Source organism: Oxyura jamaicensis, chromosome 3 (assembly GCF_011077185.1).
Source record: "Oxyura jamaicensis isolate SHBP4307 breed ruddy duck chromosome 3, BPBGC_Ojam_1.0, whole genome shotgun sequence".
Lineage (NCBI taxonomy): Eukaryota > Metazoa > Chordata > Aves > Anseriformes > Anatidae > Oxyura > Oxyura jamaicensis.
This window is the reverse complement of record NC_048895.1, coordinates 9,152,874-9,297,052: the sequence shown is the minus strand read 5'-3', so window position 1 is coordinate 9,297,052 and position 144,179 is coordinate 9,152,874. Positions and strand designations below refer to the sequence as shown.

The window sequence follows — 144,179 nt, the reverse complement described above, 5'->3', positions numbered from 1 at the left end:
CTTGCTTGTCCCTTCTGAACAGCTTATAGCCATCAACTGCAGCACTCCAGTAATGTGATTCATCCCACCAAGTTTGTGTGACAGCAATCACGTCATAGTTTTCTAGGTGGGCAGTGGCCACTAGCTCCTCCTGTTTGATATTCATGCTGTGTGCATTGGTATAGAGGTACTTCATTTGGCCTTTTGACTGTCTGACCTTTTTTGACAGAACCTTTCTGGAGGGACAATATGGTGATATCCAGTAGAAAGACCATCCTATTCATCCGTGAGGCTGAAAAACTGGTTAATGAAAATGTCTAGCAGTGAGGGGAAGCCCTGGCCCAATGCAATAGTAAGATGAAGAAGGGTTGAGGAATCTTTTGGAACTGTAGGTGGTTTGAAGAAGAGGCTTTTGGACATGGATTTAAAGTACTCAGAGAATTCAGCTGAGTATTGTATCAATTTAAATGTTTAGCTTTACAAAAAAAGGTATGACAATGGAATTTCCAACATTTTTAGGATGAGATTCCTGGAATGTTCATTCACTAATTTTTTGTTTCCAATATTGACCAAATTGATGAATGATTTTCAGCTCCACAAGGGTACTTATTACGGCAATGCGCTCTCAGTGAATGATGATGATAGGTGCTTCCCAAGAGCTGATGTTGGCCTCAATATTAACTACAGCAGAAAACAGGGAACCCACCAGCGGAGTGGCTATGGGGCAATACTATGGTTATGGGGTCAGGTTTTGCCCTGGTACTTGAACTTTACAGATTTGCTGAGGGATGTGTTTGCCATGCAGATGAAATGGTTAAGGGGTCAGAAAGAGAACCCAGATCACTTTGGCCCTAATTCAGCAGCTCCAGTGAGCAGGACACGGGCTTGGCTTGGTTTAAAAAAAAAAAAGCATAAAACTTCACTTTAAACCTCCTGGAGTTTTCTTTCTTGGGTTGAGGGTTTCACCAGATCCATTTACATGTACGTAAAGAGTATAAAAGGGTTAACTGAGTCAACAACGCGCAGCTGTAAAGTTCAGTGCAATAAACCTGAAAACATTGCCAGCTCCAGAGAGAATTCGGAGTAACCACCCCCAGGCCTGCCCTAACAGCACTGGAAATCCTTCCATGGCCGTTGGCTGCTGCTTTCTTTCCTGCCTGCCTGGCAATTTAACGAGAAAACCCATTGCTAGCAGCAGTAGGGTATTTTGCCCGTAATACAGCACTCTTGGGCTGATTAGCCGTTGCACTTTATAGCTAATAATGGAATAAAGATGATTTTATTATTATTGTTGCTATTATTGCTATTATTGTTATTATTTTTATTGTTGTTCTGAGTTCCTCACAGCCCTTCACTCTGAAGGCACAGCACTGCCCCATTGGTGGCTTTTTTGGGGGGAGGAAAGGCCTGGCAGGGGTAGGAAGGAGGGCAGAGGAGAGGTTGTGCAATGCGAATTCCTGTCATTTTGACCAAATTATTGCAAAACGTGGCTGAAAACTGCATATGCTGCGCTACATGCTGGCAGGCAGCGAAGCTTTAGGGCCTGCGGGACACCGCCCGCTGCCCCTTTAAGGGAGGCCGGGCGCGGGAGCGGCGCCATGGCAACGGCTTGACAGCACCGACCGGAAGTGATCGGGGGGGGTCGGAGGTCGCTGCTGGCAGCGCCAAGATGGCGGCGGCCATGGAGGTGCTAGGCGCTGGTGCGGCCGCGATCCGCGCACAGGCGGCCCTGTGAGCGGGCGGGGGCTGCTCCCGGCGCGGCGCCGCCTCCCCTCAGGTGAGGCCGGGCTCGGGGGCTCTTTCGGCTGGGTTGCGGCGGTATGGGGCTCGTTCGGTGGCGCGGTCTGGCCTTACCTGCCTTCCTTTCCTCCCCAGGCATGGCCGGAGCGTTGTAGGAGGGCTGCGAGCCGCGGAGATGCCGGGCGGGGACGCGCCAGAGGAGAGCGCCTGAGGTCGTCTGGGAACACGTTGTGTGAAAAGTGTACGTCACTGAAACCTTGGCTTCAGAGCTTTTAATTCTGTTGTATCTAAAGGAACAATCAATCGCATGGTTGTTGTTGTAATCTCATCCTTAGCATCTGTTCTTCGTAAGAAAGTAGAGTCAGCGTAGAAGTACTTCTGTAGATTACAGTAAAGTCTGTGTAGACTTGTTTCAGTTTTTTCCAACCATACTTGTGTGGTTTTCCCTAGTCGCGGTGCCTCTCGTCACTTCTGCCGTTGGTGACGCTGTGCGTGCTGCTATCTCGGCTAAATTTGCTTTGTGACAAAGCTAAACTTTGACCCAAATGTCCCTTGTGCAAGAAGTGCAGGATGGGGATCAGAACAAGGTCTGTAACTTACGTCAGCCACATTCCTGAGAACTTAACTGGCTGCAGAAAGCTGGGTACCAGAAGTAAATGCTAGAGTTAAGCTACGTGTGCAGCCTCACCTTGGCTCTGATGCGTATTCATTGTGATACAGTTCTTGGATGTAATTACTCTATTGTTAAGCCGTACTTAACCTAGTTCATTAAGTGGGATGTGCTTACATAACGGGTTGCATATTTTGCTTATTAATTGCTAGGCACCTCCATAGGAGACGTTTCTTCTTCTAAAGACACCGCCTAATCTCTGCTTTTGGACACTTAGACTTTTCAGTAGTATTTACCGTGGCAGTGTTTTAGTCTTTATCAAGCACAAACTTATGCTGCAGTAACATGGAAAAAAAAAAAAAAAGAAAAAAAATGGGAAAAAAACATCTGTGTATTTGTTTTTTTTTTTTTTCTTTACAAAATGAGGAGACTAGGATTAAAAAGTAGAAAAGTCGAAATATGTCTTAAAATGGACACTGCTGAAATGTTGGTTGGCTCATCAGATTTTGTAGTGTTTTAATATTCAGAATGTAGAGCTTCAGTGGGGATTTTAGCAGTGTTAAGGTTACTTGATCCAACAAATCCGTTCTCTGTTTGCTCAAGTGACAGGCTGTCATGTGTTTCATCTGTTCCTGCAAAGTCTCAGCTTCTCCAGCAGATACTTCTAATGATGCCTGGCCTTTTTTCCTTTCCTTATTTCTTACTCCTGTTCTCCACTGACAGTCTTTTTCAAGGTTGTCCCTTGTTCACTTGTTTCTTCAGGCTGTGGTGCTGAGAACAGGCAGGCAAGATTCCACGTTCCCTGTGTCCAATACTGAGTTACGTGATCTGGCTTAATGTTTGATTAGCTGGGAACTAGCTGGCTTGTTTGCATTGTGCGTTGTTTGGTCAGCTCTGAGAGCTAGGAGAGGGGAAAATGGAACCTTTAGGGAGTTGACTTTTTGAAACAGATGCTTTCTGAGTGTGTGAAATGGCTTGCAATTTGGTTTATGTAACTTTTTCTTGACTTGGCCAAAAAGTTGATGACTCCTGAAAGACATCTGTGCTTCATAAAGGCCCTTGTTGCTTTTGCAGGATACAATGAGATGGTAGAGAACAATGCTAGCTTCTTTAAACCTAGACAAAATATTTGTCCATTTTTTTAGGACTTTTTCTCTTGTGTTTGCTAATGGAGGGAGGCTTTACTGGTCAATACAAAAATAATTGCTTGACTTGGTTAATGCGCTGTCCTTTCATGAGTTGGAGAAAATGAATTTGCCTTTAATCTGACAGTGGGCTTATTCTTTTCTGGGGATTCCTTGAAACAAAACTGTTTTTTCATCTTGCTGATTTGAAACAGTCCTTTCCAAGACTTTCTCTAATACTAAAACTCCTGTGACTTGTAGGTTTTTTGTTATTCCTTTGGTATAAACCTGCTATTTATGTCCTTGTGGATATCAAAGTACGAGAAATGAAACAAGAAGTAAAACCCAGCACATCATTTCTCTTGCTAAACTAAAGAGAAACAATAGCAGGTAGTGCTGGTTCTGACAAGCCCGCATCATCGTGATTTTAAAATAGGATCGAGTTTGATTTCAAGAAACCTTGTTAGTTGTCTCAGGCGAAGATTTAGCCAACTGTTCATGGTAACTGGATTTTATTGTGGTTGTACATGAAATGAACATACAGACCTGGGGTTATTGTGTGGTATTTTTTTCCTCTTACTTTTTGCTTTTTTCGATATGATAATGATTCAACCCAGATACAAATGTTAATTGGGAAGTTAAAGAAAATATGCCTTCTGACCTTTCAAATCCCTTAGGAAGACCTTCTCTGGTGTTTGAAGGTGAAAGTGTTACTGTCCTGCATGTGAGAGCTTGCATGAACCACTTACTATGGCCACTAAAGCAGTTTTAACAGTGGTAAAAACACTGAGAAGCCTTTTTTGCAGTTTGATCAGCTCTTGGAGAGACAGAAGCAGTAAACTTTTCTTCCTCAAATAATACTCTTTATGTCTGAGTAATTAATTCCACATCACTTTGTTTCATTATGGTTACTCTTACCTAGCGTTACTATAGATTTTTATGTTGATTTCCCCAATCTCCACACAAGCAACAGTCTGCATTTGTTCAGATCGAGTACTAGCGTTGTGTTTGAATTCAGAAAATAATCATATATCTTGCAAATTATCCAATGGCTGTTTCGTCTTGAAACATTTAGAGATTCATTTTAGTTTCTCCTAATTATCACGTTAGGCAGCATTCTAAACTTAGGACAACACTTTGGCAGTGATATGCTTGTTTTTCTAAACTAATCATATTTTCTGTGGTTAAATTTTCCTTTCATTTAAGTACAGATTTTAATCAGCCTAGGCCAAACTTTTCCAACCATGCTTAAAATTAGCTTGAGCCATATTTTAAAAGATGTTCTGCTAATGTGATTTAACTTATTGAGAAAAATGTATGCAGAAATAAATAAATGTTTTCAAGCTGATTAATGCTTTTGAAGTGTTTTTACAACTCATTTCCGTCAAAAATGTATAGATTGACTCAAATAGGTCTTGATACCAGTCTTTTTGTAATACATACCACTGAAAGCACGTCATGCTGTGCTTCTGAAATTTGAAAGGTAGCTGTTCAGAAAAAAATATGTAAATTCTGCTCAGCAAGAAGCCAAGTTACATCAGAACAAAGTAAAATGCTGTTCTTCCTGACTTCTGTGCAAGCACTGTTTTGGAGATTACTGAAGTTTTTGTTGGTCATCTTGTATCTCCTTAGGCCTCTGTCGGTACTGCTTTCTGTTAGTAAGTTGAAGTTGTAAATTTCACGAAATGATTTTTCTTGTAACCAGGACTGTTACCCAGAATTAATTTTGTATAGCTGAAAATTTCACGAGCATTCAGCTCACTGAAGAGCAGATATGTGTTCTGTGCTCATTTGTAAGAAAATAACTTTTAACTCTCCTGGTGAACCAGGAGGTAGCAATAAGCACATGCAGATCTATGAAAGTTACCTTTTCAAAGTAAGCCAGGCTGAAAACTGGCTTTCTGCGTTCCGTCTATAGTCGGAACTTGTTCCTAGCTCTGCCATATAATTTTTTTAGGTAGTATACCAGCCAGAGTTTGGGGCTGTGTGCTCTAGGGAAGTCATCACAAGGTTCTTTAACAAAGCCAAGGAAACCTATGTAAGATTTCTCAAAGAGCAAAACAAATAGAATAAAAATTTACCTATTGGGTCTCTACTGGGATTAAGCAATTTTTTAAATTCTGTACTAGTGGAAAGCCTTTTTCCCTTGAGTACAAAATTTCAGGAAGTGTGAGGTAACATGTTGATGCCAAGGTTACTGAGTGATTGTGTAGAGTCTGGTAAGACTGGTGAATTATTTCCTATTAGTGCCCTGCATAGACAGTACCTTTCTTCTGGTCTTCCCTCTTCCATGTGAAAACACCAGTAAACCTGTCAATCTGAGTAATAATTTCCCTTAAATAGAAAACAGTTTTAGGGGTGTTTTTTTCAGGGTCTCTTGCCAAGGTCACTAGGTTTGTCCTTACAACAAGTAAAAATGGTATATTGACAGAAAACTACTTATTCATTGACAGATAGGGGAAACAATGTTCTGGGAACTGATGTACGTTTCACGTGTGGATAGGGGGTGTTTGATATTGTTTAATCTCTCTTAAATAATTGCAGACTCTCTGGGAAGATGAAATGTAACGTTCTGGGTATGTTTGATCTTTCTGTAGTTTGGGATAGACTGTTTTAAAAAGAGGATCAGTCTTACTGCTTTTTGTGCTGTCTCCAGGAGTTGGATAGATTTTGCACTGTAGTTTCCTTAGAAAAATATTTGTGTGTCAGTCTGATTTACAGGAAATGTTTTGCAGACTCATCTATTTCTAACCATTGAAAGTAACAAAGTGTCTCCCAAAATTATGCCGTTGCTCAGAGAAGCGTGTTCTTTTATTAGGAACATCAGGTTTAAATTTTCTCACTTGAATACCAAGTTCTAAATAAAACTCTGACAGTTATCCACTATTTCCAGTGCTTGCATTGGTCTACTGTTCATTACAAAATGGGTACTTCATTTTATCATAAATGGTTGTATCCCTGAGGTTGCAATTTCCAAATTTTACTTAAAGTAACCATTTGTGTATAAACTTTCTTGAAGACTGTTGTCCAGCCATTTAGTTAAGCTTTTACAACCTTGAAGGGCTGTAGGTACAAGGTTTAGACTAAATGCCTTTGCCCTCAATTGCCTGCAAAGATAGCACTTCCAGGGATTTGTGCAGGTGGGATCATAGTTCTTCTGCATGCAGCTGTTGCAAGTCTCCTAGCTGTTAAGAAGGTGGGGTCTGGAGTTACTGTAGAGGAGTGGCTTAACTACAGGAGTTGCATCTTCTGTCTGATCTTAGTGTCTGTTCTTTTGAAACAGTTTGCGGTGTGCCTTGCTGCTAATACCAATGTTTTGAATGATTTTAGTGTTTAGAGTGAGGTTATAAAGAGCTTCTTTTTCTGATTAGGAAAGTATTTGATATAGAACTGTCAGCCTCTTGTTTCTTAACTAGGTGATTATTTTAGTCTTAATATCTCTCCTCTAAGTTGAACTTTACTGAGAGCTCTCAGATTTCCACCAGGCGTGTTTTGAAGACCTAACACATAAAAGTGAAGTTCATGTTGGAATGCAGTCTGCAGAGAAGCGAAGTTGTGGGCAAGCATTTCTCCTTTTTTCAAATGTAGAGCTAAAGCAACATTAATAATACTTCTGCAAAAACGTTACTGGGCTGATTTAAAGCAAAACTCTAAAACTGTTATATCCCACATGGCATGAAACATTCCTGCTTTTTTCCCCCTGCTGTATTAACTTCTTACACAGAAAGGAAATGAATTTTATAAAGAATGTTATACTTAAGCCGTTTGTGACATTTTCTGTTGAGGAAATACCAGCTGTCAAGAAAGATGCAGCCAATGTTGAGTTATATTACAAACATTGTAAAGGAACTATTTGTTAATGAAAAGTGGATTAATTAAAACATTTTTAACTATTTTCGCTCTGGAATAGGGTTAGGGAAGTTCCATATATGCCTATTCTAAACTCAGCCATTACGAAAAGCCACAGATTTATTTTTTTGAAACGAAGTTCAAGCTAAGTTATTCCCTAATTTAGAATTAAAAAAAAAATATCTAAAATGTGATGTGTTGGATTTTTTAAAAATGGGGGCTTGGAATCAATACGCTTTATCTTCAAATTCTGAAAGCTAGCGTTAATTGATTTTTTTTTGGTGGACAGAATTTATATCAAAAAGAAAATAGGTTATATTTTAGGGTTATCATATTAAGGTTTTTATTTAAAACCTTTTTCTTTTATGAGCAATTAATATCACTAGGAGGTATTATTTTGCTTCTATGGGGGGAAATAGTGAAGCATACATTAAAAAAAAAAAGGTCACCTGAAGGTAACCTGTTTCACATAGGCATGTGAAACACTATTATGGTAAGATTTACTCTTTAATCCAGTATGTATTTAATCCTGCTGGTTCTTCACTACAGTGAATACACAGACTTACTGTACTGTTTTGAAACATAAGTGGTAATTAAACCAAAAGCTTTGTTCTTTTTCCCATTAATCTATTGATAACAGATTTACCCTTTCAAAGGTAGTAAATGCAGAAAAAATTATTCCTGTTACATCTCTGCTTTTATTTACGTACAGAATTTGAAGGGGATGCTTAAACATTATAGTTATATGATTTAAATATTGAATTTTTATTTTAGAAAAGTATGAACATTGCATGTGGGAATGGTAGGTCTTCCTCTGCTTAAGGGGACCTACCTTTTAATTATAATTATTTTCTGGAAATTCAGGAATATCAAAAAGCTTTCTTTTGTCCCTTGAATGTACTAAAATTACATTTCTCAAGTTGCATGATTTCTATTAGAGGTAAGCAGCTGTTCCCCAAAATTCTCTTCACATCAGACATGTGACCTTAGTCTGCATTACAGTATCAACAAAAACATAGGTACAAATGATAGATTGAATATGTCGTATTAACGTCACCTACATCTCCACGGACAAATTGACTGTCTGCAATTCCATTATCATACTAACTTTTTTTTTCCCTTAAGAAAATTACTCTTTAAGATGGATTGTATATTAGGAGTGCCTTAAGGGTCTAAGGTATATGGTCTGTAGAACCCACTTTACTAGTTGCACATTTGATGTATACTGAACTGAATAAAGGGTTGATGATTAGCTGAAAGTGTCCTTAGTTAAATGCCACTCTGAAGGTTTCAGTTTTGCTTTTTGCTTAATAAGCACTTGACACCTAACACTGATATTAAGCATAGCTAATTGTAGTCCATTGTAATCCTTGTATTGAATGCTAAGGTTTCAAATTGGACACCTATAAAGGAATGTGAAGCTTCCACAGCTGCAGTTCTGTATTCTTCCCAGGCTATCTGTCCTTGTTTCTACCCTTGGTAGGCCTCCTTTTTGTGTTTGAATTTGGGCCAGGAGATCCTTATCCATCCATGCAGGCCTCCTGGTGTTTTTGCCTGACTTCCTCTTTGCCAGGAGGAGGTGGTCCTTGAATATTAACCAGCTTTCTTGGGCTCTCTTCCCTCCAGGACTTTTTCTCGTGGTTCTCTACCAAGCAACTCCCCGAAGAGGCCAAGGTCTGCTCTCCCCAAGTCCAGGATAGTGAGCTTGCTGTGCTCCCTCTTCACTGCCCTTGGGCTCATAAACTCCACCATTTCATGGTCACTGCAGCCAAGGCTGCCCTTGAGCTTCACATTTCCCAATGACCCTTCCTTGTTGGTGAGAATGAGGTCCAGCATAGCACCTCTCCTCGTTGGCTCCTCTATCATTTGGAGAAGGAAGTTATCATCAATGAATTCCACGAACCTCCTGGATTGCCTGTGCACTGCTGTGCTGTCCCTTGAACAGATATCGGGGTGGTTGAAATCCCCCATGAGGACCAGAGCTCATAAATGTGAGGCTGCTTCTGTCTGTGTATAGAGGGCCTCATCTGCTTGGTCTTCCTGGTCAGGTGGCCTGTAGCAGACTCCTACCAAAATGTGACCTGTCCCTGTAATCCTGACCCCACAAGCTGACTTGGTCAGCTCCTCATCCATGCCCAGGCAGAACTCCAAGCAATCCAGCTGCTCTTTGACATAGAGGTGGTTCCCCCCTCCTCGTTTCCACTGCCAGTTCTTTCTGTATCCTTCCAGTATGCTCCAGTTATTGGAGTCATTCCACCATGTCTCTGTAATGCCAGTAAGACAAAATTTCTTAATTTTGCAGCTATCAAGGAGGTATTTTCAGGAGTACTGGCATAATTCAGAATTTCCTAAAATTTAACTGTTCTGCTTTGAGTAGTACTGGCACCAAAGGAATTATTCTAGTGGTCAAGAGCTGAAGACTCTCCTGGTGTTGCGCCACTTTGTGCAGATACTATAGAAGTTTTATTCAGTTAGATAACCTACAGGTGCTTCTCAAGGTGATTCTCATGAAGATAAAAGATACCTTACCCATTCCTTTAAAGCTCGCATCAGCTTTGGAGGAGTTAGATGCTTAGCTTAAAATAAATTGCAGAGTGAGGGGTGTTGTTAAGGAACAAGGTTCCTTTCATATATTACGTCTTAGGACAGTGTGCATTGAGAACCAAAGTGGTGGTTTTAAACCTGTTCTTGTTAGAGCGTTTTAAATGTGCTTTGCAACTGGGCTGCCAGAGAAAAATAATTTCCCTTCCTGAGGGAGGAAGGAAAGAGAAGCATTTGCTGTGATTTGCTTTTGGTTGTTTCTCTTGTTTATGTAATGGTGTTGTACTAGAAGAAGGGACAAAAGCACTTTTCATACACGGGAAAATACGGTTGCTAAACCACCTAAAAAAGAGGTTTCAGGAGCATGTGCAGTATCAAAAACAAATTTTCTCATTCTTGATTTTGCTTCTGTTTTAAGAGTCATAGTTTTAAAACTATAAACGTGCCTTCCTATTGGTCAAGGAAATCTACCTGGCATTTTTTAATGAAAATGCTTTTAAACAAACATTTCACAACTTCACAAAATTTTCAGAATTCTGTAGTGTCTCTAAGTTTAGTGATTTCAAAATGTGCCTGTAAATTTCAATTGGCTTTCTTGACACTGTTTTGTTGTTAAATGAAAGATTTCTTCTTTAACAACAATATTTGCCCCACCTATTTTCATTTGCTAGTGGAGGGAACAGTCATGTTACAAGCTGTTTAAAATACATTAAGTGATTGATTCCTGTGGTCACACCTTTTTTTTTTTTCTTTATTCTAGAACAGTGAAAAGTAATTAGATGCTAGAACTCAATCAACATAAGCAGTGATTCTGGAGGCAGAAGTCACTAAGTATCCTGCAGGGTACAGGCTTAGACAATTCACAAATCAATAAGTTTGGCTTCTTCAAGTAAAAATTGGAACTTCTTAGATAATGGACAGTAAACAATAAAGGTCATTTCTTAACATAAGGTAACGTAGAATACATTGTACTGAATTATGGAACAAAAGAATGTAAATATCTAAAAAAAATTTTGAATCAGCTTCTTTTCAAAGTGTATTGACCTTTATTGAGTCCCCCTAGCTGACATTTTAAAAAGATTTTTAGTACTGGTTTCTTTCATTATAAAGGGTTTATTTGTGTATTTGGTCCCACATATTTCATTGTCATCTTCTATGCCATTTGATTTTTTTCAGCTACAATGGCATCTACATTTCATATCAGCATGATTATTGTGACAGAGCAGTGAGTAGTCCTATTTTGTACAGAATTCTAGAACACATTTCTGTAAGTACACTTGTTACCTTGGTAAGCAGAAGATAAATAAAGCAAACATGAATGAAAAAGAATGAAGTAATAAGCTCCTACAGTAGCTAAGCACCTACAAAAATACTTGAAAGGTAGGTTAAGTATATTCAATTTAGGATGAAATCACATAAGAGTCATCACACATCCACATCTTTCTTCTTTCTTTTTAGTTTTGAAATTATTATCTGCGTTTGCTCTTTAAAGGTGATAACTTGTTTAGTAAGACTTAATGCAAGTGAATCATAGTATAGATATTGTTATTGTAAAAAAAAAAAAAAAGTTATTCCCATATTCTTGAGGGCTAAAAAAAAACTTTACTCCATTCTCTGGAAGTTGCTGAGACATTTTATTTTATGGGGTAATAATGAATGGTAGGAGGGTAAATTATACTTTAAATAATGTAGGCAACGGGAGTACATTTTTTCGCTTTTACTGTTAGATTCGGATTGTCCAGTTGGCTTCTTTTTTGCCCATACCTTACATCCCTTGACATGTTAGTAGCATGGGCTGGTTTTGATGAGTAGTCATTACAGGCTTTATCTTTTTACATGACACTTCACACTGGTTCTGCTAACTAAGCTGGTAGCTTCCAACCCTTTGTTAAAGTCTGTGCCATCAGTGCCTATTAATATGTTTTGTGTCCTTTCTTTCCTCAGTTTCTATTCTGATCTTCCAAGATCTTCCTGGCTTGGAGAGGTAGCTTCTCAAGAGCATCCTTTGCTCCATTATGGCTGTCTGAACCGATCCCAGAAATAAGATCTAATTTTCTCCTTACTACTTTCCTCTTCTTAAATACTTTGTTCCTTGAAGCCTTTAAGTTGTTTTACATAATCTGAAATGTTGTTCACAGCTAACAGTGCTTTCTGGTAAGACATTCAAAAAAATTTGAACTTTTCCTTAGGATGAGATACTCTTTAGACTTTATTTTATTTCAAAGATTCAAGGGAGAGGGTGGACGGCAGTGTGAGAATTAGTGGTGTTTTGCAGTTAAGTTAGTTAAAAGCCTTTAATAGGTCTTGCCTCACTTGTGACTACCTGGTACCGATATTTGCCTGAAACTGGCTGGGATTTGTACCTCTGTTACTTGAATGGGCAAGTTGTCTGTCTGCTGTCAGTCATTTTCCTTTATAGATTTGGATACTCAGCAACAGTGAAGAAACCTTCAAAGGATGCTGCTAGAACAAAGGGATTAGGTCTGTTTATATAGAAGGCAAGCTCAGTCTGTTAATGAATGAGTAATGTTGAGAAGAATATAAAACCATGTATTTTATGGTTTAAGCTAAATGTCAGCAGAGACTAAGAATAAACTTGCTGGCACTGCCTACTGCAGGCTTTCTTCCTGCACCTTATTATGAAATGTATGGTTCAAGATATTGTCAGACAGGATGACTGGATGGACTGATTCAGTTCAGCAACTTCTGTGTTTGTTCCACTGATCATTTTGTTCAACGCTATATAAGATAACAAAGTATCTTAGGTATCAAGAAACTGTAAATACTCATTTTCTGTAAGAATGTTCTGTTAAACACAGATTAAATCCAGGTTTAAGAATCTGTCCTTTCTTTACCCTAGGCAATTTTCCAATTTACTGACGGCAGGCAGCCCAACAAACACTCCCGCAGACAATTCCTCATCTTTATCCTTTTTCCAGAATGAAAATCCAAAAATATCATTGGTCGGGGCCAAAATAACAAATGAAAACTGGGTGTTGCCACTTCTTGCCAGGTTTTATGTAAATGTTGTTCTCCTTCCCTGTCCCAGAATAACAACAAAGCTTCCCAAAGAATCCACACAATAAAGCAAACACTTTTTCAGACTCTCATCTAATTCAGAGTAGCTACGTAAAAAATGCCAGATAACAAGAACTGTAAAGTGTATAGTCTATATCTGACTATTCGGGTTGCAGGGAATTTTAGGGGTATATGCTTGGTCCTTAATGATACTCAGCTGTTACTCTTACTACTTAGGGCATTAGTTAGGTAGCTGACAGTTGCTTTTCTTTTGCTTGATTGAGATGAATCTAATTGGGGCATGAACGGCTAGATCCTGTAATTTATGACAAACTGGAATGAAATGCTGTGACAAAGAACTGGAAAACCAAGGTATACAAGCTCCAGAGATCCGGGTGAAGAGATTCCGTGATCTACACTTGCTTGTTCTTCCTCCAGCTTCAATGTATCAGAAGTAATAGGAATGATGAGCAGTATGTTGGGGAGTGAGACCTAGAATTGGTGTTGATCAGCAGACCAGAGATTGGACTAACAGCAGAAGGTGTACTGGCAGAAGAAGTTAATGCGACTGAAGTGACAAAGAATGAGAAGCAGGATCAGAAACCAGGACTGAAAAATAGCAAGAGGGATAGGAAGCAAGGTTTTCAAAGCAATAATCTGGATGTTGTTTGGGTTTCTTCTATACCAGATGTGTGTGGAAACCATTAATGGAGTTCACAAGGAGACTTCTTTGAATCTGGAAATGCTGGTGGCTGGTTGTAGCTCAATTGTCTTGAATTGTACATGCTGCTGTTTTCTGCAGGCCATTCTTTTTTGGTTTAAATTCTTGGGGTTACAATGAATTAACTATTCTAAGATTTTAGGGAGGATTTTTTTTATCCAAAGGTGCTCTATACCAACAAGTCATTGCAATTAAGTCATGTTCATATGTGTGATATGAAAGAACAGTTTCTTCATCAATGGATTTTGTAGAGGAAGTTCTGCTACCATAGGCTCCTCTCCACAGGCTGCAGCTCCGGCCCGGGGCCTGCTCCTGCAGGGGCTCTCCATGGGCCGCAGCCTCCTCCAGGCCACATCCACCTGCTCCACCGGGGGCTCCTCCACGGGCTGCAGCGTGGAGATCTGCTCCATGTGGGACCCATGGGCTGCAGGGAAGCTTCTGCTCCAGCACCTGGACCACCTTCTCCCCTCCTTCTTCACTTTCCTTGATGTATCTCGGATTCTTGCCCCTTTCTCCCACCAACTGCTGTTGTGCAGCAGTTTTTTTGCCTTTCTTAAATCTACTCTCACAGAGGTCCAGCCAACGTCGCTCACTGGCTCAGCTCTGGCCGACAACGGGTCCCTTTGGGAGCTGGCTGGAACTGGCTCTTATCTAGCATGGGGCAACTTTTGCAGTCTTTTCACAGCAGATTCCCCACAGCTTCTCATTACCAAAACCTTGCTGTGTAAACCTACTACATCCCCTCAGCTCCTCCGTGGTTCAGATAAATTCTATTATTTTCAAGACCCATTTTCTTAGCTTTGATGGATAAAATACTACATCTGAACCAAGTCTGGAATACTTGAAAAGCAAATTGTCTTGAGAACAAACTGAATACTGAAACCTAAAATAAGATTAAAATAAAAAGACCCTAGAATATAACTAGAGAAATCTTTACTACATTAATTTACAGCTAGGATGTCATAGGTAACTTGTTAATACTTAAAATAGGAAGTAAGAATTTCTTCCCCTGTGGCAATGCTGTCTTAGTTCCCCTTCTGAAAATGAAGGGAGTCTCCCATACAGGATAGGTAATGTGCAGCTTCCTTTCTATTTAGGCATGTTTGTGCATTTTCACTTACAAAGTGTAAATGCTCAGCTTATTTTGAAATTCAGATATGCTGCATATATAGGAAGATTGGATTAGATAGGAGCCCAGAGCAAAACCTTGCTGCTGTGTTTTCTTAAAATCCTGTGTTTTTTCTCTTGTAGGAGGATGTAGAAATAGTTGTAAGTAGTTGCTGAAAGGCCAAATTCTTGTAAATTAGATGCGTGCTTGGAAAGTCCCTAGATAAGCTAGGCAAAATAAATTTCCCAGCTTAGTTGTTGTTTACTCTTCTGAGTTACAAATAATTTGACTAGAGACAAATACTGCTGCTTCTGAAAAGGGGGGGAAATGATCTAGTGAATATAATTGTAATGAAAAGAGGAAGTTTTTAAAATCAAAATCTTACTGGACTCTTACTGCTTACTGTACTAAATAGTCCATTTTTGAGGACTGGTAGCCTACTTCTAACATGTTACATACATAGAGGTTGAGGTACTGCATTAGTAATGAATGAACATTCTTAGATCTGTTAGAGGGTATCAGGTTGATTGCACTGCATAGTGTAAGGGAAAATTTTTCTCGGATGTGTATTTTATAATCTGCAATTTATTTTTCTGGTTTTATTACTGAAAACTAGCTAAGGGAAGTTCTGGTGGTCACGGTGTGTGCAGCTTGCCCACTGTACGCTTGGCTAACAGTTCTAGGGCACCTAGGGTATCCTTTGAATATAGATGATTACTTAGAAAAATAATCATAGAATCATAGAATCATAGAATATCCTGAGTTGGAAGGGACCCTTAAGGATCATCAAGTCCAACTCTTGACACCGCACAGGTCTACCCAAAAGTTCAGACCATGTGACTAAGTGCACAGTCCAATCTCTTCTTAAATTCAGACAGGCTCGGTGCAGTGACCACTTCCCTGGGGAGCCTGTTCCAGTGTGCAACCACCCTCTCTGTGAAGAACCCCCTCCTGACGTCCAGCCTAAATTTCCCCTGCCTCAGCTTAACCCCGTTCCCGCGGGTCCTGTCACTGGTGTTAATGGAGAAAAGGTCTCCTGCCTCTTGACAACCCCTTACGAGGAAGTTGTAGACTGCGATGAGGTCTCCCCTCAGCCTCCTCTTCTCCAGGCTGAACAGGCCCAGTGACCTCAGCCGTTCCTCGTACGTCTTCCCCTCCAGGCCTTTCACCATCTTCGTAGCCCTCCTCTGGACACTCTCCAACAGTTTCATGTCCTTTTTATACTGTGGTGCCCAGAACTGCACACAGTACTCGAGGTGAGGCCGCACCAGCGCAGAGTAGAGCGGGACAATCACCTCCCTTGACCTACTAGCGATGCCGTTCTTGATGCACCCCAGGATACGATTGGCCCTCCTGGCTGCCAGGGCACACTGCTGGCTCATATTCAACTTGCTGTCTACCACGACCCCCAGATCCCTCTCTTCTAGGCTGCTCTCCAGCGTCTCATCGCCCAGTCTGTACGTGCAGCCAGGGTTTCCCCGTCCCAGGTGCAGGACCCGGCACTTGCTCTTATTGAACTTCATGCGGTTGGTGATCGCCCAGCTCTCCAACCTGTCCAGATCCCTCTGCAAGGCCTTTACGCCCTCATTTGAGTCCACAACTCCTCCAAGTTTGGTGTCATCAGCAAACTTGCTCAAAATACCCTCTATTCCTACATCCAGATCATTTATAAAAATATTGAAAAGTACCGGCCCTAAAATGGAGCCTTGAGGGACCCCACTGGTGACCGCCCGCCAGCCTGACGCAGCTCCATTTACCATAACCCTTTGGGCCCTGCCCGTTAGCCAATTGCTCACCCATCGTATGATGTTTTTATTTAGCTGTTTTTTTTTATTTAATTTTTAGTTTTTATTTATTTAATAATATAGTTACTATAATACTAATAACTAATAATATTAGTTTTTATTTATTTAATAAGTTTGGTTGATCAAATTCAGTGGCACATTGTAATATTCTTGACTTCGCTGTTTGTGACATAATATTACATTTGTCCTTTTCATCTAAATGAACACTGAATTTTCATGGTCACTGTAAAAATTTCCTTATAGAAACAAAATTATTGAATTGAAACATGAGTGTGAGACATCAGATACCTAAATGTTGGTGTCTTCAAACAGGGCAACTCTTTTGAAAATTGTTCTAGGCAAGCTATTGTTGGCTAAGTGGACTAAATTTAATAAGCTTCCATAAACATTTGGTTAAAGGATCTTCTCTTCAGACTTTGGAGGAGACAAGTCTTTGACAACTAAAACATAATCAGAATCTAAAACAGGGTTTTGAAACATCTGGTGAAATTGACAGAAGAATACTCTTTTGTATAAAAGTCAACAGGAACAAACGGGAAGAAAACTGAAGAGAGGGCTATTGTGCAAAAGCACTTAATTTTGCAAGCAGTTTTTTTCATTGCTGAAGTTTGTTATGACTGCACATGTTTAGTCACTTTTGTACATAAAAAGAAACGTAGTTATTTTCGTTGTTACTATTCTTATATAAATGTAAGTGATTCTGGTAATTTTGGTCTTGTTCTCATCTCAAAAACTGCTCGACAGAACTAAATTTCATTTTCTGAAACTCTATTAAAACTCCAAGCTGTGTTTTGGTGTACAGCAGTAGTTACATATCTTGTAGGAAAATCTTTATTCATAACTGGAAACTCTTCCAAGGCATCCTGTGCCCCCTTCATTTCTTTCTGTTTCTCAGAATAAAAACTTGAAAAAAAATAACTGCCTACATAGTATTGTGCATTTGGGAAGTTCTGGTGGCATTATGATGTAAGGAGATGGGGGAATCCCTAAAGTTAAGTGTCTCTATAACTTTTCCTATTATCATTGCCTGTTTCGTTAACGAGTTCTTCAATATTAGCCCCCTGTAGATCAAGCTTCTGTCAAAATAAGCTGTGCTTCGCAGGAAGGGAAAGTGGAGATTTCTTTTGTAAAATGAGGTTACAGGAAGAGTTTACAGAATAGAGAGACGTGGGGAATAGAGAGAATGGAGAATGAGGAGAAATAATTCTAGTTACCCCATTTAAGGCACTAATTTAAATACCCTAAATTAAATGAAGAAAATCCTTTTTTGATGGTTTTTGACTAGGCTTGGTGAACTGAAAATTGCATAAGGTAGTTTTCATCCAGGATTTTAAAAAGTCTATGCTACTTTGCTGGTATGAAACAGGAGACAGTTAATTTTTTAATTTTTTTTTTTTCTCAAAGATTTGGAAAAAATAAAAAATAAAACAACCAAACTGCTAGTCCAGAACCACAGTAATGTTGCTGGCACGCATGTAAAAAGGGGTGAAACCTGACTGTAGAGCCTGATTCTTAAAATTGATTCACTTGTTTTGACTTTTGTAACTATTTAAGCTAAATCATTTGAAGGAACGTGCTCCTTTATGTAAGCGTGTCTTGATTTGGAAGCTACTTCTGATTTAATGTTATCACAGTTATGGCCCCACTGCCAGGAGTCCATTACTTCCTATTGCACTCAGACTGTTCCTGTGAGATACCCCTAAGGTGAGCAAGTATATATTTAACAAAACCATGTCATCATTGCTTATCCAGTGAGAATGCTTTATGTGCTTCTTGCTGTATTCCACCAAGCATAATTGCTGATATTTCTATGGAGCAAAGTGGTGTTTTTTTGTTTTGTTTTGTTGGTTCGTTGGATGTATTTGTTTTAAATAAGAACAATAAAAAGGAATTAAATAAAAACAAATTCTGAAATTAGATGTGGTTTACAAGAAGAAGCTTTAATATGTTTTGTTCTTATCCACTAATGACGTTCCCTTCAAAGCAACGAGTGCACCTTTGTCTTCACATCCTTTGCCTCATGGGTATATCAAAAAACAGCACACGCTGCAACTAGTACAGGGCTACCCATGTGCTATTTTACCAACCATCTACTTCCAAAGTGAATTTATATGGCTAATTTATTTTAGTATACTCTTTGAAAAGACTGTTAATTTATCATGTGCATAAACTGTTGAAGATGAGAGAAGATCTAAAAATAACCTGTTGGCTTTTAGTGAATATTGCTAGCTTACCTTTTAGAACAGAAACCAACAAAGATGTCACATTCTTGCCTGTTTTACAAAAAAAAAAAAAAAAAAAGGCAAGAAGAACAACAAAAAACACAATAACTTTAAACAGTAAGTATGAATAGTAATATTTTTATTTAAAACTGACTTACTGTGCATATTACCCCCAAAACTTTTCAAAATATTGATGCAGAAGGTGTGTGTGTTTTCTGGTACGTTATATAAAACCAGACAGGGGGAAAGTGCAGAATTCCAAAATAGTTTCATGGACATTTGTTTTCAGTATATTTTTCTAAATACTCAGTTCAAACATTCTCATCAATATATCAAAGTTTGTAATTAAATTTAATTGCTCAGGAATCCTTGATATCACTTAATCCAATAACTGATTCCTACTACCAGCATTACTTTAATAATACATGTTTGAACCCAACAGAAGAGATCTTCTAAAAGCGGTTGTGAAAGCTTCTTTTCTTACTGTAATGGTTCAATAACATTGGAAAGGAAAAATACATTGTTATAGCTTGTTTCTATGTTGGAAAAAAAAATCATTACAATAAATCTTATCTGTTGTTGAAAACTAAGTGGTCAGCAGGAATCCATGTTTCCTCAAGTTGTTTTCAAATTTTATCCTTACTGCACATTTGAAAACTTTCTAACAACCGGCTTTACCCCACCTTTAGTGATGGATGATGGAAAACTCAGGATTAAATACACCTGAGCCAGTACATTAATCTTCTCTATTTTACTTACCCTTTGCTATAATTGGATTCTAGTTGTTAGAAGGCATATTGTTTTGTCTTGCTTAGCTGTAATGGAGTACTTTAAAGTAGCTCTAAGCTTTCACTTTGACATAACTAGCACGTTCCTGTATTCCCACTTAGATTATTTGGGTTCCTTCAGTCCTCTCTCTGGCTGTTATACTATGACAACAGCACGAGAAAGTGAAAATGTTTTCTGTGTGATAAAGTTTTGAATATTAAGCAATCCTACATACAATTAAAAATGATATATGTCTTAGCCTTGGGAAATGGTGGTCTTAATCTAAATTATTTATTTCATCCTGCATCCCATTCTTGTTTCAAATATGGAGATACATTAACTTGATGGAGAGACCACGTGGTGGATAAGGAATTGGTAAGAAATTGGCTGGATGGTCACATCGAAAGGGTTGTGGTCAATGGCTTGATATCCAGCTGGAGACCAATGACAAGTGCTGTCCCTCAGGGGTCTGTATTGGGATTGGCATTATTTAACACTTTTTTTTTAAAGTAACATGGTCTGTGGGATTGAATGCACCCTCAGCAAGTTTGCTGATGATGCTAAACTTTGTCATGTGGCCCACACACTGGAGGGGAAGGAATGTCATCCAGAGGGACCTAGACAGGCTTGAGAAGTGGGCCTGTGCAAACTTCATGAAGACCAAACCTCAACAAGACCAAGTGCAAGGTCCTGCACCTAGGTTGTGACAATCCCATGCATAAATACAGGCTGCGTGGAGAATGGATTTGAGAGCAGCCCTGAAGAGGATTTTGAGGTGTTGGTTTACAAGAAGCTCGACATGTACCAGGAATGTGCACTTGCAGCACAGAAAGCCAACCGTATCCTGGGTTGCATCAAAAGAAGCATGGCCAGCAGGTCGAGGGAAGTGATTCTATACCTCTGCTCCTGTGAGACCCCCTCCTGGAGTACTGCATTCAGATATGAGACCCCCAATATAAGAAGGACTGTGTAACTTTTCTGGATGCACTGTTGCTTCATTGATTGATCAAGATGGACCTCCTGAGGGGAGAAGTTGGAAATTTGAAGGGCAAGATCCTCGTTGCTGAATTTGGGCAGTGAAGAAAACCAATTTGGAGAAAAAAGAGATGGGCTGTCATTTTAGTGGTGGTGTGCAGAATTAGGTTTAAGACCTTGTTCAATATGAGTTAGGATATATAAGGGTGAGTGTTTCTCAGCTCCCTGGCTACCTCCACTCAGAAATTCAGGTGCTGTTCAGCCCATGAATTAAGACAGCAGCATCCTGCAGGTCTTTTTGATTTTATGCCCCTGGAAAAGACAAGTGATCCCAGTTGTCACTGAATTAATTCATCACATTTTAGAAAAAAGTTGGAACAATTTTACAGTGCCTTTTTAATAAGGGTCTTGAAACTATAGATTCTCTCAATAGTTTCCATCCTTTTGATAGTGTTTACTTGTGCTGACATAAATGAATAGCTCTAATATACTCCAAATGGTACTGTGTAATATCAGGTCTTTGATTCTCATGTTGTATCATTTGCTATTGCTATACTTGCTCTTGTATACCAAGCTGTTTACTTGATGGGTTATCCTGGCGACATAAATAATTTCAGAGCTGCACGTTGCTTAGCAGAGAATAGCATAGCTGTCTGTTCCATGTTCGTCTGAAAAATTTTGCTTAACTCTGGGACATAAGAATATTTCATAGTCAGTTCTGATGTTTTCAGTGCTTACGCTTTTGTGTTCCATTTTGTGGCTGTGCTTGTTATGTTTTCTTAACTTCAGCAGGCCTTGCAGTAATGCCAGAAGTGAATTGATTTTTGCATAATCTCTCGTCAGGCCATGTTATTTGAATGGAAAGTATCCCAGTATGTAAAGATATACAATTCTTTGGTTATTTGGGAGTACTGAGAGTTTCAGTTGTGTGCTTACTTTCATAAGATACAGGGAGAAGCATTAAAGTGATGGGGAAGAGAAAGAAATTTTAATGTCATGAGTATCTGTTTTGACAAGCCCATAAATCATAATTTCCCCAATAAAAGTATCACCATCATAGTTATCATCGCAATGAAATCATTAAAGGCATTTCCAAGAACTGTTTGACACCGTCTCCCATAACATCCTCACAGGCAAGCTCAGGGAGTGCGGCCCAGATGAGTGGGCAGCGAGGTGCATTGAGAGCTGGACGGCAGAGCTCAGAGGGCTGTGCCCAGGGGTGCAGCACAGTTGGAGGCCTGCAGCTAGCGGTGTCCCCCAGGGGTAGGTACTGGGTCCAGTCTTATTCAACTTAGTCATCAAAGCTAGAGGCAAGGGGCACAAACTGAAGCACAGGAGGTTCCAGTTGAATATAGGAGGGCACTTCTTTACTGTGAGGTGACAGAGCACTGGGACAGGTTGCCCAGGGAGGTGGTGGAGTCTCCTTCTCTGGAGATACCCAAAACCCACCTGGATGCCATCCTGTGCAATGTGCTGTAGGTGATCCTGCTCAGCAGGGGGATTGGACTGGGTGAGCTTCAGAGGTCCCTGCCAATCTTGGCCATGCTGTGACTCTGTGATTGCATTTGGGAATTTTGCAAATGCAACTAGAAATATGTACGTGCTTTCTTATACATACCCTTATTAGTGAACTTATTTTACAGCTTGAATGTAAGCTCTTTTGGCTTTTTTTTTTTTTTTTTTCCCTGTGGTATTAGTATGCTAATCAATAATAGCAGATCCTTTCCAGGAATTCGGTGTGTTTATATAACCTTTCCCCTTGAAAGGTCAGGGCACTTGGTAAAAGGGGAAAAATATGCCAGGCTGTGCTCCCACTTGGAAAGAACTGAGAATTCTAGATTTTCGGAAAGGCCTTCATACTTTCATAATGAATTGCTAGATCATTAACTCTAAATATGTCTGATCCTAAGTAAAAGTCTAGATACCGTTGATATTAAAAACTGTATTATATTGTTAAGACGTTCCACGACTACAGAAACAGCTATGAGAAGATTCCTGATTTAGATACTTCTGGTAGCATGATATGCACTGCCAAATCTGGATAATATCTTCTTTTCTGGATATGATACATCTATTGCAAATATTGACTCATAACCTTCTCAACACTACATCCCCCTTCCACATGAAAGTCTTGGTGCAGGTTTGGATATTATGTATTTTCTGGACTCTCATCCCAAAGTTACTAGCAGCAGAGTTTTCACTGCCTTGTAAAATTTATTCTGTCATTTTGTTCCTTTCCCCTATCACTTTGAAGCTTTTAAGGCACTTTTGTAGCAAAATCAGCAATACTGAGACAGAGACTGGAAGCAGTCAGTTGTTCTATAACAATGCCCAAAGTGTGTGCTGGGAGGCTTTTCATCTATAGTATTTGTGAGACTTTCCTTCTTCCCTCCCTTTATTTCCTCATAGCTCTTGTTAAGTGAGAGCATTGCTCACATGTAAAATCTGGTAGACCTTGAATAGCTGTAACTGATTATTTCCCTGACTTGCTGTTCTGTAATTCATGGCTACATTATTCTTGGATTGCTTAGCATCTATGTCTGTCACAGCATGTACATCTAATGAGTTTGCAACTGATAAATGTATTTGCAACTGACTTGAAACTCATTGTAACATTGATGTGGTCTTTGTGAGGGGAAATACACCACCTATGAAACCCCCTCCCCCCTTTTTTGATTTTATATGAGCTCCTTTCAGTTCTGGCAAACTTAAATGGAGGTTCTGTTTGAACTGAGTTATTATTTTACATAATAAGGCTAAAAATCTTAGTCTTAGATGTTGCTTTTTTTCCATTTGTCTTCTGGAGGCTTAGAAAAGTTTTGCATAAGCACTGGCAGATAACTTCCCTGGCTTCAACATTGAATACTGTGTTTAGCTTCTTGTACTGGTAATTTGTTATAGGATAAAATGACCTTTATAAGTGTTCATGCAAGCATCTTGTTATTCATTTATAAATAACACTGGGGCCTTAGCATCTCAACGTAAAACACTTTACAAATAGGGATCAAAGTTTAGCTCATATCTTCCTGTGTGTTTGAGGGACAAAACCCATTCAGGTTTAAGAAAAAACATGAGTTGCTCTATTCTATTATGTTGGTATATTGGCTTTGAGTACACTTACAGTTTGAAGAAAAACGTGCGTGTTTTATAGAATTGGATTCAGTAGCCCTGGAACCAGAAGCAAAGTACCTGCATCAGCTCGTTGCTGAGATACAGAGCTCGAGTAGGGATCACCTAACTCAGCTGTGTATCTTCCCAGGCAAAGTTAGCATCTATGCACAGCACCATGCAGATGGGTGAAGTTAATGCTCTGTTAGAATGGTTTTGAAGTCTTGAGGACCTCCCTTTGAGGTTTTGTCAGAAGAGAAGCTTCCCTTGTAGCTGATGGAAAGAGAATTATGGAGCTCAAGACAGGGTTAAAGCTGCAATTCTTAAGTCTAGTTTGTAATGTAATCTTAGAAATATCTTAACGCGCTGTTGACTGGTCCAGCTAGTGAGCTGTCAACCTAGTTCTGAAGGGTGTTCTCCAGAGGGCTCTGAAAAGCACAGTAGAGCTTCACCTCTTCTTGGTAGGTCCTGAATCAGAACTAGTACCAGTAGCAGTGCAGTAGTTTGACAATGTGGAAGTTTTGGCTATGCATTTTTTGGATATTCCATCTTCACCAAAACAAAACAGATGGAGAACATGTTTTTGTGTCCATAAATAGATCAAATGCAAATAAACAGTTTCCACTGCCTATAGTGGGGGATGTTGGGATCATGTTGCTGCAGAACGACTTCATGTTTTCCCCATTTGCTTCCAAGTCTGCCAGGTAACCATCTGTTGTTTCTACTGTGTTTACCTTGGAAAGCAGCCACCCTGTACGTGTAATTCAATAGATAATTACAATTTATGTGGCTTTTAAAGTTGTTATAATCATGTAATATTTGCTGATATGTAAGTATGCTTCAGAGTGCCATGTATTCCTGACACTAAGGCAGCCTTGCTAAATTTTAAGTTATCTGAAGTATGGAATTTTCCAGTTATGTGGCTAGAGCATTTTTAATGTTGTTTGCAAATGTTTTTTTTTTTTTTTCTTTTATATTTGTCTTGGAGATATATATATATATATTTAAAAAAAAGCCTGAGTCAGTTGCTCAGACTCAAAGATTTGGTAGAGTTATATGTGATTGATAACAGCAATTTAATCTTTATTATAAAAAGGGAGGAGGGGCATAAATTCATCTGTTGGCATAGTTCTCCATCTCTTTATAAGTACTGTTTAGCTAGAATGTCTTACAGGGGTAGGAAAATGAAGATAAGCCTCTAGTTAAATTGATTTTACAATTGATTCTAGGTGGACCCTTACTGGCTTTAGTGTCTTCTGTTGGGATTTTTAAAGCTCAGCCTCCTGAAGTTTTGTAACACTTAACATGCTCCTAAGAACAGGAAATAGAGTAGGCTAGCAATTGGAATTGTTTCGCAGGCAATGGCTCACAGCATAAAAGATACTTTTATAGAAATTCTTCAGTTAAAAAAAGTACTGTAATACTGTCAAATCACAGAATCACAGAATTTTCTAGGTTGGAAGAGACCTCAAGATCATCAAGTCCAGAATCAAATTCACTTGCACATGCATTTGTAGCATGTATTATAACAAAAAGCAGGAGTTATTTGGGTTAATGTATTCTGCTCTAAAACTTTTTTTTTTTTTTTTTTTTTCTAAAACAGATTTTTTAAAGGATGGCTGCAAATACAAAACTCTCACGGAAACCTCTGACTTGGGTAGTTTGCTTAAGGCATCTGAAAGCCTGCTTTTACATGTCCCCTCTTTATTTTCGTAATTGTACCCTTCACAATTATATGAGTTAGCATAAATTTTCTGTTGTGCTGCTGCTCTCCTAGTGATGGTTGGTGGTTTACATAGCTTGTTGAACAGGCTGTTTGAATTTTGTTCATACTTGTCTCCTATTTTTCTTTTGTGTTGTTAACCCAATGAAAAAATTCTGTGCTGATGGCAATAGAAGAGCCGTTGAAAGTTTCAAGGGTGTATCCTTGTAGAGAAGGAAATTGCCGGTTACTGTTTTGTAAGCAGACTAAAGCAAACAATTTGTCTGTGAAATGGTGAACAGAGCAAAGTTCTTAAAAGTGTGGAAGTTCAACTTTTAATCATGTGTTCAGGATCTATTGCAGTGCATGTGAATAACTTGAAGACCTTTTACTGTTCCTAGGAAAGAATTTTGGTTCCGTTCCAGTGGTAGCGACTTGAAGGTGCTGCATTGATTGCTCTACTTGTTTTGCCTTTGACTTTCTGTTCTTTAGCCTGCAATACTTGAGTTCTGTTCCCCAGCTGAGAACTTTATTGTTAAATGGGTACTTCTGAAATTATAAATCCCATTCCCTAAGTACAGATAGAAACTGAAGTGTTGAGATGCTGTTCCACGGGGAAAAATAGATTTAGTAACTTGTTTGTTACATCTCTAATTACAAAGTGGAATGTTGTTTTTCATAGTTTTTGCTTGGATTTGTTATCTATCAGAATTGGCTAGCTGATAGGTCTGTTTTAGACTTTTAAAACCAGAGGACTTAGACTTGCCAGCTGTTGCCACTACAAGTAGCTGCTTCTGTAATGTAGACTAGGCCTAAAGTTGACCTGTAGGCTTTATATTATAAAACTAATAAAACTCTAGAACTGTCCGCTCTTCCGTGTTTGGTTGGGTTAAGCAACATCCCTATCTGGTGTTTAATGATGAACCTTCTCGATCTTTTTGTTTGTTTGTTTTTAAAGGCAGAGGTTTGAAGGGGATGGCAGGAGTACAACAGCTGTTCTTCACCTGCAGAAATTATTTTTAATGATTTGTCAGCCAGGGCACTCTATTTTGCTGATTGCTCTTTAATACAGGCTTGTGGGGTCATAGTAACTTACAGGATAATTTAAAGAACAACTGGGAAGTGGGAAGCTATGAAGAAGCTGACTCGTGTTTGTGCAATTTACAGAAAAAAAATGAGGTAGCTTTTGGCAAAAAAAAGCTCTTGTGCAGTTATTTCTACACCAGCTGAAATGGTCAATTATATTAGATTATTTGATAGTAAGGAATAAAAGCAAACTGCTTCTTTTCCATAAATCATTTTTTTTTCTTTCCCAGAAATATCTCTAGCTGTTGCTTGACACCCTCCTACAAAGTATGCTTAAATGCCTTAGTTCATGTTCTCATTCAAGCTTTATTGGTCTAATGGTTGTCTAGAGCAACAGTGGAAAGAGTACAGGTAAACCTGAATGAAAAATCATCAGACTGATTTGATGTCTGTACTCTGAATTATCTGCTTACAGTATCTAAAGGCTGCACTGCAGAGAATCTCAGCCAGTTGTTTTCTTTTGCATTTGGAAAAAGATAATTACTTGCAAGACCAAATAAAATATTCTATTACATCCTTTATTGAATTATAATAGTAAGATTAAATCTGTGCAAATAAAAGAGATAATAAATGGTAAGATGCAGCAGTAATCATATTTTATTGTTAATATTTATGAAAATTACTCATTAAGTATTGTACTTTGTGCATGTGCGTGTTATTGTTGGAGAGGGTCAGGGATGTGGTTTGTGATGATAATTATCTGTTATTGCCCTCTTCTATATCATTTTATAATACATGTGTTAAATCCCGTGAAGGTTTTTAAATGTAGGAATTGAATAAAAAGGAAATAGTTTTAGTGGTCAAGTGCCTGTTCCTTCATGGTTTTTTTTTTTTTTTTCTGTGATTTTGATCTGTGCTATATGTGTACATTCCTTAAAATACTGCAGTACACAAGAGAAGCATCTCTTAGTTTCTTGCTTGGAGTACAAGAATTGTTAAAAATTTCCTTTGAAATGTTATGACAAAAAAACTAAAATTCTCAAACAGAGAAAAGCCTGATTTTGCTGAGCTTCAAACATTTTACTAGGTTGTGTCATTCCCACTGAAACTTGTCAGCATGTCTGGTGGTCTGTAATTTGGCCTACCAGATCAGCGCTTGCTGAGACCCCTGTATTATTTGCCTTGCAAGTTGTGAAGCTATTTTCTATTATCTGACTGCCTACTCTCCTTTCTAGACTGTCATTGTTCGCTATTCTTTTATGGATACTAAAAAAATTGGATTTTAGCATGATAGCTTGTTTAATGAACGCCTGGGAAGCTGACAACCTTGCTCACCTCATTGAAGAAGACCAATTCACTTCACCCAGGTGAAAGGTTTTAAAATCATTGTGAAAATGTTATCTTCTGACTTGGGAAGTATTTTCCAGAATGCAAAATTGAACGTGGGAGCTGGAATTTCCAGGTTACCCCTTTTATTAATGCTTTGAAGAAATGCAGAGGCAAATTAAGTCAGTTTGCAGTTAACTGCTAGCTTTCTTTGCAAAACTATTAGAGAAAAGGCATAATTGGCTGTCTATATGAATTTCTCTGTGATTTTAATTGAAATTAATATTTACCTTTTCCATTGAACAAAAGAAAAATTAAACAAAATGCATCATATTGCCTGTTCATTTCACGAAGACTAACCAACATGCAGTTTTATTGCCTGTGGCTATTGAATGGAAACACCAGGAACAATGCAGTGTTGTTCTATTGCCCTTTTATTTTGGTGATGTAATAAAACCTCATTTGTTGACTGCATAATACTAAATACTTGAAAATTGCTCTAGGTTAGCAGGCAGCTGGCTCTGTTGGATAACATTGCTTAGTTCAATACTGTAGGCTAAATCTTGTGTTTCATTGGATTTGGAAGACAGCTAACTTATTTCTACAAGAACTTTGAACTCCAGAACTGGTAAGGAATTGTGAAGCATGTGGTGAGTCTCAACTGCTGTGAAACTTCTAGAGCTTTAATTTTAGAAGAGCTTTCTTGTTTCTAACCAGATACATTTGTTTTGCATCTTTTGCACTCATCAAAGCCATAAAAACAGTAGTGAAGAACTAGTTTTGTTGTAGAGAACAGGCTTTTCTTTTTCCTGTTTAAAATCTTTTGAAAACACAACAAGCCATGGTTTGCCTGTAATTCCAGCTGTACCTGGAATAAAAACATGTGGACAATAAGCAAAACAGGCTAAAATCTGATCACAGGAATATGCCACTGCTTTATATTACTGTGCAAAAACTGTACGTGTAGAATCATGAAATGATTTCAAGAAAATATTCTAATAAAAATGGAGTCGACAGAAATGCAACTGTTTTGGAAAGTATTTTTTCCTGTCATAGCCAAGGATTTTTAAAATTAACTGAAATGTAAAACAAAAACTGTATTTTGAGAATCCCTGCTTCCTGTTACCTGGAGACAGGGCATGTTTTCCTTCTGCTATGGCAACAAGGCCATGTGAAGCATAGTACCCCATTAGCTTGGAGTTCTGCCACAAAGCAGATGAATAACTACAAGCATAGTATGTGGGTGCTGCCTTTTAATGCTTGCAGCTTTGAGCCTGAATCTTAAAATAGTTTTGACTGTTTCAACCACAGCTCTGACACACACAGTGAATAGAGAGGGGCTTTAAAACGCACAAATGCCAAATCCAGTGTTTAGAGTCATACCTGCCATAGGAAGTGATAGTTGTCAACAGCAATAAGGGAGTATTTAGGTGCTTTGAAAATGCTTGTTTTCTGTTGCTCAGACGTTCAATCTAATCCTTTAAATCATTTCTTGGTTATCCCGTCTCTCAAGTGAATCAGCTCTGGATTTTCTGTGTTTCGAGTTTTTTCACATTATATAAGTTTTCATTGAGTACGCCTTTCCAGTTTGGTTGCTTTCTTAATAATGTTTTGAAATCACCGGTGTATATTTTTGCATTGCTCTGTAGCTTTTTCTCCTCTTGTTGAATATACACATTAAATTCGGGATGGCTCACATATACATCTATAAGGACACCTTGATTCCAAGCTAGTTTCCTAAAGGGCCAAGAGATGCAAAAGGATCAGTCACTTCCCCGTTGTCATTGGTAGGAGCTAATGGGGAATTCCAGAGGTAAATGAAACCAACTCTCACAAGCAGACCTTGTAGCATCATGGGGTTTATCTTGTCCAGACTGTCCACAACAGCACGGCGTGTGTGTGAGAGGAGTAGTGCTGCTTTGGAGAGGCGGAAGGCGGGGTTGGGAGTGTGAGGCATGGGCTGGCAGTGGGCTGCTATTGAGAAGGTGAGGGTGAGGAGCTGAGCAAAAAAGGGTTTATTAGGCAAGCTGCAGCACAGTGTGAGGAACATCTGCATTGCTTCAGACACAGGGCAGTTCCCAAATTGTACTGAAGCTTTTGTAGGACACAAAGTTGTGACTAGTTATTTTATATGACAGAGCTGGCTCTATACAATTTACAAGCTTCTGCACTGTGCTGCTGATGTGCTCACTGCTGTGAGCAGGCTCCTTATGGCACCATTTGTGTTAGAGACAACACACTGCTTTAGTGGTACACCTGGTCTAGGAAGTGTGTCAAATGCAGCGTGGGTCTTCACCTTCTTCCCTCTCTGCTCTAAACACACGCAGAGCAATACTCTTGCTGACCTCCTTTCCAGCCTAGAGCACGTGGTTCTGGCAGTCAACATGCCCAGCAGTTTGTATGATGACTACCCATCACTGACTGATACTAAATGAGACTAAATGGAAATGTTTCTCAGCCGTCATGTATAGGCAGATGCATTTTAAATCATGTAAGCTGTTGTGCAGGCCCTAACTGAACCCAGAAACAAAACCAAGTAAGTGTCTTAATAATTTCACCTGGTTACTATGGTCTTGCTGAATGCTGTTTTCAGGAGGCTAGCTGCATGGGTTACTCTCTGCTGTTGTTCTTTAGCTTACACTTCTCATTTTGCAGTTTTGCTTGAATTAATTAAGAGTTTTTCTAATTCTCGTACCTGTTTGCATGTTGTGTCCTTTATGGTGGTGGAGGTAATTCAACGACACACTCTATCCATTATTCTAGATAAATGCATGTGTACAAATGTGAAGGTAATATGTTCTGTAAATGTTAGCAATATAAACTAAACGTGGTATGCATTACACTCTAAAAATGTGCCTGCAAGGGATAAATGGCATCAATTAAAAACACACGTGATATCTTTTTTGTTTAGAAATAAGCACAGCAGTGTTTAACTCAGTGGAATGCAGTATAACATATGCACTGTCATGATATGCATATATAATGTCATGATAAACAAAATGCTGCTGGGGTGCAGGTTGAAGAAGAGAAACTTCAGAATGTCCTCAGGTTTTTAGCATAGCTCACATACCTTTGTCTAAAAAGGAAAAAAAAAATGTTTACAAGTCAGTCTTTTACATAAAATACAGAAAAGGTTTTTCTTAAATATTTGTCTCCGTGTGATAATTTGAGGGAAGGACTAACATAAACTGAAAACCTAAGCCTGTAAATAAGTGACATAGATTTTGCTTTCCAAACAGTTTAGGAGAACGGCAGAGCAATGTCTTGTCTTATTAACACTGTGGTTATCCATGTGCAGTACTCAAGTATTTCCACCTGGGACATGTATTTCCATGGTGTTCAGCAGTGTTTTGGGGCCAGACAGACATCCCTGTGTCTTCCACCGTGACAAATGGCTCTGAGCAGACTCCATGAGAAACAGCACAGCTGGCTGAATTTGGTCAAACTCCTGTTCTTGATCTAGTAGTGGGTTGTAAAGCCATTTCCAGTTGTTTGCCTGTTTGTTCCTCAGAAAGTGCATGTCTGGCTAGATCAATCCCATTGAATTTTAATCTCTGCTCCCTTTTGTAGAGCTCTAATCTTGGTATGTTAGGAAAAGGTCTTTTCTTCTAGCCCTGCTGTAGTTAGTGGCTTTTCTTTGCCCTTTTTGTTATTTCTGTCATTCTCTGGCTTTCTTTTATCCTCTGCTACATTTATGTCAGACTTTCCCCACACAGGTTTGCAGTACCACATGCAGGAGCACATGTGGAGCATTGTTTCTCCAGTGCAGTGCTCTTTCTTGATATGTTAAAATGAATTGTATTTAGTGCATGCATATCTGTCCAGCTGGTTCTTTAGGTCCTGGTTTTTGCAGGAAAGAGTGGACTGGCACTTCGGAATGTAAGCAATGTGGATTTTTTTTTTTTAATTCCAACATTGTTCTCTTAAATTTTTCTTCTAATACAGCCAGCTATCAGTGAATGGTTTGTATTTAGTATTACTTTTTTTTGCTATGCTGCAGAAGTCAGGCTAAATACAGCTTGTATCACTCTTGCATTGAAAACTTTGTACGGCCTCTGCTCTCAGCCATTCTACAAAAAATGTACAGTTTATGAAATAGTTTAAACCTAGAAGTATCCCAAAATGCTGCTCTTTCCTGTTACTTGTCAGCATCATGTAGGAGATGCAAGTTCACGTGCTAGGAACACTGGGATTACTATTTCTTGACTTTTGAATGCTTTGCTATGCAAACATTATTGCTATGGACATGGCACAAAACACACTTGAGATAAATCATGTATGTTATAGTACACAAGGCTTAATGGATTACTTTTCCATTGCTCATTTTAAATTAAAAACACTAGCTTCCTGTTTTTCTTCTGAAGTCCTGTCCATCCGAGCTCTTGTAATTTCTAAAATAGCCTGTCAAAAAAGGAATTCAGTAAAGTGACTGAAAAGTGACTTCTACTTAACCTTTCTTTTTATAAACAATTGGCTGCGTCCTAAATAGTTGAAAACAGTCTATTTTTAGGCCCTAATTTGGAGAACTGATATTTCCACATTTGCTTTGTCATAGCTGGTAGTAGTTGCTAAATTATGAAAGCTTGGAACTATTACAAAAGCTAGGAGGATTGCTAAGCGTCCTACCAGAATGTGCTAAGCAGCTCTATGCATTATGCATTTCAATTTATAGTCAGACAGTCTAGCTGTTAGCATGGGCACTGAATTATATCAAGTCTTGACTACTGACTTGCAAACCAATATCAGCTTCTTGGAAAATAACTGATAAGGACAGTTGTACAGCAGACTTCAAAAAGTCACAAATTCTTTATGCCAGACATCGTAGGGGGATGTCAGCTGCTGCTTGTCTGCCCTGTTGTGATGAAAAGGGAAATTGCTTAAAATGGCTCATCAGTCGTGCAAGGTGTGAATGGTTTCTGAAGGAGACCATTATTAGATGAGGAAGCAAGTGTTGTAACAGAAGGTTTAGCATGAAGAAAGAAATCGAGAAATAAAAAAGCAAATTTCCTTATCTTCAGGAAATGCTAACCTTAGTAGTTCACTGATGTTACATGTCTTAGGGGTCAGTAATGGTACCAGCTCCGTTTACCATCTGTGTCACTGACATGGACAGTGGGATTAAGTGCGCCCTCAACAAGTTTGCTGAAGGAGTAATGTTTTTAAACTAAAAGAGGGAAGATTCAGATTCGGTATTAGGAAGAAATTCTTTACACAGAGGGTGGTGAGGCACTGCAGCAGGTTGCCCGGAGAAGCTGTGGCTGCTCTGTCCCTGGAAGTGTTCAAGACCAGGCTGGATGGGGCTTTGGGCAACCTGATCCAGTGGAAGGTGACCCTGCCCATGGTGGGAGGGTCGGAACTTCATGATTTTTAAGGTCCCTTCCAACGCAAACCATTCTATGATAATAGATGAAAAGTTTAATATATTAAACAGGTGTTCTGTTATACAACTCTTCCGTACCTTTGCATTTTAAAATAGCTTTCTGAGGATTTCAGTATGGAATTGCATATTGCAATAAGTGGAGGAAATTATGATGTAGCTGGTACTTATATGACCTCTTTAATATCCCGACGCGTCTTACAAATTACTGTGTTTATGGAGTTGTTTTACTGCTGATGCTTCTGAGGTAGTACATTCTGGTCACCTTTACTGGTCTTGTGTGTTGCTAGATATGAAAAATAGGAGGAATACTACCTGAAACTGAACTAGTGGGTCTGAAGAGTTATTAATTATAAATAAAAATTTATATTTAATTATTCATTTTCCAATTTATTTTATAATTTATATTTATATTAATGTATATCTAACATAATGCCAACCTTGTTTTTCAGAGCCATGGTGTCATGGAAAGGAGTATACTTTGTAGTTGCACTGTTCTTGGGAAGTTTTTTTGGAAGTATTTTCATGCTCGGTCCTTTTCTACCTTTGATGTTTATCTCCCCGGCCTGGTATCGCTGGATCACTGACTGTGTTGTGGCCACCTGGCTCACACTTCCAGTGGTAAGTTGCAGTTTCAGCCAAGTTCTGGACAACTGTTCTAAGTCCTACTATTTATTCTGTTTACTAACACATTTGATTAAAACAAAAATTCAACTTTATTATGTTTTTGTTAATCAGGCCTCAGCTTTCTTGCTGTCTGTGAAGGCTTAGGCTTTAGCTTAGTCCATGTTGCAGATTGTCTGTGTGCCTGCTTACAGTCCGTCTCTCCTACAGTTTAATGTATGTATAAATTAACACCACATGACGGTTGGACTCTTGAAAAAGCCTTTTAATATTACCTCTGTCCAGTGTCAGATGCTAATCAGAGAAAGGTAAGTGAAGCACTAGGAAGCACGAGGCTTCTTTTAAATTGCAAAGATTCCTGAATGAGTCTTCATATAAACTCCTGCTTTCAACTGTGCTTCAACTGTCTAATTAAGAAAATAATTTACTGTCTGGTACATTGTTCCTGACCTTCACTGTTCTCATACTTAATCCTTTTAGAATTTAGTACTTGTAGCTGTATTAGACAATTTCAAGTCAAAAAGAACTTCCCGTAGAAATAAAGTCTTCCTCACTTAACATTGCATCAACTTCATAGCCGGGAGTCTGGAAATCAAAGCTTTTCTCTGAACTGTTCCTGAGGAAAGTATGAATGGGATCCATCTCTTCATCTGTTCTCTGAAAGTCAAGGGACTTTGTTCCTCTATACCTATTAAGATTTTTTTTCACCTGAAGTAAAATGCTATATTAGTGTTCAGAAATAGATATCCTGTTCCATAAAGGAAGATTTATCTTTATCACATATAAAATAATTTCTGTCTTTTCTGTTTGTGTTTTCTGTGTTTTAAGATACTGTGAGCTGTTTTGTCTCCTAAAACTTTTGTCCTTTTCAGCTTTATTAAATGCAATGAAATTTAGAGGGAAAAAACAATTTTCAGTAAAGAGAATATAGAGATCGTTATTTCCTGCGATGATGAAATATAGCTGAGTACTGTGACAGTGTCACAAGCTTGATCCTTACTCTGTCTACAAATTCTCTCTCTTTTTTTTTTTCTTTTTTTTTTTTTTTTCTAAAACTCCCTATCCTGGTTTTGGCTTGGGTAGAGTTGACTTCATAGTAGCTCATATGCTGCTGTGTTTTGGATTTGGGATGAAAACACTGTTGAAAACCAATTGATGTTTTAGTTGTTGCTAAGCAGGGCTTACACAGAGTCAAGGTGTGTAACTCTCCTGCTTCTCAGGCTACCTGCCTTGTGAAGAGGCTGGGGGTGCACAGAAGGTCGGGTAGGAACATGGCCAGGTCAGTTTGACCTCTGTAGATTTAAGAAACTTCTGCCTTCCTCATTCTTCTGCCATGTTATTTCCTACATAGCAAAGTCAGAAGGATGGGACAGTGATTGACTCGTAATTGCTTCAGTTTATATTCTGCCTTATACTAGCATTAGGTTATGTAGAAATGCACATCTATTTGTTATTATTTTTAACCAGATATTAAAGATGTAATATAATTCTTATTGAACTATCCAATGCAAGCTGCTGTTCTGTTTTCTGAAGAAAAGGTAACTGTTTACCATTCTGAGCTATATGATCTGTTCTGCCTTTTCAGTGGTCCATAGTTATTCTTCATAGCAAACATCTTTGTCAGAATTATAGTGAGCTGAGTTATTAATAGTGTTAATATTTGGCACATATAATGCTTTCCATTCTGAGACATCATGGAATTTGTGATGTGAGAATGTCATTCCAATTTTACAGGTGACTTAAACTGAGAAATTTGTGTCCTTTATGATTTTATGGCATAGTTATGGCAGAAATCTGAAGAGAACAGCCAGTTCGTGTATTTCCTGGAGCTCTGTCTGAATCCCTAGACTTTGCTCTTTTTCTATGTTTATCTAGAGCAAAATCTGGAAGAGAATGTAAGGAGGTAACCTGAAATGCTTAAGTTTTTATGTTAAAACCAAATATTAAGTTTGTTCTTTTATATGTCCAGTCACATTTTAGTGGTATCTTTTTCCATACTAATTGGGTTGGACAGTGTCCTGCCAGTGGCCCTAACCTTAGGGTCTTAAGACATACCTGTAAGTAATATCTATTATCTATCCCCATTTCTTGTTTGCATCCTCTCAAGTTTTGAGGCTTAGTTCATGCTTTGGGATGACACTTCTTAGATCACTGTGTATCAGTGGTTGGTGGTTGATGCTTTTTTAAACTGTGGGGTAAAGGCCCAGGCTTCAAGGAAGCACTGTAGACTTGTACAGATTTAGATGTATATCACTGTGCCATATTCAAGCTTATTTATTTTTTTGCTCCCTCAGCTGTTCTTTTTGTAGATGGCTTCTAGCCATTTTTACAGTTGGAAGTCAAGCACAAACACATTGACTATTTGGATCCAAGAAGAAGGCAAGGCAGCTTCAGTTACTTTCTCAGATCTGACAGTATTGAGCCGTAGATTATTTGTGCAGCTGTTCTCTACTTAGACTTTATCTACCAAATTATGATCAGTACTGGTTCCCTTACTTTTATTCCTACATTCTGGGAAAAACAGGGAAAGGTAGTTTAACAGTCAACATGGAACATAAAAGAATGCTTTTTAATATGTGCTATTTAATTATTGTTTCCTCTTTCATTAAACAGCTGACTATAGTTGTGGAAAAACTGGCTTTTTAATTAGAAAACAGAAATTTGTTTACCAGTGATAATATGTATGAATAAAAGAAATGATGTCATTGAAATGAATTTTTATTGCTAATGGGCTGATGCTTTTCTTATGGGAGTGAAGTCATAATATTAAGATATCATTTCTAGGCCTTGCTGGAGATGGTGTTTGGTGCCAAGGTGGTTGTCACTGGTGATGGGTTTGTTCCTGGAGAAAGGAGTGTCATTATCATGAACCATCGCACCCGAATGGACTGGATGTTCCTGTGGAACTGCCTGCTGCGATACAGCTACCTCAGACTCGAAAAAATCTGTCTCAAATCCAGTCTGAAAAGCATTCCGGGATTTGGTAGGTCATTAAACTCTCTACCTGGGAAGTAAAATGTGTTTAAAAATTCCTTCATGCAGCACTGTCCATACTCAGTTACGTTTAAATTCTATCTTAGTATTTTTTAAAAATCTTGTTTAAAATATATGTGGTGTATTGAGTGATTAAATTATAAATCTCCCAGAGGACATATGAACTGCATGCTTAAGCCTTTCTTTTTAAAAATATTGCTACATACTGAAAGCATTTTTAAAAATTGTGAAAGATATTTTATAATTCTTTTCAAATTATTTTTCAACACTTTGGTTTCAGTGCTGTTCCACCCAATATTGCACATATTTTTATCATTTTTTTTTCATTATCCAATCTATACTATTGAGAAGATTTAAAAAAACAAAACAAACAAAAAACAAAACACTGTGGACAACTGCAAAGTTTGAGGTTTTGTTTTAATAGCTGTAGTTTTAAATCAAACTCTGTTGCCCAAAATATGCTGTACAGGATACGAAATAATCTCTGATGTAAGTTGGGAACAGATCTGAGTTACACATATTCGGAGAAACCATTTTAAATAGACCAAAAACTGTTGCATAAATAGACTTACCTGAAATAAAAGCATCTCTTTGCATTTTATTTCTCTCTGATTTATTTGCCTTTTTATAAAAACTAGCTTGGGCAGGATATGCGTCATATTTATGATGTTGAAATAGTAAATTTATTTATGGTTCCCTTTTGTCAGGCCATTTATCTGAATAGATCATTTTGGCAGGATCCCATAAGGAGGAACTCCAACACCGTTGTGCTTTTATTACATTCACTCACTAGGTGTGTAGTCCTCTAAGTAAGAGCTGCAACAAGGGAACATACTTCACTTTTTTCCTAACATTCAAACTTAATGTTCAATTTTACATGAGAAAAAGACATCTCTTTTAACATTACATACATATTTAGATAAATGTTTTCATAATACAGCAGAGATGTTTTGAAATACTGGAAACTGCTTCCTTTGCAACTTTTTAAAGAAATGTTGTAAGGTGGAATTCAGGATTATAGTCTGGCAGATTGATAGATTAATCTCTTCAAAAGTATCCTCTATTTTTTGCTTAACAAAACAGTTATGTGTGCGTGCTTAGTATAAGAATGTCTTTAATAAAAATGGAAGGTCAGCTCTAGAGTCTGGGATGTTACATATGCTTGGCAAAATCTGGTTCCTGAAGATGTGTCAAGAGATTTTTAGAAAGTGATTTTTTTCAGTTCCTAGTACGTATTGGTGGAGTAATGATACAGATAACAGCGTTCATAACAGACCACCCTTGATGCAATCAGTGAGAGCAGAATTTCTCCCTCTTACCTCTAAAGGCACTGCTGTGTTACATGACAGAACTTTTGTAGGTGTTTGTCTGTCCGACTTTGTTGTTGTTTGTTAAACTGTGTCAAGTGTTCTTTTTACATAAATGTTTAGCTCATTTTATAAGCTTTTAAAGGCCAGAATGTAACCTGGAAATCAACTGGACAGTTTCAGTGCACTGCAGCTATGATTTATACTTTAGATATTTGTCGTTAAGGTATAACATTTCTGGAAATGACACAACTGTATAATTTCTTCCAATTCCATCTTTTATACATTTACATGATTTAGGTATATATACTCAAAAATAGAGAATTATGGAAGTATCGATATGTCAGCTAAATGTAACGCTAATAAATCTTTACCCAATGGCAACCTTACTTTGAGTTTAAGAAATATATTAGATGAAATTGCTGTGTTGCTTTCAGCCCATTTTTCAGACCTTTCTAATGACTTTTGCAGGCATTTCATTTAAAATTTTGTAATACAAGGTTTATAATGCAACCCTTTCTTTCACTTCTATGTCTTTAAAAAGACTTGGAGTATTAAGCATTGCACCTTTGTTATCGTAACTACCATCCCAGCTGTGGTGTAAAAATTAGGTCTACAAAAGATTATACTGATTGAAGTGGTATATACGATAGGTGAAGGGCAAAGCTTGGAATGAAAGTAGCTCCAGAGTCCTTGTCACCTCCTTTGTGGGTGAAGAGTGTACAGGTATCATATTGAATGAGTCTGTATAACAAGTAGGCAATTACTTCTGGTTACTTAAAATTGAAGGAGAAGATGTTTCAAGGAGAATCATTGAGTCGCTTATTTGCTTCTTAAGTTACTAATTCTTTGCATTCCACTGTGTCAAAAAAAAACTTGATTAAATGTGAACCTTAAAAAAAAAAAAGGAGGCCCAGAAAAATGGATGGTCCTTTCTTCCTGGGACTGTAGCTTTGGCTTGATAGATTGTGTGTCATAAAGTGGTATTACATTTCAGTAATCTCAATTTCAGAAACTTTCTTGCAGTATTTCAGTACAACTTGCCCAAGTTGCAGCCGCAGGAGACCACTGCTCTGCTCATACCTGTTGCTGCAGTTTGTTGCATGACATCATCATCAGCTAATGACATACTATTCTACAGTGTCAGTTTTCAAGGAGAATTTTTAACGTCATTGGCAGTTTCCTGCATAGCTGATGAGATAGGACTTCTCGACAATAATAGATACGTACAATTTATATTACAGAAGCACAGAATGTTAGCGATTGGAAAGGACCTTGAAAGATCATCTAGTCCAGTCCCCCTGCCAGAGCAGGAACACCTACATCAGGTCACACAGGAGCACGTCTGGGCAGATCTGAAAGTCTCCAGAGAAGGAGACTCCATAAGCCCCCCGGGCAGTCTGTCCCAGTGCTCTGTCACCTTCACCATAAAAAAGTTTTGTCTCATATCATTATGTATGTATTACATGAGATTTGAAGCTGCATTTTTTTATTTTTTTTCAGCTCCAAAATTTAAAGGTCAGTGTGGCTGTGTACTCTACGTAGTAAGTTTCCGCACTGCTAACCATTTTGACAATCTGAAGTGTTTCTACTTTTCCAGGCAATGTTAGTTATCAGAAATGTGTGAAATTCTTACAAGATAATTTTAGCAAAGAAATGGAACTGCATTGTTAATGTTTTTAATGGTGTGTTTTTTTTTGTTTTTTTTTTTTAATCTTCACTGTTTCTCTAGTATATTTTCCTAATCAAAGATTTTGCAAAAATCTGCAAATAAAAAGAGAATATTTTTTTTTACCTTGTCAAGTAAATGCTGCCTGTGCCAGGAAAGTCCCTATTGCCCAGCAGTGTTCAGATGACCAAAAAACACTGTGCAAACAAGCAAAATGTAATTACTTTTGTTGGTCAATAAGTTGCCCTAAACTAAACAGTAATTAACTGGGCAGCATCTTTCTCTGCAGGCTGCATATGAGCAGGTCCTTCCTTCTGCTTATTTGTAAATCTTCCTTATTAGGAAAAGCTTTCATTTTTTCCCGTTGCTTTATTGAATTCTTCTTGTTTCTCCGTGTCTTCCCACTTGGATCCCATCATGTCTCAAGTCTCGTTATGTGTTGTTTTTCCAGCAGCACAGTGCAGGCAGACTGTGGCGAGGAAAGCAAAGCCGGAGCCTGTTTTCACTCTATTCAAAGGCTTAAGGCACGTGTCTGCAAGCTTGTGCTGGGTTTCCTCTCTCCTTTGAATCTGGTGGAACAGTGAGCCATGCAAACAGTAGGCGTCTCCGCTGCTGATGTATGGACAAGGATTTTGATTGAAGGCAGGAATTCACATTCACGTCATGCTCCGCTGGAGGCTTTGAAACTGAATGAATGTGAAAGATTATTCCGCTTTCATAGATGGTAAAATAGTTTGGCTCAGTGTGCTGTGCTAGAGGAGCTGGGGAGGAAAACCTGTATCCTTTACGGTTTGTCATCTGACTCTTAGATAGTCTGTTCTTATTGGAGCAACAAGGGATGTTTTATCTAATTAGGTACACACTTAAAGATAGGGAGGGGAAAAAAAAAAAGCATACAGAACAATGGATGTCATGCTATAAAATCAAACCTGTTTTTGTTTGTTTGTTTTGTTTCATTTTGTTTTTGTTTTGTTTTAAAGACTGGATGCTTCCCAACTCCTTTCTCTGTCTTCATCCTCACCAACCCTCCTTTCATGACATTACTGCCTGCATTAAATTCTTCTTAGCTTGTATATACCACCACTAAAGATCAGAATGGGATACTGCTGCATGTATCTTCTGCCTGAAGGGAATTTGGGCAAGTAAAATAAAAGTCACGCAAGCAGCTGATTTTTTTAGTAGCTAGAGGTGTTTTGTAAACTTGATGTTCATGGTGCTATCAAAGAAGGATCACTGGAAGGAGTTTATTATGCAAGTTTCCATATAATTCAAAGCCTTGGGCTGCCTGCAGAGAGGCAGGGAGAGGGTGGAATCTGGCACGGAGGATTTTTCCATGCTCCTTCACTAATGTGGACTAAATTCACACTTCCTCGGGAGCTGCTGACCTGGGAAAATATCAACAAGCTTCCCAAATGATCATTTATTTTGCTGCTTGTTTCCCTCCCTTCCACTCACGGTCTCTGCTGCAGTGAGAATTTGAGGACTGAAGAACTGAGGCCTGATGAGTAACACCAAGCAATACAATGGTTTAGCACAGTACAGTTTTTACATACGTTAATTTATGGGTAACGATTAGGGTACATAAAACATACAAAAAGTCTAGGTTGTGAGGTAAGAATGAGCGGAAAATACCAGAACGACCACAGAACTTTCCTAACGTGTTTTTCCACTCTGTCCCATGGAGCCTGCTATGTCCTCGGAGTTGTAAATGCTACAAGGCATTTCTGTTCCTGCTCAGAGGTTGTTGTTTTTTTTTCCCCTTGCTGTATCCATTTTTATGAATTTAATTTTAGATTTGGTACCCTCTAGAGTAACTGCATGTTTTGGCACCATTTGGTATTTGGCAAAAAATGCTATGAGAAAGTGTCCTCTTTATTATAACAAACTTACAAGTAGGAAAACGAAGCCCCGTTTTGTTCAATTTAAAATAGTGGGTTTGCTCCATTCTAGTAAAAGATACCGTAGCAAGTAGAAGGTGGTTAAATGCCAGAACAGAGCATATTTAAATTGTGTAAGTTATATTTCAGGTACCTTAAAATTGGCCTTTTTTTTTTCCTGCAAATGATTTGTTTAAATATGTGTAGCCTCTTCTGATAAAGCTGTGCAGGTACTTCCTGACACCGGGCACATGGTATATGCATAGATGCACATAAGATTTTGTGGTCTAAATTTTGTGTTGTGTACGAAGGGTTTTTAACAAACACCGTGCTGAGACTACGTTCTAAGCATACTCTTTCTTAATTCTCATGCCCATTTCCAGTATTCAGCTATCTGGATATCATTCCTTATCTCAGGATATGAGAATCATGAGGTTCAGATTGCAGAAAGCATGGTGGTTATGTGGGCTTCATCTGCGTAGCTGATTTAAAAATAAGAAGTATTGATCCCACAATACAGGTTACAAATCTTTAATAGTGCAATTAATGATCCTGTCCAATATAGAAGAGATTATGCATCCTGGTTAATATATTATCCAGGCTGAATACTTATGAAGTTGATTTAAAAATTGGTGACTTTAACAGATTTTTTTTCTAGCATACGCTCCTTGTAAGAACAGAATACAAATGAATCCATGTAAAGAGGAGCTGAAATACACTGCAAAATGTTATGTAATCACCATCAAAGGAGAAACAGACTTTGAGAACTGTGGTAAACAAAGAAGTTAATAGGAAGCTGTGATGTTTTTGCTTCATTGTAGAATATCTTTCGTCAGTTTTTTTTGATGAAATACAAGCTAGCCAAGTACAGTGAGTAGCTGGAAAGTTGTCCCGCAGAAAAAGACCCGGGGCACTGGTTGACAGCTGGCTGAACATGAGCCGGCAATGTGCTCAGGTGGCCAAGAAGGCTGGCGGCATGCTGGCTTGTATCAGAAATGATGTGGCCAGCAGGACCAGGGAGGTGACTGTCCCTTAGTACACAGTGCTGGCGAGACCAGCGTCTGTGTACTGTGTTGAGTCTTGGATCCCTCACTGCAAGAAAGACAATAAGTTGTTGGAATGCAGTTTCATTTATTGAAATACGTTATGCTGTCATTTTGATATAAAGCTATAAATCTTATCAGTTGTCTTGTACGTTAATACAATGAATATATCACACTTTTATATAATCAAATGTGATAAAAAACTTTGTATTTTCTTTTATTAGTAATGAAAATTATAAGGTATATGTAATAAAGCCAATGAAACTATAAATATTATTTGCACAACACTCATTATTAACACGTTCTTCTAAGGGCTATACTATCTCTGTATAATGCTGCTCTACTTTATCCTGTAGTGCATCACTCAAATGTTTGTCCAAAGAGGCATTGGGGCATTTCTTCTGTTGAGAAGTCAGTGTTGGATGTCACATTGAGGGTCATGGTTTTAAACATTTCGTGACATCGCTGACCCTACTCTTGCTCTCTAGAAAGCTTTTCTAATTCCGGTAACTTAAGTTTTTCAAAACTATAGCCATTCAAAAATTAATTAATTTATTTAGATTATACATTTTTTGTTTCCTATTCAAAACTCCTATTACGCAGTAACTAAATGGCTTTATTGAAAGGTGAGGACAGGTGAGTGGAAAGTAAAATGTATCTAATGCAATTTGTAAAATATTTTGTAATAACAGATACTGTGGAAGTATCAGAATAAAATGTTACTAAAAAATTATTTTTAAACTTCAGGCTGGGCGATGCAGGTTGCTGCCTTTATTTTCATTCAGAGAAAATGGGAAGATGACAAGAGTCACTTTGAAAAAATGCTGGATTATTTCTGTGACATTAATGAACCACTACAGCTCCTCATCTTTCCAGAAGGAACTGATCTCACAGGTACGCTACATTTGTTGCATTCTTGTGGAGTGGTCAGTCATGAAGATTCCCTTTTGTTTCTGGTGATAGTTAAAAAAAGACAGTATTTCAATATTGCAGGAGAAATAGTGGGTTCTTATAGACAGTAGAAATTGTTGTTATGAATCATCATGTGCTGATATATCTGATAGGCACAATCACAGTCCCACTGAGAGATCTAGCCAGTCTTCCTAAAATACATTTCAAAAGCATCTTGTGATTGAAATAGCTTTGTGTTGGTCAGCTCCATCTGTACATTTTACTGGTAAAAATAGGTTTCTAGATCTGGAATAAATCACTTTTCTGTTCCTATTTTCCATATGATTTGGGTGAATAGTGCAAATTGTTTTAGACCAATGGAAGGGTGATTGAAGATAAGAATTGGTGATTCTATTAGATTTCGTGCTCAGTGTTTTAAGAGGAGAAAATGGAGATACTTGTTCATTAGGCCATGTGAACTGTGTTTGACTCTGAATAAAAAATAAAAAATAGACCTAAACCAAATGTTAACATTATCACAATAGTACATTTAATGAGTTTAATCCTACAATATTTGCTTAATTCTTAGTAAAATATCTGCATTAATGTAGGTCTGTCGTGCAGCATCAGTAGCAAGCTGCTCACTGGTGTTGAAGACTCAAATGTCAATAAAAGGAAGTATTTTATGAATGTTCTGTGGTTCTTCATGCCTGCAACCATATTTGATAAGCATCATCTTTAAAAAGAAAATCAATTACAATTAGAATGACTGGTGATGAGTACTAGTACTACTGCTGACTGGTGGTGATGGTTCCCCCCAGTTCATGGAGTAGCTGTATAAGTGGAAGTGTGTGCACAGTCCAGGAAAGATGCACTGCAGGACAGAGTGACGGGGTGGAATGGTAGGGTGTTGGTTTTTTGGAGCAGCTCTGATGACCTCTGATGTTGTAAACTGTCCAGTGTTTACAAGGCTAGGTTCCTGTCAGTAACAAATGCCACCTTGGTACTCTGTGGTATTTCTTGGTGTTTCTCAGAAGACACTTCGTAGTAGTTTACAAAACAGTAACAACAAGAAAAGATTAAAAAAATACTGTGCAAAATAAGATGTATAGGGACAGGCATGCGTATACCCCCCCCCTTTTTTCTCAAAGTAAATAGCTATCCCTATGTAATTGCCTTCACAGGAAACATTAGCTCGTATATTATGGAAGACAATACAAAAATCCCTTTACAAGCTAATCCAACCACTGTTTGTGCAATATGTGAATGAATGAATATCTTAATGTAATTTGTGTAACCTTTTGAAAAATGTTTTTCATACAACTGTTACATTATTGACGTATTAGCATCTGTTGCAACCTCATGTTCTATCTTTTAAAATGAGAAATAAAGGTTTGTGCTGAATGGATGCTCAATATCATAGGGAACGTTTTTCAGAAACGGAGGGAATGTTTTCTGCTAATGACTTCTGATAATAGAATTCTTCTAGTGTTTAAAATTGAAAACAATGTTCCGTATGTCCTTCACTGAAAAGGAGAATTGCTGTGCAGCTCTGTGCTACTACAATTTTTTATCCTTTCAAAGACCACATGACAATGATAGATCTACTCCTCTTGATGATAAATTTTATAATGTTTTCAGGTATTTGAGAATGAAAGATTTCAAGGGAATGTAAAGTATGACCATTTTACACTGCCTGACCTCAAGTTGGTGAGGTACTTTGCTTTGGAAGATCCTACATAAATTTAAAAAGTAGTAATATCATGAACCCTGAACGACGTATCTGCAGACTGTATTTATAGGATTTTAGGTAATAACTAGATAATATATTTCTGATAGTTTGGTCATCTTTTGATTCTGGAATACTTCTGGGAAGTTAAAATATAACCATTTTGCTCACTCTTGTTTTTCTAGGTGTTCTGTAGAAGACCCTCTGTAGTAATTATTTACAAAACAGTAATGTTAAAAAGGGACTGTATTGCTCTTGAAAAAGGGACTGTATTGCTCTTGGCTTGTTAAAGCCTCGTGGCGTATGTCTGCATCCCTAAAAGGTCACTTCTTCATTCCAATTTTTCATTTTTTCATGTTTCCTTCCATGTGACATTCCCACAAATCTCTCCTGCTGCAGTCTCAGCATGAGACATAATGTGCTGTGGCTCATCCTTACCAACACGTGTTAACTGACAGACAACTGCATGCTGTGCGAAAGCCTAAAAGGCTAAACACCTATGGAGTTTATGCCAGCTTTTCACATTATTATTATTGGGGGTTCCCCTTTGTTCTGCCATTATTTGATTCTAAAAACTTCAGTGGAGCTTAATTATCTATGAATCTTTTGTCTCTGTTAAACTATGCTGGCAGGTATCAGTAACTTCAAAAGTTAAGGGGAACAGGTGGGCTAAGCAGGATTGCACAGACCTTTTTGCTTTAAGGAACAGCTGAAAAAAAAAATGCAAACTTTGGCAGTTGTGATGTGAAACACAATATTCTGTCTAGAAGGTAACACAGACCTGCAGTTGGATTTTCTCTTTTTTAATAAAGTTCAAGTACCTTAGTAATGCACAAAATATTGTTGAAAAGCACTCATAGAGTTTGATTTAATATGTTGTAGTTCAAAAATACCACAGCTAAGAACGATTGCTTAACTTTTTCTTAAAATAGTAACTGTGAGCCAATATAGCTATTAAGCTCTCTATATAAACCTCTGATAATAGATAAATGGGGATTTTTTTTTTTTTTCTTAGATTTCTGGACTACACGTTTATTTTTTCACTGCCTGGTACCATCATTTGAGAGTACTTGAAATCATAAGAGTATATGCATGCTTTTATCACAAGTCAGATTAAAGGAGAACATAGTACATAATATTCAAATTTTGGGTCACTAGTAGTAGCAAAAAAACAAACAAACAAAAAAACTAGCTGAGAGTTGATTAGAAGTAGTTACATTACAGTTGTCCAAGTTGGCATTCCAGTAGAATGATGAAGGAAATTCATCATTCTTTTGGGTGACATCCAGCAAAATACATCAGCCTGGATAAAGATGAATATGTAAAAGCATGTGAGCTTATTCTTTCAAGGCGAATTGGTACTGCTTACATGTTTCATGGGAAGCACAGACTTATCTTTTTGTTGGGTGTAGGTCTTGGAGCTGTAGATCCCAATATTCTTTAGAGTAACATGAATGTAGCTTGTTACTGTATTTTGGCATCCTTCAAAGTCAAATTCTAGACATTTTTGTTTTAATTCAAGACTAGATCATAAGTTTAAAATATAATCTGATGTAGTTTGGTTTAAAAATAATATGAATTTGTTCACTTTTTCTCCTCTGGTTTTCAGGGGGTTAAAAAGCAATTTTAACTTCCTAAAGATGTATAACTTGAAGATGAAGGAATGTACTGGGCATAATTTGTTACTCTGGTACACTTCAAATGAAATTCAGAGGTATGGTGCTTTTATGAAATTGCTGACATAGGAACTTTTCCAATAACTTCAAACAATAATGCAATTAATGGGATTTAGTGACCTTATTTTTTAGATAAATAGGGAAAAAATGTAATCAAGTGATATTTCAAAGGCAGCACAGAAGCAAAAAAAAAAAAAAAAAAAGAAAGAAACTATGGGGTTGCGGCTATAACACTTAAATTCTTTTTCTTTTGTGTAAGTTGACAAGCGCACTGCAGGCTGAAAAGTCATTTTAAACTGAAAAATATGACTGCAGTAAACACGCAGGAAACAGATGACTTCAGTGGGCTTCAAATGATAATGCTTTTCTTGCAGCGTATCAACACAATTTAAATGCTTGAATGCATCTTTCTTTAGCACATATGTTTTTAGGAGTACCTGTTTAAGGATCTGAGCTAAGTATTAATTTAATTTAAGAGTCAGAAATTACTGCATAGTATGCAGATTTAAAAAGTTACCAAGTAACATAATTGTTAACCTAAATAATAGGACCAGACAACAGTGTAGGGAAGGTTTTATATCCATGTGTACGTAGCTGTTCTAATAAGGGTCATATCTGACAGGTACAGGATTTCCAAGTGACTCTTAAAAAGAAGGAATTCCTCATGGCATTGAATGTTTGGCCTGTTTTGTCAATAAAGCTAAAGGAATGTGGAACGACTGTAGCTGTTAGATGGAGGTAGCAGACACCCCTAGTTACACTGTACATATTAGCATTTGAAATCTTGCTGGAAATTTCTTGCCTTTAGAATGTGTATTACTTTTGAAACCCATAAATGAAGTTTGTCCATAAAAATAGATCATTCTTCTTAGTTCTTCTTTTTATAGGAGAAAATGGAAGCAAGGAGTTAAAAGAAAATGCAAAATGGACCTAATAGCAATGATGAGTAAAAACTTAGGAGGTAGATTTATTTTGGCTTAACTACAGTAGAAAAAATGAAAAAAAAAATCTAGAAAGCAATGCTTACTCATTTTTTTTCTGAGTGAAGGAGTAAGAGAGAACATTACCCTTAGCCAACTGATGTGAGTGACCTTTCGGGTTTAGAGACACCTAAATCAAGCTCAATTCCAGTCCTTGCTTCAAGAGCTGTTTTATGCAATTTGCATTAGAATTGGTTGGAAGCAAAACACAGAACATATGTTTCCTATTTTTAAGGAAGTGTTTTCATTATCAGACTTGCAAAGACATCCTACACTTTTTCTTTTCTTTTCTCTCTTCTCTTCTTTTCTTTTCTTTTCTTTTCTTTCTTTTCTTTTTCTTTTCTTTTCTTTTCTTTTCTTTTCTTTTCTTTTCTTTTCTCTCTTTTGCAGCCTTGACTGCAGAATGTTGAAGCATCTACACAAGTTTTATAGTGTTGACAGTATGGTCTACTGATTAAGAGATTTTAAAGAGTTGTTTGTTGTGCAAATTCTCTTTATATATGAAGAGGAGGGGAGGATATAAACACGTATTTCTAATTTCCTGGATCAGTTTTCTAAACTCTAGGTTTCATATAATATGGAACAACCACCTTATTGCCTTCTGTTGAATCCTGTACTAAGCATGAGACTTACTCTGACTTCACCTGACTGCCAGGACTTTTCAAATATGATGTAGAGAGGTTTGGCAGCTACATCATCCAATTCCCCCAGGACCCTGGGATGGATGTCATCAGGCCCCATATACTTGTGGCTGTCTATAAGTAGCTGAATTGTGTTGGCTAGAACACCATTGTCTGGCTGTTAATGTTTTAGAAAGGAATTGTAATAAAATGAAATTTGGAAGGTGTTTACGGATGTTTACAGTGAGTTTTTTCCAGTACAAGGAGGTGAATAAGAGGATATTTTAAGATGATTGCTTGAAGACAATGGGCAACGGAGGTCCCAAACCTTGTTTACAGAGCAAATTAGTTCTTGCTCAGCTGCCTGGATTTATTTATTTATTTATTTATTTTCTCCCTGTGGTGCAAGTAGGATTGTTCTGCAAACACCAAGAAATTTGTTTTTATCCTGCCCTTTGAAATACAGTACTACTGAGCAGACATATAGAGGATTTGTTTCACAAATATTTTTGCAGATTAACTGTGTGCAGTTTGAGATGCTTAAGGCTTAGTTTTTCTGCACCACTTATCTTTATGTGGACTTGCATGGCACTTACATCTCAAAGCTTTGACTGACCTGATTTGCAGATTGGAAATGTTCCAAACTGAAAAAGTTAGAAGTCCTTTGAAAGAAACAACACATTAGCTTAAAAACTTTGCTATAAATTAATTTCTAGCATGTACTTGAATCACCACAGAATCTGGAAAGGAGCTTTTGACTTGTCTGCTTTTTAAAGGAAAAATACTTGTCATCAGTGTCATTTCATAAAGAATTTAGGTTGCTGAGCTAATAGTACAATACAGTTATTGTTAAGAGGTAGAATCCAGCTTTTCAGTGGAACATTTAATAGTTACCAGATTGCTCTATCCTTCTCTGCCACTCCAAGCCTTGATTATGATTCCTTGTTCAAGTTTTGCCATTAGGGATCCTAAAGGCAAGTTCCCTTCATTGATTCACAGTAGCCCATTTTCAAAATTGAATGAAGTAGTAGTCATCTAGCAGACAAAAACAGATACTCTGATCATATGATTAATGACATAATGCATATGCCCAAGAAAAGATGAATTTATGTAGCCATCTATAATTTTAGTATCTCACATTCTGTAATTTTAACAGTGCTTTTAAAAGAGATAATGTTTTCCAGTATTTGTACGTTTTGGCAATTTGGCAAGAATTAAATCTTTGGATGCTCTTTACTGAATTGCTTGCCTACTGTGCAGTAGTTTCCCTTTCCTCCAAATCACATGGGCAGGAGAACTGTGCAGCAAATCTTAAGTGTTATATGGATAAAAAGCATATATATAACGTGTTACCTTCTACAGTTAACAATAGGTTACAATGGAAAAATTCCTCAGTATACTGCTATGGTATAGCATTTATTCACAGGTAGCTGTTCCTTTATGAGAGACCCGCATTTGCTAGTAAGCCCAAGAGCTCTTGTATTTTAAGGTAAAAAGAAAGATGGATCAATGTAAAAAAGGCATATCATACTACTGTTGCTGGTTTTTCCACACGTGCTATTGCTCCTTTACAGGGAAAAATTATGATAGGTGCAAGGAAAAGAGTTTACCTTTAAGTATCAATTCTGTTAAGTTATTAAGCAACAGTATATTTCTCCATTAGTTTACTTTTCATCTCTGTTGAGGTTAACTGTGGGTACTTAAAGCTGTTTCTCCTGGATAAAGATTATATATTGCTTAGGCAATGATTTTGTTCACAGACGTTGCTGGGATTTCATCTTTTACAACATCTGTAGGAGTCTATATAAATGCTAGTTATTAAAGAAGTTAGTTGAGTAAATTGATTTTTTTTTCATGTTGCCATGGGAACGTTGTATGTGTCCTTTCTCTTTTGGTCCAAGATGAGGTGCAGAAGTACCCACAGTGAAGGGATAAGTGCAGCCAGCAGAGGCTTTTTGGCTGCTGACTTCTACTTTGAAGAGTCTCCTGTGTGAGAGCACAAATTGCTTCCACTTCACTTGTCTTCAGAAAAAGCACTTTGGTGTCTATGTCTTCCTGTCCTAGTGAACTCTGTAAGCACTTGTAAGAATTGGCTCTTAAAAACTTTTGTTTTGCTCTGGAGAGAATTCTTTCTGCCAGAGTTTTGAAATCCACATGTCACAGGGTTTAGCCAGGTGGCTTTCCAGATCCTAGCCTGTGTTGTGCGTACAGTAACAAGGATGTGTTTTGGCACTGGGTCAAAAAATTAAAGTGGGTTATGTGTGTGCAGCACAGGGTGATGAATAACATGTATCAAGCTCAAAATGAAGAAGTAAAATACTGTTTTAATGTGTTCAATTAACTGCTTTCCTCCATTTAATGTTTTCTTTCCAAAATAAGTTTTCGTTGAACTCAAGGTATTTCTATGCATAATGTCAAACCTATATTGCTGTATGTCATGCCTTGGAGTTTTAAAAAAGTTAGTGAACTCATTAACACATTTCACTTTAAAATGGGTATTGACACCTAGGAATATCGATTAAATTTTAATTTCTAGATTTCAGATTGCATTTCATAAATATGAAAGATTTTCTAAGTATTTTCTGAGATGTAATAACAGGGTAAAAAGGCTTTTCTTGTAATCCACGTTGCTTTTCATAATACCAAAATATGTATCTAACCAGAAGCACCTTGCAGTCTGCCTCTGTCTGAAAAGCCGTCTTACATCTGTGCAGTGTGAACTGCTGTCATATAAGAATTATATTTAAATCTTGGTCTACATACACACTAATAGAAAATGGTAATTTTTATTCTCTCTTTCAGAAAGTACCAAAGCCCGTAGTAATGACTTTGCTGAAAAGAACGGACTTCGAAAATATGAGTACGTCTTACATCCGCGAACTACGGGATTCACGTTTGTGGTGGAATGTCTACGGGAAGGTAATCCTGCTCTGTGGTTGTACACACTTCTTTAAGATAATTGCTCTCACCACGGTTGTAGAAGTTGATATTCAGAAGGCTGCTTGAAGTGCTTTCAGAGATGCTTTATGTATACTGATCACACAAAAAAGGTTTTGTTTGCAACCGTACTTAAAATGATTGTAACATGGAGAGATTTGAGAAAGTTGATATGGGATATTAATATCATCAGAAGATATGTAGTGTACAAGAACAATATTTTTGCATTTTTTAAATAGTGTAGTTTGTTTAGCAGTCTACCCCAGGAAAATAGTGAAAAAGAACCCAAGGAATTTCAGCCTTATTGTCTGTACCATTCCTTAATCCCAACAGGGTGGTTGCAAGGTTCAGTCTGAACATGCAGAGACATTTGCTTTACTGCCCTCTCTCAAAAGTAGAAGGAAAATCTTTTTGAGGGCAGAGAGCACACATTGGTGTGTTCAATGGACAATGGGAATGCTGAGCAACGTGCAGATGCAGTAAGTCAGCTGCCCAGTGCTGCTAGCTTCTCCAAGCAATGGCAATTTGGAGAAGCTGTGTGAAATATGAGTTATGTTGCTTGGCAGATCAGTGGGTGAGAGAATGTCTGGTACTTGCTTTTTACCTAGAAATGATCTTCCATCCCTGTATTCATCTGGTGTTAGAGACTGAATCCAATTCCAAGTATCAAGGGAGCAGAGTACAGAGGTGCGATTGCTTGTTAGAGCAAAACATCTGGGGGTTGTTCTGGAAATGGGCATTTTGATGAGACTTCTGCCAGTCTCTAGGCCATGACAGGGTAACCATTGTAACGATACTGATAGGACAGCGATTCAAATACAGATGAGTGAGTATATTCATAGTATATATGAATGCATAGTCGAAGAAAATAAACATGTACAGTAGATATAAAGTGACTTATTTATAGGCTCATTCTTCTGGGATAAGTAATTCCAGATCTTTACCACATGTTGGTTATTCTGCCTGTCAAAGGGAGAAGTTTGAGATTATTAAAAAGAATAAGGACGTGCTGCTAGGTTTTTCCTTGCTAGAATTTTTGCTTGGCTTTTAGAAGTAGAGTTGTCTTGCATTTTGCCTGATTCCTACTGAGCAGATACTACAAAATCACAGCAAATACTTCGATATTTTGTCCAACTGGACAATCTCTGCAAAGGACTATGTATCTGTTTGGCCATAGATATGGTCAATATATTTTTGACCATCTGACATTCAGTGGACATCCTACATTTTCATGTATCTTGAATGTTTATTATTCAATTTGCTGTAATGAAAAATTTGTCATCCATGAAATTTCAAAAACTTGTTTTACTTAAAACTTTTCAGCACTAGATTAACCTATTGCATAATAATATTTCTAGCCTGGAATAAATTTTAAGTTAAAGGAATATTTTCAACTTGAAACATAAACTTAAAAAATAGTAGATTCTATATTTACCTCAGAAATGAGCTTTATGGTTATACAGTCATTTTCTAATTTTATAATACTTTTCTCTTGTACAAGAGATGAAGAGATTCTCTCTTGCATGAGAGATCTATGCAAATTAGGCTGTTGGGTTGTAAAAAGGAAAATATTTGAAGGTGACTAGCTAATTTTATGCAGCACAAAGCTGGAGAAAAAATCAAAAACATTCTTAGACTTTTGTCCAAGCTTTCCAATGCTTTAAGCTCTACTTCTATTTAAGGCAAGCAAATGGTATGTGAAATGTTAATGTCCCTCTAGCATTGAATTCACTAGTTATTTGGTACAATAATAGACATTATAAGCTACAAACATTACAACTGTAGAGTATTGGGTAGTAATTTATGTGTGAGAATGTAGTACACCTAGCATTTTAAAATACTAAATTCTTATCTACTAATCTGGGACTTGTTTTTCAATTGTTTGCAAGTGTGCCAGATATGTACCATTTATGTGGAAATATTTTATTTATGTGGACAACCCAACTGTATTCACTTTACTTTAAATAACTTTCAAGTATTACAGACCTGCATATATATATACAGGCTATTTTGTATGTAAAACATAGATGTCCATGTGGTCATTCGTCCAGACATAAATGGCACATAAAATTGCTACCTAGCTTTATCATGCAGCCCTGGTTTGACTCATTATTTATATTATTTGAGTGCCTTTCTTAAAATTCTAATTTCTGATACCAGCAGTAATTACAACATAACAAAACAAAAAAAAATACACAGGATTGTTAAGGACAGGGTGTTTAAACTCCCCCCTTTTCAGGACTGTCACCATGCTGCAATAGTACCAATAATCATAAAAATAGAGTTGTTTCCTTTTTACCGCTCACAATAGCAAGCTGAAAGCAGTGTGTGTGAATTTAAGATGGATGGGGGAGTGGTGGAGTCTCAAGCGTCATGTTTACATGTTTGAAAGTATTTTTATGCCCAGATGACAAACTTGTTGCCCTGTAGCTCTCCTGTGAATACATTTTGTCTCATGGCTGTTTTCCATTTCGAAGGCTCAGGTGTCTTAACTTCAGGCCTGAGCACATTATTTTGCTCCCAAAATAGGCTGAGGAAGAGAGGAGGGGAAATGTCATTAGAAGTTTAACTGCTTTTTGAATGTTAAAAAAAAATAATAATAATTTGGCAAGAACACTGTTTAATATGCATAGATAGAATTACCTGTTATTACCTAAAAATAACAATTACCGACCCTTCTGAATAGAAAATGAAGAAATGGGGGGAAAAAACCCTTCAGTTAAATGTTGCTTGTATCTTAGCTAGGGAGTTGCTTCTTAGAGGAAGCACTAGCTATACACTAATAACATAACCTTGGTGGCTATCAGTCCTTTGTTCTCCACTCTCCATAGGTGGCCAAAATTTCTGAGCCGTGCAAATTGATTTTTGCCAGTGATAATGAACACACAAATTCCTCTGGCCTTCTTCTTGCTCTTACATGGTCATTATTTCAACTACTTGATCTCTTCTGCCAAAAATGCTGCTAAGACGTTTCCTAAGTAGTTTCTGAGATTATGGGAGCTAAAAAATATATATATCTACTTAACCTCCACCAAACAGACTGGCAAGAAAATTCTGAATCAGCACCTAGTAAAAAATTATTAGAGCTTTCTGCTGCATTTCTTTGGGTAACAAAGGTTAGCATTTTTAGAAATACAGAGTCACAACATGTTTTGATATGAATAAGCAATGGAAAACGAACTCGAGAGACCAAAATTAAGATCGGTCATGATTTTTTTTAAAGTCATCATTATATACCTCTCTTTGATCATTGCCTAAATTCTTATCAAATCCCTTTTTTAAGCTTGAGACTCAGAATAGATGTCACACGTGGAGTTACTTTTGGCAGAACTTGGATTAAGGGAAATCTTTACAACCTGTGGGATTTTGAAAAATGACAGGAATAATAAAAAAATAAATAAGACTTTTATAAGCATGCCCTTAACAAGGTTAATTAAAACCACTTCTGGTTTATGTAATGCTCTTGATGATCTGGTTTAAGATCCTTCTCTGAAAGGTCAAGAAGGTTAATCAGAAATTAAATATAGGTTTTCAGGGCATTGTATTTCATAAAGTTTTCCTAACATTTCAAATTACGTTGAAAGTTCACAAGTCTGTAGTATTATGTTTCAAAGAGATTGAAAATGATACCATTGAATTTGATTCAATACTGTCTGGGTTCATTGAATTGCATATATTATCTTGACATAATATCTGTAATTGTAGTCAAATAGTCTGTCAAGAGAAAAAAGTAGTTTATGAATGTTTTCTTAAACTTGCCTCATGGCTTTTAAGTATTTTCTCGGGGCTAAATAAACAGTAAGTGTTAAGGCAGAGCTTAGGTTTTAAAGCATCGTTAGAAGATTGTTCATACTTTTGCAGGCAATCATTTCTGTCAACGTTAAATTTTAATTGACCTCTTTTTGACACTTACTATATGTCTATTAACAGTCTTTAATACCTGGATGTCATTCATTCCTTCAAATGTAAATCAAAGTAATACTAATTTCAGAGGGCGTTATATTTGTGTTTTTTAAAGGAAACTTGATGCAGGTGTGAAATGTGGGTCCGTAATAACTCTCTTGATTGACTAAAATGCTTAGGCAGGCTAGGGTTAGTGTCAGGGTTAAGGGCTGTATGGCTGAATGTATAAAATATGGTGATTCCTACTCTGATATGCAAAGTTTGTTTCCTCTTCACATAAACATTGAGTGAGGCATTCAGGTCCTGAGAAGAGAAGTGTCTGCTCAATTACCATCAGAGGTTTTATTTGATCCAATGGAACCACAGTAAAGCAGGTATTCAGCAGTTTTCATGTTCATGCCCACTTTGTATTCTGTTTAACAGAGATGCAGTACATAGAAAGGACCCATATCACATCACACTGAGGTCTAGATGTTGTTTTAATGAAAGCTATCCTCACTTTTTATAATCGAACAGATTTCTGACTCCCAGAATGATACGCTGGGCCACTACCAAAATCTCTGTGGGTTTTGCGAGGCCAGAGCTTGTACACTGACCAGCACTGCTAAGCAGTGCAGCCTCTCAGACCAGCTCTGACCTGTTGCTAGTCGTTGTTCTGTGCATGTGTCAACTGAAACCATCCTGGTTTGAAAATAGGAAGGTATGAGTGGCCACATGAAGTCCTCAGTCAACTAATTTCACATTTATGTCCGCCAGATTTGCAAAGATTAAGCAACAACTATAAAGCATCATTCCTCAATGCAAGGAAATTCTTTCTTCCCAAGCTGTTTTGCTCTGTGTATGTGTGCCTCCCAGAGTCGTTTTATGAGTAAGACTGATAGTTAGAAATTGCAGAACTGCTGCGAAAGAGCTTAGAGCAATTCTTTAGCTGAAAATACAGTATTTTCATATAAATGCTTTACTGTTTGGCATTGTAGCTGTAACTGTACTTTCATAAGAATTGGCACCTGTGCAGTAAATAGCATAGCCTTTGATGTAGAAAATTATATAAATTGAACGTTGTATGCCTTTTATGTTTTGGAAGAAAATTCATAATAAATTAGTTCATAAAAACAAACAAACAAAACCAACCAAAGACCTTCTTCAAAAATGTCCTTTTGTCACTGGGCAGGTCTGTGAAATTCAATGACGTAGAAAATCCAGGGGAGACTGTCATGCTTTGCTGCAGGCAGTGACAGTTCTCTCTCTAAGCTGGAGCATAGGAGAAGGCAGATTGACTTCTTCCAGAATTGTGCTAACTGTCAATGATTACCAAATCTTGCAAACATCTGCATGAGCACACTTTGGCGTCATCTCAGAGCAAGCACCGGTTTTCTGTCAGATATTTTCTGGCCTGTGATGCACATTTTTTCCTCCCCTCTCTTTTTTCATGTATTACTGGAGCAGTATTCACCTCATCACCTCACTGCTGTCTCTAACAGCCCATTTTTTCAGTCATTCAAGGAAAGAGTTTTTTTTTTTTTTTTTTTTTTTTTTTTTACCAACCCGTTTTCATCTCTCAGACTCCATCCTTTTCTCTTTCCATCCTCCATTGTTTTCTGAGAATGGAGTGCAGCATTTCACTGCAGTATTTCCAGTATATCCATGTCAGAACTGCTAGCTGTAGTGTTTGCAGTTTGACAGATTCTTGGGTTTGTTACCTACACATCCATACAACTCATAGGAAATATTTCAGGTTGAATGATCCTGAGCCTATCAACATCCATCATCTGAGGTAATCTTCTTACACTCTCTTACATGTGCGTCATGGCTTGTGACAAGCAGATAAACCACGTAGCAGATTGTTTTCCATTTACCTCCTCACAGGTTATTCCTAGTTGCTGTGCTAACCATGTTAAAAAAAATATTTGCCAGCAGTTAGCCCACAGTGGCATTAGAGGTTTCCAGTGTTTTCCCTTCACTCAGAATACACAGTGTCTGTGATAACTATGTGGTAATGATTGGCAAACGGGGACTTCTTAATTACTGCAACTGCAAGCCTGGAGTAGTGGTGGCCCACCACGTGGGTAGAAGTGAAGCTCTTGCTTGACAGCAGATGAGTTCAGGAAAAAGATGGTTCAGTAAAAGCTAAATTAATCTCTTCAGAATTAAAGATGACATTCCCATTTGTTTGTTGACATTCCCATTTGATTGTTTAAATGTCTTCTCTTCAAGATATTTTAATGAAAGGTTATTCTGTTTAAGATTTTTGGCTAGATGGTGAAATGAATGTGTGTAACAAGGTATATCTGCTGGTCTAGACTTGGTCAGCATCTCTCTGGATGCTTATTTCAAAAGGTCAGTCATCTGATTGGATGGTATTTATTTCATTTTTTTCATTTTTTTTTCATATAGTGTCCCTCACAGCAATACAGTAAGGTTAGTAAAATATCTTGGAATGCTTCTGATGTTCCATTGGGTCCACATAAAACAAGAACCAGTCCCTTTTGTGGGCTTATTCATGACATTCCTGTGACTGGTTTGATGCTAAGAAAGACTACTGAATGCTTGAATGCTGTAAGAATTATCAAGTGGATTTTTTTGTGTGTGTGTGAGAATACTGAGCTGTTTGTTTGTTTGTTGTGATTTTTTTTTTAGGGACTAATGGCTGCAGGACAGACAATAGGTGAGCCTCATGTAAAGTTAAAGTTTATTACTGCTTGCACTTGTCAGGCCATGATCCAAGATTTTGCAGGGGATGTTGGTTGGATTAGTAGTATAATTATTGCTGAAGTCAAAATTAATTACTCTAAATGGCAAAATAGTATTGTTATCTATTTCACATGGCATTATCAGATGCTGTTCACACCATATCCATTTCTCAGCTCTGTTTATTAATAAGGTAGATACTTGCTTCAAGGAGTCTTCAGCAGAGAGTAAATATACTTTTGAAGGACAAAATACTGCTTTAGTTTCAGTTAGGAGATGATGTTTGCTGATGTGTTTTATTAGAAAAAATGCATCTACAAACTGAATAGACTAATCCCAAATCAGTGTTGTATTGTAGAGGAGATTCTCAAACATATTTAATGGATTTCCCACTCTTCCAATTTTTGCAGATGCTGGCTCTTTTCACTTCCATCTGCATTAAAGTTGTTGTAAATGTATTTTTTTTTTTTTTTATTTCTGATATCACTTTTCTATATGAGTAATTGCTGGCAGGGGAGAAGGTCCATGAGTATGATTTCAGTTACTGAAAATTTTGGAACCCTTAAGTTGTTGATATAGCCATCAAATCTGTAAGATAGTAATAAAACTTGCAATCTCCTCTAGTTACAAAATTTAATTATCATTAAACTGTAAGTATTTCTTTTCTTTCATTCCTTAATACTGTTGCAGCTACAGCTCCTTCTTCCCTTTGCATTCCTCCAGTCCCCTGCCATTATTTTCAGGGTATACAGAACTTAGCCCAATGTCTTACTTTTCCAGGCTGACTCAGATTCCTGAGCTTGGCACACATTTGTAAGACTGCTCCAGAGATATTGAGAGCAGTTCCACATTCATGAGTCCTGGATGTTGCTATGGTACTGATACTGCAAAACGAAAAACATACAAGGGCAGAGGAGCTTGGGAAAAATTGTAGTAGAGTATAAATACTTTCTAAAATAGATTTTTGTCAAAACACAAACTTCAGCATAAACTCAACTCTTCACCTTGTATGTAATCTGAAATATTGCTGTTTCAAGACATTTGTCAACCTTTTCCTGAACTGCAGGCTTCTGGAGGGCAGGAAATAATGTCTTTGCTGTTGATGTTCTCACCAAACTTTGGTAGGTATAGGAAGAGTTTCCCTCTGCTGCATACATGCCATGCCGGTTCTCTGAAGGCCTGTACAATGTGAATTAACTGTTATAATGAAGTACATACAGATGCAAGGTTTGAAAATATTTTCCCATAATGTCAGTTTCCTGTGGAATGGCTGCCAGCTGAGAACTGGAGAACTGAGTTTAATGTACATTCTCTGTAGACATCCCTCTCCCCAGTCCCATTTCTTACTGTAAAAAGCTAGTGTTCGTATCTTAAAATAAGCATCTCTGACGTACGTATTATCTACATGTAGGTATATGAAACACTGTGATTTTTTTTGTGTGTGTGTGTTGCTAGTCATCGTTGACCTTGCAGTATAAGATTAAAAGCAAATGCTCTTAGTTATTATGAAACAGTTGCAGAAGCAGGGTCTGAGCATCTTTCTGGTTGGCTCATGCTGATAACCAGTCCTTCGCTGCACTGAAAGGAGCCAGCCTGTCCTGATGATTTGTGGCATTACAGAGACAATAAGCACATCTATTAGGAGAAAAGCATAATATGCACAATAAATAAAAAGAAAGGCATTCTCAAAAATGCTTCAGACGCTTTGGAATTTGTGAGCAATGGCGCGTTTGTGTTGCCTGGAAGTTGCTATGGGTACTGATGTTGAAAAGCCAAACACACAGACCTTAGGGACAGAAGTCCCATTTAAAATCCTATAAGAATTACTGTTCTTTAAATCTGCTGGGATGCTTCTAAAAAATCTTCCCTCAGAAGGATTCTTTGCCTGGGTGCTCTCTGGGTTCATCAGCAGCACCACTGTGATTTAACCAGTCCTTCTGTCTTCACTTACCCAAAAAAGCATTCCTTCCAAAAGACTTGAAAGCTCCTTGGCTTTCTCTGTGAACTCTTTGCTTTGCACTTCTTATAGTATGGATCAAAGAAAGAAATGAAACATATGCTCAGCAGCTATGTGGCTCCTTCTTTTCTTCCCATTCTTTACGTATCTGTGAGGACTGTGTCTTTTTGAGATTTTGTTTTTGTGAGTCTGAAACAACCATTATACCAGTGTTGTTGAAGCAGGTAGCAGTTAAGCTGCAGCTGTCTCAAATACTGCACTCTGCTTGTCCACAGCATTGGAAATATCTAATAAACCTGTTAATGATACATTCCAACCAATACTGAGAATCCATGGAGATTCATTAGGATTTCTGCTACCTGTGGTGATAATGAATTCAGTTGACATTACACACTGAGACATGCATGTAAGCATGCACTCATTTTTAAAATATATACATAATTCCTAATTTATACTAGTTGTGTTGTACATTAGGAGAGAACATTTGGAAAGATTATTCACCTGCTTGAAGGAATACATTCTTTTGACTTTCAGTTCCATGCCTCTCACTGTTTCCCACACATTTTGTAATCACCCAGCAGCATATTCTTTTTCACATATTCTTGTTTGGATAGCAGTGAGCAGCGCAGAACTCATTAAAATCGAGCAGTGAAATGCTGATAGAATATAATGAGTCTATGGCTTTCATGGTGAGTTTTCTCATGTAAGGTACACTGTTGTTTACATACAGAGATATGTATATATGTAGGGGTTTTGGTGGGCTGTTTTCTGCCTTACTTGACAGACTGTCTAGCATGAGGATCACATTTTAAAACCTTGTTAGTACAGTTAGAGAAAGCAATTATTTCTTATTCTTCGTGATTTTCTGCAGTAAGGATATATCCCCCATAATTTTTTTAGGAGCAAAATGATTTCACTCTGCCACTCCCTCTGAACTGACTGTAAGCACCATGGCAAGATTAGGGCAGCTTTACACGGAAACCAAAAAACTTGTGGTAATGAAGCCAACATAGGTTCCAGCTAGCTCAGAATATGACCAAAGCGAGGTCACCCAGTCTGCAAAATATCCTGCAGTGTCCTTAAACCAGGGTGGCAATGCTGTTTTTCAGAATGAGTTTGACTGCCTTGCTCCATTGGCTCCTCTTAGCTGATAGAGAAACCCAGTTGAGAAAGTACATGTGGCTTGAAAAAAATCCAGGATTCACTAGCTGCATGCTCTGTCTTGACCTACAAGTTGATAGCCTCATAAGGTGCTGCATGTTTTCAAAGTAAAATAAAGAAAAGGGTTGAATGCTCAGATTGCATAACTAAATGCCAGAAACGGGAATTTCAGAAAGTGAGATTGAATGTAGCCCTCTTGTGGTGTATGCTTTTGAGTGAGAGAACAAAAGAGTTTTTGCCAGTCTGGTAATTTCATTGTTTTAGTAGAAGAGTTGCAAATACAAAAGGATGAAAGTTCTGGAGATAGATGAAAGAAGCAAGAGGGATTTGAGAATGTATAGTGTGACAGTGGATTCTCAAATCCAGATCTTATAAAAATAATATGTTTTATATCTGTGCATAATCCAGAGTACATTTTAGGGAGCAGTGCAGTATCAAACAGGATATTTGAATAGGTTACAAAATAAGCATCTTCAAGCTCTCAGATTTCATTCTCTTAAAAAAAAAAAAAAATCATTCCAGTTTTCAAGTTGGTATGTTTCTTCACTGACTTTCTTTACCAAATTGTATTTCTACTTTATGGAGCAGAAGCATCATGTTGTATTTTCCTCCAGGAAGATGTCCAGGAATGTTGTAATTTGCTATGTATATATGGTGTGGACAAATACCAAGACTAGTTATCTTGAAAAGGAATACCAGTATAGTTTTTATCCCCAAAGTATAACACTTCACAAAAAGTTTTCTGTTTAGGAAAACAACAACAAAAAAACAAAACAAAGAAAAAAAAAACACTAAGAAACAAATTATGAACAAATAATAAGAAGATGAATAACATGCTCGATAGGCTATTGTCACAAGATAAACAAAGGCTATTGAAAAACCTTGCTATTTTCTGAACAGCCTAGAATAATATGGACCCCACTGACAAACTTGCTGTCTTCAGGCCAGCTGATCAGCTGGTGGCTCTCAAAGGAATTTGTTTTGAATGGGTTATGTGCTTGAATGATCATATTTATCAGAATGAAAGGGAACCAGAGACCAGTGTTGAGTAAAGCTGCCAAAGGAAGGGGGATGGACAGGAAAGTCTCTACCAGAACTTTGCATGGCATGCTGGGCAGGGTGCAGGAATCTGGGGTAATGGGTCCTACTTGTGAGTGCAGCTTGTGCATGCAGTTGTAGCTTTTCCATAAATTTTTGTCAGGATTTGAAAGTAAATGAATGTAACACCAGGTCTAGAAAGGAAGTATGAATTAATTTCCACTAAGAAAAACAAAACAAAACAAACAAACAAAAACAGTAGGTAGTCTTTTCTTTTTGTTAACCAAAGATGATTTTTGGTCTAAAGTGCCTAGCCCAAGAGCAGCAGATGTGAGCACAACTTAGTCCCAAAGCTGTAAACTGCTGTAAGCATCTTAGCAGGGAGAGAAATGACAAAGTTGTTGCTATCAAGCCTGTGCCCTGGCTATTGCAGTACCTCAATATTGCTTAGCCTTTGTGCACTAGGAATAGAAACACAGGGTTTTGTGGGAGGAAACAGTAGTTCTATCATATTTCATGTTTGAGGTAAGAATTCCTTTGCAGGGATTTTTCTGGAATTTGGTGCAGGGTTATGTTACGGTAATTCTAAGTGTCTGTTTTGTTGTTCAACTCTCTGACTATGTCCTTCACTTGTTGAAGCTGGTGGAAAATTTCATACTGACTGTACTGGGATAAGGTTCTGGATCTGTTAACTGGACAAGACAAAAAATTTTATAGTATATTTATACAAAAATGTTTAATATTCTGGTGTTTCAAGTAGATATTTTAATTCTTAATCTCACTGAAAATTCTTCTGTGTCTTGTATGTCCATATGTTGGAATAGGTAGAATGACTTGAAGAAAAGGTAATATAAAGAAAGTTAGAGAAGGTCAGCATTTAGTTGTCTGTGTTGAATGCTCGTTTAACATCAGTAGACTGGATGCCTATGACATAAATGAAATGTGCATCCCTTTTAAGTATAGTAGATCAGAAAAAAGTATGAAGACACAGGAGAGGTGAAGATGGGTAGGAAATTGCTATTCATCTGCTGAATGAAAACTTGATGTTAAATAACATCATGTTTCACTGATCGAAACATGGTAAGAGTTGCAGGCACTAATTATGTAGCAATGGATGATGACATGGAAATATATTAAATATACACAGATAACCATGAATGCTTGATGAATGCAAAATAAATCTATTTTTTATGTAAATTAAGCAATGTTGAAAGTGGCAATATAATAAGTAACAACACTGTTTTGCATTTGAATAGAACAAAGCAGCAAATTCATGCTTGAAATAGATCCTTTCTTCTTAAATCCTCTTTCCCTGGGTAGATATTTTAATGTATGTTTTATACAGAGTAAAACTGTGGTCTTCATAAGTATTGTCTTGTACAGAAACAATCAGACAAGTTAACCTTTCAAAAGCCAATTTAATTCTGTGTTGGGTGTCATGTCAACATCTATTATTTTCAGTGATTACAGGGACTAGTGTTGAATCAATGTGATAAGCAGTCATAGTTAATGGCAAGATTTTGAAAAGAGTACCTTATTTCCAAACCTTCATGGAAGTAATGAAGGGGTGCTCCCCACTGGCATATGGGCTGGGCTGGCAGAGGTGGGGATGGTGTAAATCCAAGGGTGGCTTCCCTAGGTGAACGACTCCAGCCAAAATTCAGCCAAGAGGTAGCTAGTTATCCGGAAGGTAAGAAACTCATTTGTGGTGGCTGAGTGTAGAATAAAAACAGGCTTGAGAAGGAGAAAGTTACAAAAGGTGTGTTTATCTTTAGCTTTCTACTGTAGAATACTCTATACATAGCAGTGCTTATCCTGACTCCATATGCACTTTTTACTTATGCTGCTTGCTTGCTTCATTTCAGAATTGCCCATGAATATATAAAAAGTTACAAACCTGGATTATATACAGAGTTTTATTAAATCTCTTGGAGCTGCAAGTCTTTGGGGTGAGGGTATTAAAACAATTCTTCATTGCATATTAATATGCACAGGTAAACAAACTTCAGAAGCTGTTCAAGAACCTTTGGCACATTTCACTGGAAAACGTATGGCTATTCAATTTTGAAATACCAAAGCATTTAGAAATGCTTTTGAAATACAAAGCATTTAGATCAGTGTCTGTCAAATTGTTTGTCATGACAATATTCAGCTTGAAGCAGAAATTCAGTCCTATTCATTCTTTCTAATCTACTGCTGAATTTGATTAGTTTAGCCACTATTCAGCTTTCGGTAAGACAGGAGTCCTTAATCAGTTGTAAATGTACTGCCAGAGGCATGCAGGACACAATCATTTGCCTGTATGTTTCGCAGTGCTGGGTATTAAAAAGTTTTCGATATTTTTGAAATGGCTGTGCACAAGTGTGTTAGGGATGCTTTAAAAAAATAATAGAAGCATCAACTGAATTAATTTTGTAATGCCCAAAATAAGACTATTGTTATCATAAATAGTTGGTATGTGCAAACATTGTAGATGAAGCTTTAACATTTGTGCTGCAAATCAGAATGGCAAAATCCTATTCCTTTTCTTTGCTTCTTTTGAAATGTACAACTTTTATATGTTCAAGTCCAAAATGAATGAATAATTTCATTTTATGAATGCCTGAGAAACGGAATCAGAAAACTTATAGTGAATTACCTTTATGGTTGCTAATGAGCACTGCTATAAAAAGTATAGAGCTCTAAGAATTAGTCTAAGAGCTTTACAGTTTTGAATCTTTCTTCCAAAATCAGGTCTGGGCTTTAAAAGCAAATGAAAACCTTAATATTTGAAGGGTTAATGTATTTTTTAAGAGTGAGGCCAGATTTCATTTTTTTATCACTTTTCAGCAGCCAGTATCATTAAATTTGTAAGTGTTTTATTCCATTTGTTTGGGCACTGGTTATTTTATTCTGATGAAACCAAGAGTGAAAGCAAGACTTAAAAAGAAAAACATAATGCTTGGCAAATTTGGCACTCCAAAGTCAGCTGACATCACAAAGCTGTTTGTGGAATCTTATTTTGGCTTTCTTACACGTATACAAGATGATCTGGTTCTTAACTAAACGGTTGCATGCCATTCTTCCCCACACACATCCTTTGCTTCACTGAGCACTCGCTGAAGGAGCAACTTCTAAATGTTTTGTTTTTTCCTGATCTTCAGTGTGTGGCCCCAGGGCTCATGTACTGCACATTTCAAGCTCTTCTCTGAAAACAGAATTTTCATATAAGCATCTCTGCTGCTTGCTGCTCTAGTACAAGAGTGCTTCATGATCTCGAAGGAATTTATTTTCACTGTGTCTGTATTTATCTCATACATGTGGGAAATTGAAGCCCAGCCAAATTAAGGTCAGATCTACTGCCTGGTTTTAGGTACCTATGGACTTATTTTTCAGTCATAGCACTTTCCATGTTCAAAGCAGAGCTTCCCTTGGCTGCATTTGGGAATGAATATGCAGCAGTACTGTAAAATTCACCCTAGAAACTTTCAGTCAGACATATGAGAAGATGAGAAATTAAAGTCTGTTTATGAAATAGGCAGAAATTCTCCAGAGTTTCATTTAGCATTAAATGGGTTGAGACTCAGCCACTTTGGTGGTTTAATCTGGCTGGCAGCTAAGCACCACACAGCCGTTTGCTCACCCTCCTTGCCCCTCCCCGTGGGATGGGGGAGAGAATCAGAAAAAAAAAGTGAAGGCTTGTGGGTTGAGATAAAGACAATTTATTAGGACAGAAAATAAAATAAAATAATAATAAGGGTAATAGTACTACTTACTAATAATGTGTACAAAATGAGTGATGCACAATGCAACTGCTCACTACCTGCTGACCGATGCCCTGCCTATCCTGAGCAGCCAGTCCCCGCACCCCAGCCAGCCCCCCCACGTTACTTGTTCAGCATGACGCCAGGTGGGATGGAATACCCCTTTGGCCAGTTGGGGTCAGCTGTCCTTGAGGCCATTCCCTCTAGTACCTCTGGAGGGCCTTCCTACCCTCAAGCAGATCGACACTTCCCCCCCAACTTGGTATAATCTACAAACTTACTGAGGGTGCACTTAATCCCCTCGTCCATGTCATCAATAAGGATATTAAAGAGGATGGGCCCCAACACTGGGGGTTCCCTGGGGAACACCACTGGTGACCAGTCGCCAGCTGGATTTCACTCTGTTCACCACCACTCTCTGGGCCCGGCCATCCAGCCAGTTTTTAACCCAGCACAGAGTGTACCTGTCCAAGCCATGGGCTGCCATCTTCTCCAGGAGAATACTGTGGGAGACTGTGTCAAAGGCTTTGCTGAAGTCTAGGTGTGCTATGTCAACAGCCTTTCCCTCATCCACCAGGCAGGTCACCATGTCATAGAAGGAGATGAGGTTGGTCAGGCAGAACTTGTCGTTCATGACATGCTGACTGGGCCTGATCTCCAGCTTGTCCTACACATGCTGTGTGATTGCACTCAAGATGATCTGTTCCATCACCTTTTCTGCCACTGAGGTCAGGCTGACAGGCCTGTAGTTCCCCAGGTCCTCCTTACGACCCTTATCAATGGGCATCATGTTAGCAAGTCTCCAGTCAGCCGGGACCTCTCGGGATGACTGTGACCACTGTTAGACGATGGAAAGTGGCCCAGCAATCACATCCACCAACTCTCTCAGCACCCTCAGATCCCATCAGGCCCCATGGACTTGTGACAGTCCAGGTGGAGCAGCAGGTCTCTAACTGTTTCCACCTGAACTAGGGGTGTTTCTTCTGCTCCCCATCCCAGACTTTACTAGTCAGACCACTTATCCCCGAGGTTAAGTGATCTGACTAGTAAATACAGATATAAAGAAGGCATTAGGAACCTCAGCCTTTTCCTTATCCTCAGTAGGTATGTACCCCACCATGTTCAGTAAAGGATGGAGATTCTCCTTGGCCCTCTTCTTCCCGTTAATAAATTTGTAAAAACATTTTTTGTTATCCTTTACCATATTGGCCAAGTTGAGCTTATGTTGGGTTTTAACCTTTCTGATTTTTTCCTTGCATATGCTGGCAACTTCCTTGTACTTTTCCCAAGTTGCCTGTCTCTTCTTCCACCGAACATAAATTTGCTTTTTCTCCCTGAGACTCAGCAAAAGAAGGTTTTTTCTTTAGCCTTAGTCTTTAATGTAGGTGAATTGCTTTAGTTGTGATTTTGGTACCCCATCTTCCCTTCAGAGAAATTAATCTGAGGCTAAAAGAGCCCAGAAATTTAGACCACTGCAGTACAAGTGGCTTGAACTTGATGTTCTGCGTAACAGTTACAGGAAGGTATTGTAATGAGAGTCCTGGGAAATTGTAGTGTGGAGGTACTAACTCTGCTTTGCAGGAAAAGAAATTGGCTGTTGTCATCTGAGTTGTTTCATACTGACGTGAAATGGGTATTCAGGAACTTTATTTTTAGACCAAATAACCCAATCTGGACTGGACAACTTGTCCTACTTTAATTTTTGCTTGATCAGGAGAACGTATGATATGTTGGCATTACACTGTGCAGACTCAATCCAACCCAACCATCTAAGGCTAGTTTGTTAGGATATCGTCTTATAATATGAAGTGTCTTTTTGTGAAAAGAATGTGAAGAATTTTATTACTAATAATGTCTTACCCTTTATGGCCAAAGTTGTTTTGCTCCCTTCCAAGATGAATGCAATTGTCACCGACTCCAGGGAGGATCTACTGCTTTTCTGCCTGCTTGCTGTTTCAAGACTGGCTCCTTAGCTCTGTAGAAATATATAAGGCTTTGCTGAATTACATCCAGTCAAGTATTTTCAAATATCTGAGAATACACTTGTTTTAGCCAGAATGTTTGGGTTTGCACTGTGGAAGTTCAGGTTTTTATTTTTCAGCTGAACTTCATTAAAACAAAGCAGGAAACGATTCTAAAGTCATCTTGCTTCTGAACAAGTTGCGAAACCTGGGGGGGGGGTGGTGAAGGTAATTTTTATTCCTCACAGAAACTAACCAACATCGTAGATTTATATGCATTTAAGCCAGTGCTGCCACCAGGGAAAAATACAGGAAAAGGACTGTTTTTCAGTCAATGTATTCTTTTTGATACAATTCACCATTTGGCCTGCAAATACTTGTGTCAGCAGTGCTGGTGGGGGAGGAATGTGGCATGCCAACATGAGGGAGATGGTTGAACCTGTTGTATTTTGATGGCAATGCCAACTTAATTGCTACAGCTTAACCTAAGCAGCAGGACAATTGGGCAAGTTGACAAAAGAAAAATAATGAATTCTTTTAAGTTGGCACCTGAGGTAGACACCTGGCAAGTCCAGATCTCCACAAAACCTCCTCCTTGCATTCATGTATCCTCTAGGCTGTAAAATAAATTGGTAAATTTGTCCCCTTTGCCACTTTATATATGCTGTAAAATTACAGATGTATGGTTTAAGTCCTCTTTTGTTTATTAAACAACAGAAGCAAGAACAAAAACAAAATGTTCCACCCCTTGTGGCCATTATCCTGTAATTAAAAGTACATAACTTGAAATTAGTAGAACAGCAATATCCCATGCTTTGTAATGGCCATAATAAAGAAATAGGTATGATAAAATCATGACATGGTTTATGCCATGCTGTATTTCGTGCGACACAGGATCATTCTGACATTATCAACTGTCCAGCTCACACCAGAAAAACCAACGAAATTCCTTCAAGAGAAACGAGGTAACTTTTTGTACTTTGTTTGGTATTTTTCCCAACAGTTGCAATTTTTGTGTTGCTTAACTGAGAGATCACATAATAGAAATTCAATGCATGAGCATTTTAAAAAGAGCACTAAAAGCCAAATGCCTGCATACAGCAAACTTTATAGAAAGAGTTACAATTCAGCTGTCTGCCAGTATGTTTGTGGGGCGAGCAAGTGGCTTTCCTCATGAACATCCCAAGAGTTCAACTTTTCAGAATTGCATTCACAGGATTGCTTTTAAGATTTGAAGATTAATTATTTGCACCTATAATATAAAATCTTCTGCTTGTGCTGACTGTTGTTCTGGAAAATCAAGAAATCAGCTCATTTTTTACTGACTAGTATAGCTTGCCTGAAAATATCTATCAATGTGAAATTCCTGAGGAAATACCTAGTCAGTTGAAATAAGTGAATATGTTTTTGAAAGACGTCAAAAAAGAGGCTGACAAGGTTTACATCCTTGTAAAACTGTGATAACCCTTCTCTGAATTTCCAAAACAGAGAGCCACTATTGTTTTTTGTTGGCAGGAACTTGAAATTCAAAGCCTTAACCATGAAAGGGTTTCCTCAGAACGATGTCTTTTAAAGTGTATTAATCCTTCGAAGGTTTTGATACCAGTTCTTATATAAAGATTTTGTTTTGGAAGACAACGTTTTGCCTGTTCCAATTGTGTTTATCCTCCCTTCCTCCTTTTTCTGTTCTATTTTCTAGGAAAGGGAACATACAAGTGTTTGGTTAAGCTAAAGTGTGTATTTAGTGGTTTCCTGAATTAGATCTTGCTTCCCCCTCTCTCCCACACCACCCAACTTTTTTATGACTCAGGCTAATTTGTAAGTACTAAAAGTATTGCAGTCTACAGATTGTCCTTTCCCCACTGACATTCTTCTATGTCTGACTTAAAACTGCAATGAAACATATCTGTGAGGCCCTTTGCAAACTTTGTCTTGGTCTTTCCATGCCACATCTTAGTCACTCATGAAAAGTCTGGCTTTTTATGTGTCACAACACTGTTCTTTATGTGGCAGCAGTTTTTCCTCCATTGCGCAGTAATACTGAAATACTGGTGCCGTGTTGTGCACTTGGGGCACAACGATCCCATGCAACGCTACCGGTTGGTGGAAGAGTGCCTGGAAAGCTGCATGGCGGAAATGGACCTGGGGGTATTGGTGGTTAGCTGGCTGACTGTGAGCCAGCAGTGTGCTCAGGTGGCCAAGAAGGCCAATGGCATCCTGGCTTGTATCAGAAACAGTATGGCCAGCAGGACTAAGGAATGATAGTCCCTCTGTACTTGGCTCTGGTGAGGCCACACCTCAAGTACCATGTTCAGTATTGAACATATTCACTACAAGGACACCAAGGTGCTGGAGCATGTCCAAAGAAGGTCAATGAAGCTGGTGAAGGGTCTAGAGAACAAGCCTTAGGAGGACTGGCTGAAGGAGCTGCGGTTGTTTAGCCTGGAGAACAGAAGGCTTGGGGGAGACCTTATTGTACTAATTACATTAAAGGAGGTTGCAGGGAGGTAGGTGGGGATTGGGCTCTTCTCCCAAGCACCAAGTGATAAGACAAGAGGCAGTGGCCTCAAGTTGTGCTGGTGGAGGTTTGGGTTGGATGTTAGGAAAAATGTCTTCACTGGAAGGGTTGTGAAGTATTGGAACAGGCTGCCCAGAGAAGTAGTTGAGTGACCATCCCTGGAGGTCTTCAAGAAACATGTAGCTATAGAGCCTAGTGACATGATTTAATGGTGTACTTGGCAGTGCGAGGTTAAAGGTTGGACTAGGTGATGTTAGAGGTCTTTTCCAACCTGAATGATTCTATGATTAAATGATGAACCAAATGGTTCACAGTCAAAATAAAACAATGAGGCATCATACAGAATAGTGCAAAGAGACGGACTAAAGAGTGAGTCTTGTATGCTCCATCTGAGCACTCTGTGCTTTGCGTAACAGAACACTGCTGAAATTGTGGACAATTTTATACAGGAATTTAAGCAAAGGACGGGCTTTGAGAAGGCATTTGGGAGTACTAGTGATGCTCCTTTATGGGAAAATAACTTCTTTCACAAAATCTGACAGTTAGTGCACATATTATTACTTCTAGTATGGTATTCATCAGTTGCATCAGGGAAATATTCAAGAAATATGGAATAACCAGCCCACTAAGATTCACCTAAAGAAGTAAATGCTTGAAGTCTGCTGCTGTTTGCAACCTAGGTCATTACTATTTTGCTTTTGAGAGACAGATTTGTATATGTTAAAAATGTGTGTCTGTCAAAATTTGCTTTTGTATGCTGTGGCAACGACATTACGGTTAGATTGACTGGAGGGACATGCTCTGATCCTGTACAGTTATGTATGGAATATGTAGGGAAATAGCTCAGTTTAACAATTGATATTTTAAGTGTAATAGCTGTGAGGTGTCTATCATAGGCTGGCAAAACTACTCACAAGATCCTAATCCTTTAATTAGAGGAGCCTTGTGAAACCTTGGTTCTCCTATCATTAATTAAAACCTGTATCAAAACTGACATATATGGTTTGTGCGTGTGTGTCTGGAGTTTTTATTCTATTCTTTTGTTACCTTAAATGGGACTTCAGTATTCATGTATTGTCTGTTTTTATTCAGTCTTAATTTCTTTGAATTTAGTTTTTTTTTTTTCTTTTTTTTTTTCTTTTTTAGGATTCCCATTATTGATGCATTAAAGAATATCATGGACAGAGGTTACCAAAAAAGGGTGTGACTTGGGAGTGAAGTAAATTTAGCACATCCACATTTTATTGAATTTATGACTCATAAAAAGCTCAATATTTCACAGAATAGCCAACTGACCCTCATTTTGCTTATGCTGATGGATGTCCTGAAGTTTTGCCAAGTACTTTTGGAATTATATCCTCCAGAAAATAATACAGTCTATTAAAAGCTTGAATATGACCTTTTCTCCTTTCTCTTCTCTCTGACCTCTATCTCTGGACCTGTGTTGAAAATCCTCTATTCATTTGGGAAGAGGATTACACCTCCTGCACACACACCCTTGATTGTATTTTGGTAGACATAAAAATGGACAATTTTCACATGCAACACCATCTGTCTTTCTGCATCTTTGTTTCTGCAGCTAGACAATCTACTTTTATATACAGATACTAAGGAGCTGAAGCTCCTCAACCATAAACTGTAGAATTGTTAAGGTGTGGGTTTTATTTTTGTTTTTTAAATCTTGTTATGAAATATGCCTTTTTGTTTTGTTTTGTCTTTCATACAGCTGTTGGTATTGTAAACTGGAAATTTGCAGGGATGCATGTGTCTGTGGCATATAATGCTGTCAGCTCTTTCGTAGTTTTTCCTGCTTATGGCTGGAGAACATTTCAGACTGAGAAGACCAGCTGGAGGGAGAGTAATGTCAGCATACCCTACTGGGATTTTGATCGCTCTATATTCTGTTAATAAAATACAGAGTCTGTACAGCAACGCAGAATAGCTTGGAAATGTTATATAATCACTTTTTAGTGAAGGTTAAAAGTCTGTAAGATACAACTTAAAAAGTATTATTTTTAAATCATTCAATTTCAAAAAACTATAGGTAGTTGTACACAGATGTAATTTTCAAAATCACTTCCTATGTGTACACTCACCTGACCTGAGTCCAATTACAGAAACTGCATGTGCAAACAGAATGTGACCTCAGATCTGTATTCTTCATCCTGTATTACTGTGTCTGAGGAAAAACAAATAATATACGTGAGGAGGGAATAACGTTATATAATGCTCTGTTGTATAATGTGGTGCTTCTCTTATTCATTTACTATCTCAGCAATCATATTTGTCCACTTTATGGCTTCCTTTGCTTGGACAGAATAGGATTTGTGGATTGAGGGAAATAAGGGGAAATGAAAGATATAGGTGGCACAGTGAAAATTAGTAAGCATACACAGAGGGGTTGTAAATTGTTCAAGGTGCTGGTGCCTGTGTATATAAATAGACACGTATGAGAGGTTAAGGAAGGTTCTTTAAATTTTAGATCCTAATCTAGCAATTTCATTTGTGGTCAGGGGACTGCACAAATACACAAATCAAGCTATGCACATCTGATTGCACAGGACTGGTAGTGCATTAGGTTTCTGAAAATAAAAATAAGCAATTTGTATGAAGCCAAAACAGAATTCTTTCTGTAATTCATCTTCTGCCAGTATCTTCTTTCTTTTAAACATGTTGAAGCACAATATATTTCTATTAGTTACCCTATCAACTAAAAAAAATGCTTCTTTTTATTATTTCTTCCACCAAATGGATTTTGCATATTTAATAGAACGCTGTCAGTAGCTACTTTCTGTCCAATTCAAAACATTTTTACTTGAAAACAAGAATAAAAAGCTTCAACTTGCTTTTTAAAGACATATAGACATACAATTTAATAGATTTTGCTATATGGAATAAATATTTTCAGAATGCCAGAGTAGGTTAAATTTGTGAATGCTTTTCTCTCAAAAATAAAATTAGACCACTTGTTCTGTAGCAGCTGGGTGAGAGTCTTTTTCACACCCAGGACATTCACTGCTGTAATGTGGTTAAGGAGTGAAAACTTTGAAACAACCAAATACAGTACCTTTACATGCTGACATCTTTATTTAGTAATGCCTGTTTTGTTTTGTTTTTCCCATGTATACCCTTTCTATTTTGGAGTGGAATATAAAAATAACTTTAGTGAAACTTCAGATGATTTCCTCTTTAGATGCACGAGGTTAACATCTAATTGCAGTTCTGTGCATGAAACAAGAAGCAAACATATTTGTGACCGTGTTTCCATGTAAGAAATGGAAAAGTACAAGCTAAGGATCTGTTTGAATAAAACATCCTTAAACTGTTGATTACCTTAGTTAAGCAACAGATATAAGTGGATCTACTACACCTGGAAGCTAATTTTGAGAAGCAGTCAGTGAAACACCACAGGAATTATTTAAACACCTTAACCAAGCTTTTTTAGCAGCCAGTCTAGGCATTTTAAAAAGGAAAATCATGCCCTCAGTCCTAGTAAGAGGAACCCCTAGAACCCATTTGGATGGCTTTGAAATTCATCTCTAGCAGTGGAAGTTGTTACGATGACTGGCATTGCCATCATTATCAGTCATCAACCTCGTACAGGTCCCAACTAGGACTAACATGTTTCAGTCATATCTGCCACACATAGTGAATGTATAACAAGCACACAAAAAGATATGAATCCATCCTAAAAGAAACGTTTTCATACTGAATTTTTCTCATTTTGCACATGGCAGGAGTATTCCCAAAGTGCAGCATAAAATATCGTTTAGCTTTAACACTTTGGAGAGTAAGCTGGTGGGTGGGGTGGAGGTATTGAGGTAATTTACATGTTATGTTGCCAGTAATGTGCCTGCCATACAGTTGACTACAGTAAGCATTTCTTGGCGGGTTACGTTTATATGGGTGAGTCACATCATTTACAATAAAGAATCCTATGCGTAATTTAGGATGGAAATTATAGATGCACTTCACAAAGGTAGAAAAGATAATTAGACAGGATTAAGCATGAGTGGTTTTTGTACATATTGTGTATGGAGAGCATATGCCTGTCTCCTAAAAAAACCTATAAATTCCAGATACTACATGCACAAACTACAACCTCGTTTTAAGAAAATGCATTAGCCACGGTTTATAAATACTTTACATAGGTGTAGCAAGAGTCATAGAAGAGAGAGCCTGTGGCTAGTTTGATGCTGTCACTTCCATGCCATTCTGATGGCAAGGCTTTCTTTTTCTCTGGCTGAAGCAGATTCTTTGCAGGGCCGTTTACTCAGAGCTTTCTCATGGAACAGGAACCTCACATGGTTTCATATAAACGTCCCTCAATGGGATTCAGAATTATTTTTCTGTCTCTGCAATTAATTCTCTGGTCAAGTACTTTGTCATCTGTAAGGCAGTATAAAGTTAGGGAATCAAAACTGAAGGATGATGTAGAGCTTTTTTGTTTTGTTTTGTTTTGTCTCAGGTACCATGGGCTATTTTCAATTTTCACAAAAATGTGTTTATTCTTTATCAAAAGAAGAGTATAAAAATAAGGAAGTAATTATTTTGCATCAAATGTTACCCCTGTTTGATCTGTCAGTGTAAAAATGTATATATGTATTGAGGATAAAAATAAATTGAAGTCAGTTCTGTTTTGTTTGTTTTGTTTTTGTTTTTCTGGTAGTTCAGAGCAGAGGAAAACCTAGGGAACTAACTACTCGTAATTCTTTTCTCAGGATGAGGTCTGCAAAATTAAAACACAAATGTCTAGAAGTTTAAGGCTATGCACATCTGGAGAAGGCAGTATAGCCCAGTCTTCATTCTGCTCTTCCCTCAAGGCACTTCACTGTTTCTTGAGTATCTCCTGCTGACATCAGGAAGTGTTTTGTGTGTGAGGTTGTCAAGAGCTGAGCACTGATCGATGGCAGCTGGTGACTTGCAGAGTGATTTTCTTTGTCCCTGGAAGTTTTTATTTTCAGGAATCTGTTGAATCTGTTGTTCCTCCAGATAAATAAATGTGTGACGATACGGGCGGGGGGGCGGGGAATAAAAAGCGCTGAAAACCACAGTTTTACCTCAGCGTAGGTCCAACATGGTTGTTTTCTACTCAGCTGGCTTGGAGTTGTTTGTGCTAAAGCATGCGAGGCATGTACCTGCTCCATATGGTACCTTGTACCTTAATCAAAACAATTTTGTGTTTTGTCAGTGATAAGAAATTTGTATTGAACATTGCCATGTGTCTAGATGAAGGGCAGGGGGCATTTATGCAACAAAATGGAGTAAGAGCCTACGCCACCAGAGAGAGCTGGGAGGACGTGTTGGAATTTTGGAGGTTCTCTTGGGTCCTTCGCCACTTCAGAAAAGGAGCAGCTGTGGTTCCATGCCTTTGTGTTTCCATCTGCTGCTAGCCAGGAATTTGTGAACATCCCTCTCGGATGTGGATCTTGCCGAGGTTATTCATTATCTTTGTCACCTCCCAGGCTGAAATACTTGAGGCAAATGTTCGTAAGCCTCTGGAGCATTTAGCTAGTGTGTAAAAAGCAGTGACATATTTCCAGGGCACATTCAGTCCTCATGGGCTTGCTTTTTGTCAGAAAGCTTTAAGGCTTTTAACTCCGTAATGACTTTGCTGAAAGCTGCAGGTGTGTTGTATCTCTTAAAATCAGGTCTTGGGAACACACTGAGCTCATGTCTGTTACTCTGTTCTGGCTACCTAACTTTTTCCAGATGCTGTTCTAGGCAATAGCAATTGCAAATTGCTATGCTAGGCAACGATAGAATAATGAAGAAAAAATGTCCCAGCCCTTGGCCCAGAATTCATATGAATTACAGGAGGACACTGTGTTCTGAGTAATCTTGTTTTTGCATCTTACCAACACCACAGATGTGAGCTGCAGGTTGAGTCTCCTGCCCCGAGAAAGACAAGCCAGCACTGACCTCTTGGATGGGCGGAGTAAACTGAGAGTGCTTGTTCTCTTTGGTGGATGAAGGAAGACGTTTCTAACATGAAAATGTATTGTGCATATAGCATCCACTCCAGCCTGATGAGCATTCCTGATGGAGTTAGCAGGAATACCAGTATCTCGCTTCCTTCAGCAATCAGGTGTTCAGATTCCCCTGCAGCCCCAGTGCAGGCACGGCTCTCTGGCAGGGTTAGCTTCTGCTGGCTCCATGTGCTGAAAGGGCTCACTGCAGGACCAGAGGAACAATGGGAGGGAGCACGCAGTGTGAAGCAGCAGACCAGTAATATTGCTCCTTCTGGAGGTGAGTTATTACTGGATTGGTTTAGCCATTATCATCTGCATCCTAAGAATAAAAGTGGTTAAAAATATCTTTTGGAGAGAAAGGTATTTGCTGCCACAACAGGATGCATTTCTATTTTTGTAGCATGCTGAACATGCAGGTTGATACCCAGCCCTTCGTCCAGGTCACTCGCCTCATTAAAACGGTCTACAAATCAAAATCTGAAGGCTCCATGTCCCAGACAGTCGCCGCAGCCAGGTGGCAGTCCTGAGCTCAGATGTGTTTATTTGCTCGTGAGAACATGGGTTCTGCTGATGAAACAAGAGCATCAGAAATCTGTGTCTGCCATCTGTTCTCCCTGGCTGCCTAGCTTGAGTCAGTCACTTTCCCTGCTTCTGAGTTCCCATGGCAGGGCATGGTGCATATTTCATGAAGTCCTTCCAAGCAATTTCACGCTGCCTCACACCTAGTAAGATTTCTGAGACTCTGACTCACACCTAGTAAGAACAAGCCTTAGGAGCATCAGCTGAAGGAGCTGCGGTTGTTTAGCCTGGAGAACAGAAGGCTCAGGGGAGACCTTATTGTACTAATTACCTTAAAGGAGGTTGCAGGGAGGTAGGTGGGGATTGGGCTCTTCTCCCAAGCACCAAGTGATAAGACAAGAGGCAATGGCCTCAAGTTGTGCTGGTGGAGGTTTGGGTTGGATGTTAGGAAAAATGTCTTCACTGGAAGGGTTGTGAAGTATTGGAACAGGCTGCCCAGAGAAGTAGTTGAGTGACCATCCTTGGAAGTCTACTACATGTAGATGTAGGGCTTAGTGACATGATTTAGTGGTGTACTTGGCAGTGCAAGGTTAAAGGTTGGACTAGATGATGTTAGAGGTCTTTTCCAACCTGAATGATTCTATGATTCTGTGAAATCTCTGCCTCAACAGCCAGGGTCATTGCTTGGCAGTGCTGTGGAGGAGTCATGGATAGCTTTAACAGCTATTGCTGTTACATTACTGAGAGGGACTTTTTTTTAATCTAGTTACTGAATCCTCAAATATAATCCATGTGCAATAGCTTGTTCCAAGGGGACAAAGAAGAAAAAAGGAATGCAAATATAGATATTGTATCCAGACGTGGCTTGCCTAGAAAGCTGATGCCTATAAAAGGCATCATAAGCAGTCTACTAGAAGTAGTAAACAACAGTAACCCCAGCTTGCAGAGGAGCAGAGGGCTATTCCATAGCAGTGGTTTCCTATGAAGCTTTTGGTTTTAAAGAGAGCAGAGTGTTGTTGATGGATCACCTTTATTCTTTTTACGAACCTACGACTCACAATGGACAAAATAGAGAATATCCTGTAAGGGGAATAAAACGTCCTCTCATTACTGTTCTTTAACATAGACTTAGGAGAAGAGTTTGAAAGGTCAGTTACAACTTCTCTGCGTTTCTCCTGCCCTGCTCTATTCTCTAGTACTGATCAATGATACTGTTCAGCAGGAGAATGTACGTCAAGTTGTCATATCAAGTGAGAAGCTAGGACTAATGAGGTCTACATCACATATGTGTGAACCTAAGAATGAAGTGAGAATTAGACTTAAATAACAGGTATAGTGTTAGTAATTTAGTCTGGGTTTGTTTTTTAAATATTTATTTTTTAATATTGTAACAAGGCTAGGAAGTGGAAAAATACTAAATATCTTTGCACAATTCAATCGAAATTCTGAGTATATCATGAAACCAAAGTTAATTCATTCCTCTAATACGAAACAATCATAACATATCCCGATTGGAAGGAACCCAAAAGGATCATTGAGTCCAACTCCTGGGTCCCCAAAGGACCACCCAAAAAATCAGACCACGTGTCCGAGAGCATTGTCCAAACACTTGAACTCCAGCAGGCTGTGCCGTGACTACTGCCCTGGGGAGCCTGTTCCAGTGCCCAACCACCCTCTCTGTGAAGAAACCGTTCCTGATATCCAGCCTGAACCACGCATGTCACAACGTCAAGCTGTTTTTCCCTGGGTTTTATCAGTGGTCCCCAGAGAGCAGAGCTCAGCCCCTGCCCCTCCACTCCCCCTCGTGAGGAAGCTGTAGACCACAATGAGGTCTCCCCTCTCTGTCTCCTCTTCTCCAGGCTGAACAATCCAAGTGACTTCAGCTGCTCCTCATATGTCTTGCCCTCTAGACCCCTTACCATCTTTGTTGCCCTCCTTTGGACACTCTCTAACAGTTTTATACTGTCACACCCAAAACTGCACACAGTGCTCGAGGTGAGGCCGCACAAGCGCAGAGTAGAGTGGGACAATCATGTCCCTTGATCGGCTAGCAGTGCTGTGCTTGTTGCACCTCCAGGATACGATTGACCCTCCAGGCCTTCAAGGCATACTGATGGCTCATGTTCAGCTTGCTGTCAACCAAAAACCCCCAGATCCTTTTCTGTGGGGCTGCTCTCCAGCATCTCATCCCCCAGTCTGTATGTATAACCATGGTTGCCCCTTCCTAGATGAAGAATATTTATGCATGTCTATTCACTATTGACAATGAAGGCTGAAAATGAAATGCACTCTTTCAGCATCATTTAGAAACATGTAATTTATGATGTGCAGCAGTTCCTTTGAAGGGTCTTTCACAATATATGGTGGTCTTGCATTTCCATCAGTTGACCTGAATGTCTAACATGCCTCTGGTGCCAAAAACGTCACGGTATGGGTTATCCACAGGCTACGTTGGATTTATGATATCCTACTTCACTTTTAGAATCCAGAATGTTTTCTGCTTTTTGACAGATAAACAAAGACATCTTGCAGTAAAAATTTTATATGGGGATTCCTGGAGCAATCAGTACAGAACTGTGGCATGCTATAGAGTTAGTGATAAAACTTTGTCTTTGCATTTATTTTGAATGTGGCAGAAGGCTGAAATACCTTTTCTTACCATGAAATATTTTAAATCAAGCATTTATTATGCCTAGATTTGCTAAGGCTAGACATGTTTGCACACAGAAGTATCTTCTCATTTAAATTCAATCACAGTCACAAAACAAGCCTGGCTCAGACTAGCTAAAGATATAAACTTCATTTTCATCTCATTAGGCCACCTGGAAGCAGCAATCAGTGAGTAGTCCTGACGTCAATGGTCTCTCTACTTCATTAAAATGTTAATTTCATGGCTTTAATTCCCTTTGTAAAACGTGCTGCTGCAAGATACTATATGCAGATTTATTCCGAACCAGAAAAATCTGCATGCCATATTCCCTTTTTAGTTCCTTGGGTTACTTTGGATTTTTTATTTTTAGCCATTCCTGTTTTTATAAACTGCTGTGAAAAGATGATCACCATAACAACCAAAAAGTAAATATTTTCTTAAAACAGCCTTTTGAGAATGTATGCTTAAGAATCAAGAATTCAGGGCATCGTGCATTAAGTGGTTTTTGTTCTGCTCTTCCCTTTTTCAGTATTCAGAAGTGAGGCAGGTATTCTCACTGTCTTACAATTTCAGACAATAGATCATGAAGAGAAAGCGTGGTATAGTAAATCAGAATTAGCTACACAGATCAGCTGTAGTGTCAACATTCAGGATTCTGTCTGGATGAAATGCCGGACTTTTCATCAGTTTTCACATCCCTTCTTGTTGTAGAAGTGTCTGAGTAATCATGTATTTTTCAGAGTGTTACATAAACAAATTCTATTTTAGTACGCCTATTCCGTCTATTGATAGCTATAGTTTATATTTCTTTTGCAGATGCTAAAACGAAAGTAGAGGGTCAGGACTTCCCAGGACCCTCTGGCGATTGAGCTGCCTATATCAGGAATTGTGTGCTCAGCTTGCTGGCTCTCATGATGCAGCTGGGTCTGGGCTGCCGACAGGACTCAGCACTAGGTCTTCCCACTCTACCCTTGCACGTGCTGTTGTTCCAGCTTTGTACAAACCCCACTGTGCCCCCGCTGTCTGGTGACACCAGGACCTTCCTGTGAAGGACCCTGGATAACATACACCCTGCCTGGTGTTAACCTGGCTGGAGGTGGCAAAGACCATCAAGCCCCAGTGCAGCACATAAAGGAGGGGTTTCTTCTAAGTATTAGACAAATCTGAAGTTTTCCCTTTGAGAATTCCAACGACGTTTTCCTGCAGCTAGCCTCAGGAGGATGTTCCCAGTAACTAACTTGGCCTCATATCTGCCTTATGTCTGCTGTAAATAAAATTGTAACAGACTACTGCTGTGGCTATCTTTGCCAGTTCTCTTGAAGGTGTATAGCTTAGGGAGCAACATAAAGATGTGCCTTGTAGTTCTAACAGAGAAACTACCAAAATAACTTAAAAATAATAATAATAATAAAAAAACCTTGAAAACAGTAAAATTAGCTTTCTGAACCTCCATCAATTTTCGATTTCAGATTAGGTGAAATAATTTACCAATGAATCTAAAATCACCTTCATACCTAGTTCTTCACTCCTAGTATCAAGGAAGAAGTTTCTGAAAGTCAGCAAAGACAAGTGGACAGTAGCCAATTCATTTCCATCTTGGAGCTTTTACTGACAAAGTTATTTCATCACAGACAGCACCATAACTCACTGTGCTAGTCAATTTAAATTGCCAACACGTGCCAGGATTTTACTCTATGGGTAGAATTATTCATTCATGTCTGCAGTTGGTGAGAGTGAAATGATACTACGACAACATCTCCGTTTGCAGATTGATCTAGAAAAAGATTCCATTTAGTAATCTGAGATATTATCTATTATTGCAACAGCATATTTGCTCTTCTAACACTGTGTTTTGATTTGACGTAAAATATATTTTATACACTAATAAAAGAATTTTTCATTTTGTTATGAGGTGTTTGAACAGAAGCTGTCAGTTTGCTGAATGAGTTTTGTCAGCCTTGATGTTTGAAATGCCACTCCTAGCGTGAAACAGCATAGTTAAAGTTACCATCGTCACTTAATGAAATTATGACCATAGGTTGGCATTGCATGGGGAGGAGAAAAAATACTAGAATTCAGTTTTTGTTTTGTATTTCTTTTACCTTGGCCACTATATGTAGTTGCAAAGATATGCTATAATTGCTTATTGTTTGTTTGTTTGTTTTCTTGTTTTTAATGTTTTCAAAAGGTGGTGAAGATGGAAGAGTTGGTAAAAGATAGTTTTTGTCACTATTATTTGGGCAGAAAATATACTGAGATGAGTGGTGGACTTTGGGTTTCAGCATCCATCGGGTATGTTTTCCGTATTTCAGAAAATATGGCAAAGCAGCTGAAGTTCTTCTTTTGTCCTGGTGGACAATCAGAAGTGCAATTTCTGCCAGCACTACTTCTTAGACCTAAGTTATCTATGATCTCAGTCAAGTTACTTTGGATTTTTCATCACCCCATCATTTGTTTGCAAAAAGACCAACTTGTGGTTCATCATTCTGCAGCTCTTGAAAAGTCCAATGTAAGCTGTTCCTAAATTGAATTGCCTCAGTTGATTCTATTCCTTGTGATTCAGTTATGTACATATTCATATTTTTGTCAAAAATCAGTGTTAAAAACATTAGTAATGACTGCTTTCAGGGCTTTCTAGTGCACAGTGCCATCCAAGTTAAATGCCCATTGGAGTTCAGAGGTGGAAGTTTCTAGCAGATATTTTCAGGAAATGAGTTTTAGACTTCTGCTCAGACGGGCCTGTATACAACAGGGATTTACAACATCTCTTCTGTGACTTCACTTACCATCATGGGATGGCCTTCTGATCTGTATGAAAAAGCAATAGACCATTGTAACCGGTGTCTTTAACATGAAGGCACAACATGTAGATTATGTGCCTCAACCTGTGCTTTTTTTTTTTTTTTTTGACACGAGCAGAGTAATACATTTGGCTCAATATTGGGCCACTGTGTAGCGGGGTGAGTGGTCTCTCTCAGCCTCACTGTTGCGATACTGAGACCATATCTGAAGATGGACCACTGGCCCCACATCCTACTCTTCTGCTGTGCCTGAGATAAGAATTCACCTTTCACTTCTCAGGCTGGCAGACTGACAGCATCACACCTGTGGAAGTACAAAAAGATGGATATTCAGGATTCAGCTTACATCCACGTTGAAGGATGACTGTTTAGGCACTCAGCACTCTTTGCTCATTTTCATTCAAAGAGTTGACCTTAGTATAATTTTTCTAACCATCTCTATGAACAGCAATAGTTGGAACAAAACCATAAACAAATCTTATTTCTAGAGACAGGGCTGTTTTGCTGCTGTGCATGTAGAATGACTGCAACCTGTCGTTCATCTGCAAAGCCATGGTGCTGTGTGTTCACAGATCCTAGCATCCCTTTTTCTTTCCCATGACAGTCATGGCAGCTTCTGTTGCCAAAACCGTTCTCACATCACAACACTGAGCCAAAGCCAAGGGATCTGCGGTTCCAGCAGCCACCACTGGAGGAAGGTTGTCTGCTCCTGGAGCTCCCTGTGCGTGTTTTCTGTGGGGCACTGCAGGGTGGAGGAACAACAGGAGCAGCTCCTTTCCATTCTGCCTTTTTTTTTCCCTGGTGCTTCACCAATAAAAGGAATAAAATACAGCAGGATATATATACCTCACCAGTAGCTGGGAAGCTGCATGTGTTACATGAGGTTTCTCTGAGGAGAATCCTGAGAGCCTTCAACTTCATGGCTACTTTCCACCAGAGTAGCTCCACCAAGTAGCTGCAGTAGGGTTTGGGTCTGATCCCATGTTGTTAAGGAGGAAAAGAACTGTATAATCATTAGCCTTTGAAATTTTTCAGCCACAGCCTGTGAAGGGATGGCAGTGCTTTATCTGACAAGCATGTCAACTGTCTTTCGTCAGCTGATTATAATCCTCATGGAAGTTCCAATGTTTCTGTTTTTCCTTTTTCTTTTTTACTATTGTGTTTTGATTAAGTTTCCCTAATGAGCCCAATGAAAAGCAATTGTTCTAAACAAATCGTGTGCTATAAAAGCAGTGTATCACAATTAGGTTTCCATTATACTTTAATTAGTCATTCCATTATTAAATTGACGTCTTTGGCTTCTTCCAGGTCCTCAGACAAATGCTGAAACAAATTCCTCTTTGTGGATAAATATTAGTCATTCGTAATTAAAGAGTATTCATTGGAGATGCAGCTTTTTATTAAATTCCTTACTGATTAAGATGGCTCCCCCAAGTACTGGGCTGATTAAATTTAATAAGGTTTGTCCACTTGTGTACTGAGGTCTGGGGGAAACTGTTTTAGCACCAGGGAATTAGGAGCAATAAGTTAATATCTCAGTGCATACAGTCATGGGTCTGCATGCCTGTTTTTTGCGATGCTGTATGCTTTTGTGTTGGGGGCTCTACGTTTTATGTAGTCAGCCAGCAGAGGAAAAAAAACATGGAAGTGGAATTAGTGGTATTAGAGTTGAATCTCAAAGAGTTAAGTTCCATTAAAGAACCGCATAGATAATATTAAAGGCTCTGGTTTGTTGTCTAACTCAAGAAGAGGGCTCTGCTGGTTAATGAAGCTCAAGTGCCTCTCTACCCCCAAAGTGATTTAACTCAGTGAGGTGTATAGATGAGCTTGTTTCTATGTAAGTATACCTCAGCTGTGAATTCAGATAACAAAACAGACATACTTGGCAGAAGTTCTTTTAATGGTAGCACGTTAAATATTTTCAGAGCAAAATGCTTGCCCTGGATTTAAAACAAGGTGGAGCAAATGGATAATGTCACTTTATTGTATATGTATCGAGCAGAGAGAAATTAAAAGCCTAATAATTTTCTGTGTGCTGAAATTATACCTTCTTGTCAGACTGCTGGTGCTGTTCTGCATTCCTTTTGCTTTGTACACTGAAATGAAAACAAGCCACTGTGACCAAGAATGGCAATAGCACATACCAGTGAGGCATGAAATGTGAGAGATTGCCTCGAGATTTTTGTGGAAATGCTCAATCCAAATATTTGAGGTGGCTGCTGGCAGGTATTTTTCAACATATAGTTTATATTTTATTTTTGTTGCAGGGTATGTTTTCCTCAAGTATTTTGGATTGGCATGGCCCGTATTTGTAATACTGAATCTCTCTAAAGTTTGAATGTGTTTTCTATTTCTTCTTGTGTATCCCAAATATGATGGTACTGGGTGCATCATCTAGCCTACCTATAGCACTGTTTGGAATTGAAGTTTACTGCCCATTCCAGATTGCTCTTCCTGGAGCTCCTGGATGCTGCAGTAGACGTTGAGTGATGCCTGGGACAGTTTGAAGAGGGCAAGTTTATAAAACAGGAGAAGGTAACTAAGCAGCTAAAGAGTACTCTCTAGTGGCTGACATGGGTTAGAGATAAAAACAGATAGCAAAGTCTGCTGAATTAACAGGTTACTTGTTAGTAGCCATTAAAAAAGGAAAAAAAACTGAGTAAGGGGAGGCAATTAAGCTGAACCTTTTATCTCAGCTATAGAAGTGAATTAATTTAATTCACTAGAAGCCAAACATAAAACCTTTTATTTTATTTTATTTATTTATTTTTTTCCTATAACAGCCATTATTTATTTACTTATTGCTACCATTGCAATTCAGTTGGATGGTGTTATGCTACTCATAGTACCATCCTGCCATTGACATGAACTAAGGGCCTGACAGAAAGTGACGACTCCATGGCATTCCTGAAAAGATACAATACACTTTGATCAGTTGATTACTGAGCAAGAGCTGCTGCAACTGTTTTCTTGTTTCATCTGTAGTTAATTATTTTTCTCTGCTTATCATGCTCTGTCTCATGCTGGTTTTCTAGGCACTTCACAAAAGCCATGAGTCAAGTTGTGAGGTTGGCCTGCAGATCATCTGGGGTCTAATGTTCTATAACTAAACCACTTTGAAAATGGTTAAAAATGATGACAAAATTATGAGAATCCCCACTCTCCATCCTAGCAAATCCCAGAACTATTAAAAATGTTTTTGAAAAGAATATAAGCAAAGGTTTTGGAAGAACTGGGAGAAATAAATAACATCTTATAGAATGAACAGAGAGATGAGGAAGGGTAGCCCCTTTAACATCTGTATTTTAATTAGGATGCTGAAAGCTAACGTATGCTTTTGTGCTACAACATGACAGTTCACACATACTGCTGTTCCTGACATCTTTAAAGATGCAGGTTTTAAGCCAGCTGCATTATTTACCTCGCAGTAACATCCTGGGATGAACATCACTGGGATGGCAGTTGTGTATGTGAACTGTTCCAGAGTGTTTTGCTTGACGGTTAACTTACTGGGGGCAGTTGGGAATGACAGGGGAAATTCCAGATGAAACAGCTGAATTCTAGCAGAACTGGATTGCCTCTAATAAGGATGTGATTTTAGTTTGTAGATGGATGGATTGCTTCTTTCTGAGATACCCAGGGATTTCAAACGTCTATCAAGTAAGAGGAATTAGGTGGATAGTCTGTTATATTAAAAGATAAGAATGAGTTGTTTCTATATGCATTTATATATTTATATGTATTTATTTTAAGGTTATTTGATACCTTACTTTTGCTTAATTGTCATGATACTTAGCTTTCCAGAAATACTTGGTGACTACTTTAACTTCTGGGAAGGGACGGGAAGGGAAGGGAATCAGCCATTTTCTAATCTATGTAAATTTGCCTTTCTGCTAAGACATCTTATGACAAGGTAGACTTGGATTTCACTGCAGTGTAGTAAATTATCTCTATTTCAAGCATAACTGTGATTCTCATTTGAATTTCTTGTCAGTTTGCCAGGAAATTCATGTTAAAGTTTAGTGGAGTTGTAGAGCTGCATACCAGTACATAAGTGCCTGTCTGTTACATGAAATACCATTTCCAGTATGAATAAGTAATAGTGTACAATAAGCCTAGAAACAACCTTTTCTCCTTCCAAACATGTAACATACATGTGAAAACCTAATTCCATATGTGTGTGTAGAGCAGACACAAAGTATGGGAAGCTGGGAGAGAGCAGCTATACATGCAGGGGAATAAATATAGCATTTTTGTTATCTGGGTTTGATAAATGTAGTTCAGGAATGATAGAGTAAAGAGTGGTGAGTCAGTTATGCCTGGTCATCCCTAGTGACTGAAAATAACTTGTTATTCCAACCCTTTTATCCCTTTGCTCTCTCCTCTCCACATATTTTCTATTTTATTTATAGCTCAAGCAGCTTTTGCTTTGCAATTCAGAAAGTAACCCCTTGGAGCCTGGGAGAGAAGACTTAAAGGCAACTGCCATCTGACAGTCTTGCAGAGAGAGCCACTGTGTCAAATTGTTCCCTGTCACACCCCCCCCCCCCCCCCCCAGTACACTGTTCCTTCATGTGCCTGAGTGTTCTTGTTTAATCCACTAGGAATCAATCCGTTTAGCACTTTTTACGACTTGCAGGATAATTTACTTCTTGGTCTGCTCTTAGTTTTCCCAGTCTTCCCATGGTACTGAGTTCTCATATTATAACTGAACTATACCATGTCTTCCTTCTTGTATTACTGCTGGTCTGGTTTGCAGAGGAATAAGGGAGCTGACAGATGTATCTACTGAAGAAAAGTGCATCCCTGCAAGTAGGAGGGAGGGAGATCTACCCCTGACATTGCAGTAACATTCATTTATAGTCTCCGGGAAGAATCGCTAAATCTGTAAGAGATATTTGAGCTGATTAGATTGTCTTGGCATTACAAGTTCAGTGACATTATGCTGATAAAAAAAAAGAAAGAAAGAAATTTGGGTAAATTATTGTTTGCTTTACCCCCTTCTGACTTACGGAAAGGAAACACAAAGCTGATTAGCAAACACTAGCCTCGGGTGAGAGAACTTTAGGTTCTGTCATATGTAAGAGTAAGAAAACTTTACCACATCTTGTTGGCATGCCCTGACTCAACTCAGGCATCAACACCATCAAGAATGGTGTGCCAGGCAGTATTCTCTTCATAACGAGATTTAAGACTCTCAGTAGGTTTAGTTTATTCAAGAGCAACTTACAAGTTTGGTAGAGCAGGCTGACACTGCATGACCTGTTTAACAGAGCTGTGTGGTCGGAAAGTAAAACTACATGGATTCAGTATAGGATCCGTAGACCACTTTGGTTCATGGTATTGTCTTACACATTAATGAGATGTCGGCATCAGACTGCAGACTGCAAAACTATGTGACTGAAAAGCATTTAACAAAACAAGTTCACTTATGCAATGTATGCTGATAGCTGTGAGGATGACGTTATCTTGGTCTTTGTACCTTGGAGGGACCTTGTGACAGTTCCTAGTAGACCTCCACTCCCATGCACAGCACACAGAGCACTACTCTCTTTCCTGCTGATGATCACAAAACACTGTCCCTTTCCCAGGCTTCCACTCCCAAGGAAAAGAGGTGCCATTGCCTTAACTTCTTCTTGGCAGGGGGAAGGGTCTCTATCTCCTTGTATCACAATGACAGTGAAAAAAGGGATAGCTAGATAAAGAACTGCTATGCAGGATCACTCTTCTCTGCTAATCAAGGTCAGCATTATCATTGTGTCTTTTTTTGGTTGCTTATGTGATAGCTATACTTAGCCAAAAGAAATTTCCTAGTAAGCAGTTTTGGCTTTTTTTTTTTTTTTTAATGTCCAAAAACGTATCTTCATCTCAAAGCTAACATAAAATAATCACATACTGTGCAATACAGCCAGTTTTGTCTACCCATTTCCATCTCTGCTTTGATTATGTTGTTGGTCAGTTTGTTTACAGATGCTGAACCTCCTTCTGTCTGTTTTCCTAAAGAAATGTGTGTAGAGTTGAGGATGTTAAGGGAAGAATGGGAAGAGCTACAGGCAATGTTATACGAAGTTTGGAGATGTATGAAGCATCTGGAGTTGTTGTGAAGAAGGGACAGATATGCTGCTTTGCAGGAGGAAGGTGGTGTAGTTACATTGTGGTGGGAGATAGAAGGGCCAAGGCCCTTATGTATTAGCCTGACTTCACAGAGCAGCTTATTTTAAGGTTATTATGAATATTTTATTGTGAGAGCACCTCTGCATCCCCGTTCTGGCTCAACAACTCATCATTGTAGTGCTCTGTGAGGTACTGATTAACAATAGCATCTTCTCTACTGGATCAATGCAGGGGAAGAGACCATATAATTCTTGTATAGTTTAAAGTAATGTCAATGGTAAGTAAAGCAGGACAAATTACAGCTGCTGAGACCCTCACTGGGAATGAGAAAGGGTCATAGCCACCACTGCTAATGTTGAGGAGGTTCACCTGCCTGTTCACTTTGCAGACTGCTGAGAGTCTGAGCAGTTCATTACATGGATTTGCTTGGGACTCATCCTTATTTTTGGCACACTGATGGTCATTTTGACTTTTAAGAGCTTCCGCTCTGAGTCATCATTTTGGCCCCTCGAGTCAGTGCTTATGTAGATAGATCCTTTTGTCTCACAGTGAGCTTGCTCAGCATTGCTCAGTCCCAGGTATGAGCAAGGAAGTGTCCTTGTCACTGGCATGACTCATTACCGAGGAATGAGCAGTGCTTGAGCAGTAGAGTGATCCTTGTAGTGCAGGGGATGAGTCTGGTGCAACCAATCCATATATTTGGGACTGTGATCTGGGACAGAGCATCACTTCTGGCAGTTTTGAATCTGCAAATGTATTTGAAAAAAGCCTAAAATAGTTTAATCCTGCCTTTACATTCAGGCTACTTTTTCCCCTAGAGCTGAAGTATTGTGCCGATGTATTATTTAACACACACTATTAAAAGTAATTTTCAGGCTATATATGGTATCTTTATTTTGAACGTAGTAATAGGTTCTTGGTTGTGAGGTTTTATAATGTTGGGTTGTGAGGTAAAAGGATTGTCTGTGCACACACAAAGGGCAGTGGCACAACAGTGGGCAGGGAAACCCCAAAACCCAGACAGAGGAAGAGAGCCCCTGCCCCAGTTCCAACCAGGGCTGTCATGGGAGTGCCATCAGCTGTGGGCATGGGTGGACATTCATCACGGTGCATCAGTAGAAGAGGCCACCTTAGAGACTGATGGGGATTGCTGCTTGCAGGGCTTTTGGAATCATTATGAGGTGCAGAGGAGCGTTAGGGGATCGTGCAAAATTTATGGGATATTTAGGAACCAGTTACTGAAGCAGCTGTAAGTATGAGTTGGATACTGTGGAGATCAGATGGGTACTAGTTGGCTACTAGAGGGATTACAAGGTCCCAGCCACCAGATGAGGAGACTATAGATTCTGGGGTCAGCTGAGACCAGTTTGTATGTCTCTGTTTCTCTCTGCTTGAGGCAACTGGAGAAGAGAGGATCGAAGAACCAGCTGGGTCCTGAGGACTGGCTGTCCCTGAGTGTCTAAGGTCAGCAGTGTGTGTACATCTATGCAAAGGGGTCTGCACCAGCCCCTGGGGAGGGGCTGCAGCCCAAGGGGCACACGTGTCCAGGTGCTAGCACCTGGGGAGACCAAGGCTGCAGGACCAGTTGTTGGGAGAATCCATATGGATGTGTGTTTGTACCTAAGTTTCACTGACAGACCTTTATCCCAGTCATCTGGAGAAGGGAACATGATGGGGCCATTTGTGTTTGTGTAGGTGTAATATCTCCTGTCCACATTGATCCATGGCTGTCCTTGTGTATGTATTGTACCTGCTTATCTGTGTGCATACCTTCTGGGAGTATGTGCTCAGACTCACTCCCAGCTGGTTCACGGAACTGGGGGCTCCAGCATCCTCACCTCTAATGGGCTGGCAACTCAACATAGAACAAAAATCCTGATGGAATAGCTGGCGTAGTGAGAGAATATGTCCTAGTTTTTCCTTGGAAACATTTTTTAACAAAGGCATCTTTCTCTGATGCTGTTTATTTTGGCTGCGAGCCTGGTAAATTCTTCCCATGCCACATATAAGTGCACTGCCCAAAGTGACCAGCTATGCATTGTGGTTACTTGAAGTAATGTTGTGTATCCACATATCCTGAAACATAAATTACTTTGACTGGAGCACAGAATGCTTACAAAGAAAAGTAACAGTGCTTTTGAGCTGTTCTGTCATGCAAAAATAGAGATTGCAGCATGTATTAATCATCTACCTTGTGTTTATAGCTCTGTAACAATAACTACAGATAAATTTCGTTAACCATTCCTGAGTGCAGTAGTAAGCTTTCTTTTTCTAAGGTGCTTCTACAAAAAGTAGGACAGAACATTGTTCATAGTGTGAAGGATGTACGGGTCTTCTGCTGCAGAATGAAGGTCGTAAAAACCTAAAGCTACTGAAACTGGTGTTTTTGTCCTGAATAGCTGGGATACCAGCCTGATGTTTTTGGTTTAATTTTGCATCTGAAATGCAATTTAACTAAGAAAGCTCCATTGTGAATGTTACCTGATTTGCTCTGTCCCAGCACTGCAGATGACGGGCAGGTTCTTTAGGGATCCTTGGCAGAATGAAGACCGGCTGCGGGATTGTGGTTATAGAGATTTATTATTGCGTAAAAAATAAATAATCAACACAGCTCATCATCTACAATTCCTACCACTTAGCATAGCTTATCGTTGCGCAGAATTTCTAGAAATCTGACTTACAAAGGCTTTTCAAGTCCCTGGAGCAGCCCCTCTGCAGATACGGGCAAATTGTTACCAGTCAGCACGCGATACAGTCGTAACCTTGCCTCGGGCCTTATGTACACGAACGTGAGTCATTCACTCAGTCCTTAAAGGAAGAAGATGACAGTGGAGGCATCCCTGGCCACAGGGGAATCATGGGTTTTGCCATCGTGCAGCAGTTCCAGTCTAACTCCTTAGGTCTCGCTGTTGTGTGATTTTACATCACCATCTATCTCCTGGCAACCCATTGCCTGGTATTGATGGTGCTGGTTGGCATAATGACCCTGTCTGTCAGTCAGTGCTCCCCATACCGTCCTGGTGACTCAGCACTTGTCTTCAGACATCGCAACTGTAGGCAGCATTTAGTCTCCAATTCTATTTTGCCCTGAGACAGCCAGCAAAATAGAAACAGCAAGACAAGATAAATTACTGCTGGCAGAACTGAACTGCTCTGTAACGTTCAGTGCACCGTGCACCTATTTTTAGATCGGCTTTACACTGGCAGAATTTTCTCTATACAACCCAAAAAGAATGTCTGGTCAAAGGCAGAGGGTAAAAAGGGTATGCAGAAAGATCATCCATGTAAAAATGGTTAGTACAAAGATGCGACTGTAAAGCCTACTTTGGCAATAATGCTATGCTCTCAGGACTGTTGGCTTGATCAGGCACGGTAATGAAGAACAGAGTTTTTTCATCAGCATCCCCTTGAATTTCTAATCTACAATTGCTTTTTAAATAGTTCAATATAGTCTGGCAAAATAGCTAACAATATGAGGTTTACATAAAGCTCAGCTTTTCCACCATTTATACTGCACTTTGTATTTGCCAGATCTGGAATGCAGTAGGAAACAGCTCACCCTGTTAGGAGTACTGGGTTGTCAGACAGTAAAAATCGTGTTAGCTGGAGCACCCTGCCAAGCCGGCTGAGCCACAGAGAGCTTCCTCAGCCTTTGTAAGGAACCCTAGATTTAATGAACTCCTGTTATTTACATTGTGTATGCTTCACATATATTTTCTTAGATCATCCATAAATTAGGACTGTGTGCTGCTTGCTTGCTCCAGATCAAATTTCAAACTTATTCTTTTGCAATGTTCACAGGAACATACATTGTTATTTATATTTATATATTTATATAAAGGTAATTTCAGTTTGCAGCACAGGTATGACTGTTTTGGAAAAATGTAACAGCATTTTGTAACAGCAGATGTCTTGCGTGCTCTGTTTTTTTTCCAAGATCAGATGTGCATCTTGTCTCCTTCGAGTCTGACTTTATCCTCTTACTCACCATGTCATAATTCTACATTAGTTTGTACAAATCAGTATAATTTTGATCCAAAAATGTTTTGCTGAGATTCAGAAAAGGTAATGCCTGGGAAACCTGTGAGCTCTCAGCCTTCAAATTCCAGAAGATAAAACAATCTCTGTGTAGTTAATGTATCTTTGGGATTTCTGTCACCATTTTGACAGTTTTCAATCATGCCTTGAGGTTAAGAGTGTTTTGGTTGCTGTATTATCTGTATTGATCTTTTACCCCAAATCTTTCTTCTAGGTAACAATCTCGATGCTATCCATGACATAACTGTGGCATACCCCCAAAACATTCCTCAGACGGAGAAGCACCTTTTGAATGGAAACTTCCCAAAGGAGATTCACTTCCATGTCCAGAGATACCCCATAGAGACAGTGCCCACTTCTAAGCAGGAGTTGCAGCTTTGGTGCCAGAAGCGTTGGGAAGAAAAAGAGGAGAGACTCCGACACTTCTATGAAGGTGGAAAGTGCTTTGACAAAATGAGGCAAAGCGTTATTCCACCATGTAAATCTGAACTCAGGGTCTTTGCAGTTAAGTGCATCTCGCTTCTGTACTGGACGGTGTTCCCACTGGGTATGTTTGCACTGCTGTACCTGTACTGCTTTGCACGATGGTACTTTGCGGCCATGGTAGTCTTTTTTGTTGTGCAGCAGAAAATATTTGGTGGGCTGGAACTAATTGAACTTGCTTGTCATCAATATTTTAAAAAGCAACAGAAATTCATCAACACAAAAATAAAAAACAACTAGCTCTTGGGTAGAGAAGGATGTAAAAAGGCTTGATTTTGAGACATCCTGCGAATTCTATGAACAGGGAAGAATTTTTGCATGAGAATGGTCTTTTACTATCACCATTGTCCGTTAGACATTTGCACTTAGTTCTGTGAAAAGAAAGAAAAACATTAGTTATTGCTACATGTGAAAATGTTTTTATCTCAATATAATTTCAACATTACTCTTGCAAGCAGCTAGCAACTGCATCCTGCTGTAACTAAGAAACACTTTGCTGGATTATTAAACAATCAAAAGGATGTTAATAACTGTGATATGCATTGAACTTTCATATACAAATCCAAACTGTCCAGCTAAGAACGAGGTAGGATTTCTGTGTAATCGCATTCTTAGAAAGTGAGCACCACATTTGAAAAGCTGTTAAGTTTACTGATGGTTCGATGGTAAGTACAAGTTGGAGGAGGATGTTTTGTTCCTCTTTTTTTTTTGTGCTATTTCAAATATTCAAACTTACTATAAAATACTTTCACTGAAGCTTTTCCAAACACTACTGAACCTAGCACACTAGTCACCTGTTCTGGCTCAGTCAACCAGTTTTTTTTAAGTCTTGCAGCATTGTATTTTAGTACAGAAAACAGTGCTGGCTCTGCCTCTAATTAAGTCTTAACATTATTTAATAGACCTGTGCAGGTAGCTTTTGATTTCTTATTGTTTTTTCATACTGATCTGGTTCCCCTCTTAGCTGTGAGAGACTTGTTCCTACTGTAGTATACAGTGTTGCAGGATAGGGGAGCTGGGCTTTTTTGGCTGTTGATGGTTTTTTTTGGTGATTTTTTTTTTTTTTTCGGTAGAGGTAAAAATAAGTATCTGTCTCTGAGTAGCTGGCAAATGTTTTCTCAAAGAGGTCTCATTGTAGACATTATCTAATTGCAAATACCCTTTTTTTTTTTTTTTTTTCTTTCCCAAAAGCCAAGATATCTTTTATTTGAAGTGTTTAGTTCTGTTTTCACATTGCTTCCTTAGACATTTCAATCGTCTAAACACTGGACAGTTGTCAAAATACTGGGCAGGAAGACTGTCTTTTCTGTGCACGCAAGCGAGACCTGCTGAAATGCATCTGATGCAACAGTTGTCCCCATATAGCTACTACAAGAGATGGGGTTCAGACTATCACAGCACATAGAAATTGAGTTACAACTTCCCTTTGCACTATTTTCATTGATTGTCTGATTACATTATTCCTTTTCCATACTCATTTACAATTTTACACTGTTTTTTGGGCCCCAACTTTCCCTTCATTTCATGACATTCAGAAAATCTGGAAGTTTAAACTCTGGCAGCGTATTTTGCAAGTGTATTTCTTGTTGTATGTAATAAGAGTAATGATCATGGTCACAGACTAAAAGGCACAAACGTTGCCAGGACTTAGGAGACACTTCAGATTAGGTTTATTGTTCAGCCTCCAAAATGTTAGACCACCTGGTCAAATGTATTGCTGCAAAACTTTCCTGACTTTTGAGTTAAACCCAAATGGCCTGGCTCTGTATGTTGAGCTGCATTGCTCCAAAATGTAAATGTGCAGAGTGCAAGGTGTATCTTGTGCTGTGCTGCCCATCTCAAGCACTGGGGGTGGGCACATCTGTTTTCTTCTACATCACAACACTTAACATGTTGTCTAATATGTTTGTATCAAAGGCCATTTTTGTAATGAATCACCAGCCTCTGTTCAATTGTCCCTCGCAAGATGACAAGTGTTTTTTAATCCGTGCTAATAATAACTGTTTATTATGCAGAAAGTACTTGAAGCTATCTGTTTTACTCTAATTTTTTAACCCTTTTTTTCCTAAAAAATAATTAGAAGTAGATTTATATTTAGGATTATATTTCTTAATGATTTTTTCATATTTATATTTGAGTACCTAAAAACTTAATAACTGGTGTTTTGTTGCAGTTCTTGTGCAGTATGATGACATTTGTTAATGTAATCCTGTGATATCAAAGACGTTTAGGCAAAAGCGTAAATCTGCAGAGATTGTTTTGTTTTGTTTTGTTTTGTTTTGTTTTTTGCTTTGTGCTGTGCTTTGGTGCAGTTCTCTACATGTCCAGGTACTGTCATTGCAAGAGAAAATCAAAGAACTTTGTTTATAGTTAATGCAGAGATCTAAAAGGCTTTTATTTTGTCCTGATCTGTGGTTGGGCTTTCACACCACATGTAAACATGGCCAGACTGCTCCAATAGCCTAAGTATAGTCTTTCATTTCAGAGGGTAGGTTATATGATGGTGACATAAATACCAATTGCACTTTTTTTCAGTCATTCGGAGAACTTTGTGATGTCATAAAAATGCACGAGAAACATCAGCTGAGTCTTAGTCATAGAGCTGAAAGACTTCTAGTGTATTTTTATGTGTTTGATTAGAGTCGGACTCTGAAAATGAAATCAAAGAAATGAAATAAAATCCCTTAAAAGGGATTTTCTGTCCAGCCAGAGCCAAATATGTAACCTACTGTAATGTGGTAAACGTCCTGCAATTCTGCAATTCAGACTGAACAGAAATAACTTCTTGTGAGCTGTAAATGCCACATTTGCACTGCCTGACTCCATAAAGCAGGGCAGCACATGAGAAATGCAGAACCTTCTTCTCACAAGGAAGGGTGTTGACTTTGAGACAGATGTAAATTTTCAAATTATATGTATCATTTTCCAATTTAGTTAGAAATGCAAGACAAAAAAAAATGTTTAAAAAGTGATTGAAGAGCTGTGAGAGATCTTTCTGTGAATGTTTCCTCTTTGGTCAAAATGTAGCTTTTACTCAAAAGGATTTAATATGCAGATTTTGGGGAGAATATCTAATTCTTATTCATCCTGTTTCCTTATTTGAACTACACTTACTAAGATGTGCTGGGTAAGTTATTTTAAAGTGTTTTCAATGCTGTTAGATTAAAGGTGCTAGTACACCAGGAATCAAACACACCTATCTTTTGTGGACTGCATTTTGCCACCAAGATTTTTCTTACTTATTAGCATGGTTTGTCATGGCTTATGTCCTCCTGTAGTGCCAAGTAGCCACACTCTTCAACAGTGACTACTCCTGCTACAGCACCTCCATCTCTGCTAGGTCTTCTTTATGTTATTTGAGAGAAATGACATGGTTTTCTTGTTTTTGAAGATACACTTTGTTTGTTCAGTCAAATGTTTCCTCATGAGCACTGTGGGTTACTTTCTCTTTGCTCAGAACTGAAAGATTACAATCCCGTCCTCTGTGTGTGTCCTTAAACTCATCTGGGTACAACATCAGACCAAGATATTTCTCTTATGTTCAATGCTGCAAGGCCCAGGCTGCTCTGTGAGTTCTTGTCATGATCATACAAAATGTGGTTCCTAGTTTTGTGCGTTGAATCAATCTCCGTTGTTTAAAGAAGATCAGTGTTTTTATAACTTGATTTTATATGGACGTCATAGGAATGAAAACACCAGGACACTACAAACCTACAGAAAAACTTAGTTTTCAAAATGTGATTATATTAGGATATTTTAACCATGTATCAATTACTCTACAGCCACAATAAAGACCTGAAGCATTGCATGTGTTTAATTTTACTGTTTTCATTTCAGTGTGTGACATAAGCTATACACATCCACAAGGAACAAACCTCGTCTTCACTCAGATGGGTGTCCCCCTTCACTTCACTTGGGCAGACTGGTGTCCCTTCAGGTACTTGACTGATGGTTTACAGCTGTTGTGGCTGTTGAGGTGACACATTTCCCTGCTGTTCATAACAAGTTGGAAAGAGACAGTTATACACTCTCTTCTAGCCTGTTCCTGTAAAGCGATGCAGAAACCTTTGTGTAGGAAGTGTAGCTCAATATTTGCCTTGTTTTGCTTCTTAGCCAGTACTGCTCAAGAATTAGCTGTGGCTTGAAAAGGAATGTTAGGTGCTGATACATAGATCATTCTTCAGCTTTAGATATATCCTTTTATTACCACTGTAATTACTGACACAAACAATGGTCTCTAGCAAGGTTTACTTCCTTATAGGACCTGTTTTTAATATGACTTTCCAGGCTCATTGATTTCTCTCTCAATGTCTGGAAACCAGTGTGGATGGGTGAGAGCTGTGTTTCTCAGGAGCTGCTGAGGTACTTGTCACTGAGTTAGGTCTGCAAGGTGACAGCAAGCTAGGCCTGCCTCTTCACGTGGTGTGAAGCTTAAAGGCAGTCTCTCGGCTTTGTGCTGCTAATGACAGAAAGTGCAATGCAAGTGAGAGGGCACATAAATAGGGATTAATGAGAAGGGAGCCTGTGGTTTTATTATCCATTGGATATGAGCACTGGGGATGAGCAGGAGAGGTTGCATTAGCCGCTTCCTGCTGAGTCTTCACAGAAGAAAAATCCTTACCAAGCCTTTTGCATCATTTAGGGCTCAGAGGAGGAGGAGGGAACGAGACGAGGAGCAGCAGGGCTCAGCATTCTCCTACTGCAGGCTCTGACAGACCCTGGACCTGTGGTCCTGTAGATGAAGCACAAATTTCCACTGGCTGGGGGACACCACAGTATTCTGCCGAGCCTCTGAGGGTCAGAGGTGCTCCAGCTCCACAAGAGCAGCGTTCCCTTCTGTTTTGTCACACTTGCCCTTTTTTTCTCAGCCTGGTGTCAGGCCACAGCCTGTCAGGAGATGGTTGGTCCAGAAGCAAAAGCAGAGCTGTTTGTCTAGCTATGGGACCATCCCTCATCCCCCTTCCAGGACATGAAGCTGCCAGCAAGGGACACAGGCAGCCGGAAGAGATCAGATCATTGACTGTTAGGTAAAGATAGGGATAAAGGTTAAATACTTTGTCTTTAATTAGCTTCATTAGTCTAAGCCGTTGCATAAAAGCTATTAAAGTTATAACAGGACGGTCTGTGTGCTTGCACAGTAGGAACAACAAATACAAGCGGAGCAGTTCTTGTCATAAATATCCCTCGAGCCACCTCAATAGACCTCTGTGCCATCAGTATGCCGCTCACGGCCAGCCTGGCTGAGTAATGCTGAACAAATGGTGTGCAGTGAGTGCATGTAATGGAAACAGCTCCTCCTCTTTTAAAAAGTATGTGCATGCATGACTTTCTGTCCCCGTGAGGCTTTCATTGGTTTATGCCCAGCAGATACACGAACATTTTTCAAGGATATATCAAGACAAACCCACTAACGTGAGGCAGACCTTCCCTGGTCCTCTTCGTGGGGCTCTTGCTGCACATGCCACAAGGATCCAGAGGCCATTGGTTAAAAATCACTGTGAAAACACATCACTTACGTAGGCATTTATGTCTATTAATTACGTCATTCATACTGTATTTTGAATGCTTTATTTAGTGATTATTCTGCATTTTGCCACTCACCGGCTGCAGCAACGTCTGAGTCCTAAAGGACTCAGAGAGACGTGAATCTTGTAAGATCACAGCCCAGCTCCATTTAAGCCTTGCTGTTACCGAGTTACTGAATGTTTTAGGCTTTCTGTATTGACACAACATGCAGTTAAATGCTCTCATTGCTCTATTAAGAAAACCAGGCACCTTTTCTTAACAAAACCACTTTCTTTTTGCCAGTGGTAAACCACCGTGAACCTGGGTGTGAAGTCCTTTGCTTCCTCCTGACTGGCCAAGTGCTCTGACATACAATTAACAGACAAATTCAGGTTTTAGCTAGGCCTCTCCAAATCCCAGTTGGTCTTATTTGTATTCACTCCCTGGTCATTATTGCTAAACGCCTTCATACAGGCAACGGAGATCTCAGATGTCAGCAGTGAGAAAGGGCACGGCAAACAGCACTCAAGCACCAAAGCTTCCTAGCCTTTCTGCTTCTTACCCAATAATTGCAGCTGACTCCCAATTTCAGGTGTATTTTAAAAGCTAACTACAACTTTGCCCATTACAAATGCGTGGAGCCAGTCAGAGATGCTGGAGACTTCCAGCTTTCAGAGTCCAGGAAGCCCTGAAGAGGAAAGGAAGACCTTCTTCTGCATCCCTGGCTCCCATGCGAGCTGCTCCGTCACCAGCTTTCCTCGTCTTGGCAGCAGCATGGCGCGGTTGTGCCGGACCTGGAGTCCTGCCAAGGCCGCTGAACTTCCCTGAGTAATTGATTAAGCCCATGTAGAAGGAAGCCATCAAGAACAGAAGATGGCTAACATAAACCAAATAGCAAGGCAGCCATTCATTCCCTTGGCAGAGGCGTCTCAGTTCCTGGTGGCCTGTGTGTGCACAGCAAGGACAGATAATGCCTTTTAGTGCAATTTATCTAATTGGTCTGTATTTATCAGAAGTGCATTGAGTGCACGATTTGAGGGTTGGATGCCCAGTGTTTTGGAGAACATTAGCCCTACTAATGAATCAGCAGGGAGAACCTAAAAATATGACTGGGTTCTAGGAGGACGTGTCCCAGAGCTTAGAGGGACAAGTTCAGGCAGCACAAATGGGCTTCTTGGCACTGGTGTTGGCTGGGATGTTAGCTCAGATGCTCATCACCTCTGAGGAAGCAGGACCCATGCTGCAGCAAAATCTCAGCTTGACAAGGATGCTAGAAGTACCCCACTGGGGGACACTTCACCCAGTGATAGGTGCCATCTGATACAAAAATTAACATTTTTCCCCCAGCTTTCAGAAAAGGTTCACACCAGGCTCTGTAATGGCACAAAGGTTTAGAACATGCCAAAATTTTTCCAGGCATCACTAATTAAATTGAGTCTACTGGGATGACTAATGTCTGTCTCCTCTCCCCCACAGCTGCTGCAACCACTTGTGCTCCAGTGCTGCCTTGCTGCTTCTTGAATGCTGCCTGTGAAAGGTCCATCTCTGTGCATGGCCCTGACCTGCTGTGGGTTAGCAGTAGTCGGTTCCTATTTCAGCAGTTAACCCAGGTGGCAAAGTGCTGGTCCCTCATTGTCCTCCTGTCCATGCCTGGTGCGGAGACTGAATAAAGTATGTTGGATACTGCAGGAAGATGCAGAATTTAAATGAATTCCTCTTCCTTCTCAGTACTAAAAACACTTCTCTGCTAAGAAGCCCTTGATTAATTGATCCTGCAATTGACATATCAAGGATGGGAATTCATAAAATCCAATTGAAATGGAGGAAAACAGCAATTATGCACCATCTGATGCAGTCAGCGATGTCACAGGAAGAAATGACTGCTGAAAAATAGAGTCTTGTGCTGAAGGAGCCTTCATTAAGATGTGGTGAGGATATTATTAAGTAAAAGAACATTGATTTTGTTTGAAGGGCTTGGCCATCCATATTAAATGTAATCTTGGTAATGTAATCTCAGTAGTTGCTTTAAATGTCAGATTTACTTGGCAACATCTGCTTGCTGGGGTTGCTGCTGGAAAATGAAAATGAAAAATTCATTCTCTATTGCCCATTGGACTCCATGATCAACCTGATAGGCCTTGCCTATACAGGGAGAAATTAGCATATGACTTTACTATAGAGAATATTATAGAATCATAGAATCATTAAGGTTGGAAAAGACCTCCAAGATCATCTGGTCCAACCATGCCCCTACCAGCAATATTACTCACTAAGACATGTCCCTGAGTACCACGTCCAACTTTTCTTAAATACCCCCAGGGGCGGTGACGCCCCACTGTGCAGTCATTTGTGTGTGCATGCATTTGCAGCAAACTTCAGCTGGACTAGCCAGCGAGTAGGTGACCCATGAAGCAAGTATGAGGTCCATGGATCTGGGCAGGAGTGCCCAGATGGACAGAGAGGCTCCACCAGTACTTGAGGGATCCATGGGGGGTGCTGGATGGACAGAAGGGCTGTGCCGCTTGCGGGAGCCAGGCAGGGGTGCTGAGCAGACAGGTTGTGCCAGGGACTTGAAGGATCCATGAGTGTGTGTGTGCTTGTGAACCTAGAGAGTCCTGTGCTTGTGCCTTCACTAGTGAACTGCTATCTTTACCAGCCGGAGAGGAGGAAGGGGTCTCGGCTGTCTGTTTCTGTGTTCTATATGAGTACTGTTGAAGGCAGTCCATGGCTAGGGCAGCCTGTGTGACCAGTCGTGTCCATGTCCTGTTTCTTTTTGTGTCTCTGGAATAGGCACTCAGCTTTGCCACCACCTGACCTTGCAGAGGGGAAAGCAGCAGCTGTATTCCCCAGCCTGCACAGAGATCCTGGGTCCCCTGGCACAGGAAGAGTCCAGGGCCAGAGTGACTGCAGGAGGCAGCTGCACTTGCATCACTTTTTACCTTTCTTAACATGAAGGGTTTGGACAGCTATTCCTGAGCCCACCTCAACCAGCATGTGCGGGGAAAGTGTCACTGTGGAGAGTACATTTGTTGCATAGCTCAGTTAACAGGGCACAGCAAAAGGCACTGAAGCAATTTCCTTGAGAATCAGAAGTGTCTGCACACAGCTGAAGGTATCAAGGCACTTGACTGTAATGGAGTCCATTTTATCCTTCAGAGTGCAGCAGATAAACCTTTTTATAGTCATGCACCAACAGGGCTATTCTTTTCCCCTTGCCAGCTGTTCTAAGACATTTCTGTGGCTCCCTCTCCAAGCCTTTGCCTGCTCTCCTGTAACTCCTGCACAGCATGGGTTTCATCTCCTGTTTGAGCACTTAGGAGCTGGATGGCAAAGAAATAGAAAGCTACTGCTCCATTACCATTAGGGGTAAATGGAGATAAATCCAGTCGGAGGCCAGTGACTAGTGGTGTCCCCCAGGACTCAGTACAAGGGCCAGTTCTCTTCAGAATCATAGAATTATAGAATCATAGTGGTGCCATGTTCTTCATCCCACAGCCCTGGTTCGTCGGCGCCGTGGTGAGCCTCAGAGTCCTCCCAGCCCTCCCAGCCCTCCTCATATCAATGCAGCTGCCCAGAAGAGGGGGAGTTTTAATAGGAATGGGTATAATGGATTTAATAGGAATAGGAACATTCAGAGATGGGGAGGCCTCCACGTTCCCTCGCAGCTTCTGTCCCTCGCAGCACAGGCAGCAGCTGATGTTTTCCATCGGACACCCGCTTTCCTGGTACCCAACCCTGAGTCTCGAGGGCGGTGCTGAACGTGGAGCGCAACGCGCTGCTCTTAGGGGGCTGATGGCAGTGCCCGGGGCTCTGCCAGCGACCCTGCAGGCAGGCCCCAGTAGCGGCACAGCTTCTTCTCTCGGATGTGCATCTCCAGGAACTCCCGCACATCCACAGGCAGGAACAGGGCCTCTGGTGAACAGAAGTAGCAGGGGGCAGGACGGGAGCGCAGCAGCGTGGGAGCCGTACGATGTTCCATCCTGTACGTGTACCTCCTGTGGGACTGCAGCACCATGGTGGGGAGAGCTCCCAGCTTGGTCTCTATGGACTTCCTTAGGGTGTGCATCCGCAGGAGCTTCCAGAAGCCCGGTCCTTGCTCCAGCCTTGTCACGGGACGAGGATCCGCACCAGCAGGCAGGATGCCATCCTTGGGAGCCGCGTCAGAGCCTGTGGCTGGGGGCAAGCTGGCCTCGTGGTGCACAGGAGCCATCTTGACAAGCTCCTCGGCCTGTCTGAGAGGCCCAGCATTGCAGGGAAGTGTGGCTGCCCCCTGGGTGTTCAGTGCTGTACGCTGGGGAAAAGGTCTCCTCTGCTTCCTCTTCCGCAGCACTGGCTGCCACCAGGACCTGACGGATGTTCTCTTGGCTGGGCGGAATGAGCTGGCCGTGGCCCCGTGCCGGCAGGAGTCACCGGAGTCCCGAGAGGAGGAGGAGTACGGACAGCAGGAGGGTCTTGCCTGCCTGGCAAGGAGCCGCTGCTGCCTCTCCCTGACAGCCTGGCTGCAGCGCCCGCAGTCCCGATCGTAGCAGAGCAGCATGCCCATGGGTCTGCTGCCCACCCAGAGCAGGCTGCTCCTGCAGCCGTGCGGCGCCTCAGCATCTGCAAGAGATGGGGGACGCAGAGCACCGTGAGCAAGTGTCTGCGGGGACGGGCCCTGTGCCTGGGCCAGGTGGCCAGCTGGCCTCTGAAGGTGGTGCCCAGCTGCCCCCAGCTTGGACGTGGCCCAGCCCTGGGCAGCAGCGGGGCCCTAGGGGACCCCAGCACCTACAGGAGCCAGTGCCAGGGCTGAGGAGAGCTCTACCTGAGTCGTCCGTCTTCTTGCGCCTTCCCCTGCCTCGGCTCCCAGCACAGACCTGCTGGCAGAGAGCAGCCCCCCAGTGAGCCTGGCCCCAGCTGAGCCCACCGAGAGGCCTCGTGTCCCATCCCACGAGGGACCCCGCAACCCCCCTGCCCTGCCAGGCTTCCTGAGAAGGGCTGGCCTGGAGCCTCCCTCCTACCTGGCGCCGTTTGCCTGAGGAGCTGCGGCAGCAGCACAGGGTGGCCCAGGCCACCAGGAGCAGGACGAGGCCGGGGCCGAGGCAGCCGTGCAGTGCCAGTCCCAGGACATCCAGCATGCTGGAACCAGAGACGAGCGCCTGTGCCATCCTCTGGAGATGCCTCTCCATGCGACACTGGCCTCGGTGGCTGCTGTCACTGGGGGATAAGGGCAGTGACTGAGGTCACTGCCAGCTCTGTGACACCACTGAGTGTATCAGAGAGCCCAGGCGGAGGTCCTGCACTTGGGGCACAGTCCTGCACTGGGATGCTGAGGACATTAAAAGCCTCATAAAGGTTCAAGGGAAGAGTGGACACATTGGTAGAAGGAAGCTCTTTGGGAAGCTTCTTAATACACAGCGAACATCTGACAGTTCCTCAATACCTCACTGCTAGAGGAGGGTAGAATTTGTGGGCAAGAATACTCACACTTTCGGACTAATTTTATTCCCTTCCTAATAACCCCTAAGAGCTAACCTTGAAACAAGAGGGACTTTAACCCACATCTCTGCATTTGCAGTACCCATGGACAAGGAGCATCAGCATTATTCCCTTCAGGAGGGGAGAAAAAAAAAAAAAAAAAAAAATTTTAAATTTATTTTGGGTTTTTAGTTTTTTTTAAAAGCCACAGAGCACACAGGGAAAATATACATGGAAAGCAAAACAGAGAAGCTTTTGTATGATGTCAGTCATTTTTCTTTCCTTCTTTGAGAAACAAGCTGTGGACTATGAGGTGTGAGGATCTGCTCTTTCAAATGGCTGAGTCAAATTCCAGCTAAATTACAAAGAGCTGTGCAGAAACATGAAGGACACATAATGACAATATTTTGTCATTCCTCCCTCAGACTGGATGGGTGTGGAAACCAGGAAGAAGAAAAAAAAATGCATTAGGATTCAGATAGGATTTTGATAGCAGTTATTAAATGAAATTTAAAGGTTATTTTTAAGCCCAAACCCAGGGTGCTACTCCAAGCATGAACAGCCTGGCAAATGATCTGAATTTCTGCATTTTCTTAATGTTGTTTCTATGGATGTATTTACCATATATGCAGGCAGAGCAACCTTAGGAAAACAAAAACAAAACAAAACAAAACAAAATGAAAAGACAAAAGAATTACAAACATTCTGCTGGGTACATTGGCAAAATGCATACCAACAGAGCAACAGCGAGAATTTGTATTTCCCTGCTGGTATTCCTTGCTCCAGAAGAGCAACAGTGAGTAGGAAACCTGAAGGAGATACTGAGTATTTGAGGGAGGAAACGTGGATGATGTTGTCTAAACTTGGCTTTGAAGGCTCTGTAATGACTCCTGTAGACCATGCAGGGCTGGTTCCAGGTGCAGGCAGGCAGGAGGCTGGCAGGCGTGGTGGTGCTGGGTCCTCCACCAGGATCGTGCCCTGACAGTCTGTGCAAGCACCCACACTGTAAGATGCTTGCTGGAGGGAGAACAGTATCCCACATCCTTTACTTATGGACACTTCTAGAAAGATAGGACAAATGAGGTTGTTTATGGGTGTTGTTTTGCTTTCTTGGGTACCTGCCTTTGTTTTTGGAAGGTCATTGCCAAACACGGTAATAATCTGAATACAGGCTTTTAAGGGATTTTTATACCATTTGATACCTCTTTGTAGTTAATGATGCCTCCTTATCAAAGCCAATGTGTGCTGTCTTTGTGAACAATTTCTTTCAGCTGCCGTTTCTGGGCCAGAGACTTCACTGATGGCAGTGCTGCCAGCCTGTAGCACTCCTGCTCCTGCTGATGTGCATCCCTCACTCATGGCTGGGTCCACACCCAATCCTCAAAGCCAGTAGGCTGCTCAGAACCAGCTCCTGGCCTGGCTTCTTAAGGGATTTCTGGAAAAACTCAGGCAAACGTCACACTTGAATTCATAGTCTTGCATGGCTGGTTTCTGTTCTTGCAGATGATACTTCTGGCAGATGATACTTCTCACAAATGATCCTTGCCTTGCCTTTCCTTGCCTTCCTTCCTTTTCGTAAACGAGCAGTGTTTCGTATGGCAAAAGGGAAGTTTGGAGGAGGATATTAAAGGTGGCCATTGGCTACACTGACTGTGTTCCATGGGGGGCAGTGTGACTGCTGGAGGTTTTTTCTGCTAGTATTCCTGTCTTGAGTGCTGCAATACGGTGGTTGTCTGGGGGTTTTGCTGGCCACTTGCAGTTGTCTCAGGGATTTGTCTGTATGATACTGCTGAACTGCTAATCAAGAGCATCACAGTTTAATATGAACAATCCTGCTGCTGTGACAGCCTGTAAAGCAACGTGTGCTGCTACTGACATGCAAACAGCTCCCTGTCTTCCCAGCCTTTGTATATACCCTTTCTTGCAAACCTCTGCTGGATGCTGCCTGTCCCTTCAAGCAGTAAGGGGCACTGCCACCTTACATAAACGGGTGGCATGATAATCTTGTTCGATGCCATATTTTCTGTCCTGGCGTGTGCACACTCGACTACGTTGCTGCACTCCTGGAGCTGTGCGCTGAATGATGATGAAGTGCCACCGACAGCGTCGCCTGGCAGCCCGATGCAGGTTGATGTGGGATGTATGCTTGCTTCCTCTGCTGGCTGCTCTTCTCTAATGTCTGTAAGATCTGGAGTTGTTTTAGTTTATTTTCTTTCATGTTGTGACATTAGAATGTTTTGTGTGTGTGCGCTCACAGAGGATAGGGATTATCTCCTCCAAGTGCCCTCATTCTAGATGATATCTTGCCTTGGGGCACCAGTATTCACAGCTTGTTTTTAGAGGCTTGATAGTACTCAATCTTGTTTTTATTGTAATTACTTTGTGTAATATAGACCTATGGAGACAAGAAGATACCTGTGATTTTGTCTCAAGCTGTCCCTCTTGATTTTGCCTTATCTTTGTATGGTATCCTTAGGCATGGGGCAGGTCTGCTTTTCAAAGCATCAAACCCCCGAGCTACAGTGAAAGCTGCAGGTCTGATTTTTGTGCAGAGCAGATATATGCAGAGCTGGCTGAATTAGCTGGTTCATGGGGCTTCTGCAGGAGAGCAAGACTACTAAATCCTTGTTTACAATCACATTGGGTTTTTGTAGCCAGCACGAAACAATAAAAGCCTGCAATGTCCTTCTTGCTTAAGAATGCGTTTTTTTATACTGAAAAGTCTTTACTGTGATGGCAGTGACTTCAGTCTCCATTTTGATGACCACAATCTCAGAGCATGTGTCCGCTGCACATTTCAGTTCACTGGCAGTGAGGATGGAGGTGAGATGCCAGAAGCAGTTGGTAAGGAACGCACCTTACCTCAGTCTTCTCCTCAGTATCTTGCTTTTGAAATTCTGGTCTTCAGGCTCAGGAAGAAACTTAACACTGTAACAGCTAGTGAAGACACACACTACGGACAAACATGAAAGACCTTAATTCAATTAGAGCAAAAACATTAGGCCTTTCAGACAGCTCTGGTCACCCTGCTCTGCTGTAGGATCATGGAGACAGCCTTCATAAGCCACGGTGCACGTTGGTGGGACGTGTTTGGAGGGGGTGGCCTGAAGCCCTACTGCAGTCAGTGTGTGAAATTTAGACAAAATGGGACACCACGTGGAAAAAGCAAAGCTTAACAGACTCCTTCTCTAATGTGTCCCAGTAAGGGTGAGCAGGACAATCCTAGACTGACCTGGGGAGCTGTTTCTGTGAACTCTCTCCTATGTCCTTCAGTCATCCGCAGTGTAGATCAGCTGGAACATCATTTGGGAGCAAAGAACAAGAATTCAGAGTAGAAGATCCTGAATTAAAGCTGGTGAATTAAGTTGTTCAGCAAGTCATTGTAGGACCATTGCTGTACCTTTAGTTTTTCCGCGTAGATCAATGGAAGATGACGAAACACTTCTGGCAGCGGTATGCGTAGCCCAGGGAGAGAAGCAACGCACTACAGGACATATAGGATGAGAAGACTGGGTGCTTGGGGAATTACACAATTAATGAGCAGGCATGGTCCTAACTGGTTTGGGAGAGGAAGAAGGCCTATACATTGGTGCAGCAGTTAGCGTGGGAACCTACTGGTGTCCATCAAGAGGAAAAATTCCTTGTCCCAGCTAGACAAATCCATGCATGTCCCGATAACTTCAAAATCTAAGAAGTGCTGATCACAATAAATACTTAAATGAACAAAAGAATTGCTGTCAGGTCTCATCAATACAGTGCCACCAACTCTGTAACGCGATGTTTTAAAGGAGTCAGAACACATTTGTGTCCAGCATTTCCCATAGTCAGTCCCAAGAGATACAGACAAAGAGATCTAAAAGGAGATTGATCTGAAGACTTTTATCATCCCACAGATAGACTGAGTCACTGTATACATAATTTCTCAAACATAGGGGGTGTTATTTAGAGATAAATACAACTCCAAACAACTATTCCACGTAACTGATGGTAACAAAAAGATCTCTGTCACAGTCTGGCTTCTGGATTTTCAAACAAAACTATGTGTTTTCTCAAAGAAAAAAATACTTCAACAAAATCTGTGGGAGGCTGTGAGTGCTCAAAACCAAAAAAAATCTTGTTGTCTCCTGACATATGCTTTGGAGAGGCTGCGGCAGCCTTTTAAAAAGCCTCTTCAGTGTCACACAGGTGACTGGCTAGCACAGCTCTTCTTCTTCTTGCCCCACGCCCTTTACCCCTCCTGTGCATAGCCTATGAGCAGAGAGCATCTCCATTTCTTTTCTTTAAAAATTTCTTCTATCTCCTTATGGACACTAACAGATCAAATTTATGATTTCCTTCCTGTCCTGCCCCATCCTGTTTGGCCATATCATTTCTTGGAGGAACACCACCTGCAATGGTGCCTCTGCTCAGCTCGCAGGTCTGCCCCAGGCCCATGGACCAAGCAGGGGCATTTGGACTGCTCAGTATTTTCTCCAAAGAGTTATTTTGGACTGAAAACTGAGGTGCCAAGAAACATTATTTTTGCCAAACAGGTAGCATTTTTGTAAGAAATCAATTGCTCTAATGACTGGAACCAATGTGGTAGAGCACAGATTTGTGACCCATTATTTGTTACCCATTACGAAGCTGCACCACTGCCTATGGGCCCTTTGGTGGCACAGCTGGAGCACCCAAAAGCTCCCATCCTGTCCAAACCTGGGTGGCATCCAAACCTGGGCAGTGGGAGCGAGGAAGGGCAGCAGACTTTGTAATGAAGCTTGGGGAATTTTAACGAATGGTTAACATTCTTTTCATAAAAGCAAAAATTTGTAAGTATCGCATTATTCTTATGCTTCGTAGACACGAAGTCTCAGCCCTGTGCAGCAGGGTATCTGGGTGCACTGCACATCCCTCAGTCTCATCACCGCTGTCAGATCAGCGGAGCACTCAAAACCACACAGAGAAGGAAATACGACCTTGTTTACAACAGCTCTTCTGCTGGCTTTTGTGTTCAGATGAATGGTTTATCCTCCTCTGTCTAAGTGCTTTGCTTTCCAGCCCATTCACAGAAAAGCTGGGAGCAGCATTAGTCCACTTCTCCACCAGGAGTGAAAACAACAATGCTGGTGGATGACGTTTGCTGTTAATTTTTAAGGAAGGCAATCCTTCCATTTTCCAGTTTATCAAAGACTGAGCAATCTCTCTGAAGATTGATCTGTTTGCTTTAGTTTTGTCCCACTTGATTGATTTTCCTGAAGTCAGACACAACTGGTTTTGTGGAGGAGAAAGCAATTCCATGCATTTTGCACCATTCTTGTGCAGGAAACAAAGGAAAATGGATTTATATATATATATATATATATAAATATATTTCTGAGCAGCTCCATGCACTTGCAGCCTTTTACCTCCAGGCGAAAATGTTCAATGAATTTCATACTGGGGCTTGCTAATGCAGAAATAGGGCTGCAAGACAAGCATCTGTCCTGTCACTGAGCAGTCTGCCAGGAGGAACAATTGCCTGTGCTTGTGCTTCTGTGGGCAGGTATTTTTAACTGGCTCCACGAGATCTCCAGGCAGGCTAGTTCAGCATTTGCTTACTGTTAGAAAAGTCCTTCTAGCATTTAATCTGCATGTCTTCCTTCAGTGCAAGCACTTGGCATTTTTTTACCCCAGTTCAACAAGTCTTTCCTCATAGGTCATTTCTGGAAGACCAGCAGTTATCCCCATGGCACTCACAATGGCCAGGGGTTGCTAGTGGCTGCCCCTCAAGGGTCCCACCTTCAGTCTTGGTCCAGAGAAGCCTCTGCCTGGTCCTGTGATGGGCTTGTGGTTCTGCTTTGAGCATCACATTTCCAGTTATGCCCTCGTGACTGCCTGCCACAGCTCTGGGGCCAGGGACAGCTTCAGTGCAGATGCTGCACGGGCTGTGCTGGCTCAGAGGTGTAACAGCTGCCAGAGACTTACCGTGCTGGAGGGAAGAAGGCAAAAGGAAATGAAATAAAAGCCCAAAACCAAGGGCAAAGACAAATTGCCTCCCAAGTTGCTCATTCCAAGCGTGCTTGATAACTGCCTTTGCATAACTTGTAAGGCTATATTTGTCTATGAGGCAGAAAGAAAGGGAGAGAAAATAATTTTCCATTGAGGTCATTATTGCTCACTTTTTCCTCTAAGAAAACCAATGTGCTCCCCAGCCCTTGCCTTTCTCTCACCCACCATGCTGCAGGCTTGCATTTCTCTCCTTGCTGAGAGGCAACACAGTTGGTTTCCTCATGATAACGACAGTCAGGGTCTGCAGAGTTCTCAATTTCACATCTCTTGGCAATTTATTTTCCAGCAGTCATTTTCTACCCCCTTGCTCTATCAGCCCAAGGGGCTATATACTACCCGAGGAAACCTGTATGGGAATACCAACATTTCTCATTCCCTGAGTACTAAACCTTAAAAATGCAAAGCTGCAGCTGCGCAATACAAAAAGAGATGCTGTGTTGATTCCTGCCACTAGCTCAGGCTGTGAGTGTCAGGAACGAAGACCAATTCATCCTAAGAGGAAAGGCAAAGCCTCCAGGAAAGGAAAAGCTACTATCTCAAATGTTTAACTCCAAAGAGGTGCCTGTAGGGCGGTGGAGGACATTAAGTTGGTCTGAGCCCCCTTTCCCTCCTGCTGCCACTCTCCCTTGCCATGACAGATCTGGAGATCTACACCCACTAACCAGACACCAAGGTAGGAAAGACATGTTGGGCCCAGGGTTTACTTGCTCCAGCTTCGCTCTGCACTTGAAGGCCCTAAAGCTTGGGCAATGTAGCTGGGTCACAGGCTCAGCTTTTCTCGTGCAAAAGGTGTTTGGAAGCAAAAGCTGGGTGTCTCAGAGCATCCCCTGGCCTGGATGCCCAGGCCATGGCAACTGCTGGTGACCAGAGGAGATGCCTTTGAGAGTGACAGCCCTCGACTAACTCTTTTCCTGTGAAAATGTCCAGTTACTTTTCAAGGAGCTGCAAGGGTTTGGCAGCCATAACACTGTCATGTGAAAATGAGCCCTACTACCTGTCTGTGCAAAGCAGCACCTCCTTCTATGTGAACACACCAGTGATTGACCTATTTGCTGTCCCTGGTTCACATGCAACAGAGACAATAAATGGTATTTCTTATGTACCAGCTATGTCCTGTCAATTTTTCTTCTCTCTCTTTTAGTCATCTCTTTTCCAGACCAAAAAAAATCCCAATTTATTTAATGATTCCTCAACCAGAAGATACCTGGAAACTGATTGTCTTTGGTGCTTTTCTCTGCACACTGTATAACAAGGCACACCCACAAGAAGCTGCACATATACTGGTCTCCTGTTTGAAAATACTTGCTTTTGCAGGTTTGGAGAGCAAACCAGAGTTCAGGTCTTCAGAACAAGTCTGCTGTTCAATCCTGCCATCTGCAGCCCACGTCTGAAACTGCTGGAGGCTTTGCTGCTGCATAAACAAGCCAGCATTTGGAAATGAGTAAACAACCCCTTCTTTAAATAAGCTGCTCGGCTGAGCTTTCTAAGTTTAAATTCCCAGGGGTGAGAACAGGAGAAATGGGTTTTTGAGAGGAATGGATATGAGATGGTCATTTCTCTAACAACTCAGTAGTTAAAACACACACCTTAAATAACAAATTAAGGTGACATCAGTCTCAGGGGTGTGTCTGTCTCCCTGTCAGTGGTGCAGGGGACTTCAATTAATTTGAGCAGATACTGGCTAAATGGTGAAATAATCTGTTCCTGACCTAAACATTGCTGCTGCAAACTTTCTATCATGACACTTGAGCCTCGGGCCTTTTAAAGGCTCTCCAGTTATTCAGTCAAAATGACAGGGGAGTTTTGGAAATCTTACCCTTTAAAAAAAAATCTATTGACTGCCCTGCTATTGACTATTGCTCTGCTATTGGCTTAGAAAAAGAAGTAGCTCTTCTGTGCCAGATTTCGCACTAACACAACAGAACCAATTAATCTGCAAAGCCGCAAATGTTTTTATAAAAGTACAATGCTAGTTATTTTTTGTTAATGCTATGGTAGAAATACATTATTATACTGAAATATCCAGGAATTCTTGTGTAACAGAAAAGCCAGGCTGGCCCCAATATTTACCTGTGCTCTTGCTGGCTACCTGAACACAGGTGGTCATCGTTGACCAGCTCTCCATGTTTCCCTGAGCCTGGGTACCAGGAGAAAGAGAGGTACCTGTTTTGAGAAATGGCAGCAGCGTAAGCTGAGCACTACTGCTCTTGAAGATGTCCCCCCGGGCTGCACACAGGCATACCAGCCTACTACTGTTGCAGGTGGCCATGGTCATACCCAGTCTTTCCCCCTTCCTGGATTCTCCTACCACAGTAGTATGGGTTAATCGAAGTTTGGGCATCAAAACTTTAAAGCCTTTACCTTCTGGAAAAGCTGTAATCCAGGCTGCATGCTCTGGGAACACCTGCCAGATCAGACACTATGTAGAGGACCTGAAGGTTTCAAGGTCAGGTTGGACAAGGCCCTGGGCAACCTGATCTAGTGGGTGGCATCCCTGCCCCTGGCAGGGAGTTGGAACTAACTAGATGTTCTTTAAGGTCCCTTCCAACCCAAGCTGTTCTGTGATTCTAGGCACACCATCCCCATAAAGTTGGCCTTCACAGCTCAATCATGCAAAGCTTTATGAGATATGAAAGTTTTCCCTCTTTGTCTAATACCGCACTGATCTGAGCCGCCTTTGTTTTTAATGTGGGCACTTGCATTTGTGAAATGCAGGTAAGTTTCTTGGTGCTTCTCTAAGTAAGCCACTGCTGTATTACAGTCAAATCATTGTTTTTCTCTGCATTGACCCAATTTTGTTTTTTCCAGGCTAACAAACGCCCTTACCTTTGCTTGTGATGCGGTTAATCAACAAGTCTGTCACAACAATGGATTCCTCCTGAATTGTTTCTTAATTAGCTTGGTTGGAAGTGTAAATCGAGTGGAATACCCGTTCTTCCAATGCTACAGACAGGCAGCTATGTTCAGCGTAACAGTGGTCACTGCTGCAAACCTGGAGATGCAGGTTCGTCACTGAGACCTCTGGTGTGCACACACCACACCTGCCAGAAAGGCTTTGCCTTGGGTTGGTGTGATGCAGGTAAAGGCGGCTTCTATCCAGCCGTGTTTGCTGCAGTCACAGGCTGCAAGTCCTCTGCGCATGTGCATCAATGCAGCCCCTGGCGGGAGAAGAGCCACCATCTCCACTGTCTGGGGAGGAGGAGACAACCTCCCTCTTACATACCTCAACCTTATATATCAGTGGTGTTTCTCACCTGGGATGTCTGTTGTCTGCATTGATAAAAAAGAAACATTTTAGTCTGTGCAAGACCGAATTAATAGAGCCAAGGATCTTTGTCTCCTGACAGGCAGAATTACCTTCCATACAAATACATCTATCCCAACTACAGGAAAAGTAATATATTGTCTGCAAAATAGGGTTTTAACAATTGCTCTTTATGCATTAATCTTACTGGTTTGTTTCAAAATGACTGAAAAATATCGGAGTAGTGTAATTTTACTGATTTCCCTCTGCCCCACATTTTCTGTGAAAGGGTGGGTTCAGTGGCCCTGCTTGCGTAAGACTTACCTACATGAGTAATGCTCTCCGAGCTGCAGAATGCGACATTGCTGCAAAATGACTTTACCTTGTGATGTAGCTGTTGCTCCAGCATGTAACATCTTACTGCCAGACGAGTGAATCTGTGGCTTGTGTGTGGATACCTTGATGGAAAATTGTGCAGAGGGTCTGGGTGAGGCACGGTATGAATGATATTGCCATGACTACCCGGAACTGCTTTCATCCATCGACATTTGCATCCATCTTTTTGGCATTTACACAAAGAGAGACCTCAGAGATTTTTTTATTCAATAGTTGAATGGAATAGATCACTAGATTTGCTTTTATCATCATGATAAAAGTATGGAAGTGGAGTTTGTGTGTGGGCTACTGAGAGGCTACAGTTATTTAGCATATTTAAGTTAAATATTTGAGCAGCAATTTTATCAGAAGAGGCCCTTTTAAAGACATCACGACAGAGAAAGAGAATGCAATTCAGATAATCGTGTCTCTTCCCAAACAGTCCTGATGCACATGCTGGAAATCAGACAAAAACCACTGAACAATGTTCTATGTTTCTAATATGCCTCTTCACTTACGTAGCAAGTAAAGTTGAATCCCTACAGCTGAGGAACATACATAAGACTTCCTTATCTTTTAATAAAGTGTAAAAAAATGGCAAAGCTCCTGGTGCTATTCATTAATTACAAATAATTTCTCCAACCTTTTTCTGGCATTTAGAAATGTCACAAAAGCAAATTAAGAATTAATTCAAAAAAACGGTCTTAATTGGTTTTATTATCTAAGCAATAAACAGTCCTTGCAAATAAAGGGCCTGACTCTGTTCTTATTTGCAACGGAGCTAACAGAGCTGTTCCCGACTTCTGTGAGGCAGGAAAACCGGCCACACTATTTACACAAAGATGAGAGGCGATTACAGTCAGCACTTCCAGCCTGCCTAGGCCATGAAGTACTACCAGTACTACCCATGGATCTTTCTTCTCTCTCCAAAACAACTCCAGTCCACCTGAGAAGGACTGTAAGTCCAGACATCTGAGTGCCATCGAGCATAAGTGAATATCCATAAGAAAGCCTGACTTCATGCCTTCACAGATACTGTTTTTCCAAGAGCCCCACGGATGGCTTTTGTATGGGATAGCTTCAAGCTGTTTCACACCAAGGAGCAGAAAAGCCACCTAAAACAAAGGCAAAGAGACTCATACAGACAGCTGGACGTAGGTCTTTAGAAATAATTGACAGTATTTTTTCTGACAGATTTTTTCCAACAAAATCCACGTCATCACATCACTCATGATTTTTTAGGCTCTAGTTGATAGAGTTTCAGTTCTCTGAGGGGCCCATGCTGTGACTGCCCAATCACCAGTTGTTAGCAACTGGTAAATTGCTGATGTGAACTGCTTATGAACACCCTACAGGTATAACTTCATTCAAAACTGTTAAGTGAAAGTTATGATTAATTATATATTTGCAGAACTTATGATCAGTTTATGAATGATTAACGAAAGGAAGAAAGGAGACTAAATAGACTATGAATATCTTTTTAGGTAGTAATTTAAGCAACTTCATCCCCCAAGATGAGGTCCTTCGAGTCTCGTATTTACATAATGACATAGTGTGGTGCAAGGGGCAGGTGTTGTTATGAATAACCTGTTTCTATACAACATCAATACATCAAAATACAGCTTTGTTGTGACAAAGGGAAAGTGTTTTGTCCAAGGCAAGTCTGCAAAGGGCAAACATTTAGGTAAATAACTATGTACAAAGAGAGCTCAGAGGGGTGAAGGCATCACAGTGATGGGCAGTAAAGCTCAGCTGCTGCTGCAGTTGTGTCCACCAGATGCAATTAGCAGGCAAGACAGAGGAGCAGCTGAGCATGAATGATGTCCTGGAGCCAAGGATGAAAGGTGCAGAACTGTCCCCGCCTTGAGTCTGAATCCACCACGCTCTATCCCCAGGGGCCTGTAATAGCTTATGTATTTCTCCTTTAACTTCTCACTGAAGCTGGCATCCAATGTCATCTGCCTTCAGAAATAGGATGTGAGATACCAGAAATTCTGTTTATGTATTATTTATCACAATACCTGACTATAGGAAACCTCATATGGATGCAGTCTGTGAATTCCAATTAAGATCCTGGGGGAGGAGGGAGCATGGTTTTTTTGTTTTTCTTCACTCAGTTTTTGATCTGGGTTGGTAAGGCAAGTGAGTGACTTTGCCCAAGAGTGCTCAGTGAGTTCCCGGATTCAACCTCAACACAATGGCTCTTCATTGTGCCTTTTCTCTAAGGACTAGGTTTTTGTCCCTGTTTTCTCCTCAGTGCCAACTGTCTGGGACCAGCACTACTGCTTTACCATTGCAACTGGGAACAGCTGCATTCCAGTGGATTACCAGAAGCACAATAGCTGAGGTGGTTTATGGATGTATAAACTGGACAAGTTTTGTAGGAAAAAGCAGAGCCCTTCATTAGAACCAACTAGCAAAGTTGGAAAATTCAGGTAAACTCTCCAGGCCTGACATGAAAGGGTTAAACATCAAATGAAACACAAGGTGGGGATTGTTGTTCAAAGGTAAATTAATTACACACTTTGGTTAAAAATGTAAAATCAGATTGGCCAAAAAGTTCTATACTTAACCCTCTAGTTGCCTTTAAATTTGCTGGTTCTATGTAAGGTATGAAGGAATAATTCCATCTCTCAGAAGACAGAAAAGATAAATTTTACTAGTTCATCTACTGAACATGTATCACCTTATGAGGAAAGAGAGGGCATGTGGTGAACTGAGCCCTTGGTGGTCTGAGCAACCGATAATGCCATCAGCAGTTCACCAGGAAAATAAATAAATAAATACGTTTGAAGACCAATTCCTTTTGTAGCACTCACTCGCCTTTGGCAACCTCTCCCAGCCCCCCTCACAGTGCAGCTCTCACCTTTTCTCTACCTCTCAAAACCACCCGTAACTCAGGGTGAGCTTTTGGTGAAGCAGCCCACTCATGTTCGCAGTGGCCAAGGTAAGGGCACCTACCCCTTTCGTCCCAGTGTGTATAGTACTGAGGAGATTTCTCACCAGCCACACAGAGCTCGGACAAGTCTTCAGATGTACATGACAAGGGTCAGCCACTGGAAAGAGAAAAAGAAAAGGCACATTTAGATAGTAATGCTTCACTAAGGGGGGGGGGCGCCATCTTCTCCCCAGCACGGCCAGGTGGTGGAGGAACTACAACTCCCAGAGTGCTCCGCGCACCGGGGGGGGGGGGGGCGACGGACGAAAACCCCCGGAAAGGGGCAGGCCCAATTTTTTTATTTAAAATATTATTATTTTTTTTTAATAGTTTTAAATAGGATTCTGTTTTCAACAGCCATTTGATGAGCTGCAGATAGGAGGAGCTGCGCTGGGGGTAGAGCAACAGCAGGCCTCCTGAATAGAAAACTGTGGATAAGCTTTGAAAAAAGAAAAAAAGAAAAAAAAGTGAAAAAAGAAAAAAAAGTGAAAAAAGAAAAAAAAGTGAAAAAAGAAAAAAAAGTGAAAAAAGAAAAAAAAGTGAAAAAATAAAAAAAAGAAAAGAAAAGAAAAGAAAGAAGAGAAAAGCTATATACATATTTTGAAAGGAAGAGGGAAGTAAATTAAAATAATAAAAAGTAGGAAAACAATGGACAACCAGAAGGTGAAGCACTGGAGCAATGACACCATCTCCCTAAATCTTCCTGCCTCTGCGCATCCCTGCCACAAAGCCCTCCCACCCAGCCGCTCTCCCCCCCCCCACCAAAATCCCCGAGGAGCCAAAATCCTCCCCATTTTCTGCCCTTTCCATGCCACGATGCTGTCTGGTGGTTGCTGTATGAATTTATTCCTAGAAAAGTCCAGCAGTGTGAGACACCTGGCAGTTCTGACCACTCCCACACCATCATACTCCACTGGAGTGGGTACTTTTCGGGAGGAAATAGCCAGTTTTCTTCCCTTTTCAGCCCTGCATTATGACCTCATTGAAGACACCAGTTTTGGTGCTCTCAGACACAGACAGGTTCTCAGGCTACAGGACAGGACCACAATGCTCTTACAATGGCTGTTCATTGTGCCAAGCATCACCACAGCTACGAACATAACCCATGCCTGGGGAATGCTGCAGCTCTAGTACTTACCTCCTTGGTAAATACTACAGCCATCACCTGCTGCTCATCAGCAGCCACGTCTCACCCAGCCCCGGTTCCCCACTGCAAGCTGACCCCACGTTACCCACTTTGTGCCCCCTGGGCACAGCTGCCACCTTCCTGCCCCTGCCTGCTTTGCTCCATCAGTACCTCATCTTGATGAAGCCCCAGAGCACCGAGTTTTTGGGTGCTCAGCAAACCTTATCCCTAAAATGCACCCTGGGCATCAAGTCAATGTCTCTGACCTCCCCGTGTGGCCTGAGGGTGCAGGTTTTGTCTCACCTCAATGCAATATTTTCACCAATGACAGGATGGGGATAGCAAGGGAAGACCAAGTGTTTTGACATGGATGGCCACCACAGAGCTGTCCTCGCATAAGCAAGGCTGCATGACTATGGCTGGAAAGCCCCAGCGAAATACTTCCTGGATGTCTATTAAGCACACACAGCCAAGCAAAACCTTTGCCACTGTTGGCATCAGCAGCAAAACTCATGGCAATATTTGTGGCACTAACACACCACCTTTAGCTTCAACCTGCTAACATACTCGATGGTCCCACTGTGGAGCTGGAAGGAAGGAACAAGCATCCTTACCTCCATTGCCGTCACCAAAATTTGTGGTCCACCATTTGCCAAGTTTTGAAATGCACCTAGGGGTAGAATAAAGAAAATATTATTTCATGAGGAGAAAGCAAGAATGCAATGCAGTCTGCAAAATAAGTCCATAGCAGCCAAGTAGCAGAGCTGTGGTCCTTGTTCTGGGATGTCTTGCCTAGCCACATCTTATTTCTGTGCCGAGTACCCCTCTGCCTTAGCCCTTGCATCACAGCCTGTAAAAACATCCCAACTACAGGTCCAGAATTTGGCAAAAATCATAGAATCATGGAATCATTCAGGTTGGAGATCTCTAAGATCATCTAGTCCAACCTTTAACCTAGTACTAAAGTAAACCATGCTACTGAGTTCTACATATACGTGTTTCTCAAAGACCTCCAGAGATGGCAACTCAACCACTTCCCTAGGCAGCGTATTCCAATGCTGCACAACCCTTTCAGTAAACAAATTCCTCCTAATATCCGACTAAAACCTCCCTGGCACAACTTGAGGCCATTTACCCTCATCTTATCATCTGGTGCTTGGGAGAAGAGACCAATCCCCACCTTGCTATAGTCTCTAAAGTAATCATACAGTGTGATAAGGTCTTCCCTGAGCCTCCGTTTCTGTAGGCTAAACAACCCCAGTTCCCTCAGCTGCTCCTCATAAGACTTGTTTTCTAGACCTTTCACCAGCTTCGTTGCCCTTAATGTAGGAACGGGAGTGCTCAGTGTGACTGCTTTCATCTACTCATAATTTGTTTCGATAGGACCTTGTGCCTGAAGAATGACAGGAAAAATGGTGAACTAATGAAAAATATCTTCCCACAGGGAGACTTTCTGTTGGTCGTTTCCATCCTCCCTGGTAGTGAGCAATTACGGTGTGGCCTGAGGAAAGTGATTCTCTTGAAGTCATTATTATGCCTTACAAGCGTTTTCCACAGAATATAAATGCAGATGCTGCTGTTATTCATCTAGAATTTGAAATTAACGTTGCTTAAAGTTTTCTGACAGTACACATTGCCATCAGAAAATTTAAATTTATTCAATATTGATATTCTATGAGCATATTTCTATTTGTTTGTCTAGAAGAAATGTTCAAACCCAATAATTTGGATGAAGTAGAAACAGTATTATAAGTTCCTATTTATTTTGTTATTACTTTTCTCTTAGAAATGTGCTGTTGTAAACAGTAAAAACATTTCTCTAGGAGAATGTTTCCCAGCCCAAATAGAAAGGGCATTGTAGGTTCATGAATGTTTCAAAACCTATCCAGCTTTAGACAAATAGAAGGCTGCTGGGAGGGTGTAGGAACAGGGCATAAGGGCCCATTCCTCATCAGCCCCCTAGGACACTGTTTTCCTGGGCTCACAGGCAACCAGAGCTACCTGTATGACCCAGAGTAGAGAGAAGGCATGGCTAACACAATGAAACACATCCACCCTACACTGTTCTGGAGAAAGTGTATGGAACAAAGAAATCACCATAGTGCACACAGTCCCTTGAGAAGGATGTATTTGCAGGGCTGCTTGCACTCAGCAGTCTTTCTAGGAACAAACTGCAGTGCTGAGGTTACATTTAATCAGAATTGCCCCTGTACTACTTCATTACTTTCAGTTAAATAGAGTATGCAAAGAAGCTGCTACTTTTGGTTTGAGTCTCATCTCTTCGCTGGCTATCCTGCAAGGCTGAGTGATGGTTTAACGGGACAGGTTTATCTCCACTGCTGCATTCACTTCATCATAAAGGTGGACTGACTTTTATTCAAACTTGTCTCCGTTATGCTCCTCTCCTCTAAAAATCTTACTCACAATGATTTGAAAAACGTATTCCACATTAAACCCTCTGTAAAATGATAACTGAAAGACTTGAGAGCACTTTAGACACTTATTATAGACAGCAATGAAACTTTAGAGATTATTTTCCAAACCATTCTAAAGGAGTTGTCTTTATACTGGCACTTAAAATGTAAGAGGATGTTTTTATGATGTTAAAAATAATATGCTATTTTACTGCTTTAGGTATAAGAATTTCTATCTACAGCAAGTGACATCATAAAAATATGGGTCTTTAAAACTTGTCTGATTTTAATGGAAGTATTAAAATCAAGACATATTCTGACTTTCTGAGCTGCTTCTGTACTTTCTTAAAATGGAAGTTTAGGCAGCATCACCCAGGCAGATCCACTGACCACTGGGGGCCCATAAAACATCAGTGGTAAAACATGCAAAAAAATGAATGCTCATTTCCATGTGCTGCTGAAACTCAGCTCATTCCAAAGATGAGCTAAATTGTTGTAGCAGTGTTCTAGTACATGGGCTACAATTGCTGGATTTATTTAGCTATCAGTATTTCTAGTCAAAATGCTTACAATTATAGTAGTAAAAACGATGTTTTTGTAAAACAAACTACCCTTATTTTTAGGCACTTTTGTTTACAAACAGTCCTTCCTTGGCAGAAAATAGATAGACACAACACAAGAAATTGAGTTGTCTTCTCACTGATGAAACAAAGAGTATAAAATACAAAATATGTAATACAGTGAAAGCTGAAAGGATTGCTGCAATTGTTAAATTGTTGGATAGGCCTCGCACAACAAGACAGCTCTAGCCACAACATCAAGGCTGAAGAAGGAACACGGTGCCCAAAGTAGAACTCAAACAATTGAATTAGCTGAGTTTGAAAAAAGCAAAACTGATGAAGTGGTAAACAACGACAGAGCATGTGCAAAATGGAAAAAAGAAAAGTACAAGGTGAAGAAGACTAAGAGCCTTCATCAGAAAGACCCCAAAGTGCGACCACCAGAGGGTACTGTGCATGCTAAAGTAGGAGGGACAATATGATAACGAGTTCTCAGAAACATTAACATAAATCCTGACCTTTCTTGGAAAACTGCGTGAATATGTATATCGACGTACCATAAATAAGTACTATCTCCCATGTACCTAGCGCTGTTAATAAAGAATACTTGCTTTCTAATCCTCCAAGGTGAGTCAATAAATCTTGGAAAGTTACATCACTTTTTGTGTTTCACTGAGAAGGGTCTCACACCTTCTCCTTACCAAAAAGCTGGGAGAACTGTAATGAAGTTGGTGGGAAAACGAAAAAGTTGGTTTAAAAAAGAAACAGGCACTTATTCTTGTTGTGGTTTAGACTTTCTGACTTATAACCAAAACAGAAAGCCTTCCATTCTTCCATTTGAGACATGTTGTTGTACTGGGGCTGTACAAGGTACTGTACTGTACAAGGTAAAACTACCACAACTGTGTCATTCCTCCTCACTGGGTAGTGTCCTTTCTATGGCACTGGCAATGCCACCCTGGAGGAAGCTGTGCTGCAGAACAGGATGCTCAAGCTTGTCTTAAACAGCACCAGTGCAGGTATATTGTAGAAAATGAGTCTTCCTTAGTGCATGGGAGCTCCAAAATAAGCCTGCAGAGGTCAGGCTAAATGCATGCAGCAAAAAGCATTGTCAGCAGTAGCCCCTGAAAAAGCTCTGAAAATACATCACATTTGCTCCTCTGCTGGGCAGCATGGTGCTGCAGCAGGCTACAGGTGTTCTGACGGGAATCTGGAAGCCATCCTTTTTTCCTGCCCCCTTTCGGTGCATCCACTGCTGTATTCCCAGCCCTTCTCTCCCAGCACCATGCTGGTTTCCCCTGCAGACAGGAGGAGAACCTGGCTTTTGGCAAACAGCCTGCCCAGAGAGGTGCCAGGACTGTGCCTCGACTTTTGGCAGGTTCATTATTTCCCTGCTATTTTGTAGGCCTGTATTACTGTGCCCAGCAGTTTTCCCCTTGCTTCCTGCCACTGCTCCGTCTGGCTTTGCAGGCTCCCTTGTGATAAAGTTGCCATGTCCCTTGCCTGACCCCAGGCCCGAGTGCCAAGACTCACAGGTCATGGTTTCAAGGCGCAGCATGCAGCACATGAAGTCAGAGAAGCCGATTCTCCTGGTAACATCACCAAACCGCAGGGACACCAGGTGCAGGACTTGCTCATTGATGGCCAGACCTGTAGAGCAGAGGGGAATGACTCACTGCAGGATGACAGACTGGCCCTGATGGTCTTGTGGACCCTACAAAGAAGCCATGGCCTCCCCTCCATCCCTGCACCCTGTCAGATTGGTTCTCCTCTGAGTCCCTGCAAGGCATCTTCTATTCCCCCCAGGCTTGGGAACAAGATTTGGGGTAGAGTGATGGAAAATCAAAGCCCTTCTAGTTACTCACTCCAATTGTGGCTTAGGTCAGCAAGCAAGAAACACAATTAAATATTCTAGGATTATCTTACTTTGCAATTTTAGCTTTTATTTTCTATTAGAAAGGATGATTTTATTTGTGCGTGACTGTTAAAGTCTGAGCATAGCACAATGCCACTGGTATTTTCTGCTAAGCGGGGATATACCATGTGCTTATGGTATTATACAGTATAGCCCACCCAGGATTCTTAATTTTTACATTTTCTCTTATATTAGAAAATGGTAAAGTGTTCATTTCTTTTTTTATTAGCTGATTATTCAGTATTAGTGTCACAGTCTATTTGGATGGAAATTGATATTCAATTGAATGAACAAAAATTGCCTTTTAGAACGAGCCTTTTATTAGTTAAATAAAACTACCGTAAATGTGCTGGGTACACAAGAAAAGATTTAAATATATTTTGGTCTGAAAGCTGATTTACTAAATAAAAGAAATTTTCTGCAGAGAGCTGGACTGATAGCTTCAGTTCAGGCATTCTCTGAGACTTCAGAAAAAGTCTCATTTGTTCAGCTCCCGTTTTTAGCAGCTCAGCTGCAAGTGAAGTGGCTCTCCTGCTTTTTCCAACCAGTTCTAAACTTTTCAGTCTTAATGAACTCATAATGGAGCCAAATTAATTGAGTGAGCAGAAAAGAAAAAAATGATATTCTGCACCTGTGTAGGGGGAGATGCAGCTGACGGAGGTGGGTTAGCACCCAGCATTGACAAAATCTGGTTGCATAAGCGTAGTTGGAAAAGGCCTCCACCAGAAACTGGACACACAATGCTGAATATTTAAATAAAGGAAAAACATTTGTGCTTCAAATTAAGATAAACCTGACTTTAGATTATTTTTCTATGAGGAAAATTTAGTAATTAAAAATATATAAATAATGATTTTTTTTCTTTGATTTTTGTTTTAAACCCTGCCAAGAACCACTGTAGCAGTGAGAAATGCATCCTACCTCTTTTTTTAACCCTTTGAAGGCAGTTTTTACCCTTTGAAGACAGTCAAACTCTCTCTGGAGAACAGATTCCAGTAAGCATGGCAGTGTTGTTTGAGAGACGCTCTAACCATGTCTTACAATAGTAAAACACTGACAATTTGGCATGTTCAGTCTGGGATGCATTTGCTCTGAAATTTACTCACCTGGCAATGTCTCTCAATTAACCTCATTAATACTGAAGTGTAAATCCTCTGTTTCCAAGATATTTCAGTTATGTTTTTATTTATTTATTTATTATTTTTTTGTTATGTGCTTACTCCCATACCTTTTATCTGTTGGATTCCTTGCTCTGGTTTTAGTCAAGCTTGAAGGTAGTGACTTTATGTTTCCCTATTTTACATTATTTTGATGCATTTAGTATTGCCAGAGAGGTGTCTGTAAATATCCAAGGCCTGTGCTCCTGCATGTCAGGGCAGCACTGATGTTAATGCAGCTAGCCTGCTCTACTCTGGCAGAAGATGTGAACTATCATTATAATGCTTTGAAGCATTAGGACAACAGTGAAAATTAAGCTCATGCTCCAGTTTTTCCCTGGGAAGAGCTGGTCACTGAACACTTCAAGGCACAGCTGGCTTAGAGCTATATTTCAGTACATTAGTGCCATTCTCAGACTTTTTCTGGGGCTGCCCACTCCTTTCTGCTTAAAAGTCAGGACCAAGATCATCCTAACGCATAGCCAAATACAAATGCAGCTGCCTGGCTCAAGAGATGGTAAGAATGAGTTCACAACTTTCTTTCCCCTCTCCACTCAGAACTGCTTATAGCCTAACATGTAATGAACTTGCCATTTCATAGTGCCTTTTTATCCCTTCAAATAGTTGCAGTGTTTTGTCTGCCAGGACTTCTCACAGTTTTACACATTAGTGCCTTTCTAACAGAACTGGCCTGGCAGCTTCTGTTTTGACATTTGGCACATTAGTGCTGCACTCCTTAGTCATACGCAAACACTTTGCCTACCTCTCAGGAACAACAACAAAAAAAACAACACATCCTTTGAGCTGATTGTTTCCACAGAACCTGGTGCTCCTTGCACCAGGTTCCTTACAGGGACAACACCACACCAAGCTCCAGGTACCCAGATGGGAGTTTCTCTACTGTGCAGTTACAAGAGTGTTGTTGTCTATGAGCTGTATTTCTTGCACAACGTCTCTGGAGAGATGACCCAGCTAAAATGCTCTGCTCGTGTGAAGGGGTACCATGCACTCACTGCAAGTTTCAGCATTCATGTAGCCAACAGAGGTCAGTGCAAACTAAATAAATGTTTGTCACTGTGGCTTTCCCTTACAGACTTAGTCACTGCCACAGACAGTAGCTGCAGGAACTGGGTTATGTGCATGCTCCTTGCTCCTTTCCCCTGATGTGTAATTTGCCCATGACCTAGAGAGACCCTGCAGGCTCTGGCCAATGTTGTGCTTCTCTGCATCTCTCTGTTGGCTCCCCTGCTGTAGTGCAAAGGGTGGATGATGCTGCATGGGTGGGCAGAAGGCCGTGCAGCAAGGAAAAGACACCTCCCTGAAATGAATTTTCTGTCTCAATGCCCTGAAATAATGCAGTCCTCTAAGCAGAGCTGTGATCTAACTGGCACTTCTGTGTAATCCGAACTCTTTCAACTTTCCTCTCTTTTTCATCCTTTCCTGCAAAGACAGAAAAGGGAGCTGCTAAGCATATCTGGACATACCTGCTGTCTGTATTGCACTCTTCAGTTCAGATATGTCAAGAAATCCAGAATTATTTCTATCTTCCCTCCTGAAGAGATCCTGAAAAACAGTATAATGGCAGATTCAAGCACATATCACCATTCCCAAAATTTACCACTACATTTAATTATGTAGGATGCTTTCCTTCCTTAATAAAATTGCTGGAAGGAAATTCAGCAGATGTTGAATGTCATGGAGTAACCATGACAAAGAAGACCCATTGCTACAAGTCCTGATCAATATATATAAGAATAAGAAATCCCAGTTTTGGGTGAGTTGAAGCCTTTTCGCTTACTTTCCCTGGTTTGCATGCACAGGCAGAAACAGGAATGACTATACCTCCATTGACAAAAAGACATTGACAAAAAGACATTGCCTATTACACAAATCTGCCAAAATCTGCCAGGAGTCCCTGCATGCCAGAATGGCATGGGGTCATCTTCCCCAACAAACCACACCCGAGGTGCTGTTAGTGGGAAGGGCATTGTTGCTCAATGGGGAACTGGCACCCCATTGTCCTAGGTGACCTCAGACTACCCTGAGAGAGGATAAAACAAAGACATCCCACCGAACTTTGAGGCTTCAGGAAATCTTCCCTTCTTGCAGCAAAACTGGAGGAAGAAGGACCTGACTCAGACAAGCTGCTTGAATTTACGTCGACCCTAAATACCAAGCTATTGTTCTCACTGGTTCCAGAGCTCATGCTTATCTTGGAGCAGAGACATTTATCTCAAGAAAACTTTCATCACATCCTACACATTTCTGCTACAAACTGCAGCACTGAGGAAGTGACGTTTTTCAGATGACTTTGTTCAATAATTCATTTCAGCTCAGAAAGCTTTAAAAAAAGTTGCCTCCTCAGTGTTCCTTGCTTTAGGAAACCCTTGGTTCCTTGTTCAGAGCACTTCACACCACCCCACTGCTTCTTGAGCTCTCAGCCTTTGCATGAGAGGATAGAAATCTGACCCACCAGGCATGCAAACTTTACATTTTTCCTCACAGTACTTTAATATCACGGAGTGTCTGCACCCTAGTGATGAAAAACCCAGGAGCATAGTAATGCAGAGAAGAGAGAGCACCCCACATATACCATGTACTTGGTGAGTTTTTGCCAGAGGCTCCCAAACTCCTGCAGTGTGAGTCTTCCATTCGAATTCGTCTGTGCATTTAGTTAAGAATTGAACAGTTCATGAGAGCTAAAACTGATCATGTCTTCATTCCTGAGAATGCTGTCTTCACATAAAGTCTTAAGATGTAGTCGCTTCTCTTTGTTACTTTCTGTCGAGAAAGCCGAGATCTTTCTTGGTCTCCATTATTCTCGGAGTTAAATTCACTTTTTTTTTTCTGTCAATTTGTACAGCTGCTCACACCTGTGCTCACAAACAAAATGTTTCTACCTACATGATGTCTTTAACCACAAGGGGTCCTGCAGTGATAACTTCAGCTGACATTTAGCCACAGAGTACAGCAGGTCTTAGGGAGGAACAGAACTGCATGCTCCAGGCCATGTGTGCACACTGACGTGCCTTTGTGCATGGGGCAGCACAACATCAGTTCTGACTGGATCATCCTGGAAGAACAGGCAACGAAGGAGCCAAGAGTACAAGGAGCGGATCCTAGAGACTGCTCTCAGATGCCAGCAGCAGCCCTTGAGCTATGCATATGCTGCAGGCAAGAAAACACTTCCCTACCATGAGCAACAGGACCCCAGGGGTGAAAACTGACTGAAAAAAAGCTGATACTGTCTTTGCAGGCCAGGATAGGTCACACTGTACCTAGGCTGTATGTACAGAGAATAAAAAATCCATCTTGAATTAAAGCAGAGCAGTGGTTTCATCAGCTCCCTGCACGTGCCATGCATTCACAGTGTCCACTGAGCCCAGGAGGGGATTTGGAAAGGGGGAAAAAATATCTTTTGCTTGCTAGATGCAGAAAGCTAGAAAGAGAGAGGGATTGCAGGTCAGTTTCATTCATTCCCTAGCAGCTTCTAGAAGTCTGACAATGTCTCAAAGTTATTCCATGGCATGGAAGAAAGGAGACAGTGAACTAGCAAGTGGGAGAAAACACACAAGGAAGAATTAATGTTTTCATCAAGGAGTCCTGTTGTTTTACAATGGCCAGCAATGTATTGTCAATGTTGTCTTTTTAACAGTAAAAAAACTGTGATCCATTTAAACAGGGAAGATACACTGGACAGGATGAATAGCCTTGTGACTGTGATTGGGCAGTGACAATGCTTCCCCCCCCACACACCAGCTTTGCTGTCAATGCTGGCAAGCCATTTGAGCTGCCATCACAGGCTCATTTCAGGTGGTTTCAGCTGTAAGGGAAGAGAGAGCACCGAGCTGTGCCTAGGCTCTGCACGGCCTCCTCACCTCAGGCCCTGCCTGCGGCCTGCACTGAGGGTGAAGCTTAGCAAGCCCCTGGGTCCCACAGTGAGAGCCAAGAGTTAGTGGCTAGGTGGAGGTAGCAGACTTCCCAGAGCTAGGGCATGCATGGCAAAGTCCTGCATATCCTCCATTACAGTTATTTATCGAGGAATGAGGCTAATATTTACTTGCAGGTTCTTACACCGGGAGGCTCAGCTCAGCCATAACTCAAGGAAAGGATGGGCTGCACTAGGGAAGTTTATTGCTTCTGCTTGAAAGGATACATCCATCAGAGCTAAAATGCCTCGGCATGAATCAAAGCTGAATTTTCCTCCAAGGCTGGCCATTTCATCTGCAAGGATTGACAAAAGAGATGGAATCAGCAAGAGTGAGGGGGGTGCCAGATGTGTATCCAAGACACCAGTGGGAGGGAAGGAGGACACTAGTCTGAAGGCTCACATAACAAAAAAGGGTGACATAACAGGCTGAGGTCCACTGAAGGAGTTTGAAGTGTCTCAAACACCTCTATGGCTTCCTTCCTGAAGGGCAGGTGCTCCACTGGGGCTCACAGATAGCTGCTCTGTACAGTCTTTGCCTACCCTGATGGAAACAGAAGACTCTTCGAATGAGGATTATTAAAAGGTCAGTGATATGAAAGGCCATGCTGAACTAGTGAGTTCTGGAGCAATCTGAGATATGTGTATGATTATCTCATGCTGTTTTTGAGGTGGGTAGGTTAGGAAGTGTGGGAAATGCTGAAAACCAGCTTGAGGCCTCTGCAGAGGAGGGACACAGGCCAGGGCAGAGCTGGGGGAAACTGGGGGAACAGTGAAGAGAGCAAGGGACACAGCTCTCTGCGGTCCTTGCTGAAGAAGCCTGGCCGGGGACTGAGTTCCTGCTAGAACTGGTGGGGCATGGAGCAGGAAGGAGGGCTCATGGGGGCTGTGGGGACATCAGGGGTCAGAAGGGAGTACCACAGGTCTGTGGAGCACAGGCTCTTCCTAGGGCAGGACTGGGAGGGGAGGGTGAAATTCAGGTGTCATGCAGATGCATGGCTTTGCTGATGGCATTAAAGAGTCTGTCAGCAGCCGATCTGGACTGCATTGCCCTCTTCATGTGAACATTTCTTTGATTTTATTTATTTATTTTATTAAACCACACTGCTGTGCACGTAAAGGAAGATTGGTGAAGACATTTCTCATTCTTCGAGATCCCATATTGTGATGAGCCACACTGAGGATTTTTTGAAGACCATCAAGACATTACTAAATCCTCTGTCTAATTTACACTAGACTAAGGACAGGGAAGCACCAAAGACATTAGCTGGGTTGTAAAAGCTTTACCTTGCAGGACCACTTCGTTAAGGAGTTGTCGCAGCTGCAAGGCATCAATAGCGGAGCCCTAATGCAGAATAAAATGCAAAGAGGTCTGTGAGTGCTAAGTTTTCTCCTGCCTCACTTTTGCCCCAAATACCTCTACCCATGCACCATGGCAACCAAGAAGGACCTCTGCTCATAACTGAGCAGCACCCACCCAGGAGCACAACAAAGCCCTTCTTGCTGCTGGACCATGGTCTGCCCTTCTCTTTGAGTGTATGCAGGGGAGTTACAGGCCCTCCCATCAACACGGGGTGTTTTCAGTGGTGATGGGAACACTTGCTCACTTCAGCCACATCCTCTTCACCAGCCCCCAAGCTGGGAAGTCACCAAGTGGCAGGACATCAGGCAACTGGGTGGGCAGGATGCAAAAACAGGCACCTCTGCCTGCTTCCCTCTGAGCAGCCCAACCCATTAGCAAGCCAGACTGTCTCCCTGTCCGAGACATTGCCAGAGCTTTCAGCATGGCAGCCCTTGTTCATTTTTGCCTTAATGCATTGGTACAATTATTAACTGCAAGAGGTCCACTGTGCAAAGACTTTTGGCAGTGATTTTTTTCTTTCTCTTGACTAAGTCAAACAGGTTTTTTATAATGGGTTGTTAAACCATTAAAAGCATCTCCTGTGAATGCGCATAGTTTGGCTCAGAAAAAGCAGGAATCAATTACTCAAGCACTCACTGATGTCTGATTTCCAACTGCTGCAAAGGCAAAGGGAAAATGATGCTGATGAGAGGGGGGATACACAAAGCTTTCTAATCACTTTCTGTACATAAACAAATCAAAGCCAAATAAAGTACATATGCAAGCCCATCACCAGCACAACCACAAATCTCCAGTCTTCCTCTGAAATATGGAGCTAGACATTTTATCCCTACTGAATGTTCCATTTTTCTGGGGGTTTTGGCAGGTAAATCAATACTGTTTCCAGGGGGTTTTCACTTGTGGATGAAGCTACATTTCCAAAAAGCATTATTCTAAATGGATTGGTATAAACATTGGAGATTAGTGTTCTTTTTGCAAGTCCACATGCCAATTTTAATATTACTATTTTTCAGCAAGATGCTTTAGATAGCGTACCTGCTTAGCATATCTTAGGAAGAGAGCCTTATAGGAGCTGTCTTGGTTCTGTCTTGGTACAACCTGGATGAAAGAATAAGTATGGACATAAATAATTCAGTTACAAAATTATTGGAGGCAGCAGTCTACAAATCCAAATAGAGCTTTAGAGAGGACAAGAAAAGAACAGCCCAACTGCCTGAGCAGGAGCAGAAAGTGGGGGTACCATAATTTGTCAGTCAAAACATTGGCTAATGACAACAGCCAAGTAAACTGACAGCTTGTCAGTGGAAAAAGATAAGCCGCTATTTATGCTATACCTCTAATGGGGCTTAATTGCAGGCTGGAAAATGAATTGAAAGGGAAGGACTTTGCACTGCTGTAAGTACGAACTTGCTCAGTGGTATGGTTTTACAAGCAAATAGTGACACAGCAGCATTGGACTGGACCAGGTCTGGCAACTTGCACAGTTCACAGTAAGGGAAGTCCAGCAACTGGATTGGACAGGCTGAAATGCAGGTTGAACTAGAGGTGCACCCAGTTTTGAAGTGTAATTTCCCTTATGTCTGTGAAGATTATCTAGGTGAAAATCAGAAGTCTGCTTTGGGCCTCACCTCTATGGACTCCTATGCTTTATAGAGTGCAAGCACTAAATGAAGCCATTCCCATGGGGAGACATGTACAACCGCTCTCTCAGGTGAGTTCTTCTAAAACGTGGTCACACTGATTTGTGAGTTTTAAATCAGTTTTTTCCCCATCTTCTTCTTGGATTCATACCCATTTCATAGACAGTGCAAGAACTGACTACATTTGAAATGCTTTCCACCCTGCTATATTTGGTTGGTCAATGTATTAAAGGTGGCAAGGACAGTCAGGCCTACAAAGGGACTGTATAAGATTTGTTTCCTTCAGAAATCAGGCTCTGAAAGCTACATATGTGAAGAGGAAGAGCTTGGCTGTGACTCTCATCGCTCCAGAGAGGTACTCCAGCCTGTACACACTTGCTCTCCCACCTTGACTGGGGTGCCAGAGGGACAGTTACTGGTTGGTGAAACAAAAGCAGAGAGGTATCCAGTGTACAGGGAAGGGGGGTCAGTAGAAGTGGCTTTCACTAGGAACCATCCCCACCACTAGTATCTGTATCAGTTTTCAGGACTCTTACCGTTGGCAGCATTGGGTTGAGCAGGGAGTCTGAGTTCCTAAAAAACAATTAAGAGTCACACTGGGAGAAAATGGGCCTTTCCAGAGCATTGATCTGCAGATGTGGCAGACCCCAGACAGAGAATACAGTGTCCCACACAAGAACCCACAGTGTCCTCTGACCACATGGTGATGATGCTCCCTTCTCCCTTGTACAAGCCTCTCAATGCTGTGACTGCTACAGAGACCCATGGGAACAGCACACCCACGCTTTACCTCACTGAATAAGCTGTATAAGGGTCACAAGCTCTCCTGGAAAGAGATATATCCAAGGACTGAGCCATATTGCGCATGAATCATCATACTGAAGGCAGTCTAGCCCAGAGCACAGATTTCTCACGTTTGTTTTCCAATAACTAAGGAGTTGCCTTAATTTGTTCTGAGCCATTTTTGCCAGAGGCCAAAGCCTAGAATACACTCTCATTATTAAGATATGGGCCTATGACGTAAGACCAGCAATCGCCTCCACTACAAAGCTTACTAAAGGAAAGGCACTGTATATCTGATACTCAAAGGTTATTTGGTAACACTGAGCACTGGGGTTTGCTTTTTAAATAATGCACACCCAGATATTTACATGCAAATGTGATACTAGCTGCCTTTGCATGAACTAGGATATCAGTTTTCTGTTAAATTTATCCTTCAACACCTCTCTTATACCCACAGGGAGCTCCTGTGGCCCTGCCTATTGGATGACTGGGTGAAGGGGTCAAAACCTTTAACTGCTCTTTGCTTCTTTGCCACTGAGCAGAGTGGGACATGATCTACACAGGGTCCAGCTGGCACAACATATGAAACTATATAATGGCTGTTAAGAAAAAGAAGTTCTCCGTCCTCCTTACATTTAAGAGAGATTTCCCTGCAAGCTGCGGAAATATGTCAGAACTGAGTTTTATTTATTAAAACTCAATCAGAATTGAGTTTTATTTTACAATGCATATGCAGAGACGTTAAGTAGATCAAACAAGAGTTTAGATACAATTGAGGTCTGTAGATCTCAGGTTTATACTTAAGTGGTCTTTTGAACTGCAGCCCATGTTCTCTGTGAACATAACTTTTCAGAGCACTTCTGATTTTCCTCCTTCACAGGACTGTTGAATTGCAGTATAAGGTCAAGCCTGTGGTTAGTCTCTTCTGACACTATTAAGCTAGGTGCAAGTGGTTCTGAAATGGGTAGTAACGTAAAGGGGAGATCTTTTGTAGCTAATTTAGTATCGAGCTGTGCAAGTTGTCTTGGTTATTTGGGTGATTTCAAGAAATAAAACCCGTGTGTCTAAAAAAATAATAAATAAATAAATAAATAACAAATCATAAATAAATAAATAAATAAATAAATAAAAGTAGATAGAGCTTAGGGCTATGGTTTAGTGGAAGATTTGTTAGCATTAGGTCGGAGGTTGGACTCAGTGATCTTGGAGGTCTCTTCCAACCTAGACTATTCTGTGATTCTGTGAACTGCTGTTCATTTGTGCGTTTCTTTGTACCAAAGCTGAGACCCTCGATGGCTGCCAATGAGCTATTGCCCTGTTGTGCAGTGGCCACCTGTCCATCTGACTGTATACAGCTGATTCCCCTCAACATGGTACTAAACACTAAGCTGTGAGCTTCCCAACACGCTTCTAGAGTGCATTAAAAGCAAATTGCTACATTAGTTATCTTGACATTGAATTGTTAAATCATGGCACACTGTAAGTCTGGGACTGTTTGGAGTACTCATCAGTATCTTACTCATTGTAGCATTCATTCTTCAAGAAAATTCGTAAGACAAATTCAAAATCTTGGTGCTCTGTTGTAGCAGGAATGACAGCATAGGTTCCTGGACTCAAAGTAAAGTAGTTGGTGACATCTCGAGTAAGAGAAAAGTCTTGTTTCAGAACTCTGGAGTTCTTCTGAAAGAAAAACACAGATGGCTATCTCCCTCTCCCTCTCAGGAATCAAAGTAAATCAGTAACTGTACCCACAGCAGCCTTATTTACCCACTGCTTTCTAAATCTACACTGCATCTAACATGCCTTAACCTTCCCAGTGGCATGCAAAGTTTGACTCGGAGACAGACTTTGTCCAAGAACACATCAATAACACAGGAGGGTGAAAGAAATAAAAAAAAAAAAAAAATGATGGAAAGAAGGGAGGAAGGAAGGAAGAAAGGAAGCAATATGTTTAACTGGATTTCACGAGAAATTCAATTAACATCAAGCAGACTAGAATTCATCATGGAATCATGGATGAATACTCTTACTAAAACTTCCTTAGATAGCTGGTAGAATTCCCTGATATGCTTCCCTAACGTAACCCAGAGACATCAGAGAGCTCACTAAGCATCTCACCCAGATGACAATGCTTCAAGAATCATAACTCAAACCTTCCAACAAGTGTCAGGAGAAAACCGAACATTCTGATCTTTCTTCTGCCATTCCAGTATTTTTGCCGAGATGAAACTAATATAATGCAACAGCTATTACTACTAGGACATGTAAAGATAGCATAATAAAAAAACACTTACTAAACATATTCCCCAAAATATATCAGCGTGTATAAATTCTATTTAGAATGGTTATAAAGCATGGCAGAGTTATTTATGAGCCATGCCTTTGGGAGAAAATAACATAAAACTGTTATTCTGGGAGAAAAAAAAAAAAAAGGATGACTACTGTTACAGAGGGCTAGGAGGCATGTAGACTGCCAAGCATTATGGGCCAGATTTTGAGTAGATGAAAATGGTCAGTGCTGCAAAGAAATAAATGACATAATCCTTTTTACTTTTGGGTCTCATTTGACATTTCTTCCGGTAAAAAGCAGAAGCAGGTTAATATCTCAAAGGAGTCAAAACTGGTGTGAGATAAGAATCAGCCTCTATACGTTGCTCAGCTCTGTCACACAACATTAAGCCTACCTCACAGCTATGTATTAGTGCTCCATGTCTGTACTTAATCAAAGGCTTCCTAGAGCTATCAGGTACATCCATTCTGGTTTGCATCCTTGCCTGTACTGTGTTCCCCTCATCCTGCCAACGGATGACGCACTTTTTACTTTACAGCAACAATATGATGAGTCTCAAATAAATACTGAACAATGAACAATGCTGCTAATGAGTAACAGCTATGAAAGCAGTTGAAGCAGGAAAAGTGAGGCCTCATGAATATTAGCACTTGCACTCCCCTTCTTCAAACAACCCCCTCATAAACTTTTTAAGCAAAGATGCCACCTCTGAATGCCCTCAGGTACTGAGGCTAGACACTGGGAAATAAACAGCAATGTATACCACTCTGGTTTTAGCTCCTAGACTTGGCTTTTACCGCTACCAGGGCAGGAGGCTGGGCTGTGAGGAGTTGGTAGAGCAATCCCGGTGTCCCTGGTAAACACCTGTCCTGACCTTGCCTTCCAGCTCCTGCATGGGAGATGACCTTGGACCAGAAGCCCAACCTGTGCACGAGGTGAGCCATGGGCTCACACCCCACAGAGGTCACGTCATCCAGCCTTGACATACTCATCAAATTTCATCTGACCTTGGGAATGCACCAAGAAAGAAAAAAAATGAAATGAACATACCTGAGCATCAAATAGAGGTGAAAAAAAGATAAAAAGAAAGATTTAAACACAAAGGAAGAATAGACGAAATCTGTCTCCCGGTCTACTTCCTGATTAAACAAAACCTCCTTTCCAAGGGACCCCAGAACTATGCCATGACTACTCAGTGAGAGTCCTTTCTGTCAAAATGGGAGACTAATCAAGATGGGCATGCACTATGCTAGAGCAGTCAGGGACCTCCATGTCTGGTGACTGTTGGGGCAGCTGATGAGGATGCTGGAAGAAGCAAGTTCCCCGTGTACTAGGAGCAGCTGCTCTTTTTGAGCACCACAGCATCCTGCAGGGCTAATACCTGCACCAGAGGATCTTCTTGAGTAAGGATAATGAGTTCCACTCCCTGAAGGAATGGTCATTTTATTACATTTTGTATTTCTCATCAGATGTCAGATACTGTTTTTATGAGCTACAAAGCCATTCTCTTCCTTTCTCTGAGGAACTGTTAAACTTAGGGCATCAATTATTCAAAGCCTGGGACTAGGGCAAACCTCTCCAGTGATCAGGAGAATGTGAAGCTAGGGCAAATGTGAAGTTAGGATCAAAGAAATCTTTGCCTCTTTTTATTCTTCCAGTTAAGAATAACTCCTTCCAATCTCCCTAAGACAAGAACAAAAACACTTTGGAAAAATGCTAGCAGCCATCTCTACCAGCAACTGCACTTTCAGTAAGCTTGGTAATATTCTGACAGTAATTGTCCTTGAACTGGCACATGCCTAGGCAGTCACCAAGAAAAAAAAGGGGGTGGGGTGATGGATTTTAGTTGGAGGTCCCATGTATCTAATCGGATTGGCTCTGCATTGGTGTTGAGCAAAGCTTTCCCAAATGTTTTACAAATGGTTTTTGCACCGCATTTCTGTGATGCCCATTCAGGGGGAACAAGAGCCTGTTCTCTTTTTTGCTTGACTTGGAGCACTGGGGTTTGTGCTGGTGGCCAGGCATTTGGCTGGAATAGCAAGGCAAGTCAGTAGCACCGCTGGACTCAGAGGTTGCTGCCCTAGCACCTTTTGTAACCTGTGGATCCTCTGAGTTTCCCAGGGGTATTTTAGGATGCAACAAAACTGAAAATTCAAACTTTCTTCTCAAGACATGAATAAAGGAAACTAAGCCTGCTTAGCCCTACTTTTCCTATGTCTTCCTAATATAGAAAGCATCCAGAAATTCACTTCAATGCTGACTGCTCTCTTTTAACATCCCAAAAAGCAATTCAGTCTTTTGTTTACATGTACAGACACAATAACCCACACAGAAAACAACAGCGTCTGCATTATACCTGATTGTGCTTACCTTTGTGATCGAAAAGCCAATCCTCAATGTCTGTGCATCCTGCAAACCCTCAGCATGTTTTTGCATGAGTGAAATGACGACATTATAGCTTTTGGGGGCATTACTTGTCACTTCGAAGAAATACTTAGGGTTCTTTGAAACTGCACCTGCTGAGGAAGTGTTATTAGATTAGTAGTAGCCACACAGATATCCCAGTAGTAGCCTGTTGTGTTAGATCTTGCTTACATACACCCAGAGGAAGAGGTAGCTGCTCCAAGATGCTTTCAATGCGACAGAGCACTACAGTCTCTATATTATCAGTAGGAATTGAGGCATCTGGAGTTAAACTAATTGCCCATTAATCACTTTAGAAATCTCTGGCAAAGTGATAAATGCCAGGCAGATTTCTCACCCACATACCTGTTTCACCTACATGGTACACTTTCCTCAAGGCAGGAAAAGAGTGATTTTTTAATCACCTGGCTGTCCCGGTGGCTGAGCTGAAAAGTACCCTGTCTTGGAGATCATAAGTACATAAAAGAAAAAGACAAAATGATCCCAAATTATCCTCTCTTTCCTTCCTGCCAGTGTTTATGATGAAGAAGACAGAGGGACGAGGACAAGAATGAAAAGGCTTCTTCTTGGCCAAGGCTTTGATTAACAAGAAACATCCCTGACAAGAAGTGAAACTGCAGGAAAAGGACTGAGCTGTGCACAACATCTGCTTAAATTGGTCTAGGCTTTAAGCTGTGTTCAGTGGCCTTGAAAGCTGTATTTTAGCCTAAAATTGTACTTGGACAGTAACTCTAGTAGAGGGCTGGTGGCAAAACGGCTCCAAGGAAAATTGCTCTGCCCACATGCTCTCAAGTTGAGGCCCTGCAACTCCTCACTCAGTCCCAGTGCCTCTGGTGTGCTGCAGCACAGGCCATGGTTTAAAATCACCACGTGGGGGTGGCAGTGAAGATGAGGAGAAGGAGGCAGAAAACTGTAAGACAAAACCTGTTTGCTGCTAAGTCAGGGATCAGCACTGCAGAGAAAAAGTAGCTCCATCGCAGACCATATGCTGCCATTTTAGTTTAGAAACAGATCCCGAATGTTAAAAAAATTAATAGCAAAATAATAAAAAAAATAATATAACAAAAACCACTAGTAATATTTAGAGCTTCCAGTGCCAGAAGAGTATTTGGAGAAGCAGTTAGAACTAGAATTAGAATACTTCCCTTGGAAGGGACCTACAAAGATCATCTAGTCTAACTGCCTAACCACTTCAAGTCAAAAATATGTTTTAAACAAAAGTTAACGTAGGGTGTGGAGGGCATTATCCAAATGCCTCTTGAAAACTGAAAGGGGCATCAACCACCTCACCTGTTCCACTGTTTGAGCAATCTCCTAGTACAGAAATTTTTCATTATATCCACCTGAACCTTCCCTGGCACAGCTTTGTGCTGTTCCCACGCATCTTGTTAGCAGAGAGAAGAGATTTGTGTCTCTATCTTCATTTCCCTTCCTCAGGAAGTTGGAGAGAGCAATGAGGTTGCCTCTTAGCCTCCTTTTCTGCAAACTAGATAACCCAAATATCCTCAGACTTTCCTCACAGGAGGCATGAAAGGCAATACAAGCTCTTTTATCAGCTATGTTGCCCTCCTCTGGACAGTTTGAAGGCTCTTAACAGCCTTTTAATATCGCGGAGCCCAGAGCTGTGCACAATATTGAAGATCAGGCTGCACCATTGCTCACTTCTTTTGACTGGTTGGCTATGCTGTGTTTAATGTACCCCAATAAAATAAATGAGGTCTTTTCTGGTCAATGGACTTTCTACCTTTGAAAACAGAGTTTTGTAGCACAATTCTTTCATTTCATATTCATTCAATTTCAGAGTATTTCTTGTTCTGGGAAACCAGCCACGTATTTGCCGTAGCAGACTTTCTGGTGAGGTCCCCGTAGCACCTGCTGAAACTAGCTGAAAGAATATTGATGTACGTTTTGCTTTAAAGAGTTTAGGGTCTCTAAATCACAAGCCGTCTTTTTTTTTTTTTTTTTTTTTTTTTTTTTTTTTTTTAACTCAGCAGCAAGTGCTGCTGCTTTATTTCTGTCTCTCTAGCTGATAGGTGGTGTAACGGGAAAGAGCAGGCCTTAATAACTTGCAATCAATATCTCTGCTATTTGATTCTCATTGAATGTTTCAGTGTAATCAGTAGTGCAGAGGAGGAGAGGACTGGGTGACTGCAGTGAACATTTATTACCGAGGGAAGAGTTGTTCCTGCCTATGGAGAGTGAATTACTCCACAGGTAGATGTGCCTGTCCACGGACCACGTTGTGCCGCACTGATCTCCAAAGTCCAGAAACGTTGGGGTGCTGTTACATATACACAGCCAGGAAAACTGCTCACAGAAGTCTTCACAGGACATCCTGCAAAGACAGAGAAAGCCTCACCTTTCAGTTTGAGACACCAGTGAGATACTCATGTTCACCCCCTGTGTCTCCAAGTAGGGTTAGAGCAGTGATGCACAGTGTAGCCAAGCCGTCTGACACTGTGCAGAAGAGGTCAGCCCTCGGTGCTTTTAGACAGCCCTAACTACACCTAAACCCCCACTGCAATTACAGGACATGCTTAGCAGTGCCTAGGTGGAGTGCCAGCACAACTCTGCTATGGTGCCTTGCTCTGTCCCTCTCTGACATCTTGTCCTGCCTTCAATGCTCTGCTCAAGCCTGAAGTGTCCATCTCAACCCAACCTGCTGTTCCCCTGCATTCCCCAGAGCCTCACAGGGTAAGTGTGGACTTTCTGAAGAATAATAGGTCTTCTAAAGGATGTCTAATGGCTAAACTGAACCTCAGAGTATTCAGAGGCTGTGAAAACCCACAAGCACCTGCAGAGCAATCAAGTGCATAAGCTCTAAGACCTGCTCAGCCATCTATCCCTCTGAGCAGCTGAAGTTCAAGCTCGCCACTTTAGGGGGAAGGAAAGTGTGACAAAAGGACTAGGTCTCCGTGAGCTGGATTTTCACTTTGTTTACTTCTTCATTTATTTTCACCAGTTTGTTGCATAATATTGTCTAGTTTCACTTCTCCAAGTCTCATTTCTGAGACCATTGAATCTGGACAACCTCCAATTTTCTGTTTGCACAGAATTAACACGGAGGTGCTTTGAGCCATCATTAAGAGCAGAGAAAAAAAATACCTAAATGACCTTTCTTTCATAATGAATGCTAACAGAAAACCTGGTAGACAGAAAGATCAATAGGGAAATACCAGAATTCTCCATCATCTTTATTTCTGCAGAGGTCTTCCTTGATTTGAGGCTCAACGTGGTTCCACTCTGGAGAGCTGTGAACAGGAAGAAATCAACAAAGCGTTGTGAGAGGCATGAGTTTCCATCTCTCCAGCCAGTCCATTCCTCTACCCAGCTTATCAAGTTGAGAGGGATCAAGAGGGGTAAGCAAAGTGCACATTGGTAACAGGGCAGTGCTCAGCAATTTCACAGCCAAGGCCAGCAAATGAGGCACTGCACCTTTGCTGTATCTGGCCCTTAGTAACCCGTCTTAGGATGGGTAATCCTACCTCTGCCCTCAGAGCACTGGTCTCCTGTTCCCACACTGAAGAGGTTAGTGAGGTACCATGGCTTAATGTTCCTAAGTGCTGATATTACATCAACGTGCAGAGGGCACATTAGCCAATTAAATGTGTTGTTTCCTAGCAGCATGTTTGTAATTAAGTGATAATTGTACTTTCTGCTGAATGTAAGGCAAATAAACAGAGCATGAAAAAATAATTTGACCCATGCAGCTTACCTATGAATGTGCTCTACTGACTTCTCAACTTCAGTTAGGATTATAGCAAGCTTTCAAAAACGGAAGGATGATGTCTATTATCCCAGCCTTGAACATGTCTGTGCCACCCATCAACCCATCCAGATGCTAGATGTTAGCCTGACCCTTCTCAGTAGAGAAGTCATAAGTAGTTGTAGCAACAAGGAGAGGTGTGATGCTATTAAATCACCTAAGCGTAATACCTGTACGTCTCTCTAGTCAGAGAAACACTGACACAGCTCCACCAGCCAAACTAACATGTAGTTATTTACAGAAAATTGTTGTAAGCCTTCCTCTGGGGAAGAGAAGTAAGCTTGCACACATAGCAGGAAAGTGTCCCTTACATGTCTAAAGCTGCACGTAGGATCCAAAAGATCAGTTCAAGGCAACCAGTGGCACTTTGCCTTTGCAATAACCAAAGACCCTTTTTGTCTGTCTGTGTTTAATACCACTTAATAATGCTGCCCTACTCTCATGGACTCTGCTAACCGTCCTCCTCCCAGAGCTGGACTCATGGGAGGAGCAGGAGGGGCAGGAAGGTAGATGCATGATTGCTGCAGGAGGATTCAACAGAAGCAGCCAGACACTGTCTAGGGGCACGATCAGACCTTACTGTAACAAGTCTCTTATCCATGACCTATCTGGAATTACCCACTGGGAAAAATGTACTCATAGACAAAAAGGGATACCTGAGCTAGGCCTAGTGACAAGTACATATAACACAAATGCTGCATTAGTTTTCTTTCAACTGGATTTCTGTGAGCCGTGGCTTTGCAGCTGGAAATAGAGCTTATAATGAATTGATTTGGAACTGCCTGTTTCATTATAATGGGTGTGAGGAAGAGGTCCTTTATAATAAGCCGATACAAGAGTGATTTGTCTTAGGAGATGAAAGCTTTAAGGCCATACTTGTCGCTCCAGGGCCCCTTCCACTCCCCATGGCCCCATGGATTCCAGATTCTGATGATGTGTTCCCAGCCATTCTTGTAGCGTATCTGTAAAGAGAAAAATAAACTCAGTCACAACTTTTCACTATCATGATTTTCAGTGAAGAGATGGGTAATAAAATGTGTCCTCTATAACTTGGGGGCCTGGTTTAACTGCAGCTAAAAGTCAGTGCCTTTTGCTGCTTTGTAGAGGAACGATGCGTGGAATGTCCTTGGTTTCCCAAGGACAGTGAATAGCAGTGGGCTGACACAGACAGCAGTGGCAGCATTCCTGAAATACTACATGAATTCAACACCTCTAGTGTCTAGTTCTGCACATCTAAGGCTGCTGCCTAGCAAAGGCAGAGACTCTGGGGAACTAGACCACCAGACTGCCCGGTGCAAATGTTGACAATCAGTATGGACAGATGATAATAAAGAGAATCGGTGTCTCTGTATCTACAGGATTGCAGTTTCTAACAGCTGGAGCTTCTGGTGCTTTTCTCCTCTTGTTGTCAGTGGTTTAAGCCAGAAACAACTCACAGTGAAGCTGAAATGGCAGAAGTGGAAAGAAGCACACCTTTTGTTTTTGGCTACCCTTACGCACACAGTCAGTATTGGAAACAGATGTCATAGCAACTCTCTTCCAAATGCAAACGTTCAACTTCCATGTCAGCCTCTAAACATTTTCCTGCAGGACATCCCACTGGATGCCTTGGCACTCCTGTAAGGTGGGGCAAAGACCGTTTCTCCTTTCTGCACAGATCATGAGTAGCAGGAACCTAAAACAGCCTGCTCCTTTCTCCAACAGGATTTGGGATCCTTCCACCCCCTGACTTGGGGTGAGCCAGAACCTTGTCATTAGGAAAAACTATACAATTCTGATATCCTCACTCTTCCCATTGTGCCAGAGCCCCTCCATCTCCTGAAATTTGAACTACATGCTTTCAGAAATCTCTCCTAAAGGGAGGGATTAATTATCCTGAATGGAACAGCAGTGTGACTGCCTTCCACATCCCAGCGGCGGACCACCAGTATGAGACTACCAGGCAGGAACAAGTTTGCAATCTTACCTTTACTGCTCCTGTGACAGTGTAGGCATGACCTTGTACAATTCCATTCCTCATTTCTCTGTTCCTCAGCTGCAAAAGGGTGAAAGTACAGCTTAGCTCTCTGCCACGCTCCCAGAACTCGCATTTCGCATGGCAGAAAAAGAGATTTGGTTTTGACTACTGCAGTATCTCAGATATACTGGCTCCAGAGAAATGTCACTGTTCCCACTGTAGCTATAAGCAATAAAGTAAATTTAGCAAAAGTGTTCTTTGCAAATTCTTTAATGCTACAGAGACAGTGCAACTGCAAGATGAGCTGAACTGGGCTTCTGGGAGGATTAGAGCTCCAGAATTTCACTGCCACCCCCAGCCCACCTGAGGGGGCTAGTCCTTGACTAGTTTGCAATAGGCAATCTTTGTGTCCTGATAAACCAGTCCATACAGAAGCAATGGTACATGCTTTGCAGTCTTCCTTGATGTGCTGTATAACCCCGTGACACTCTTTTAGTGAGATGCTTACTTACTGAATATTACAAAGTCTTTTGCAACTTCTCAGTATTAATATCAGTACCCTGCAAATCACAGTGTGACAATAGCATTCTATCGCAGAAGACAGGCACATTTTGACCATGCTAGACTGAATCACAAAGCTTTGAAGCCCAAATCAGCCCTGCTGCAACAGGACACTATCACAGTGAATTTAACCAGGAGAGAAGCCACTCAGCTCAGAGAGGGCCGTATGATTAATCTTATCAAGGCCAAAATAGGAGGAAGGCCCATCAGAGAGGGCTATGTGGCTTCCCTCCGTCCTCATCTCTCATCCATATTCAATCTATCTAGCCAGAAGCCTTTACATTCGATACTGCATAACCATATTTACTTTCTGTTACCAAAATCCAGGCATCCATGAGCTGTGGCTATTGCTCACAATGATTATGGACTTCCTTCTTCACTCAAAAGAGTACCCTTAATGCAAACATAGTAAGCCAAGAAAGGTACTAGCCTTGTGACTCACCTGTCCTGAGGTGCTACACCCCATCATACAATGAGATTTGCCAGCAGCTTTCAATATCTCCTCCAGATCAGGAGGGGGGTTCTTTAATGAAAACTGAACTTGGACTCCACCTGTGAAGTCTACTAAAGCATCAGAAATGTAGCCTCCATGCAAGTTCTGGTAGGAGCCCCTTAATCTGAAAACAAAAAAAGTTAATAGTCCTTATGCCATGTTTTAATAAACAATGCACAATTATGGCTTACAAAATGGATATGTGCATTGGTGCAGCGATCATGGTGGACATTAGGGTCAGGTAATGAGTAGAGACATTAAGGCCAGGGAATGAAAGGAAACATAATTGAAATAGATGCCCAGACAAAACGCACACCCTGTAGGATGAATGAGGCAGAGGGACTTTTTCCTATGCATTCACCCACATCTGAGGCAGATGTCTACAGTCATTACAGGTAGTGGGAAATAATAAGGTGCATCTCATGCTGATAGAGGCTTTTTAGGGAGATGAGCTGAATCTCATCCTGAAGTATCCTGTTTCTTTCTTCTAAACTAAAAAGGAGACAAGCACGACTAGTTTAAATAGATGTTCCAGTTAAATGGAGGTGAACTGTTAGTTCCTACATAATACTTTGTTGTGACTCTTTGCAAAAATGATCGGTATTCCGTTTGCAAATGGGAAATAGGAAAAAGGTATTAGTATATATTCCCAATGCAAGATAGAAAAATAGTTTTCAGTACTGTTCCCAAATCATTCTGCTAGAGTGCAATAATAGGGCAATAATTAAGTATTGCCAGCAGAGTCCTTGTGTTTTTATCATGTGCTTTTATTTGAGATAACAGATAAGATGAAACATGCTGTACTCAGAGCAAGTAGATCATACTGTTAAACCCCACTATGCACACTGTACTTAATGCACGTAATCAAATTAAGTCTGTGGCTAATTGTATTTTGAACAGTTGTCCTTGTCCTACATGGATGAAAATAATTTGTCATGGGCACTGGGGAAAAAATTCTGAAGTAGGAATCTCATAAACGTCATCTCTTGCAAATTTGATTTAATAGAGGTTTGGTTTGGTTTGTAATTAAAATCTTATGCAGCAAACTGATACTGAGTCCTGAGTCAACTTTTCTGAGATTTCTTAGGGCAAAAAGCATCCTATTCATGAATCGCTCAAATGCTGCTTTAGCATTTACTATTCTTGACCAAATCTGCCAAAATAATTAGGCCTTTTCTTCAGCTCCTCTTTACTGTACCACACATTACAGCAGCTTGATGTAGGTCATGTCTGCCAAGTCCCAGCCCTTCATACTACCTCTAGCAGGGGAATTTCTATTTAGCATACTTAATAACGGGTAGTGTTACAGATGCTAAGGGATGACATTCTGATTCCTCCACTCCTCAGAGGATTTTTTATAATCATTA

The 144,179-nt window shown here is 40.5% G+C and overlaps 3 protein-coding genes across 3 annotated transcripts in view; 1 reads left to right on the top strand and 2 right to left on the bottom strand.

The window, feature by feature from the left end:
- Positions 1-33,451: 33,451 nt before the first annotated feature.
- LCLAT1 (lysocardiolipin acyltransferase 1) lies at positions 33,452-96,709 on the top strand. Its single transcript, XM_035320494.1, has 5 exons — positions 33,452-33,620; positions 36,408-36,606; positions 43,261-43,407; positions 51,212-51,328; positions 92,624-96,709. The coding sequence occupies exons 1-5, from the start codon at positions 33,456-33,458 to the stop codon at positions 93,130-93,132; spliced, it is 1,137 nt and encodes a 378-aa protein (XP_035176385.1). The 5' UTR covers positions 33,452-33,455; the 3' UTR covers positions 93,133-96,709.
- Positions 96,710-102,178: 5,469 nt separating this feature from the next.
- On the bottom strand, positions 102,179-103,562 carry LOC118163673. Its single transcript, XM_035320559.1, has 3 exons — positions 103,395-103,562; positions 103,199-103,250; positions 102,179-102,996 (listed from the first exon to the last, which is right to left on the bottom strand). The coding sequence occupies exons 1-3, from the start codon at positions 103,560-103,562 to the stop codon at positions 102,179-102,181; spliced, it is 1,038 nt and encodes a 345-aa protein (XP_035176450.1).
- Positions 103,563-112,788: 9,226 nt separating this feature from the next.
- The window catches only part of LOC118164799 (calpain-13-like), a 66,407-nt gene continuing 35,016 nt past the window's right edge, over positions 112,789-144,179 (bottom strand). Inside the window, exons 7-23 of the mRNA XM_035322550.1 lie at positions 142,762-142,936; positions 141,768-141,836; positions 140,678-140,763; positions 139,212-139,286; positions 138,204-138,370; positions 135,982-136,127; positions 132,841-133,001; positions 131,075-131,111; positions 129,934-129,996; positions 128,823-128,880; positions 127,764-127,831; positions 126,201-126,269; positions 125,092-125,170; positions 122,069-122,185; positions 118,176-118,231; positions 116,501-116,553; positions 112,789-114,618 (exon numbers count right to left, since the gene is read on the bottom strand). Coding sequence (XP_035178441.1) covers positions 116,527-116,553; positions 118,176-118,231; positions 122,069-122,185; positions 125,092-125,170; positions 126,201-126,269; positions 127,764-127,831; positions 128,823-128,880; positions 129,934-129,996; positions 131,075-131,111; positions 132,841-133,001; positions 135,982-136,127; positions 138,204-138,370; positions 139,212-139,286; positions 140,678-140,763; positions 141,768-141,836; positions 142,762-142,936 — 1,453 coding nt within the window. The 3' untranslated portion in view covers positions 112,789-114,618; positions 116,501-116,526. The remainder of the gene's footprint in view (positions 114,619-116,500; positions 116,554-118,175; positions 118,232-122,068; positions 122,186-125,091; positions 125,171-126,200; positions 126,270-127,763; positions 127,832-128,822; positions 128,881-129,933; positions 129,997-131,074; positions 131,112-132,840; positions 133,002-135,981; positions 136,128-138,203; positions 138,371-139,211; positions 139,287-140,677; positions 140,764-141,767; positions 141,837-142,761; positions 142,937-144,179) is intronic.

Excerpts from the sequence above, each read along its gene's own strand:
- LCLAT1 (XM_035320494.1), top strand. The coding sequence starts at position 33,456 with ATGGTGTCATGGAAAGGAGTATACTTTGTAGTTGCACTGTTCTTGGGA. Across the intron at positions 33,621-36,407 it reads CCTGGCTCACACTTCCAGTG|GCCTTGCTGGAGATGGTGTT; the intron begins GTAAGTTGCAGT and ends TATCATTTCTAG. Across the intron at positions 43,408-51,211 it reads AGAAGGAACTGATCTCACAG|AAAGTACCAAAGCCCGTAGT; the intron begins GTACGCTACATT and ends TCTCTCTTTCAG.
- LOC118163673 (XM_035320559.1), bottom strand. The coding sequence starts at position 103,562 with ATGGAGAGGCATCTCCAGAGGATGGCACAGGCGCTCGTCTCTGGTTCC. Across the intron at positions 103,251-103,394 it reads CCTCAGGCAAACGGCGCCAG|GTCTGTGCTGGGAGCCGAGG; the intron begins GTAGGAGGGAGG and ends CTCTGCCAGCAG. Across the intron at positions 102,997-103,198 it reads CAAGAAGACGGACGACTCAG|ATGCTGAGGCGCCGCACGGC; the intron begins GTAGAGCTCTCC and ends CATCTCTTGCAG.